General features: G+C 44.9%; 6 protein-coding genes across 7 annotated transcripts; 2 read left to right on the top strand and 4 right to left on the bottom strand.

Moving 5' to 3' along the window:
* The first annotated feature begins 9,944 nt into the window (after window positions 1-9,944).
* On the top strand, window positions 9,945-45,227 carry LOC118787822 (C-myc promoter-binding protein-like). The gene is made up of 32 exons (XM_036543518.1): window positions 9,945-10,263; window positions 13,897-14,143; window positions 15,601-15,670; window positions 16,659-16,828; window positions 18,500-18,735; window positions 18,909-18,975; window positions 19,147-19,205; window positions 19,400-19,544; window positions 20,024-20,199; window positions 20,740-20,840; window positions 21,970-22,188; window positions 23,839-23,984; window positions 24,398-24,436; window positions 27,735-27,868; window positions 28,272-28,404; window positions 28,986-29,192; window positions 29,510-29,638; window positions 31,048-31,192; window positions 32,291-32,419; window positions 33,666-33,788; window positions 35,722-35,874; window positions 36,163-37,220; window positions 37,901-38,087; window positions 39,129-39,232; window positions 39,514-39,689; window positions 40,394-40,561; window positions 41,101-41,278; window positions 41,534-41,788; window positions 42,712-42,829; window positions 43,418-43,580; window positions 43,701-43,765; window positions 44,147-45,227. Exons 1-32 carry the CDS (start codon window positions 9,956-9,958, stop codon window positions 44,281-44,283), a joined length of 5,745 nt encoding a protein of 1,914 aa, XP_036399411.1. The 5' UTR covers window positions 9,945-9,955; the 3' UTR covers window positions 44,284-45,227.
* Window positions 45,228-50,289: 5,062 nt separating this feature from the next.
* On the bottom strand, window positions 50,290-64,075 carry LOC118788315 (sodium/potassium/calcium exchanger 1-like). Its single transcript, XM_036544275.1, has 9 exons — window positions 63,015-64,075; window positions 58,556-58,580; window positions 57,886-57,991; window positions 55,067-55,150; window positions 52,636-52,736; window positions 51,987-52,202; window positions 51,490-51,579; window positions 51,104-51,270; window positions 50,290-50,567 (listed from the first exon to the last, which is right to left on the bottom strand). Exons 1-9 carry the CDS (start codon window positions 64,073-64,075, stop codon window positions 50,318-50,320), a joined length of 2,100 nt encoding a protein of 699 aa, XP_036400168.1. The 3' UTR covers window positions 50,290-50,317.
* Window positions 64,076-66,488: 2,413 nt separating this feature from the next.
* LOC118787808 (isocitrate dehydrogenase [NAD] subunit alpha, mitochondrial-like) lies at window positions 66,489-74,949 on the bottom strand. Its single transcript, XM_036543497.1, has 11 exons — window positions 74,866-74,949; window positions 72,745-72,807; window positions 71,922-72,005; window positions 71,432-71,546; window positions 71,143-71,330; window positions 69,340-69,473; window positions 68,677-68,779; window positions 68,526-68,590; window positions 68,079-68,163; window positions 67,622-67,774; window positions 66,489-67,178 (listed from the first exon to the last, which is right to left on the bottom strand). Exons 1-11 carry the CDS (start codon window positions 74,890-74,892, stop codon window positions 67,095-67,097), a joined length of 1,101 nt encoding a protein of 366 aa, XP_036399390.1. The 5' UTR covers window positions 74,893-74,949; the 3' UTR covers window positions 66,489-67,094.
* A 2,044-nt stretch (window positions 74,950-76,993) lies between these two features.
* lrrc61 (leucine rich repeat containing 61) lies at window positions 76,994-82,205 on the bottom strand. The gene is made up of 9 exons (XM_036544544.1): window positions 81,828-82,205; window positions 80,215-80,310; window positions 79,956-80,102; window positions 79,633-79,693; window positions 78,891-78,976; window positions 78,721-78,786; window positions 78,273-78,341; window positions 77,384-77,509; window positions 76,994-77,100 (listed from the first exon to the last, which is right to left on the bottom strand). Exons 1-9 carry the CDS (start codon window positions 81,853-81,855, stop codon window positions 76,994-76,996), a joined length of 786 nt encoding a protein of 261 aa, XP_036400437.1. The 5' UTR covers window positions 81,856-82,205.
* A 1,101-nt stretch (window positions 82,206-83,306) lies between these two features.
* cib2 (calcium and integrin binding family member 2) lies at window positions 83,307-98,895 on the top strand. 2 transcript variants are annotated; one of them, XM_036544455.1, is made up of 6 exons: window positions 83,307-83,626; window positions 88,649-88,683; window positions 95,250-95,361; window positions 96,538-96,685; window positions 96,861-97,056; window positions 98,415-98,895. In XM_036544455.1, exons 1-6 carry the CDS (start codon window positions 83,576-83,578, stop codon window positions 98,434-98,436), a joined length of 564 nt encoding a protein of 187 aa, XP_036400348.1. In that variant the 5' UTR covers window positions 83,307-83,575; the 3' UTR covers window positions 98,437-98,895. The 2 variants fall into 2 exon arrangements, with proteins under 2 accessions (XP_036400348.1, XP_036400349.1); XM_036544456.1 differs by lacking the exons at window positions 83,307-83,626; window positions 88,649-88,683 and adding an exon at window positions 88,796-88,856.
* Window positions 98,896-99,946: 1,051 nt separating this feature from the next.
* On the bottom strand, window positions 99,947-106,643 carry LOC118788314 (SH2 domain-containing protein 7-like). Its single transcript, XM_036544274.1, has 5 exons — window positions 106,489-106,643; window positions 105,354-105,519; window positions 105,006-105,088; window positions 103,802-104,690; window positions 99,947-100,021 (listed from the first exon to the last, which is right to left on the bottom strand). Exons 1-5 carry the CDS (start codon window positions 106,641-106,643, stop codon window positions 99,947-99,949), a joined length of 1,368 nt encoding a protein of 455 aa, XP_036400167.1.
* Between the last annotated feature and the right edge of the window lie 627 nt (window positions 106,644-107,270).

The following is a 107,270-nucleotide window of genomic DNA, read 5'->3' as shown; positions in this document are numbered from 1 at the left end:
GTGTCTGGCAGGGCAGGCATTAGAAGATCACCTTATGAGGAGAGGAGGGTGGGGGGGTGGGGTGTGGTTTTCAGGAGATTCCACTTTAATGGTGTGGAAGGTGGGGATGCAGGGGGGAAAGCTTCCTGGGTGAGGCTGTACCCATGGACTGTGGGAACTATCACATCTGGTAATTACTGTTTTTTTTCATGAAGTGCTGGCATGATTCTATTTCCATGGTAACAGTGCCACACACCTTTACCTTTGTCTCTGCAGGAAAGAAGTGCCCACTATGTCACTGAGTGGGGCAATGTAATCACCTTTTTCGTGGGATTGTAGGGGGTCGGGGTGGGCTTGGGTGTGCAGGAGCTTGTGTTTCAGAATGTCTCCCCCTTTCTTCCTGGCCACATCAGGTTCTGCTCTGTGGTCAGGCTGAGAGAAGAGCTGAATAATTCATCAGGCAGACCGGGAAAGCCTCAGAGTCTGGGAGTGAGTTAGTCAGAGAGACACACGCAGCGGGAGAGTCGGGGGGGAAGTCGGTTTTCACTCCGCTGGGCAGGAGGCCCAACGAAAGATGTCCTGCTATCCAGGTGACAGATGGAGGAAAGCAGTGCTGAGTACCTACTTCTTCCACTCAGGAGAAAGACACAGTCTCCGAATGGAGCCCTGCTGTCTGTCTCCCTGTTCTCCTGTCCTCTGATGGAAGAATGAGGCATTTTGAACCCCAGAATCAGTGGAGCTACTATGAGCTAACAATTAAATAAATTAAACAAATCATAGATTTGTGAAATTATTGAAAGAAAATTCTTCTTTCCCTAGTGAGCAAGCCAGTGTTTTGTTGTACATCATGCAGTGACAGCATGCTTTGGTTTATTTTCTGGGTGTGAAAGCACTGACCTTGAAATGTTAATACATGGGTAAAACAGTGATTGGGGTTGGTTGTTATGCAAAGATGTTCAACACGTAATCCTACCCCGTAGGGTGAATTTAGTCTTTCATCTTTGCTCTGACCCAAAACCATGAGGTCTTCATGGTAGCTAATCTGTTACAGATTCAAGATACACAGTAGGCAGAGGCAAATCCAGATGTAGCTGTTGGTTTGGTTGGTTTACCAATTTGCTAGCTTTGGATTGGTAGTAATAGGAGATGCTCTCAGTGTGAGAGACAGGCTATTCTTTGCAAGCCAGCGGACTTGTTTAGGCTTGTGTGCCAGGAAAGTCAGTGACGGCCTGTATGCATGTTGTTCACGGTGCTGGAAACAAAGGGTTAACTGGATAGAAGAATACTTTGCAAGTCTGTATCTGTGTTGTCAAACTGAATTTTAAAAGGGGGGGGGCTTTTTCCCAGCGTGCGTCTGTGTTTTCTGGCTTTCAGACCTGCAGTCATGTCTGTTTTCTCTGAAATCAGTTGTAATACGGGGCAGCACTCCACAGTACGGTACACAGCATCACACCCACGATTTTTGATAACAGTGTGATGAGGCATGTCACGAACCACGAGAAGCACAAAGGAAATCTCATAAACCTCGAGGTATGTCCTCAAATTTTTCATCTGCGCTGCACATTCGAACAGAAGCAAGCTCTTTTTTTTCCAAAGGCATTTATTTAATAAATAAACTAATACATAAATAATGCTTTTCCCATGGCGGGCAGAACGAAGTGAAAGTGATTATTCTGAGAGGCAGAGAGGACTGTGATCGGAATACAGAGCAGCTGCAGAGCCTGTGTGCTGTTTCCTGGCTCCATGTCGCCCAGTGTGCTTGGATGGGTTTGGATTTTGCTGTCTGGAATATCTCTGGGACAGTTTTGGGTGAGCGTTTGACAAGGACACATTACTCACCTGTGTTCCAAGGTGCTTCTTTCCCTGGCCTTCCTTTGTTGTTCTCTCAGGTGAAAATGTGTTGAGATCTACCTGTCGTTATGAAGTTAATGACCACCTTTGTGCTCCTCCGGCAAGGTAAACCAGCTGTTGAGGGATTTCCGGGATTTTCCAGGATATTCTAGACTTTCTTTTAAAGATAATGTACCTTCCGGGGGAAGTGCCATCTAATTACCCTCTGAATAGAGCTATTGGAATGTGGGCCTAATATTTGTGGTGATAATATACATGCATACAAAAATACACACACACACACACACACATAAACACACAAAGACACACATACACACACACAGACTCAGCTACACTCATTACCCTAGTTTTCCATTTGCCATATGCTGCAGTGATACAGCCTTTGAGTTGTTTAAATATTTCAAGGGAATCACTTTGTGTGTTCAAAACTAACACATAATTAGATGGTATTAGATAATACTGTTATATAATTATATTGTCAAAAACATTTTCCTGGATTACGTCAAAAAGATCCCTTTTCTACACGGTTTAGAGAATGTTTATTGAGAGAGTCTCATTTTTTTATTGGGTTCACACAGTCTTTTTATGAGGTCAAGAGAATTGTTTTTTGTCTGATGTGAGGCTGATTCATTTAGCTGACATTCTAATTCATGGACTAAACATTTGCAGATAGTTCTGCATGCTCCTTGTGTTTCTGGGCTGCAGTGACTGCTGTTAGCTGGAAGTGTGGGTGTTGTGATTCCCTGTGTTGAAAGTGTTGTTTTGAATGTAGCATGATAGCCGGATAGCTGTCAGAGGCTGCTCAATGCAGGTGCTGAGTGAAAGGCGCTCTGAGGGGTTCATAGTTTCAGCACTTCTGTTGTAGTCATTTGTAATGTGTGCCTTGTAGATTGAAATGTAAATGATTGTGGTTCTTTATTGGCCAGGTGTCTCTTGAGAGATTTTTAATCTCAGTGGGATGACCTGGAAAATTAAAGGTAACACTGTGCAAGAATGAAAAAAACACAATTATGCCTTGCTGAAGTGATGTCCCTGTATATCTAACAGTACTTACAGCTATGTATGATCCATTCTCACAGCTGGATATTTGCTGAAGTAGTTCCAATGAAGTACTTTGCTCAAGGGTAAACTGGCAGTGCCCCAGCAGGGACTTTAACAGCAGTCTTCTGGGTACAAACCTAGTTCCTTAGCCACACAGTTTATTTATCCATTTATTAATTTGCTTGTACCCCTGTGGACAGCATAGTCATTCACCCACTGTTGGCCAGGATAACAAACCAGGTCAACAGCAAGGACTTGGGCTCATGCACTAGCAGATTACATGACTGTGCGCTCGAAAGCACTTACTGTAAAGGCACTTAGAGGTACTTACAAACACATGTCATGTATATACTCTGCTATTAATACTGATGACAGCGGCCCCTCACGTTTGCATCTGTGTGTGTGTGTGTGTAAAGAATGTATGTCCTCTGTTCATGCATCTGTGTGTAACAGATATGTTTCCTGAGATATATATATCTCTGTGTGATATACATGTATCTCTGTTATCGCAGTGGTGGGGATTGCAGTGCTTTGTGCAGTGGGTGGTTGCAGAATGATGGTGGATAAATGTGAATGTTTTTACTGAGTGAGACACACCCGAGGGGTTCCACATCCGGACAGTTTAGAACTTGCCCACTCAGGAGCTGATCAGCTGCGTGGCTTTCACATCCTGAACCAAAAGAAAATAAATGCGTTTCCCGCTGAGTTCCTCTGTGCCTGCGTGTGTAGCCCGCGTGGGGAGAGGAGAACCGGCCATCCACCTTTTTTATGTGTAACATGAAGCAGACAGCTGGGTGTTTAAATGGACTTGTCTTCCTTTTTTTCCTCGTTCAGTGTGGCTCAGTCCAGATGTGTATGTTTTCTCCAGGTGGTCTCCTGCTGTAAAGACTATGGCTTCAGTGTGTGAGTGTGTGTGTGTTTTCGTTGAACACTATAACCTACCTCCCTCATTTTAATACAGTTGTTCAAAAGTCATCTGCAGGGAGAGATATATATATATTATGGGAAGGAATGCATAACAGTGGAGAAGCTGTAAAGGTTCACATTGGAGATGGTTCTGCATGGTTCCAGCTCCACACTGGAAATGGGGTGTAATAAGTGAGCCAGCCTGGTTCCAGCTCTGCAGTGGAAAAGGCGTACGTGTGTCTTTTGTAGATTTGTTGTTTGAGTAAGGAAACGCAGGCGTTGGTGGCTTTCTCATCATAAGGTTCTGGTTTCAGTGATACACAGGTATTGCACCATGTGCAAGGTGTTCACCCTGAAGTAAATATCCTGCTGTGTAAGTGGGTGATGTGTAAAGTGTGTGAGCAGAGCTGCTGTGGGTAAGAGTGTCTGCTTAGCAGATAAATTATAGCGATGGCGGTGATTCAGTTAATAGAAGGGCCGCTGGCCTGAGGCCAGTAAGTGCTGCCTGCTCTCAGCACAGCCAACATGTCTAAATAATTAAACATGGCCTAAATATTTACTCTGGTGACTCTGCACTGTTAAAGTGGGTCTGGTAGAGAGGGGGAGAGAGAATGAAGCAAGGAAAAAGGGAGCCTGGTTTAATATATTAGTGTTAGTTTATTAGCTTCACCTGTGGTTCTGCTCTGGGCAAAGCAGGCCAGGACTGTGGGTTTATGGGCTTCTCTCCTGCCCCAGAGACACAGGGCTGTAGGTCTATGAGCCTGTCTCCTGGTCTTCTGGCCCAGAGTAGCAGAGGCCCTCTGAGTGCTGGAGAGGGAGTGGAAGGGAGACATTTGGATTATATATTTCAATAAATCTCTATGGCTCTCTATGTGTGTGCCTGTATTTGTGTGCCATTAATGTGCTCACCCTTGTCATATTGTTCAGATTTTGTATTTAATTGGAGTCTGGGTACAGCCAATATTCCACTGCTTTGACTGGACTATACACGCAATAGAGAGGCTATGTGTGTGCTGAGTCATCATAGCGTGTCATCAGACTTTTAAACAGAATTTTTTTTTAAAGCACTGCTTCGTTGTCTGTTTCATGATGGTACCCACAAAATGCAATGCTTAGTTTCACATGCTTAGTTTGGTATTTACATCCACATGCTGTATAGGTAGAACCTATAGTAATGATCTAGAATGCTGAAATGTGATGTTCTTAAATGAGCACTACTGCCCTTAGCTGCTTCTGGACACACACATGTCAGATCTTAACTCACAGAAATTTGTTATCACCTAGCATGAGTCACAAAGACAGTTGCTTTTTCTGGTAGAACATGTTAGTGTGAGGATAACTTGCATATTCGTGCATGTATGTGTGTATATGTGAGTGTGAGCAGGGTCACAGGTGGACGGAGTAAGAGGCCTTTTGCCCCCTGAACCCCTCCCCCCAACACACCCACACACACACAAACACACACACACACACACACACACACACACACACACACAAACACACACACACACCCACACACACACACACACACACACACACACACACCATGGGGAAAACAGACAGTTAACACTGTGTGTGGGTGTGTGTGTGTGTTTGTGTGTGTGGGTGTGTGTGTGTGTGGGTGTGTGTGTGTGTGGGTGTGTGTGTGTGTTTGTGTGTGTGTGTGTGTGGGTGTGTATGTGTGTATATGTGAGTGTGAGCAGGGTCACAGGTGGACGGAGTAAGAGGCCTTTTGCCCCCTGAACCCCTCCCCCCAACACACCCACACACACACAAACACACACACACACACACACACACACACACACACACACACACACACACACACAAACACACACACACACCCACACACACACACACACACACACGCACACACAGTGTTAACTGTCTGTTTTCCCCATGGTGTTTCTTCCTCTTTGTTTCCCTGTTCTTCCACATGTTGTTCAGTGTGTGGTTGCCTCACAGTTTACACTTTTTATGCTTTAAAGTCCTCTTTCACCCTTTCATCCGCCCTACCGAACTGCAGTCACTCTGGCGGCATCTTTAACGTGTAGTAGAGATACAGGACAGCTTGCAACAAAACTTGCTCTGCAATAGGATGTAATTATCCTGTACTTTGAGTGACTGTATTTGCCCCTGTGGTTAATTGCAGAATTAGTGCTGGGTAATGGTTGAGGGAGTAGACTTGGAACCAGCAGGGAGTGTGTTCAAGTCCCAGGTGGGACACTTCTACAATAAGGTGGAGCTGTAAATATCCAGTTTCAAATGCATAGCGATGTATAATGTGAGTTGTGGATAAAGGCATCCGCTAAGATACTAAATATATTGTTATATATAGTTATAGGAATTATAAGACTATTTCTCAGCTTTGATTTTATGGATCTTTTTCAGCTGGTTGTGCTGTAAGGTTAAAGTGGAAAGTCTAAAGGTAAAGGTGCATGTTTATGTCCCTCCGCAGTGTGTGGTGAGTAGGTCAGTGCTTCCACAGTCTCTCCCAGCAGAGTCTGATTAAAGGCGAGCCCTTGGAGCCAGCCCACCAGGGGATTCTCTTTACCGTATCACTTCTGCGGCACACGAGCACACTCAAGAGGCTGGCTCCCGTTGCCATGGTGAGCGTTGCCGGGTTGAGGTTTCTGTGCTCGTGGTGATGGTGATGTGGAGGGTAGCAGGGATGAGCATACAGTAATGGATTACTGGGTGGGGAAGGGTTTGGGGGAAGTAGTATGAACTGCAGAATTAATGTGTGTATAATCCTTTATGCAGTAATGTCAGTGGTGGCTTATGCTGTATTTTCAGCTGTTTCTGTGTGTTTGGGGGTGCGGAAGCGAGGAGAAAATGAACAGCTGATGATGTCAGATGCCTTGCTGATGCCAGATGAGTCTTTCAAAAGGGTGTAGTCTGTATTTAATCGCTCTGACTGTATGGGCTCTGACCAAATGAGAAGGAGAAATCTGCCTGCCCATCATGTCTACTGTGTAATATTCACGCTTAAAGTGGGGTTTATTTGTGTTTTTGTTCAAGGTTGTTAAGTGAGTTTGCCTCATTGAAAAGATGGTGATTGGACAGGGAGGTTTGATTGGGTGATTATGTAAGCACAGATCAGACCCCTTCATTTGCCCATTCTGGGGCCATAGACTGTAATCGGGCATGTTCATGAGAGAGGGGCATGGTTGCCTCTCAGCTCCACCAGGCGTCCCACCTACAGGCCGCACTGAGGCTGAGAGAGTCAGCTGCTGCCCCCACCCCCACCCCCTGTTGACCCTTGACCCCTGTTAAATGTGCTGTGGTGCTTCTGACCCCACAGCCACGCAGAGACCAAAAAATCGGAAACATGTGCTCCCTTTGTGTTGGTTTATGAGGCCGTGTGTGAGACATTAGCCCTCTCCGTGAGCGCTCTGCTCGTCCTGCGGTACCATCACCCCCCACCCCCCCGCCGTGTCTCTGCAGGTACAACCCCTCTGTGGGTCACGGTAGGGCAGGTTAACCCCGGGATCCAGCAGATTTCCGAGGAAGATGCTTCGAATGAAACGGTGGATTTATGTCAGATCCAGGCTTGGCAAGCTGAGGGAGCCCCGTCCGAGTGAAGTTTCCTCTCAAGGAGCTGCTCCTGCACAAATATCAGCCTGCTGTGCTACAAATCTAGGGAACACAGGGCTGCTGTGTAGCAGACATGCCTCATTTAAACTGTATCACTTTTCATACCTTTGTGGAGAGCTTACAGTACATTAACTATGTGGAGGTAGGGTTACATTTACCTGTGCAGCCATGCCTTCTTCCAGGGTTGTATGTGCTAGTGTTCATTTAGAATTCCCTCAGCTTCTGTTGTTAATTTGTGGTCCTGCATTTAATTAATCATGTACATTAGTATTCAGCTTCATCATTTAAGATTAATTTATTGTTCCGTTACTCAGTTCAGGGCAGAGAACAAGTAATCAAACTGGTAATTTAAAAAAAGCATTCCATTACCTCCAACAATACATTTATTTCACAGAGGATGAAGGAAGTAACTGTTGAAGGGGTGTCACATAGAAAAACAATATTAACTGCAAAGACAAGCCTGTTTAATTAAGGGCGGTTTGACAAGAAGCCAAACCAAGCCAAGTCTCCATGCTCAGGAGGAATGAGAGGCGATTCCCCAACAGGCAGGGGTCCAACATTATCTCCCACAGGATAGGGGGACACCGTCCCAGGAAATCGGCGCATCAGGATGGAATCAGTTGTGTTTTTCGCAGAGGGGGACTGAGAGCCTCATTCTGCTTGCAGTCTCACAGGGATGGCGTGAGGAAGATGGGTGATGCTGTGTGCAATCAGAGGGAGGGTGGGACTGAGATGGAGAGGGAAAGACAAACTGAGAAGGAGAGAAGGTGACAGACAAAAGACAAAATAAAGACCCATTTCATTTGTGAGCAGGGGATATTTCAATGGAGATGTCTTTTAGTTGTTCCAACTGTAATTTGTTATTTGAGCATGTTCTCTGGCAGAAGTAGCATATATTTGTCATGCCAATTAGCTGAATGAAAATAAAATAAGCACTGACAGTGAGACAGACTTGAGACAGAGAGAAGGAGAGAGGGAGGGATGAATAGAGAGAAGGAGATGGACAGGGCAAAATTTGGCAAAGCTGTACGGTGTGAAGTCAATGTCAATGCAGCACAATTCGAATTTATGCCAAATATGGAGAGTTATTATTGTATTACCTTAGGGTATGAATGGATTTCTTACTCTGCATTTTCACTGATTGTTGTTTGTGCTTTGGCAGTTGGTAACAACAATTCATCATGCCAGCTAAGCCTTCAGAATTGAATGTAATTGAATTGAACTTAACTGGGAGACAGGGAGCAGGGTGTGGCAGAGAGACACGTTGGCTCCCTCGCTGAGTCTTTGTGAAAGCCGAGACGAAGTAATGAGCGGAACCTCAGTCCAACACGCAGCGCTGTCCAACGGGTCCGCTCCCTGCACCCTCTGACTGCATGTGCTGACATCATCTGGCACCAGCTCTGTTCTGCTGACTACAGCTGGACTCTCTCACATAGAACAGAGACTCCCACATTTAAAATAAATGACGAAATAAGTGCAGATCTGTTTCTAATATGCACTGAGTGACCGTCTCTGGAGAGCATGGATGAAAATAATGAAAGCAATCTTGACATGCTTTGTGGGTAACACGGCTTAAACCGAACACGCCTGTCTCCATGGCCACGCCTGTCGTCCGTAGGGCATGTCCTTGATTATGGGTTCATGGATGTCATTTAAGCTCAGCCATGTGTGCAGTGCTGTGTGCATGCTTTAGTCCAACCTGACTTGGAATAGTCACACATATTACCAGACAGGTAACACAGGTAGGGAAAGAGCAGTGCTCCATGTCCTGCCACACCCAAAGCATAGCCAGTCCAACGTACCTTCCCTTCTGACTGTGGACCTGGAGCTTCCCTGTCTATTAACATGTGTTGGTGGAGCACTGGAGTCCAACTCCCCAGTCTGACCACCAGGCCCGTTGCTTGCAAAAAAGAGCATGTTTTAACATTTGAATGTGTTTAATGGTATTATTCATTATTATACTGACTGACAATCACTTTACAGTGGGATGTAATAATAAATCAATGTGCTGCTCCCTCTACAGGTTGCTCAGCCCTTGGCTATATTCAGGTCAAATTGCTATTATTTTATCTCTTGTCCTTTTTAACTGGATGTAAGGCCGTTTCTACTGCCTTGTAATCTTAAAAAATTCATCTGTAGTGTATAATGGCTCTGGAATACTAATGTAGAAAGTGTACAGTTCCACTTCCCAAGAGCTACCTGATTCCTGAACTCACTGCATATTGGTTTCTGTTGCAATAATGGTGGAGGGAGGCTCCATGCATCCCAAAATGGTTGGAGCGACCATGTGCTGTTCAATGTCAGTCACTTCACCTGTAATTGGTTAAAGTCAGTGATTGACAGTACACCGTATCCCCATCCATTCTGGGGTACTGTCATTATTCCATGAGAGCTGTGCTGGGATCAGGGTGTCTGTATGTCTGGCATCGCTTAGCTGACTCTGACTCTATCTCTTTCCCTCTACTCTCTCTTTCCTCTCTCTTTTGCCTTCCCTCTCTCCTTCTCTCCATCTCTCTGTCTCCTGTTTATGTTCTCATTCTCTCCCTCCTCTCTCAGATCCAGTCTGCGGGGATGGGCAGTGATGGAGGACAAAGGTCCTCGTGTAGCGGACTACTTCGTGGTGGCAGGCCTGACGGACTCGTCCAAGCCCCTGGACGAGGAGATCCACTTCGATGACGTCTGCCACAAGACAGCCCGGCCCAAGGCGCCCATCACCGACGTGGCGGTGGTGCTGCGTTCCCTGGGCGAGGAGGTGCCCGCCGGGTACACCTGCGTGGAGGCCACGCCCACCGGCCTTTCCGCCGACCTGAACGGCGGCAGCCTCATGGGACCGCAGATCTTCCTGTGCTACAGGAGAGGCCGGGACAAGCCCCCGCTCACCGACCTGGGGTGAGCCAGCAATTTATGTTTCTCTTTGAATCATTCAAAAATCATCTGTATTCACTGGCCTAGGGTGAGACAGGATTTATTTTTTTACATTTGAATCATTCAAAGATCTTCACTGATGTGGGGTTAGAGGGATTTGTTTGTTGTCTTGTTTCATTCATAAAAGATTTGGACTTACTGACCCAGGGTTGGGGCAATTTCTGTTGTTATCTGAAACATTCATAAAAGTTCTGTACTCAGTGACCTGGAGCCAGGGGGAATTTCTGTTGTCATTTGCTGGGCTGATACACTGAGACCAGGTACTTTACTTACTTTACATTTTATATGTGAACCATTTACACTATTGCATGTTCTACTCATGCAATTCAGATAGAATACCTTGCTGAACCTGAAATTTAGAAACCTACAAACATCAGGTTACAAAGTTTCAGTTTCTAAACCATTGTGCCACAATGTTAATGTATGCATGTTTTAGTGCTAGAGGAACGTTTCTTTGGGGTAACTGTAGCAACACCTGCGTACACACAGCTGGCATAGGTATTTCCTGTAGCCAAAACCCCCAAAATAGAATGCCGTAGATGTTCTTGTGCAAAATAATTTAGTGACTCACCCATTCATGGCTATTAACACAAATTATATTGAAAACAATGTCAGTTGTAATTCATCTCAAACAAATTTGCACTTTTGAAAAAAAAATTCCAACCCAGAAATGTCCCCATTTTTACATTGACCTTCAAGCAGGGCCTTTTACAAGCAAGTGTGTCTGTCACAGTTTTGTCTTATCTCCTTGACATCTCTTTGTTTGTGATGCATTTATGAAGAACAGTCATAAAGCAGCGTGTGTACATGCATGCGTGTATTCCTGTGTGTTTGTGTGAACATGCTCAGCCTCACACTCAGCTTGTATTGTGTAAATAGAATGACGGATAGATCTTTCTCTTGAGAAAAAGGGAGAAAGAGAGAATGAGGAGAGAGAAGGGAGAATGAGAGATAGAGACGGAACAGGGAGAGAAAGAGAGAGGCAAACAGTAGAGACAGACAGAGACAGAGATAAGTGCCACTTCAGGCCCACATACATTAGTTAGTGAGTGCTTGTGTGAGTGCATGTACGTGTATGTGTGTGTCAGTGAGTCACTCAGCCCAGACCACCCTGCTATTAGTAAAAATAAATCAACATTACAAACAGAAACTAGAAACAGGCTGCCACAGAGAACACTCATTTTGCAATACCTATTGGGAGCCTGTTTCAGGAAGGGCAATAATTAAGAAAAAAACATCTGGGTAGAAAAATGTGGAAAAACTGTATCATTGTTCTTGTTCTCAAGTGTAGCCACAAACAGGATGACAACCCCCACTCCATTTCACTGAGGCAAACAAGTAAAAAGACAGAACAGTACTACAGCACAGAGAGCAGCTCTTTTACATGTGCTGCTCACCAGTTTTGGGGGTGTGGTATCCAGTCATCTTTACCTCTAGATCTGAGCTGGTCTCTTCTCCTGTAGGGTTTGGGGGTGTTGTGTCCATTCATCTTTATCTCTAGATCTGAGCTGGTCTCTTCTCCAGTGGGGGTTGGAATCACGTGTCTGTCTGCCCCAGAGTCTGCAGGAGTTACAGGGGAAACCCAAGACACTTTTATATCGCCCCCCACTCTCCCGTGGAGATTTGGTTAGACAGCCCTGTGTGTGTCCCCAAAGCCCCACTTGCTCTCCTTTACCTGTTCTCTACTGTAGATATTTTATCGCACATTTTAACATTACATTGTATTATTTTATGTATTTTTATCTTTATAGTTATGTTTATTTATCGTTGATATTACAGTCAAACCTCTGTTCAAGACCAATAAATAACTGTTGGCCAGCTCTGTTCATCTGAGAATGAGTGATTTACAGATTTTGATGCTTTATGGTCATGATAAATATTATCGGGGGGGGGGGGGGGGGTTGCAGAGCCGCCCAGCCAGAGCTGAGCTGTGATTCAGCACATTTGGCAGTGACCTGGAGCACTCAGGAGGACTCGTGGTATTTTTCCTCTCCCACATGGCCTCTTTCCATAAATGCAGCTCCCATAACATAGCCACTCATAACATCCAGTCAGAGGGTTTGTATCTGGGTCCTCTTGGTGCTGGGCCTCCTTAGCAGTGGGTGTATTGAGCCAGGCTCAAGAGGTGAAGCAGTGGGTGTACTGTCTGTTTTGATGAATGAGTTAATAAGTGTGTTAGCTGTCCAGTCTGTGATGGCCACACAATGATTCTACTGTTCAGACAGAACAGGCTACAGCGCTAATGCAGGCTGAAAGATTTATAGCCGTATAGGGTTAGCTACTGTTAATCTGTCCTATTAATAGTGTTGTTCAGGAGGGGGCCCATTTCAGAATTAATCTCCCTCTGCCGTTATGGTCTCATGCATATTCACGACCTGTTCTCTGATGGAACTTCTGAATAATACACTATAAATGCTGTGATGTAATATGTAACATACCTTTAAGAAACCGTAATCTCCCTGATTTTGTCAGTGTATTACCCTTTGTCATTATAACCGGCAGCAGAGCAGCAACATTTAATTTAAAATAACAGCTATTGTGGCATTGTGCAACCATAAGGGAATCGTGTGGAACGTTTGCCTTTGGAGCGGGCCTATGTTCTGAGAAATGCTTCATGGATTACTAGCTTGGAAGGGTGGAAATTGGCAGAGTGACGGGGCAAAAGTCATACCAGACTAGGCAACTGCGCTGAGAGGAGAAGGTTGCGTGGCGACAGCAGGTGGCTGTGTAGAGGACACTGTTGACTGTAATGGAACGTGCCTGTATTTTTGCGGTCCCGGTGAAAGCTGTTTGTGTGGAGGCATGCGAGCAGCCATTCAGCAGGGATCGTGCAGAGGTGTCACTGGCTCTGGGTTTTTGCAGATTAACTGAACAGCTGAGTAAATGTACTCCCTATCTGTACAGTTTCTGCTTTATAACTTTATCTGTCTGTGTTCAGTTCGTGCTTTCTACCCAATCTTGTCTTCATACATTTTTATAGTCCCTTCATTGGGGGAAGGGATGTAAGCCTTCAAGTGCGCAGTGGTGGTTTCGTTTCGTATTTTAATGAAATCTGTCTGATGAGGCAAAAAGCATTCAGTTCCCCAGATAAGCCCTCTCAGGCTGATTTTCTTTAACTCTGCAGTCATTTGCATTGACATAATGGTAGAATGAGAGGCTATACTGGCTGGATCTAGTCCTCACCCCTCTCTGGTTTGATGAGTAGACCACCTGCTAAAACCTCTCAGGGCAAAAGATGCAAACTATGTTCATAATTTGAAATGATCGGCAAGGTGGTGCTTAGTCACATGTGGGACACATATTCTGCATATTTTGACCAGAGAGTTAGCTTGCGCGTTCTTTCTGTTGTCTGTACTCCATTGTTTAGGAGGTGCCAGTTGGTAGCAGGAGGTTCTGGTGCGGTCCGTGTTGCTGTGGAAGCAAACATTGTTCAGTTTTAGACAATGATAAGACAGCAAATCAGAATGCTTGTAGCTCACACAGTGGCTGTTGCAGAGCTTCCAGTGCGAATCACAGGGAGCAAAATATCTGATGTGTGTGTAGAATGTCTGTGCGAGTGTCATCTAACACAGCTCTGACCTTCTGCAAATTACCCAGAGTGCTCTACGAGTGGAAGGAGCGCCTGAAGCAGGGCTGTGACATCATCCAGACCACGCCTTCTGGTCGCCCGGCCAACATCAGTGGCTCCTCGTCCCAGCGCATCTACATCACATACCGTCGTGCCCCCAGCTGCCCCTCCCATGGCCTCCTGGCTGTCACCGACATCTGCGTCATCATACCCGGCAAGGGGGAGACGCCCCCCCACACCTTCTGCAGAGTGGAGAAGAACCTCAACAGCAGCATGGTGAGAGACCGTGGTCACACAGGCTCTCAGTACACAAAAATGCACCTAGAGTGACTATGAGGAAGCAAAACCTTTGGAAAGTGTTTTGTTGGAACATGCCAAGAATTTACAAATTAGCCTCCAAAGGCCTCCAGATTAGCCTCTGAAAGTCATATAATTGTTATTGCCCAACTACATGCTTTCTAGTGAGTAGGGTTTAGTTTCAATCACGTTTTGACTCCTTATCAAACAATAGGTCAATAGATGTGACCTCTAGTGGTAGAATGCTGTTACTGCATGAGCCACTCACCAGGGGTGTGGGTGAATGAGTGAGTCAATGTGTGAGTGAGGGAGAGAGTGACTGCTGTTTCTGTGGCCCTTTCTTCCAGCGGTAGTGAATAACATAAAATACTTTTAATGCTCCAATCAGATATATTGTACACAGTAAAGAATAATTAGGTAATTATCTTTCTCCTAAGTACCAGCCCTTTAGTTTCACCTCCCCATGTCGAAATGCAGAAAGGGTGAGAGGGGAAAGCACTGTGCTTGAGCTGTCTGTTTTCAGCTGATGAACCATGGAGTGTGGTCCACTGGCAGCGCCTGTCAGGGTTTGGTCTGCAGTCTAACGGGCCTGAGGTTTCACACAGAGCGCAGAAATATCTTCCTCTGGACTTTCACTGTCACAGAGTCACAATGCAGGCCTTTAATCATCTGCAGGACCTGAAGGTGCGGAGCAGATACCCATGAGAGAGGGAGACAAAGTCAGACCCGGGAGGCGAGGGGGGGACAGAGCGGGAGAGAGAATGTGTTTCTAGCTGTTGGCTTTCCTTTCCATCTGATTAGCTGCAATGATTGCATTCCCCGTCCACGCCGACTCTGATTGGAGCAATTAAACCTCTGACCCAGCCTCCGTTCTCCTCGGCTTTTATCTGTCTCCTCACCTGCTCCGTTCATCGGGACACCCCTCCCCCCACCATGTTTGGCTGTGATTGTTTTTCATCGACCGTGCTCCGGCGTCCTATAAAAAGCCCCCTTTGCTATGTCAGCACGGTCAGTTCCGATCGCTGTGGTCACACAGCTCCCAAGACACTGTTGCGGTGTGTGTGTGGGGATCAGGATAGGAAGTGCCTTCAATGTTTGGGGGTATTACACTCTCAGGAGAGGAGACAGAGGCAGGGCATGAATAACCCTTGACCACACCCCATAAGGATTTTCTGTCCAGTCATGGCCCTGCAGGGCTCTTTCCCACCTGTAAGTGCTTCACACGTTTTTACCTACCATGTTAACCAGCTGAGCCTCTCCTCTGTGTTCTGTGACTATCACTCAATTTCAGTGGATCAGTGACCCAGTGATTGGGACCTGGGGGGGGGTTGGGGGGGGGGTGGAGAAATAGGTGTGGATGGTTGTAAACAGTGTGAACTTGAACATAGTTGACACTGCAGTGATGGAATGTGTTCCTCTCTCTTCTCACTCCACAGTGGGGGTCTTCAATGTACCTGTGCTACAAGAAGTCTGTGGCCAAAACCAATACAATCGCATATAAAGCAGGTGGGTGATCTTTGCCCCTGAAGTGTAACTACAGCTGTAAGAGTTGCTCCATTGCACTCTTGACAACCCTGAGCCTTTAAATTTTCCAGATGGAGACTCAACTGGTCATCTGCTCTTTTCTATTTCTTTGTTTTGTCTTTTCGGGGGTAATTTTGAAAGCTTTGATGTTACCTTTATTTTGTAGTTAATGAAGAAAACTTTTATGTATATGTATGTATGTATGTATGTATATGTCAGTGTTTATATATGAAGGTATATCCCTAGTATTTTTGGATTTTACCATATGACACTTTTTGATGGGTTTATATGTGCAGAGTGTGAATTGGATTTTGCCACTGTGAATGTGTGAGAACAGATTTAGTCTTTGTGAAAGAATGAGGTAAGTGCGTATGGTCAGGAGCTGTAAAAGGAGATGAGAACAGCTGGACAGCTTGCAGGCGGAGGTCGGCCGTTGCTGTAAAAACACTGGTCTTGAAGCGTTACAGTCTTAACGCTCTTAGGAGCCATTTGTGGGTCATGGTAAAATGGCTTTTCTCATGCCTGTGAATCCTGGATGTCGTAAGGGCTCAGGAAACCTAATGTTCCCTGACATTAATGGACCTCTGGTTCTGTTCCTTGGCAGTAATGGCACGCTGGTGTTGCTCTCTTACCATAGTGGAGTGCTTTTTCTGTTCCCTGGCAGTAGTGGAGCACTGGTTCTGTTCCTTTCAGTAATGGAGTTCTGGTTCTGTTCCCTGTCAGTAATGGAGTTCTAGTTCTGCTCCCTGTCTCCTGCAACCATTTCTGAGATAGCCTTTGCCAAATGGAGAAGTGCTGTTAGTGCTGTTTTCTGGGTTTATCAAATCAAATCAAATTCCTGTGCTAACTGTCCTTATTGCAGGAGTCTTCTGTAGGAGGGCAGTGTGCAGTGGGAGGAGGCTGTGTGAGTGGATTCCTCAGTGAGAAGGTGGGCCTCGTGATCTCTCATGCTCTTTCTTGTCTGGTGCAGGTTTGATCTGCAGGTATCCTGAGCTGGACTATGAGTCATTCCCACTTCCTGAGTCTGTGCCACTCTTCTGCCTCCCCATGGGGGCAACCATTGAGTGCTGGCCCCCCAACACCCAGTACTCCCTGCCCGTCTTCTCTACCTTCGTCCTAACCGGAGCCTCTGGGGAAAAGGTAGGGTAGGGATACAGCTCACAGCCACACAAACACACACACACTCACACATGCACACCACACACACACAGAGGCACATAGGCAGCACAGAGGTGCATACACACTTCTGCAGTGAAAGTGGGACAAATGCAACCACACACATACACACAGATATAGTTACACACACAGACTCATTTACATGCTCTGCAGCTGCGTAGCTCTGCCTCAAAGTCATGTGTTCATGAAGTGTTTTACAAAAAGCCCCCCCCCCCCCCAAAATACAGATTTTGCTTGTGTAAGGGCAAAAAGTGGGGCACTGGGGCTCTGAGAGGGTTTTGTATATGTTTCTTCAATATTCCTTGAAACCAGAGCCTGACTTAAACAAATAACTACCTCTAAAAAGCAGAGGAAGTCTCTGCAGGTTTACCTCATTATGTTTCTCCCTCACTGGAAAGATAACTGAATGGGGAGAAAATGGTTTCCCAAAATTCTCCACAATTCACCTGACCCCCGAGCTCCAGCCCCAGTGTTTGGGTTTGTGTGACTTTTGGTTGAACCCATGCTGAATAGGAGAGTACCTGCCGGCTGCCGAGAGGCTTGTTTGAAGTCAGAGCTCTGCTTCACCGCAGGGGCAGAGTGAGGTGCTGGAGTACCTGGCACATTGCCTTATAGAGACGGCATAGCTCCTCTAATTCAGCGTGTCAACCTGCAGACTCACAGAGACAGTGCTACCCCTCTCTGCACCGCTCTTTACTTGTCTTTCTCACTTCGCATCCATCCCGCCTTCCCTCTTTCTTTTTTTCTCTCCCCAACTTTCCCTCTCTGAGTCTCTCTCTCCATCTCTCATCCCATCTCTTCCTCTATCCATATTTCTTTCTCTCCCCAACTCTCACTCTGTCTCTTCTTCTCTCCTCTGTTTCCCTCTCTCCCTTTTTTAATCTCTCCCCCTTTCCCTCCCTCTCTCCTAGTCACTCGTTCCCTTTTTCCCCCTCTCTCAGAGGTAGGAGGGGGTGAGGAAATGACCCAAAAAATGTGGCTAAGCTCAGGAGGCTGGTTCTGGTTTGTGCTGCATTAATGTTTCCCGGAATGCTGGGAGGGCACGCCACTGTGGGTTTTTATTATAATTTATATTTTTTTCATTAAAAGGTGCAGCGGTGGCCTGTGAGCAAAGGGAGGCAGAGAACTCACCTTTAAACTGATACCTGTCCTGAGCCTGTTTTTCATCAGCATTAACACTGTGCCAGCTTTAGTCACGATCCCCCTCTACCAGCTGATTCCTGTTTATTCAGTTGTGCCTGATGTGGCAGTATTACCTTTCTAGTCATCACACAAGCTGAGCTTGTTGCACAGGGGTCACCATTCATTCAGGGGTTTATGGGATGAAGTATGTTTTCATTCTCTTGGGCTTTGCTCTGTGAGGCAGTGGGGTTGAAACCACCAGGTGAGCTGATCCCTAAACATCAGAGTGAGTGCAGCGGCAGACAGAGGTGATCAACGCCCAGCTATAGCTCCTCAGACACTCAGCATCAGCTGATTGTGTGCATGGCAACGTGTCTGGGCTGGAGAACATTCTGTCTCCTGCCCTTGCCTGAATGACCCTGCTGCAGTCTGACGCTGTGTGTGTGTGTGTGTGTGTGTGTGTGTGTGTGTGCGTGTGCGTGTGTGTGTGTGTGTGTGCGTGTGTATCTGCAGGTGTACGGAGCTGCCATACAGTTCTACGAGTCCTACCCGCAGGAGTGCCTGACGGAGAAACAGCGCGTCCTGCTGGGCCTGAACGGTGAGCGCAGATCTGGGGACTCCAAGGCTGTGCATACAAACAAGTGCATCTGCCTGCTGTCACACTGGCCCTTCTTCGACGCCTTCCGGAAGTTCCTCACCTTCCTCTACCGCTACTCCATTTCCGGCCCCCACGCGCTGCCTATTGAGAAGTGAGTGTTCTGCCCCCCCTGGGGCTTTTTAAGCAGAGCAGAGTGTGCTGTAATTGTGGGATCTACAGTTATGAGCTGTGTTTTGCCACTGTGTCACCATGCTGTCCTATCTTGCTGTATCAGGGTGCTGTTTTTTGTCACCATGCTAACACACTGTTTTCTCCTCTCCATAGGCATATATCCCACTTCATGCATAGAGTGCCGTTTCCCTCATCCCAGAGACCGCGGATCTTAGTGCAGGTGAGCTGCAGAAGGGCGGGGCCCTCTTGGGACTACACTAACCCCTGCTGGTTGGTGTAGCATCGTGTTCAGTGCTTTGTGCTCTGTGCTGCCCCCTGTTGGTCAGTGTGCTGTTTAGCCCTCTGTGTTGACTGCATGGTGTGTAACTCTTTTTGTCTCTCTGTTCCACAGCTCTCTCCTCATGACAGCCTGATGCTAAGCCAGCCCGTGTCCTCACCGCTGCCCCTGAGGTACGTCAGACACAGCAGCAGAGTGTAGTGCAGTCTGCGGAGCAGCACATCGAAGAGTCTGTGAATATATGAATATATGCACTTCTGAAAACTCTGTGTGATGCATGTGTTTATGTACGTATGTGCAGTATGCGTTTATGTTACAGAAATGGTGATTAACCTTAAGATTGTGTGTGTGTGTGTGTGTGTCTCAGTGGCGGGAGGTTTTCCACGCTGTTGCAGAACCTGGGCCCGGAGAACGCCGTCACCCTGCTGGTATTTGCCGTCACGGAACACAAGATCCTGGTCCACTCGCTGCGCCCGTCCGCCCTGACCAGCGTGACCGAGGCTCTGGTGTCTGTAAGTCCTTAATACTTTACTGGCATAGAAAACAGGCAGCACCGCCAGCAGAGGAACAGCAAACACGCCGTCATAAACAGGGATGCTGTTCAAAACACAAACAGCTGGAAGCAGCAGTTACCCAGGAACCTTCAGGACCAGCTCAATATGTAACACATTTTAAGTGCAGAAGCACCGTATACTGTAGGGCCATAGGCTCCTCCTGTGTTACCATACCTAGAGCTAATATTGCCATATTAAAATGTATGAAGATGGTCCTTCATAAGAAATAGTACTGTAACTACATCTCTGTAGCACTCTTACTGCTAGCAAAACCACTGTAACAAGTATTGTAACCATCAGAACTCCTGCTCTGTCCTGGCAGCTCCTGCCTCTGTGATGAGAGGCTGTGAGGTCAGCAGTGCTAGTGAGAGCAGGTGAGTTCAGGTGAGGTCTGGCCGAGGCCGGGAGGCGCTCAGAAGATTTCTGTCTCTCCCCAGATGATCTTCCCGTTCCACTGGCCGTGCCCCTACATCCCGCTGTGCCCGCTGGCTCTCGCCGACGTGCTCAGCGCCCCCTGCCCCTTTATCGTCGGTGTTGACTCCCGTTACTTTGACCTCTACGACCCCCCGCCAGACGTCAGCTGTGTGGATCTGGACACCAACACCATCTCCCAGTGAGTCCTGCCAATGTCAGTCTCATCTCGTCCGGCGCCCTGCCGGATAGCTGTCCTCCTGCTCCCCCCACCTCCACCTTTCAGGCCCCACCCCCTAACCTGTCAGACCCCACGCATCTCTAATGTTAGACCACACCCACTTCACCTCTCAGATCTTTCCATCTGTTCAAAAGTACTTCTCCTATTTTGTGTGATAGGCAAGTTGTATGGATTCTCCCCTTTATTTGTGATTCTTACTGTTAGTTGTTTGTCTTGAAGAAAAGGAATGTCATTCCACAGATGGAACTAGTAAGCAATCAGTGTTTGTTTCCATGCGGATATTTTTGTAATACACACGCTCAGCTTTTCTGTGATCTCAGATTCTGCCCCCATGCAAATGACCTGGAATCAGTGTGTTTTCCATGTAATAGCTGGGCTTAGGCTTAAACAGATTCCACTGATGCTGGGTCAGTTGTTTGCAGGGAGGAAGGTCCCGTTGTGTAGTCCCTCTTGGCCCCTTCGTTTTGGGCCCGTGTTTCTGATCGTATGCCGTGTTTCCAGCAACGAGGATAAGAGAGCCCTGACGTGGAAGATCCTGCCGAAGAAGGCCTGCAGAAGCCTGATGAATACGCTGAGCAGCCTGCACCAGCAGCTGGCCGAAGGTGGGTGCGAAAGCAGCGGGGGTACTAAAGGCGCACTTCAACGCAGCGTTAGCCTCTGGTGTCAGGCCTGCTGCAGTGAGAAGGAGACGGTATATTTAGACACAAAGCAGCTGCCAGGCCATTCTCTCCTCAGAGGTCTCGGAGACCTTCTGCACCAGCGGGTGGTTTTTGGCGAGTTTTCCTTTTATGGTCAGTAGCGTCCCGCACTCTGCTCCCCTGCTCCCCACCACGTGAATTTCCCCCTTCTGTGTGATCGCCCCGCTGGGTCTCATTTCCGTCATGCCGCCTGCCAGGGGAGGAATCTGTCAGCAGACTGTCAGGCCAGGCTGCCCCAGAATCATGTGCGCCGCGTGGTTCTGGAACGGAAACAAGATACAGCACGCGCACGGCGGTCGTAAATGATTTGTCGCAGGTGAACGTCGATTTAGAAACATGTATTCTCTCTGAGCTACTGTATCGGCGCTGTCCTCTCATTTATTCATGGCTGGCAGAATTTAAACAGGGAGGCATGGTGGTGTGTCTGTGCTGGCGCACAGAATCAGAAGAAATGCTTTGGATCTACATTGAGCCGCTTCTTACATAGTGAGGTTTTAAATGAGTACTGAGTGACTGATCCTTTCTGGCCCCTGGGCTCTCAGCTTAACACGGCAGCGGCAGCAGCAGAGTACATGGCTCTGATTAAAAGACTCTCTTTGTACATCCATAGCAGAGGCAGGACCAGATCAAGAGTTTCAGTGCACCTGCGGCTAGCTTCCTGCAGTGTGTGTGATGTTACAGAGAAACCTCAGCATCCCTGCTTGGTCTTGTGTGAATCATTCCTAAGGCCGATCAAAGCACTTTTAGATTTCCCTCTTGATGTCTAAATTGGTGTGAGGTGCCCTTGCGTGGGAAGGAGATGTATCATTGGAATTTGTACAGTACACTTACATACAGTAAAATGCATTTTGAATGTATAGATATCCATTTATGCAGCTGAATACCTTGCCCAACGACCGCACCCAGTTCAACAACAGCAGTGTTCTGGCAAGCATTCAAACCCGCAACCGCTGTGGCACAGTGCTGACCCTTGAGTGCCCCCTGCTGTAGGACTGTTGCTGATGCGTCTGCGTTTGCGCACGGCTCTGCGCAGGGCAGCAGAGACCCCGAGAGGACTGGCTGATGGACCTGGCCATGAGCGACCCGGAGCTGGCCGGGGGAAAGAGCCTGCACACGCTGGAGCTGGAGATCCAGGAGGCCTTCCTGCGCTTCATGGCCGCCATCCTCAAGGGCTACCGCTCCTTCCTGCGCCCCATCACCCAGGCGCCCTCCGAGAAGGCCACGGACGCCAGCTCCCTGTTCGACCTGCAAGGTGGGTGTTGCCTGCCCTCCTCTCACACCCGGGCCCCACAGCACCCTGCCCAATTCTGCTTTATAGACGCAGTTGGAAGTCTGAGAGGCAATGATGAATCAACGAACCAATTAATCAACGATGAACGTCAGTGGCACTGATGTATCATATTGGCTGAATAAACAGACCTTTTGTGTGAAGGGACCTGACTGAAAATAAAAGAGGTGTGTGTTCTTACCTTGTGGGTTACGGTTAGGGTTAGTGTGGGTTTTAGGTAGGAGAGGCAGAGACCTGTGTGAAAGGTGTGAATGATGCTGTTATGCCTCGCTGGCAGGGGTGTCTTCAGTGGTAATAATGGTAATAATGATGTATAATGCGTTCCCCCCTCTCTGCTCCCCTGTGGACAGCTGGGCGTGAGTCATGACAGATGGCAGTGTTTAATATGTGCAAATTCTCATAAAATGCCTCTCATTTCTTATGAATAAGTCAGTAAGATTGAGAGGGGTATGCGGGAAGGGGGCGGGGGTGCCAGGCGGTTTCAGCGCTCCGCAGAGGCAGGCCAGCAGCTGCTCAGGCAGGAATCTGGATGACATCACACCTGATAGCAGTTTTGTGAGCTCATCCCAGCTCCGGACCAGTTACTGCGGTAATGCATTGGCAGTGCTGTTACGTAATCACTGCAGCAGACAGATGCGGGTCGTGGGTGTGTGCGTGCGTGTTTGTGTTTGTGTGCGTGTTTGTGTGTGTGTTTGTGTTGTGTGTGCGTGCGTGTGTGTGTGTTTGTGTGTTTGTGTTTGTGTGTGGGTGTGTGGTTTTGTGTGTCTGTATGTGAATGTATGTGTATCTGTGTGTGTGTTTCCACGTAAGTGCATGTGTGTATGTGCATGTGTGTGTTAAGAAATAAACATGCAATTGTGGTGTTAGCTCATGAAAACAAAGGCATGGTTTGTAATCACAGACTTCAGTGATAAGCAAGACATCATTCGTTACATCTGAGATGCACTGGGGTGCAAATGAAAATGTTCATTGTGATGCAAAACCCTGACACAGATGGCTGGCTTTGGGTTTGTGTAGTGACTTAGCCTGAGCCAATGACAGCCTAGCTACAACCCTAATCTAAAAGCTCATTGGAGTAACAGTAAATGTGTTCACTGTAAATACTTTAAGGCGTTTGCACAGGTCTGAACACGCATGTTAATGTTTTTTTTCCATGGCTGTGTTTTGTGATAAACAGCTTGTCAGTGTTTGCTGACATTTTCTGATCTGTAAAATTCCACCACAGCACAACATCACCCAGGATCAGGTCATCTAACTCTAAAGCTAACACAATACAGACTTCAAAAAAAGCTGAAAGTGAAACGGGGGGTCTACCTACACCTGCGTATCCTGATGTTTAATGAGCAGTTTGCTCAGTGTAATTATTATTGTTCATTTGCTTGGCTAACATCCTTATCCCAGGTGATACCTAAAGTTAATAAGTGGCCAATTTTACTACCCACACAAGAAGCTTTCACAGGGCACAACAGCCCAACTCTCTGGTTCGTGTGCGTGTGCGTGTGCGTGCGCGTGTGTGTGTGTGTGTCACTGTGGGTGTGTTAGAGATACTGCAGTGGCACAAGTAGAATTCTGTCAATCTGTCTGTCCACATTGTACCTCCTCTGTCCTCTGCAGGCTTCCTCAGGAGTCGGGATCGCTCACACCAGAAGTTCTACTCTCTCATGACCAAGACTCAGATGTTCATCCGCTTCATCGAGGAGTGCTCCTTCGTCAGCGATAAGGACGCCAGCCTGGCCTTCTTTGACGACTGCGTGGAGAAAGTAAGTCTGTGAATGTTTCAGCCTCGTATGGCCCTGATATTTCCTGTCTGTCTGTGGTGCTGGTCCAGTGCGCACCCACACCAGAACAAGAGGCTCAGACCCGTTTCTCCTGCAGTGAGTTTAGTAACTCAGTGGAGAAAGAAAAGGTTGGTAAGTGATGGTGGTGCAGATCCACACCAGCTTATTGTAGCAGGAATCAGAAAATGCTGATTGGTGGGACTGCAGCTGTTTTCTCCTTTCACTTGGCCTTTGTTACTAAACATCCTTTGTTTTTCTTCTCCACATTCGCACTTTCTGCCTCCTTGAGTGGGTCTTGCTTGAGTCTACTCTCCTTCAGATATCTGTTTCTAATCTGATCTGCTTCTTTCTCACCCTCCTGCCCCTCGTTCTACTCTGACTCCCTGTGTGGGAAGCTCTTCAGCACCGAGTCTGGTGCAGACAAAGGAGGAAAGGTAAGCTGGCGTTGGCATGGCACATCTCTGACTTCTACCTGCAGGTCACTGGAGATGCTGACGCTGAAGGCAGCAGACAGAATGTTCACAGGGTTCTCCATAGAAACTTCTGTAAGGAACATTCTAGAACTATCTGTAATTAGAATTCTCAAGAGGTTAAATGAATGAAAAAAACTCACAAAAGCTTGGAAAGTAATTCATCATTTTTGGTGTCAGTGCTGTCTTATATTGACTGGTGATATGTCCACACTGGCACTCAAAACAATATCCTTCAGCTTGGAGTCTCTCACAGGGTCTCTGTAATTTCTCTGGAGGATGAAGTGGGACTGTTGAAGCCTGCTGTTAACATTGATGGAGTTTATGCTGGTCCAGCTTCAGTAAGCTCTGAATTGTTTCTTGGATGTTGTGCAGATCACATATTTCATACTGGGAAGGTCTGTCTGGAAGGTCATACTGGATGTCTGTGTTGATGCGAATGGGAGGAGAGGGTGGTGTGCTATTCTCACTTGACTGGAGTAGGTCTGAGACTCGACACAGGCTATGTCTACCAGGGTGGGTGTGACTCACTCTGGTCTAGTCTTTTTACTGCCTTGCTGATGTGAGCTGGGTGTGGTGGGGACTTGTGGTCTCTGTGTGACCTGTATAATTTAGACATCCCTGTGGAATACTGTTCCAGACCAGGAACCAGTGCCCCCTTCAGGCAGCCAAGAGCATGGGCTTTCTCACAGTGTTGGGTTGCTTCTGGTTGGCCATTGTGCTCCGCTAAGGTCGTCAAAGCAAAGCCTTTCCCCACTGTTACTGGATAAACAGAACTGTAATGTCATGACTCAGTTGGCTCAGCCAATTGGCTTGGCTCAGCCAGTGGGTGGGGTCAGCGGACTGGGCCTTCAGGATGAGATAGGCTAAAACAGTAGGTTGAGCCAGTTGACAGAGCCAGTTGGCTAAGACAGTGGGCGGGGCCAGATGACAGGGCCAATTAGAAGACACATGACAGGTGAATATACAGTAGATGACAGCACTGCTCTGTGTTACCCCTGCGGCGAGGCAGAGCAGGCTTCCGCTTCAGAAAAGCGTCAGCCTTTACGCCAGCAGAAAGCTCCAAGATGGACTAAATGGCCCGCACAGTCAGCTGGAACTAAAGCCAAGATCACAGCACTTTAAGGCAGGCAGGGAGTCTACAGAGCCAGTCCCCAGTCATTGCCCTAATTATGCATTATGATTGCACTCCTTATTGTTTTTATTTTTCCATGACAAATCCCATTTACACTGAAGCATTTTGAAACACTTCCCAGTGCACTTATTGCTAAGGTCAGGAGAGCTGTGCTGCGGGTTGAAAGAGTACACAGCTCCCTCTGTAAGTTTGACTTCACTTATGGCATTTGACAGGTCACACAGCACAGGGACAGATCCCTTAAATGTAAAGACCCATCAGTATTGTCAGACAAATAAAGATAATCAGTACTAATGAGAGAGCATTGGTTTCTATGGTAGGAATAGAGATAGCCAGTCTGCTTTTTTGGTACAGTGTTGGAAACAGACAGTGCTTGTATTGTTTTTTAAACGACACACACCCCCATGTGAACCTCGGTAAAGACCAGGTCTGTGTGCCTGATAAGCCACAGCATGTCTCCCAGGGTCAGGCGTCATCTGTGTGATGTGTGTCTGATTGGCTGAAGGGCTGAGCTACTGTAACAGGTCAGCAGCAGAATGGAGTCTCAGATGCAGATTCTCAGTGTTGACTTTAGTGAGTGTGGGCTGCAGAGAGAATCACCAGGAAGCTACTTTAACTGCTCTTACATCATCATTACCTTCTTCATCATCATCATCACCACCACAATCATCATTATCAGCAGCATCTTCAATAATTCTACAGATAGAATGTGACTTCTGTGTGTATACATGTAATACATGTAAGAGACAGCAAAAAGAAAAAAATGCACAACAGTCATATAGTACAAATGCAAATAACTTTTAAAAAAATAACTATGGATGAGATTAAGTGTCATCCGTAATTTAGAATATGTAAGTTCCAAATTTTTGACATTTAATTGTCATTTAAAAGCTATGGAGGGATGCTGCGCTGTAACAATGGAGTCCGTTCTGCTCGGTGAGATTTTGGCCTCTACCTCCGAGCTGAGCTCAGATCCTTCATATTCAATCAGTGGAGGGCTTAGTCATACCGCTGGCTGAGGCTTGTTGCTGTAATGCTGACCCCAGTGTTTCCCAAACTGTCGCAGCTCAGGGCCTACCCATAATTACTCCCATCTGGCAGACGCCTCCTGTGATCATATGACATTTGCTAGGACAAAACAGAACATAAAAACTCTATTGTCCATTGAATGTTACATAAAATGTAAATATTCTTGCAGGCTCATTGATTTACAGAATAAAAAAGCACCCCCCTAGGACTCCTTTCCCCCTGGTTTAGGAATTGCTGGTGTTCTGCGTTGTGGGAGAGGACCGGAGTCTCCTGAGCACAGAAAACTGGCTCACCTGCTGTTTCCGTGTGTTGCCACAGTGAGCTCACAGCCACTGGTCATCCCCAGGAGGCTTCTGCCCTCACAGCTGTACAGCTGTGTAAATCAGAGCACACAGCCTTACGGCCCTTATTTATTTAAACTTTTTTAACCTTTATGTAGCCATTATTCATCCTGTTTTCAACTTTTCTGCAACATTTATATATCTGTTTTTCAGTTCAGAACATGTTTTTGAGCCCATTTGAGCTAAACAAGTAGCAAAGGTACAGGATGTACAATGATACAGGTACAGGTTATACAATGACACATATACAGGTACACCAATGAAATGAGGTGGCTGTGTGTGTTAGTGCTGAGCTGGGCCTGTTCTGTCTGCTGCAACGTGTTCTTTCCATCTGAGATGAGAGTTATGCAGCTAGGTGTTCAGAATGTGCAGTGTACAGAGGTGTGTGACTCTATTACATACTCAGGCCTTCATTATTATTAGAAATGTATTATCAAGATAAAGTAGCTTGAGATCCAGTCTTGTTTTTGAGTGGGTTCTGTAGAGATATGAATATGAACATAATTACAGTCCAGCAGGGAAAAAGTTGAGTAATGTAAACAGGTAAATTTGTTTGCTTTGTGAGCGATATTTTCAGACGGGGGTCTTTGGGTTTTTAAAGGTGGGTGGTGGGTCACAGAGGCCAGACTCTGTACGGGGGCATATAAAACTTGTTTTCGCGGGTAACAGACAGGCAAAAGTCCCCCAAGTGGACAGGGTTATTCCCTCAGACAGGTATAGGTGTGTGTGTGTGTGATGGTCTGTGTATCGCCCCCAGGTGGACAGCGAAAGGCTGGAAGACACTCGGCTGATTGAGGTGGACGAGTCGCACCGCAGCGAGCACACGGTCTTCATCACCCCCCCAGAGCTGCCCCCACTGCCCGATGGAGAGGAGTACCCGCTGCGCTACAGGTAGCCCTCAGGCCACATGCCGCTACGCCACAGCCTTTTAGACATCCGCATGCTTCAGGAAGGGTGGCACGTACATGGTTGCTAGCTGTGTTCTGTACTGATGAGCGCTGAGCTGCTCTAGATAAGAGCATCTGCGTGTTTGACGTTTGACGTGTTTGTGTGTCTGACGTGTTTGGTGTGTTTATGATTCTTTTAGGTGTTTGCGCGAAAAGCTTTAGGTTTGGAGACAGGAATTTGCTTATGAAATTGAAATGCATGTCATGCTGTGTAGGTGTGTGTATCTGTGTGATTCAGGTGGATAATTTGTGTTGAGCCGTGTTCATGTGTGTGTGCGTGTGCATGTGTGTATCTGTGTGTGTTAGCTCATATGAGAGGGTTCACCAGTGTGTTGCATGTCGCTCAGCTATAGCGGCTTTCCCGTGTTGACTCCGGAGCTGTTTGACGCTGCTGAGGGGTTGCGCCCACCTGCCTTACACCTGCCATCGCGACACAGCTGCCCAACAAGCCCCGCCCCCATGTTCCGCCGCACTAAGCAGGTCAGCTCCACCCCCGCCTTGAAATGGGCCCAGCTCACCAGCTCACGCAGAGTTCACTCTCACTGCCACCTCACACCTGGGCTGCATGGAAAGCATCAGACACCTACGTCATTCTGTATTTATAACCTGTGAGTGTTTATAGCACTACAGGCACAGCTGGGGTAACTCAGGAGACAGCGTTTACCGGACTGGAGCTTGGACCGGCCAGATATATACCCCACGTGCCTCATATGCAACTCACAAACATTACATTACATTATTGCCATTTATCAGACCTTCTTATCCAGAGCTACTGACATAGGTCACAGTTTTTTCTACATGTTATCCATTTATGCAGTTGGGTACCTTGCCAAAGGGTACAACAGCAGTGCCCCAGTGGGGAATTGAACCAGCCACTTTTTGGTTACAAGTCCTGCTCCTTATCATTATGTTACACTGCCGCCCCTATACACACCCCATACGCAGCCTTTACATGCTAGACACCCAGTACACGCCACATGCTCTGTCTTCTCTCCCATGTGCTCCTTGCTGGCTGGCTCGGGTTAGGCCTCTGTACAGTGAATCTGTTCGTGCTGTTCCAGGAGATCAAGTCGGCACAGAAGATGGCAAAGAAGTACTCCTCCATCCCGCAGCTGTGGTCCAAGTGCCTGCTGCGCCACTGCTACGGCCTGTGGTTCATCTGCCTGCCCGCCTACGTCCGGGTGTGCCACTCCAAGGTGCGGGCGCTGCGCACCGCCTACGACGTCCTGCGCAAGATGCAGGTGAAGAAGCTGCAGCCCCCCGACGAGGTACGAGACCCCATCCCCCCTGCTGAAGGGTGTGGCCCACTCCTACCAGCTGAAAATTCAGCCCTGACCCTGTCCATAATTTAAAATTATTTTATAGATGCCTCACTATTTAGGAGCTGCATCCCTGAAACACTGAGCTGATTTACATTAAATCCCATTCCTTATTGCATTACATCCCTGAAACACTGGATCCATTCACATTCAGTTCCATCTGTCAACACAGCACTTCCCTCTCAGTTCTCACACACTTGTAAGACCTGGTCAGTGATGTGGCAACGTGTGGTCATCTGCCGCTTACCTGAGATTGGCTCCCGCAGGTGTGTTACCGTGTTCTGATGCAGCTGTGCGGGCAGTACGGTCAGCCTGTTCTGGCCGTTCGGGTTCTGTTCGAGATGAAGAAGGCTGGCGTACACCCTAACGCTATCACCTACGGTTACTACAACAAGGTGAGGGCCGTCATGGCCACCTGCCTGCGGATTATGAAGTGACGTTTGCCTGTTCAGGGACCTTTGCCGGGTCTGAAGAGTGCAGCAGTTCGTCCTGACGAAATAAATGACAGTACATTTCACAACCTTATTATATACACAGTATATCCCCATACACCTTCAGCTTTTTTTTGAACACCAAGGATCTAAAATGGCTCTCTTCAGACCTGGCAGAAGTCCCTGAACCTGTCTAAACAGAGACACTGTTTCTCTGGAGCAGAGGCTCACAGTGAGAATACAGACTACATTAACCTGCTGCAGCCTCTCTTTTCTTCTGAGGTGGCCTGTTTATTTGAGCTCTCAAGCTTGTAGAAGAGGAAAACTTAATCTTAATGTTATGTCAGTGTATTCTGCAGAGTGCAAAAGCCGCAGGAAGCCTCTACAATGGACAGCCGCAATGAAATGGAAATGTAGAGGTGCACTCTTCCAAAGAAACGAGCAAAGTGTGCTTTTACCAAATTATAAGTGCTCATTTTCGTTTGGCCCAATTCAGAAAACAGTTGCAAAGGTGTTTCACCTTCCCTACCTCAGTATATCCTCAAAAAGTCCCCCCTGTAATTAAAGCTTTTGGGGGAGAGCGTGTGTCTGCATTCTCACTTCAAGGTAAACACTGTCACTGAGGACTCTAAAGGGGACACAGATGCACAAAATCAGGGATGGAGTGACACTGACAGACAGAGTGGGGCCATTAAAGACCGACTGCTGTCAGTTTGGCCATCAGGCCAAGCAGCTCCATCAACGTGTAGCCCCCGTAATTACACCCCATAATTAGAATGCCTGCGTTCAATGTTGTCTTCTTGGAGCTATGTTTGTGTCATTGATTCCCCCCCGAGAGTGAATCCAATTCCATCCGCACAATTACAGCGAGTCCTTGAGCAGGAGCCCAATTTACCCGAGATAATGAATAGGACCGGACTCAATTGACTGCAGACGAAAATTGCATTTCCAGTCTGTGTGTTTGCGTGCGCGTGTGTGTGTGCGTATCTGCATATGTGTGTGTGTGTGTGTGTGTGTGTGTGTGTGTGTGTGAGTGTGTGTGTGTGTGTGTGTGTGTGTGTGTGTGTGTGTGTGTGAGTGTGTGTGTATGTGTGTGAGTGAGTGTGTGCATGAATATGCATGTGTGCTTGTGTATCTGTGTGTGAGTGTGTGTGTGTGTGTGTGTGAGTGTGTATGTGTGTGAGTGAGTGTGTGCATGAATATGCATGTGTGCTTGTGTATCTGTGTGTTGGTGCATGTATGTGTGTGTCTGATTGTGTGTGAGTGAGTGTGTGCATGAATATGCATGTGTGCTTGTGTATCTGTGTGTTGGTGCATGTTTGTGTTGGTTACTCCCTTTTTCTTGAAAGCCTCACTGTGCCCTGCTGTCCCAGGCTGTGCTGGAGAGCACCTGGCCCTCCACCACTAGGGGGGGCTACTTCCTGTGGATGAAACTGAGGAATGTGGTTCTTGGCGTGGCCCAGTTCAGACGGGCACTTAAGAGGCAGCAGGCTAATCCAGCACAGACTCCACTGTCAGGTGAGATCTTCTTTCTACTTGGAACACAGCATGTTCTCTCCAAGCATGCTCAGTGCCTCATTCATGAAGGAGGACACAGGGTTGTGGGTAATGTAGTTGTAACTGAGACAGAGCTCAGTGTTTGTCTAAGCTAAGTGAAGGCTGGTCAGATCCTGGAATGCCACAGTGGTTTTCTGGGCTTCTCTGTAAATAGTGAAATACTACACAGCTCTACGAAGTAGTCATTGGCTCTGATTCAGGATAAGTAATTAAGCAAATTGGTTTGGAGAGGCAAACACAAAGAAAGCATCCCCAGCATGTCAGGATCTGCCTGGCTCTCCTGTCTCTCATCTCTGAAAGACCTCTCAGAACTAGTGGTGACAGGCAGGGAGGAGTGCTTTGTCTCCAGTGGAAAGGGTTTGTTGAGCTGCACTTGTAAAACTCTCACAATTCTAACGGCATGTGAAAGGAGCCTGCCCCCCTCCCCTTTCCAGAATCCAAGGGTACCGCACACGATTCATTATAAGTCAAATGTGCATACATTTGGGTTGATGGGCCCTCAGTGATGTGACGACGCAGATCTCTGTTTTGGCCTGCCCCATATTGCCTCTGCTCTGGCTCAGTTTGGGGTTCCCACCACAGAGAGAGGGTGCTCTGTCCCACTCTGAGGGGTAGCATAAACGTCTGACTGCACAGCCACCTGGCATTTTTACTGGGCGCCTTTGAGAGAAAAGTGATTTTTTTTCAGTGCAGATCAATATGGGGGAGTGTGGCTCTGTGGGGCAGGGGCCGGCTGCTGGCCAGACTGTCTTTGATTTACGTTTTCCCTCACGTCCCCACACAGTTTATTTCTCCTGCCCAGGCCAGCTGGCCTTTTTAGCTCCTTCTCGTTATTTATGGCTATCACTAGCGGTAGAGAGAAATCCATGTTCAAACGTGCTTCTTTTGTAACACTGACAGTCCAGGAGCTGTGTGTGCTTGATGGTTGTGCGATCATGGCGTATGCTGTTAGTGCAAGGCAATCTGACATGGCAGCACTGGGGCTGGAGCTGAAGTGAGAGGAGCCACTGGTGTAGGCCCGGTGTGCGCCCCTCCTAACGTGTAGTTGTCTCTGAGCAGATGGCAGCGACCTGGATGCAGTGAGCCATGGCAGCCTGGAGGGCTCTAACGACACTAACCCCGGGGAGCGGGTCCCCTTCAGCACTGACTCCGTCAGAGTAGATTCCACCGACGATAGATCTAGCACAGGTACACCCAACGTCCAGCGCAAAAACTCCATCACCAGTACTTTTCTGACACCAGCATGTCCTTCTTCTTCTTTTCTTTCTCTGAATCTTCACCTCCCATCACTTCAGTTTGCCTCCCACTACCCACGCTAACACTGCCCTTTTTTTGACTTTCGCTGATGTCACTCTTTGTCCATCTTGCCTGTTTGCACCCTGTATGCAGTATGCTGTGGGTATGGCGGTGAGGGTTCAGGGATATGGCTGACGGCCCTGCTCTGGACATGGTCTCATAGCTCTCATCTAAATTTCCTCATCTTTATCTCTCCACTCCTCTTTGCACAACCTGTCTGTCCCCAGAGTCTTCCCCTCCTCCTCCCACCACACTCCCCTGCCTCCCTCCCTCTCCCTCTCTCCCACTCTCTTGCTCTGTCCTTCTCTCTAAGGTTAATCTTCACTAATGAAAGCATTTGTTCCATGGTTGCTCTATGGACTAATTAATTAGACAGAAGGCAATTCCTCATGAACAGGAGTAGGCACTATTATAATGAAGGGAAAAATAATGTATTTTTGTAACTGACTCAATGTGAGGTTTCCCTAGCAAGCAACTCTACTAAAGAGAAAAATAAACTCAAAGCTTGACAGACGATCCACTGAGAGTTTGTGACTGAAGTAAGTTGAAGTGTCACAGCCAATAATATCATGTATCTAAGAAAAGAATAAAGGCTCTGAACTGAATGTTTTTTTCTGACTGATTGACGTAAAGCTGCAGGTAGAAAGAATCACGGAACAGATGAAAGACGTTTGATCAGACAGCAGGTTGCCAGGAGACTGGAACTTCACTCCCTTTCTGTGCGGCGATAGAGAGATAGAGAGAGACAGACAGAGTGTGGGAGTGGGGGAGAGAGACAGCAAAAAATAGTGGGAGCTGCAGTCTTGATTTTTGATGTATTCCCTCTGAAGTCTTGCCTTTAAAGATCCCTCTCATATTTTCTCTCTGGCTTGCTTTCTTCCTGATTGCAGCATTCACAATATGAAGGCACAAACGTATCCACAGCACTGGCTGATCTGTCATATACATAGTGTTTGCCAGATCACATGCTACACAAGTTGGAATAGTGATGCAGCGATGTTCTCTCTGTGTTTGAGGAGGGGGCAACATTAGGATACCCCCTACATCAGCATTGAAAGGTCTTAATGGAGGGGATGTGTTGTGTGGGTGCAGGTGTTTGGGGGTGGTCCCTGACCCCCTTGCTCTCTCTCTGTCTCAGGTGGGCAGTCTGATCTTGGCTATAACTCCCTGTCCAAAGAGGAGGTACGCCGAGGGGGTGCAGTGGTACAGGAATGTACCGTGGACAAGGAGGAGGACAAGAAAGAGAGTGACTCCAGCTCCTGTGAGTGTACACACACAACACACACATACACACACACACACGTGCGCACACACACACACACACACACACACAAGCAAAAAGAGCTGCAAAAAGCCTACATGTAAGAAAAATGTTCAATAGAGAAAACTGCAATAGACCTGCCCCCTGCCCCTAAGTAATAGAGGTTGCTCATTCTTACAGTTTACAAACCATGACTGCAAGTATACACACATAGATCAAAAGCTGAAACTCCATTCACTCAAATTGCTAATCCAGTTCACTCTTTTGCAAAACGCACAGCTCTAACTTAATGAAATTTCCTGCATTCATATGGGAAATATATGACTGCAAATACTCTAATTACCAGTTGCCCTCATTCACTTCACCTGTATATACTCAGATTATGTAATTGTTAATGATCAGAGCTTTAGCATGAATACTGGTTTTCTATATTGTTTACATACTTTTCTTGAGACAATAATGTTCTCAAAACTGTTAACATAATGCTCTGAACAGTTCAGCACCACCTCATAAATCCTGTGCAATGTGAAATATTGGCTTCAAAACCATGTTAACAACCCCAAGATCAAATATTTGCATCAAAGTAATACACATGTATCATTATATGAATAACACTCACTGAATACCAATTCACACTTGATGGTACAATGATAAATACTACCAGTATAATTCATGTTTTTGGCCTGATCAAACGTAAGGATGATATTGCACATTTTCAATTGCAAGACAAAAGCAAATACTCCTGGATGTTTAAAATAATTTTCTCAGGCACAGGAAGGTCTCAAAATCAAAAACAAAAAAACAACAGAATGTTTCATCGTCATTCCATTCCTTCTCAGGATGTATTTCGTTATCCTCTGTGATTTGTTTTGAATATCTCTGTCTAATGCGGCTACTTGCCAGCAGTATGTCTGCTGTTGCAGTCTTCTGCCACCAGCAGAGGGTCTTCTTTCAAATCTACACACAAATACAAATATGTTGACATATGGGGATACTATTTCTAGTTTTACTTGTAGCGCATGTGAAATATGTGTCAGCTTCATTTCAGTGGTTCCCTTTGTAGTACTCACTTACACAGTGTATCGTGTATTGTATGAGATACTGTTTTGAGAAATGTGAGTAAACAGTTGAGAAAAAGGTCTGTCTGACGTGAGTCAAAGCGTTCAGTATCACTGTATAACTTCACAGTGTTCTGGAAGCTTTTTGTGGAGTTTTTTCGTGGTATGTCTTGTTTATTTTAATTGAAATAGCCTGTATAAATGTAGATTTTAAAGCTCTGAATATTGTCTCCTTTGTAATATCCAGCTGTATTTAAATAATATGTCAACAGTCATATTTCTGCGACAACACAGGATACACTGTAGTACACTACAGTGCAGAGTAGGCATGCTGTGATGTTGTCTTTGCTGCCCTCTAGTGTTTTTTCAGGTGGTTTATCCTTACATGGAAATCTGCTATTATTGAAGTCCTTGTTTCAAATTTGTCTTTCATAATGAAATTACTGCAGATTACATGGCATTCAGTACTCAAGCTCAGTCCAGTGTCACATAGATGACTTTAGATTAAAACTGATGTGTTGGTTTTTTTTTTTAATAATCAGAAAAAATGGCTCATCATAGTCTAAGTGTGCCTCTGTTTTGTGGTTGTGGAAGGTCATACACTGTACTGTTGAGACGTGGGCTCAGTTCTCCAGGAGCTGGAAGCATCTGTTGTGTTGGGGGATGGTGGGAGCGGGTGTATATGTATAGGTTGTTGGGACATCACAGGTATCACCCCCACGCACATGTGTTCTGTGCGTGGGGGTGATAGGTGTGTGTGCATTACGGAGATGTGACAGATGAGTTTATATTGTGGAGGTAAGACAGGTGCATGGTGTAGAGACGTGACAGATGTGTGTACTGTGGAGACGTGACAGGCGTGTGTCTGTCCACAGTGTCAGAGACTGAGAGTACGAAGGGCAGCGGGGACTGCCTGCCTCAGCTGGACTTCCCAGAGGTCAGTGACCCCATCAGGCCCCGGGCGGGCATTGTCCGCGGCAGCTGTTCCTATGGCGACACTGCAGCCGAGTCTGACGAGGCCAGAGCAGGTCAGTGTGATACACCCATCTCTGTGTCCCTGTCACAGACCCCCTGTGCTCATTGTCATTGTATTAATGTATCTGTAAGTAGCACAGCTATTAATATGAACAAGGAGCAAATGAGCAGCACGTTATTACAGTGTATTGCTTTCGTCACTGTTTTGCAGTCTTGCTGTTTTTCTTTTCTGTGAGCGTGTGGGTTTCATTGTCCTTGAGTGACTCGCTCAGTGTAAGTAAATTCAGTTCCCTGTCTGTCTCTCTATGTCTGTCTGTCCCTTTCTCTCTCTCTCTGAGTAGAACGTGTTGCTGGGCTCCTCTTCACCTCCTCTTTGGAGGAAATTGGGGTGGTACAGGGCAGTCTCCGCCGGAGGCACAGGAGCGCCACGGACGAGGGCCAGGGGGCGGCGGACTGGAGAGGGGTCAGAGGTCACGGTCAGAGTGGGGACCCTGCGGGGAGCACCGTGCTGGGGCTCGGGATGAGCCAAGGCGAGACGGACCCGCTCCGCATCGCCAAGAACCTGGGCGACGACGCCAGGATCCTCCGCGGGACCCTGCTGAAGAGCAGGAGGCCCGACTCGCTGGCCGTTGGAGGAGGAGAAGAGGGGGCGGTCAGACCTGGCGCGCTGGACACGCCCACACGCAGGCACGGGGACACGCAGGAGAGGGACTCCAGCGACGAGGACAAGGCAGATGCCGATGTCACCGCCATCTTTGACCTGGAGGACCTGGATGGGGAGGGGGGAGGGAGCACCCAGGAGGGGCGTGATGCGGACAGGTGCAGGAGGGGCGTGGAAAAAACAGCGAGTGACCGCCGGTCAGTAAAGCGGACAGACATTGAGACGGGTTTTGACCCGCTGTCCCTGCTGGTGGCGGAGACTGAGCAGGAACGCGACGATGAAGAGGAGGACGAGAGAGAGGGTGTGCTGACCCCACGGCGCCACCTGGCAGAGGAGATCGAAATGTACATGAACTACATGGGCAGCCCCCTGTCCAGCCGTGCCCCCAGCATGGACCTGCAGGACCCCTGCAGCCCCACCCCCTCGTCCCGCCCCCCCAATCTGCCCCACAGCTCCCCCCGTCCTGCCGGCGTGCCCCGCTCACGCACTTACCACTCCCACCCCCACGACCGAGACCACCCTCGCAGCCGTGACCGGCTCTGTTCTTCCCCGGACAGCCCGTACAGGGAGCGTGAGACCCCGAACACCCTGGCCTCCCCCCCGTCCTTCGCCCTGGACGCTCTGCTCACCCCCACCCTGGACGTCTTCAAGACCAGCGTGTTCTCCGCGGGGAAGGGCGTGGCCGAGAAAGCCAGCCGCTGGTACTCGCGCTTCGCCACCTATACCTCGCCCACCAAGGTAGGCCTCACTCTTGCTGCGGTCCGCACCGTGCGGTCTGTGGGTCCTCACAGAGGGAGACTGCCGGGGTCCTGCTGTGATGCACAAGGATGCTGTTCACAAGCCCATAGATACAACTGGGTTCACATATAAAATGCTGTCAGAATTTTCAAAATGGAAGGACATGTTTTGTCTTGTTCATTCACTTCAACTGCATTTGACGTGATCATCTGCAGTGAGTAACTCGCCTATGTGTTTACAGCAAATTAAATATATAGTGAAAATCTAGTATATTTGAAATGAACAAGAGACAGATTTTTTTCCTTTTTCCTTTGCTGTTTTGGTTTTGCTTTTGCTTTTTCCTGTTCTAGCACTCACTGAAAAGCTTACAGGGAGACGATGATATAGGCTGTTGATGTACCAGTAGAGGGCAGTACAGCCTACAGAATCAAAGCACACAGAGACGCTAAGAATGATTAAGTCTTAATTATAACAATATATATAATTTCCATTAGTGTAATTAACTCTTATCCATAGTGGCTTAAAAGCCTATCATGTATTGCTATTATTATTATATATAGTGCTATTATTATTTATTTCTATTTGTCCGGTGATTGATCCTTACCTGAGTTCCATGCTCATTCATGCAGTAATATGTGTGTGATTAGAGTAATGTGTGTCTCATATCTGTGTCTGACCAGGATGTGAACTATGATCGGGCCAGCGTATCCTCTCTAGGTGTGGGTTACCCAAAATCCTCTCTGTTTGGGGAGGATTCTACCTCTCCCCAGCGAAACGGACCCCGTAGGAGCCCCCACCGGATGCGTGTGGAGAATTCCGCCCCTCTCCCCTCCCCCCGCCCCACATTACGCCCTGTACTCCAGTCAGGTACTGCTCTACGTCTCTCCCACAGGTTGACTCTGCCACCAACTACTGATGCTGGATCAGTTTCAGTTGTATTCTGTGTCATGGTCAGGGATATGATTAGGGCTGAGTGAGCTGATTCAGGATAAGCAGTCAAGGTAAGTATGCAGGACAGGGAAAGCAGGTGTATAGCTGTGAGGTCTCTATTCTGCACAAAGCATAAGGAGGTCCTAAGCCTTGGCCGGGTGCTGGGCTGCAGACATCACAGCCGCTCAGAGCTGGGGGGTCCAAGCCATTGTGTCTCGCATTGGGAGTGGACCTCTGATTGAGGCTCTTCAATCAGTAGAGCTGTTTGGCAGCACTTGAGTGTTTGTGTGTAGATGCATGTACCTGTGTGTGTGTGTGTGTGTTTGTGTGAGAGCTGTGTTTTCATGATGATGGTGTGCCTCACACCCAGTCTCCAGGGACGCGGTGATGCACTCTGCTGATTGGCTGCCCGTGGCGACAGTCTTTCAGTATAACGTCAGGAGCAGTCAAGTGCCTTCTTCACAAACAAGACAAATCACGTTTAAGTGCAACGCTGCAGTAATATTAGTATCCACTCAGCGCTTGTGCGTCAGCCTCAAAGTGATGCTAAATCACATCCGGAGAGGCTGCTTGACTCTTTCAGTAAATGTATGAGATAGTCCATAGTTTTTCAACCTCTCAAGAGCAGATCGTCGACGAAGACGAGAATACCTCATATATAACACCGAGGTGTGCACAAGTCAGTGCCGTTTAAATATATGCCTCTTTTTAATCACATCACCCTAGGTGATTTCTTCTTTGTTGTCATTTTCGAGTTGGTCTTCTTCCTTATAGATTTCATGTTTTGTATATGTTATGTAAGTGTTTGTGTTTATATGTGGTGCATGAGGAAAAGGAGAGACTATGTGTTTTGTGAGAGTGTGTGTTAGTGTGTACATTGATGTGCAGTATCACAGCATTAAGAGACTGTGTGTATATAGGTGTTCGCGTCTGTTGTGTGTGCATGTGTGTCTGATCTGTGTCTTTCTCCTCTCCCAGGTTTCACACCGTCACCCTCAAGCTTCACTCTGCCAGATAAATCAGAGCTGGGCTCCTCCCGCTACACCAGCAGCACCAGCATCTTCCACAACTACGCCATGGAGGTGAGTCAAAGCTCACACACAGACTCCCCCACAGCTACTCCATGTGAATGAGTCAAAATACACAAACTTCTCCGCAGCTACTCCATGGAGTAGTTCACACAGACTTCTGTATCACATCACACAGTCTCCTCCACCACTATGCTGTATAAGTGAGACAAAGCACACAGACACTGACTCTTCCAGACCTGTGCCATGGAGCTGAGTCTGAGCACATTGCCCTCTGACTCTGACTCAGTGAGTCTGAGCATGCAGACAGTCTCACTGTCTCTGCCCATGTGCAGGTGCTGATCTCTAGCTGCTCGAGGTGTAAGACCTGCGACTGCCTGGTGTACGACGAGGAGATCATGGCCGGCTGGACCGCTGACGACTCCAACCTCAACACCACCTGCCCCTTCTGCGGGAACCCTTTCCTGCCCTTCTTGAATGTGGAGATCCGAGACATGCGGGGGCCTGGCAGGTGTGTACGCACATGCACACGCACGACGCCAGCGCATGCACGCATGCTATGCCAGAGCATGTACACGAGATGAGTATTCAAAGAAGGCCTGGAGGGGTGAGGCTTTATAACCCCCAAAGTGGGCAGGGCTACCAGGTGATATCAATGACTCAGTGATGTTAACCAGTCACATTGTTTTGACATGGCGAAGGCTTTTGATTGGCTGATACACGTCAATGACAGCAGACTGTAGCTCTGGACTGCCACATGGATAGGAATTATCTTCTGTATCATGTGGTGTTTTCACCACTCAGGGTGTCACCCTTTCCAGGTAATGAGAAATGCTGGTGGTATAGTTCACTCAGCAGAATGACATGGAGGGTCCACGTGTGCTCGTCTCCGTCTGACGGCTTTGCACTTACATTCACAGCCAGGTGAAACTGGGAAGAATTTCAGCTTAGAAACTGTGTGAGCAGAATACGAGCATCTCCACTAGCACACAGTATTGGTCTCACTTCAGCTTAGTTCACCTTAGCCAGCTTTAGAGACATTTGCATTTGCCAGAGCACAGACAGCAGACATAGCAAGGCTGATTTAAAGGAAAGAAAACATAACAAATTCACAGTAAAACAAAAAATGATTTAGGTTATTACAGGACCAGGTGATAAATAATAAGTGAATTAATTTCTTGAAACACTCACTCTCTGTCATGGCATCCTATCCAGGTTCTTCCTGAAGAGCAGTACCTCGGCAGAAGAGGCCATGTCCTCGTCTTACTCCGTGTCCACGGGACTTGGGACTGGAACATCCACTCTGTCCACACCCTGTCCCACCACGGCTGTCTCCCCTCCCTCCCCCAGAATCATGCTGCAGGAGTGTCCTGGAGGCAACAGGTATACTACACTGGAACCTTCCAAAATGTCCCACTGGGCCCCCGTTTCACTGGAGGTACCCTCACAAATTGCTGTAATGTAGACCTCCTGCAAGGTGGTGGCACTGTCTGGTACAGCCTCCTCAGTCTCCTCTATCCACTGGAGAGGAAGGTGTGTGAGTGATCAGCAGTGTCTGTGTGGGCCAGTTCAGTGTCGCCAGCAATCCTGAATGATCACTGTGTCAGATGAAAGCTCATCTTTGAAGTAGCCGCCCTGCAAAGCCAGCCTCTAAGGCTGCGTTCCTCAGTCTGCATTGTAAACAGGAGAGCCTTACTCCACTGCCCCCACCTCCCTGCCTCTCCAGTGCCCTCCCCCCCATTACTATACCACTTGTGCTGCAGCTGCTGCTATCTCACAATGTGCCCATGTGCTTTTGTGTGTGTCTGTGTGTGTGTGTGTGTGTGTGTGTGTGTGTGTGTGTGTGTGTGTGTGTATGTCTGTGTGTGTGTGTGTCTGTGTGTGTGTGTGTGTGTGTGTGTGTGCGCACGTGTCTCCTTCAGGAGTGGTTATGCCCCTGCACGCTGCATCGAGATCCCCACGGAGCGTCGTCAGGGTGCCCTGTCGCCAGGAACCCACATGGTCCGCAGCGTGAGCGCCTTTGACCCCCTGGAGGAGCCGTTCCGCACCGGACTGAACGTCCCCACTGGCAGCCTACCCAGCCGGCTCAACGAGGCCACTGTGAGTCACCACGGTTACCTACACACAGCTACCGAGGTCACAGCATTGAGAATCACAACACAGTACAGCCATAATCCTGCCGTCACAGTAGGAAACACCCAGAATCCTGCCCTCACAGTAGGAAACACCCAGAATCCTGCCCTCACAGTACAAAACACTTAGAATTCTGCTGTATACTGGGTTTTCTGCAGCCTGTGCAGTGGGGCAGTAGCTGTGCTTGGGATCATTGTGAAATCCATTGAGTCTGTTCTGCAGGACCCACTAAATATGGACTGGCGCCTGCACAACCCCGACCCGGTGACGGTGCCTTACCTGAGTCCGCTGGTCCTGTGGAAGGAGCTGGAGAGCCTGCTGGAGAACGAGGGCGACCTGGCCATCAGCGCCTACGACATCGTCGACCACCATCCCATCGTCTTCTGGAACCTGGTGTGGTACTTCCGCAGGCTGGACCTGCCCAGCAACCTGCCGGGCCTCGTACTCACCTCTGACCACTGCAATCGTGGCTCCCAGGTGAGACCACAACACAAGACGTGGTCACACCGCCAAACATACACAAGCCCACACTGTGCACCGGCCTGATTACATGGGACACAAGCCCTCAACATAGGAAATAGCCCCGCCACAGACAAACACAGGACACAGCCTACCTTGCAGCGGCCTTCATTATTATTATTATTGGCATTTAGCAGACTCTCTTATACAGAGTGACGTACATCAATTACAGGTTTTTACAATGTTATCCATTTATACAGCTGGATATTTACTGAGACAATTGTGGGTTAAGTACCTTGCCCAAGGGTACAGCAGCAGTGCCTCTGTGAATCAAACTTAGCAACCTTTCAGTTACAAGTCTTGCTCCTTAACCATTATGCTACACTGCCTTCACCACGCATAGCACACAGAACTCAGGCCCTTCTGAAATTACTGCTTTGGCCAGATGCTGCCTGGCCTCCTCATGCTTTGTCTCATGGAAAAGCAGGGAAAACTGTAGGAAACTGTAACTGAAACTGTAGGGAAAAATGTAGGGAAAACTCTCCTTTCTCCTTTGAGAACTGGGTTCGGGGGCTGCCAGCTCATTGTGGGAAGTACCAGGCAAGAGCTGTAAGCTCATTGATATTAATGTGCTGCTGGCCTCTGTGTGAGCCACAATGGCTTCCACCGCCAGCTGCCATTGTCTTATGTTAATCAGGGAACAACGCATGTACTTGAAATTCAATATGCAAAAACCTGACAATATGCAAAATATGCAAAAATTGTATGACACTGCTTCATCGAGGCAAGGGGAATAATCATGATCCCTGTCCCTTTTTCTGTAGTTTTTTGTGTGCCCACGGGCAACAAGGTCAGAGGGTCACACCAGTGTGGTGATGGTCATTCATCTCTCTGTCTCTCTCTGTCTGTCTCTCTCTCTGTCTGTCTCTCTCTCTCTGCAGATTCCTCGTCACTGGATGTCAGAGGACAGTAAGCACGTACTGATCCAGGTCCTGTGGGACAACCTGAAGCTGCAGCAGGACCCCATCCAGCCCTTCTACATCCTGTGGAATACACACAGTGAGTAACAGCGTTCTGCCCATTACATTACATTACATTCATTTAGCAGATGCTCTTATCCAGAGCGACTTCCAGCACAATAGAACATAAGTGTATCCGTTTAAGTTGATTAAATGTTAGCACAGACTGATAAAATGCTGCTTTTTGGAGTGTTGTATTGTGTTGCTAAATGAATAGTAATATGTGATATCTGCTGGAGATTTTTTGCAGTCCAGATGGTGCTGTGTTATAGAAAACGCACTCACACCCCCATTTTTGGGACCCTTGTGTAATCTCATGGGGCTCTCCAGAGCACAGTCTGTCAGATCTGCTGCTCTGACGTCAGCCTTTTGTCTGTATCACACAGATACGATCAGATTCAGACACTGATCTGGAGAAGAATGATGAAACTAGAGTGGAGTTCAGCAAATTGTAGCACTTGAAAGCTAACAGAACTCTGACGTCAGGTTCCCTTCTGATGAAGAGTGGCTCTTTAACTCTTGTCAGCAGTGTCTGGGTGTTTGTGTGTGTGTGAGTATGTGTGTGTGTATATGTGTGTACCACATACAACATATCTGTGTACTGAATTTGTCGTGGCTCCTCCCCCAGGTCTGAACTACCCTGTGACGCGGCCAGTGCGGGAGGAGGAGCTGCCATTTGGGGAGGAGCTTCTGCAGGGCGTGGTCCAGAGCATCCAGAAAAATGACGTGTACCACCCCATGACGAAGGTCCTGCGCCTGCTTGCACAGACGCTGGGAGTCAGGAGGCAAAGGTCAGAGGTCACTCCGCAAGGGGCATGGGAGCATCCATCTGTCACCACGGTAACGCAGTGCTTCATGCAGTGAAAGCAGCTGATACTAGTTATTGAAGCCCCTCCCTTTTCCCTTTGCAGGAGTTTGTACAGAGACATCCTGTTCCTGTCCTTAGTGGCTCTGGGCAAGGATAACATTGACATTGGTGAGTACACATTGCTCTGAGATCCTTTGATTCAAAGAATATGTGGCTAATCGTGATTACTTAAACAAAGGAAAATATTTTCAATTACCTTCAAAGGCTGAATTCTTTTGTCCTCCTTTAGTTCTGTCCTATAATGCCATTCATTTGCCAGCAGACATCATGTCGATGCCATTGACGGTTCATTAAACAAACTGTACTGGTGCATAGAATGTAGAAGGGACCCTCATTACAGTGTGTATAATTAAGGTAGAAGTGTTTGCAAACATAAGCACTTGGATTACCCAGGGAATCTGTAGCACTGATTAGTGGATCAGGGTTTTAGATGGGAGCTGGTAGATTGCGACTTACTTACCGTCACTCTCTCTCTCTGCCCCAACTCAGATGCTTTTGACCGTGAGTACAAGATGGCGTATGACCGTCTCACACCCAGCCAGGTCAAACTGACGCACAACTGTGACCGCCCGCCTAGCGCTGGGGTCATGGAATGTCGCAAGACTTTTGGAGAGCCGTATCTGTGACATCCCCCTCCCGCCCCCCTCCCCAGACCAGCCCCCATACTACTGTGTTCTCCTGGTACTCCAAATATGACTTGGAGTGGAGCTGCTCCTTGTGCCAGACAAGAGAGGAGTCTATGGAATGGGACAGGAAGGAAAATCACAGACTAACAGAGGACCCTGTAGACTGGGACTCGAAGTGATGTCTCATGCTGAGAGAGAAACCAATAGAATGGGACAGGACGTGAAGTCACAGGCTGAGAGAGGAACCAATAGAATGAGACAGAAAGTAAAGTCACAAACTAACAGAAGACCCATGTAGACTGGGACAAGAAGTGACATTGCAGTCCAAGAGAGGAAGCAATAAAAAAGGACATTAAGTGAAGTCAGACCAAAACAAGAACCTGTAGAATGGGACAGGAAGTGAAGTCACAGTCCAAGTCACTGCCACTGCAACACCTCAAGAGTAGGAGGGGACTCTATAATGAAAAGCCACCTCCCTTCATCTTGCCTGTGAACCCATCTTCACCACCCTGTGCAAGCAAATGTCACAGAAGGCTTACACTCAGCAGATAGGCTTGTACCACAGCAAATCAGAACTCACCAATATGACACACAGGCAATGAGGACAACCTCGCATCCACTGCCAATGCTGGGAACCACCCACTTGTTTCTCATCAGCGCAGACTGACTACAGCTAAACCAAGGGTTGTGTCCAAAGGGGGTGCTCAGGAAACTCATGAGGAAGGCCAGAAGAAGATGACAAAGAGGATGGTGTGGATTGGGAACACTGCGTTCAGACTACATGCAGTCCACCTGTAAGAGAAATTTATATGGAGTTTCATATCGTGGTTTAACAAAATAATGTGCTTCTCTTAAAAGCAGCTGAGCCCATATTGCAAGCACTCTTCTGTACAAAAGAGAAGAATAAAAGGAAGAAAAATATATGTTAATACAGCAACATGTTTTAAAAGACCTCTGCAGGTGACATTATATCCGATGAAAATATACTGTACATTAGAAACTTTTATAAAACAACATTTGTATTGTAAAGACACATAATAAGACTAATATTGGCAATATTCTTGATTAACATGGATGCTGTTTATTGAGACTTAACATTATTTATTTAACTTAGTCTGTTTCGTTGTGGAGGTGACTGTTGTGTTGGCTCTCCTGTTCTGGATGGCCGTCTCTCAAGGTTGCCGTGATTGTGGTTATCTTTCAGACTGGCCATGTCTTGACTGTTAGGACCGTTTTGATGGCCGGTGTTCACCAAGTTTAAGTTAGGATCTGTTTCACAGTGGTGTATGGTGAGCAATCCACTCTTGGTTGTACTGTAAGCAGTCAAACTATCAACTATTAGCTCTTATAACAGGCCAGAACACCCCTCCCAGATTCTTGTCTGTTCTGGTCTGGAAATCCATCTGTCCCACCCTTTTCTTGGCCCTTTCGAACTGGCTCTGTTAAATATTAAGATGACACAGCCTGGAAATCAGGATGGAGAGATGGGATCATGGGCGACAGGATGACTGTAGAATGCAGGGCAGAAATTTCTGTATGCCAGAGCTGTTCTGGAAACACAGCAAGATCACTACCCTTCCAAATGCTCGTTAGTTAAACTGAGGAATCATACACTGTAACAACACCTTTGAATTGCTACCAGTGTAGCTAATGGACAAAAGTAATATGTGTCTTTTCAAGCAAGCATATTTATCGCTCCATTTTGAAATTAGACCTGGCCAAAAAAATCAGCTTTTAAACCATACAGCTTACAATTTGGCACCAAACGTCAGCATGAACAGCATTACATGTACGGGTATACATGTATGTATATACATAAGGATGATATTTCAGTATGTCCCATTCAGCAGATATGCATACTTGCATAGAGCGGCTGAGGTCAAAACTGATTGATTTTGCTGTACGGTAGCAGCTGATATAGAGGATATACCTGAACAGCCAATCAGATGTCACCTCTTGCATCTGTCCAGCAGGGGGATGTCAACATTTCTATGGTACCTTTTCTAAGGCACCTCTTTTGGAGATTAACATGATGTGCAATTTGGCCATTCATGCAGGAGAAAAATACATTTGCTTATGAATATGTATGAAGCTTAAAGTAGGCTTTTTTTCATTTGCTTTTATTAGCATCTACCTTATATATACTTAAAATGTATAAAATACATATATGCTATGTATTTTAAGTTTTTTTTTTTGCTTTGTCAGGGAGAATACTTTTGCACTTCCTTCTGTTAACATACAATCGATAAGATTATAAAAACCAAAAAATGAACAATCCAAAAGTGGTATGATGAATGGTACTAAAATATTTTTGTACTCAGCACTTTCCTTCTAAACTGGCTATCATTTTATGCTGATCACAGTTACGAGCCTTGCTCAGATACACCTGGGAATCAACCCCATAACATTCTGGTTAGGAGCCACCTTCTCTAACTGCTACTCCACACTCCCCTGTGATTATTGCCCTCTGTGAGAAGTGGTATCTCCCTCTGCAGGTGTTCTGCAGTGAAATCATCTCCTCTCTGATCTCTGTCTTTGCCCATCAAAATTGTTACCCAGCAGCCCAGCGTTACCCAGAATTACCCCCTCTGCCTGCAGAGGCATTGTCCATGTGTGCTTCATCTGCCTCTACATGGCTGCCTAGCCAATGACTGTCTGAGCAGATGTGGAATGAAGATGTGGGGCCAATGTGTGGAGGATGATAGAGATTGAGTTGAGTATCTGTCCAAGTATCTGTCAGACGACCAGGACACATTAGTCACATCAGCCACATCAACATCAGAGACATGTGGTTGAAATGAGGCCAGGTTAAATATTTATTAAGAACTAAATTAATTTGTTGCTGCCCTGGGAAAAAGCATATGGAAAGCCAGTTTAGAAGTTTATGTATTATGTTAGTACAGTACCTTTTAAATGCTAGATTTATTTTGTCTCTTCATGAATTTATTTCTACCTAAGTATATACAAGTGTTAATCAATTTTCATCATCTTTTCTTGAGTGTGAGTTCAAAACAAAGGTTATTGGGGATTATAAAATGCCACAGATAAAATTGTGCAGGTGCATTGTGGGAATGCAGGGTTTCTAAATAGATGAAGTTGTAAAACGCACGGTACTGTATTTAGGCCAGGTATCGTATTTTGGAACGCACAGTTTCCTCATGCTGAAAGCAGGTGACGTAGACCTGACGTACAAGTGTTTCTTTTTTGTGCTACACTGACTCAGGTAACACCTAGTGCATGTGCAGGTGTTCACTTGAAGCAGCAGCCAAATTTTGCCTGATTGTAGTATTTTTTTGATAAAAAATAAAGTTAATTGCAAAAGGAAGTTACATCCAAGCATACATGTAAATAACGACATATAAGGTAAACATTTTGAGTTTATTTGCAGCGTGTTAAAACATTTTTTGGTGTTTACCCTTTGTTTTGTTATTTTGATGTGTATTAGCGCACATGCAGTTAAAACTGGGTTATGAATGGGATTTGACGCTGCCTTGTATTGGGTGTATGCACAGTGAAGAATCCACCTTCAGCCCAGCTGAACTGAAGTACTTATCTCCCAGTGACTGATTTCACAGTTTACTCTTATAATGGCTGCTGGAGGAGGGCCTCTCTGAAGAGGTGTCCAATGAGAGTGAGCCATATCATTGATTGACAGCAGAGGTCAAGAATCTATGACCTCACAGAAGTGCTATGCAATTGTCCAGGAGATGATACTTCCTGAGTGTAAAATGATTGTTAATATCTTCAAACTTGAAGTCTTTTTTTCCAACCCTGCTGGTAAGTCAAGACTGGCATTGTACGTAGGCCTAGCTAACAAAGAGCAAACACATGCCCTCTTGTCCTTCAAACCATGTCTGTCTCCTGTAGAATGAAAAATGGAGAAAACTGGTCAATATTTTTAGGTCGATGTAAAATGCATCAGCCTGTTGTTTAAAATGTCATTGTGTTTACAGAGCAGAACTGCACACAGACAGTGCTGGGTGAGGGGGGGCAGGGTGTCTTTGACTGCATCTGCAAGGCTGTATTTTTAACTGTAAATAAATACAATCAAAATACATGTGGTGGACACTGGCCTTTTGTGTCTGAGCAGGCAAGTGAGTGTGTGAGTGAGTGAAGTGAGATCTCCCCCTTCTCAATTCCAAAAAAGTCAGAAATATTTTTCAGTTTCACAAAGCATCTTGCAAAAGCCTGAGGGACCAGAAATTAAGACAATATTTGGTCCTTGCTAGCTAAGAAAACTAGTTGCATTGTTTTCAGCAGTGTTTGAGATGGTAGCTCTATACATAATTCATATAATGTTAATTGCCAGGGCATTTAAAATAAATACAATCTGCAAATGTACATTACTTTGGTGCAACACTATATGCATAGTGTTTTAATGTATGAAATTTGTTTTTCTGTATGCGTTTCCTGGGCCAGTCCATAATTGATGTGCGAACAGTAAGCAAAATGGCAGTGAAATAAGGTGTCTCTTTCCAGAAGGTTTAATGTGGTTCGAAATAACCTTGAGCAGCTGGGCTAAACAGCGTTTTTCACCAAACACCTCTGATTCTTTTAAACCTCGGTCTTCTGTTACACACAATTAAATGTGTATAAAAATGATTCAACAGCAGAACTTAAATGACACCATGTACAAATGATTTGGATCGTGTGTGATCTGAAGGGAAAAAAACATTTTCTGGATTTTGTTACATGCCATTTCTCATATGTGACTGCAAACATACTGAAGACTTTTCTATTTTCTCTGCGGCAATGCTTTGTGTTGAGCCCTGTGCACATAATGCAAATTTTGTGCTTTATGACACTGCATAGTGGGTGGGTGAAAATGGGTTCACAAAGCCATTAGAAGAATGTGTTCCATGAGCCTTCCGGGAAGAGTGCTGTACCGCTTCCAGATCAGCTGCACATTATGTGCATTTTTGATTGCAGTAGTGCAATTAAACGGAACCACTTGATTAAATCTCGCCCATGTTCGAAAACTGTTTTTATAAAAACATATTTAATAAAATGCACATTTAGAACACCCCCCTCTCCACACACACACACTCGCTTCTTCTCCGCACATCAGTACAAATGAACACAGCTTGTCTCTTCAAGTTTCTCTGCATATTCACAACTCTCTTGATAACAAAACCAATGGAAATACTGCTATTTTCAGCAGCCCCTGCAATCTTAACATGGGACACTGTTCCTTCATTAGTTCATAATTCTACCCCTGACTACACTGGAGGCCATCTGTCTGACACGTCCGTTCAGTCCACTTTTTCATGAATTTGCTGCTTGTCCCTTTGGAAAATAAAAGCCCAGCTGATCACTGATCCTGGGTCAGTGTTGACCAGTGCAAGGGCCTGAGAGTGTGGTGGGCTCCACAGTGCGCAGGTGGGGTCCATGGCATCCCTCACTGCCCCGCACAGGTGAGACCAACACAGGAGTGGACAGGTGTGGCTTCTAGTTCCCAGACGCCGCAGAAGGGGTTTCTCAGTCTGCTTTGCAGGGTCAGGGGTTTCACGTGAACTAAGAGTACATCACAAACCTGTACTGCAGCCTATATGCCAGTAGGGTTTTGGTGGTGCCAGACTCCACTTTACAGACATACAGTATGCACATGTGAGTGTGTGTGTGAGCGTGTGTGTGTGTGTGTGTGTGTGTGTGTGTGTGTGTGTGTGTGTGTGTGTGTGTGTGTGTGTGTGTGTGTGCGCACGTCCTTTGTGTGTTTGTTTATGTGTCCATTTGTGTCTTTGTTTCTGTTCTGACTTGCATGTGTGTGTTTGTCCCTGTATATTTGTGGGTACGTGTGCTTATATGTATGTGTGCATAATATTTGAGAATGTGTGTGTGTGCATTTGTGTGCCTGTGTATGCATGAGTGTGTGTGTGTTGTTACACAGTGTCGATGAGCGGTGTTGATGAGTGTTCACGTCCCACGGGCAATGCGGGTGACAGACCAGCACAGTGACTGGGGAGACAGACGAGGCAGGGGGGCGCTGCTGAGATGACGTGAGCGGGAGGGCGCGGCCCAGTGAGGCGGGGGGCCATCAGATGGACACGGGGCAGATGATGATGCGGTCCTCCAGCATGACGCTCAGCAGCAGGAACAGGAAGTAGAGCATAAACATGGTGAGGCCCAGCAGCTTGCTCATCCGCCACTTGCAGACGGCGATGGAGATGATGACGAAGAGCAGCATGAGGAAGAGGAGCACGATGGCACAGAAGAGCCCGTTGCTGCTGACCGTCACTGGATCCAGGTCGTTAAAGATGGAGTAGATCAGCCATGGGATCGGCAGTCTGGGGGGACCGAGAGGGGGGGGGGGGGGGCATCATTACCTCAACAGTCTGCTTTCAAACACACACAAAGAAAAATCTGTCAGTTTATGGTCACTTTGTAAATCCACACTTTCCTCAATCTGTGCAAAATGTCAAGCTTACTCAGGGAATGAAGGCCTGTGACTAATTCTCAGTCATCCTGAAATGTCACATGTTGTCAAGCCAAAGCACACTGCAAGAAATGGTACATGGTGTTTGACTTTCGGTAATGTCATTGTCCGTCTGGCTTTTTGTCTGTCTGTCTGTCTGTCAACACCAATGATGTCATATAACAGGCCTTTAGGTGCTAAACCTGACTGTAAACCAGTTCTGCGCTATGAGGAGAGTCAGCATGCTGTAGAGAGACTGGGGCCCTCGACCACGCCGTGATCACTTGGGTCAGCGTGACCATAGATAGCTCTTGAAAACACTGTTAGTGATGGTCAGTTTGGATGCGGCTCTTTTGCATGGGCCAGAGTCACCGTGGCCGTTGCGCTTGCTGTGACAGCGCATCTTACCCGACGGTGATGTCGAAGATGTTGCTGCCCACAGAGCTGGACACGGCCATGTCGCCCAGGCCCTTCCGTGCCACGATGACGCTGGTGATGAGGTCGGGGATGGACGTCCCCGCCGCCAAGATGGTCAGGCCCATGATCTCCTCTGAGATGCCAATGGTCTCACCCACCTGGGAGGAAATGCACATGACGTTGTTTGCTGTTGGTGTTGGTGACTGGTGTTCAGCATGTGGTGTCAGTGTTGGTGTTACGCCTTCACTGGCATTACTTTGTGTTTGGATTTTACATTATTAATTTTGATTGTTTTTCTTTGTTGAGGTCAGTGGAGTAAGTTACAGTAGGACACTGTGCGTGCAGAGACAGTGTTCAGTACTCTACAATGGACATACCTGATGAGCCCACCACACCATCAGGTACGAGAAGACAGCAATCCACATGATGGAGCCAAGAAAGGTGGCCGCAAAGTACTGTTTGGCAGCCTGAGGGACAGAGAGAGGATACCAAACTCACCCAAACCTGAACACTTTCAATGAAGTCATACTCATTCAAACCTTCACACTGGAGTCACATACCAAAACCTAAACACTTACATGTAAGTTTCAGTTGGTCTCTGTGCATTCAACCTATGCATTCCTATTTTTGCACATTAATAAGTTCTCCAGTTAAAACATACCTACATAGATGGTTTTGGATGTGGATTAGCTTTAAAAGAATGAATCAGCAGGAAATGCAGATATTAATGGGCAGGTGACTGCCGGACTGGATATGAAAGGTATGTTGTGGGATGTGCGGACACGCTGGGTGTTGGGTGAGCATGGCATTGGTTGTTCTAGTTGTTGAGTGAGATCAGCGTGTGGTCATGACGGTGCTGGTCCACGGCGGTTACCGGATTACGGACGTCAGGGATTGTGAGCCACAGGGGGAAGACCACGGGCAGGAGGAAGAGGAACGTGGCCTGCTTACGGGGGGTGTCCGGCCACTCCAGTGTAAGCGGCTCTTCCTGCTCCTCCTCCTCCTCCTCCTCATCACTGTCGTCAGAGCTGGAGTCGCTGCTACTACTACTAGAACTGTCAGAGCTGCTTGACTCCTCCGCACACTGGTCCTGCAGGAGAAAGGACAGGCACCCCCGCCCCGCCCCAATGGGCAGCGATAAGAGGGAGAGAAAGTAATCAGTAACAGACCACACAGAGGGAGAAAGAGAAAGAAAAGGGGGTATACACTTAAATCCTTCCCTCTCCACCTAAGCTGATCTCAGTCATTAATCATTCAATCTATTAATCAAACTACTTTTGCTTCATATAGCACAAAAGAATAACAAAAGGTTATATTTTATATGAACACTTCATGTTTGATGACCCACAGGAACATCTTGCACTTACACATACTGCAGTAAGATATCATATAAGAGAAAAAGAAGTGGAAAATCAAAGATAAAGATAGAATAAATCTGCTATCCCTGGCTGATCTTCCACCTGTTGAGTCTCTGTCTCCCCCTCTGTCTGCCCTTCTGTCTGTCCATCTGTCTGTCCATCTGCCTTTTCCCCCTCGGCCGGTGGCTGGGAAGTAGACGGCTCAGGTGGGGGCGATTCCTCCTCGTTGACGGCGTTCGGGTGTTCTGTCTTACCTCCACTCTCATCTGTCAATGCAGAAAAACACCACAGCAGATGAGAGTTCATCGCAAAATGACCGCATTACACTGCCTGTCCGTCCCTCATCTCATTAGAATGCATGCACTGAGCACACACTTCTGTCGAGTTACTTTCATTGCTTGCTTTTTTATTACCAAATCTTTACACTCTTTACACTGGACACTCACTGAAGCTATTCGGGTAAAAGGACCCTGCTAAAGAGTGCAACAGCGATGTCCCACCTGGAATTTGAACCTGCCTCGTTTTGGCCAAAGGTTCGTTACACCACACCACTTTATATATGTGTGAAATCAACCATAATTCTCCACATGTAGCCAGATGACAGACTTATAGAGGCACTTAACATGAAAAAAGTTTTTGTGATCATGGTGTTCTTCAGCTTACGTTTTTATACAATGTGCAAATGATGCACAAAAAGTTGCAGAGGAGCAGAGAGCTATCCCCTGGATTCCTCGGTTTCTATATCACTAAGCACCAGTGTGCAACATTTCCCTACTTCCAGACATAAGAGCTGATTGGGTACTTCAGTTATTACTTCCTGAAATAAGTCTGTATTTGTACCACCTTACAAACAATTACGATTTTACAAACAGCTAATCTATTTATACTGTCAAAAAGGTTTTTCTCAACATTCGTCCTTGACTTTCACAAACACAAACTTACTTTTTTAAATGCAAAAAAAAAAAAATTCCTAATTCTGGTGATCACTGAACTGGCCAAACCGTGTTGGTGAAGAATAAAAGTAACGCCTCTTTTTAATTGTGTGTAAAAGGTACCGATTGTATTACGTGATTGTGCCCAGGCCTGAGGCAGTGTCAGTCTCGCTCGGGAAGGGCCGAATTTTCCAGAAGGTTCCCTTTTATCGTGAAGAGAGAGATCCTCGGTAATGCTGCATGTCAGCACCTGTCACTCATTTTTAATTCATAAGACGGAGCGGGATCATTATTTCTGTGAGTGTGTGAGGGAGCTCAGCTGGTCAGGACAAAGAGAAACAAAGGCCAGGCACGCCGGCGGCTGGCACCTTTAGAGGCTGAATGCACCACTAGCCCAGCTGCCCTGTTATTGCCTCAGCATACACCACACTAATCAGGGCCTTGCATATGGAAGAGCACTCATCACAGCTTAGCCACACTGAACTGACTCACTCTAAGGTGTTCACAAAACTGCACAGTCACACATTGAACAATACATGCAATACAACAGTATTATGTTCCACCAGGCATCCTCAGCAACATCAATTTTCTCTAATATTTACAGTCTCACAAATATTACCCTTATATATATATATATATATATATATATATATATATATATATAAGGGTAATATATATATAAGGGTTTTTCTTTACTTTTAATATTTTCCACATTTTGGAATAATATATATTATTCCAAATGTATAGACAGAGAGAGAGAGAGAGAGAGGTGATCTTTTGACTTGTAAAGTGCTATGTGGTGTGTGTTCTTTACATCTTCAGATGCCCCGAATTGTCCTGAGAAAATGAGGTTTTGGCTGAGAGTGCTCTTGAAGGGGACAGATGCAGCAAACACTCACGTAATCTCATCACATGACCGCATCACAGGCTCAGCTTGGACCCGTAAGTGCCCTTCACGTCTTTCCCTTGCACTGACACAGCGCACGTCTCCCTCCGCGTCTCCGTGATTGCTTTCTCTCTCTCATTTCCATCTTTTTAGAGTTTTCTTCCCCACGATTTGACTTAAGTGATTCTCAGGACCCCATCTGCATGTCAATCCCTGCCTTGATTGGCTGTGACCCCGCTGGACCAAATATGCCCCCCCCCTGCTCTTTAGAGGAGGGAGTCAATCAGCTGCAGGAGTCAAGAGTCTCATTATCACGTGCGCCCGCACTCAGACACGGAGCAGCAGCCATCAGGAGCAGAGGATGAAAGATGTCCTAAATGCACTAATCAAATACTCACCGCCTGCACTGCCTCTATTAAAACTAGCATTAACTCAGCTAACACCAGCACTGCCTCCATTAAAACTAGCATTAACTCAGCTAACACCAGCACTGCCTCCATTAAAACTAGCATTAACTCAGCTAACACCAACACAGCCTCCATTAAAACTAGCATTAACTCAGCTAACACCAACGCTGGTGTTAGCTCAAGTACTGGCTCCATTATCACGAAAAAACTACTTGCCTCAGTGTCAGTCTAAACAAGCCAGCTTACAGTACAGGTGAGTTCAATTGTAACTCTTTGCATTGCCAACACACACACACACACACACAGGCAGAAGCCTGATGTAATAATAATAATTATAATAATAATAATAGATTTATGGGCCTGAAGGTCACCTTCGGTCTTTGTGTGGGGCTTCTTGCACTCCATCTTCCCAGTGGCCATTTTGTTGAGGATCTCAGCCTTGTCTTTAAACTTCACTACAAAGCAGAGAGAGGGAAATGTATCATTAACTTATTATAAACATACTCCTTTCTAAAATTCTCTTTTTATGTTACTTATTCAATTTCTCAATTTGTCTCAATTTTCAGATTTTTTAAATTCAATTAATTTCTGATTGTGAATTATTAGTTACATAATAGTGATTTTATGTAATTGTGCTGTTGTTGTTCATTCTGGTTGATACACACTTGCTTTAATAACAAGAATGTGTGTTTGCCATACCAACAGAACAAACTGAATTGAATATGTGCAACTCTGGTGGCACAATATACATTGCTGCCTCTCACAGTCTGAGGAACAGTATGTTACAAGGAGGACACTTTCAGATGGATTTTATTTCATTTTAGAAAATATGTAAATATATGTGCTTTTACATATTCACTTTTGTCTTTGCAGTTTATGTTTGGGCAATATAAACATAAGCTTTGCCATGCTAATAAAGACAGCAGGAAGGAGGGAGACGCAGGTAGGCGTGAAGCACGCTGGATACAGCTGATTGAGACTGACAGATGTCATTACGGCACATTGCAGCGGGACTGCGCAGGGAAGGTCAAAGAGATCACTGAGCTTTAGTACAGCGCGTTCTGTGGGCTTTCGCCTTCACGCGGCACTGAGGAAGGAAAGCCCATTAAAAACAGACGGCGGGATGACCTGATGGCCAAAACAAACCACTCACAAAGTTCAAGAGCCAGTCACTGACCCTTTACAAAATTAATAAAAAAATGCAAATTACACATGCACACAAACATGCACGACACACAGGACACATACATGCAAAAACACACATTCACAAACATGCATGAGACACAACACACACACACAAACACATAAGCATGCATTAGACAAAAATTCACACACACAACTTTATTACTCTCTCCTTACCTTTCCCTTGCACTGAGCTCCCTGTTTTTATCTCCCCATTAAAAATGGTTTCTAGTAACAGAGATCATTTACAAGAAGGAAGTTACAGCCTGAATACTGTTCTGTGGGACATGGTTTTAAAAGGAGGTTCACATGAGAGGAAATCCCAATGACAGTGATGACGGCAGGCGACTTTCCCTCAGCGGGGAGTGAGATGAGCAAGATGGGTCATGGAACACTGGGGGGTGGGGGTAATGGACCCGGAGGAGCAAGGAGGTGAAAAACCTTAAGGTTCTGCTCCAACCCAGTCCAGCATTACCTCTGTCTAAGGCTGCAGAGACTGTGCTTCAGACACATACTCTGCACCTGCAAGGAATCTGTGCCAATGAGGTCATCAAGACCTGAAAGCCAGAGTGTGTGACTGTCCGTTTGTCCTAGCAGTGGCTTTTCCCTGGCCCTGCCACGCCTTGCTCAGTGCTCACGCTGCTGGTGACCGATACAGGAGAGCTCTATCGAGATAAAGGGATTGGCCTTGCAGGGTCTGGCTGTGAGCCAGATTTTATTAGCAGTATTAAAAGCTGATTAGAGAGAAGGAGATGGAGCTCTGGAGCATGCAAGAGAGGCAGAGAGACAGGAGAGGAGAGAGAGAGGACAGAGAGAGAGGGAGAGAGAGATAGGAAAGGAGAGAGAAAGACAGAGTGAGAGAGAGGACAGAGAGAGAGGGAGAGAGAGATAGGAAAGGAGAGAGAAAGACAGTGAGAGAGAGGACAGAGAGAGAGATAGAGATAGGAAAGAAGGAGCAAGAAAGACAGAGAGAGTGAAAGAAAGGACAGAGAGAGAGGGATATAGATAGGAAGGAAGAGAGACAGAGGGAGAGTGAGAGGTAGAAAGGACAGAGGGCAGGGTGAAGGTCACTGTGGAAGGAATGCCACTGAGTGAGAGAGGTGTGTGTGTGTGTGTGTGTGTGTGTTTGGGGGGGGGGGGGGGGGGGGGGCAAGTTGCAGAGGATGTGGAGCACGGTGGAAAATGGCAGGAGCACAGAGTCACTCCCTCATAGCTGATACATTCATTCAAAACGCATCTTGGGCTTTTCTATCAATTATAACCCAGGGTGAATTCTTGAATGTAGGTACCAAGCAGTTGCCAGCAGGCTACTAGGGGGTGTGTTTGCTTAGTTTGTGCTTGGTATGTTCAGTGGGGGGTGGGAGTAAGCGAGGGCAGCCAGTCCTTGGTTCAGCTGTGGGCCAACATTGGGAGAAGGGAGGCAGACCTAAATCTGCTAAGCAGGTGAGAAAAGGAGCACAGATGAGATAGCATGTGGAGAGCCCAGGTGAGATGACAGGTGATTACTTGCTACAGTGCACACTTAATACAGACAAATTTAACATATGTCACCATATTCAGGACCCACTTTAAAACATAAACACCATTTCCTTGTGTCCGGTATGCATATTTTCATTCATATGGGTAAATGTATTTTTAAGAAATACAGAATTTTTCAAAATAATCCACAATATGCACAATGTATAACTGTTTAAATTTTGCATAAGTTCACCAATAAAATACACTATTTGTGGAGAATATGACTTATGGCTTTAGGCAACATATGTGTAATGTTTTTACACTTCTTAAGCAGAAAAAAAATTCAGTATGAACATTTTATCTGCTACATTACAATTTTGGCTCTCATTTAATCAGGGTTATGAATTCACATAGAGATCACTGTATGTATATAAGGTTCACTGGTCAACATACTGTGTGAATTAATCATGTGTCTTGCTGGATCAGTGTGACATGTAACAACAGCATACCAGAGGGCCTGGCGAGGCCAGTGGAGGCCAGGAACTCTTACCTTCCCCGAGTGGGTCCAGGGTGTGGATCATCAGGTGGAAGATGGTGGTCCTCATGGTGCTGTTGTGTAGGGAGGCGGAGCTTCCCCCCCTCTGCAGGACAGGCTTCTGTTGGGGGTGGAGAGAAGCACATGTCGGCATGTAAACCATTATGACATCATCACAGTGCACACATGCACATGCAAGCATTCTATCTGTACCTATGCAAAGTTGCATCTTAGGCCACCATGCCGTGCAGAATTCTACTCGGATTCATTGGTCCCTCCAGTGGACTGGCTTACGAGGGCACACCATTGGCTCTAGCCTTATTCCTTATAGCAGCATTTAATTTTCTCTAAACATGATTCAAGAGCCCCTTCATGTATGTGCTACATTAATCATTTCTTCACAAAGAAATTCTTTTCCAGAAAACCAGTCTTATGTATGAACTATTTATATTTTTCCATTACTTTTCAATGACTACTGCAAAGGGTCCATGACAGGCCTAAATGAGGTCATTTTAGAAAAATGCACATAATCTTTTTTCATGAAACAGCAACTCAACAAATGAAACCCTAACCCTAAATCACTTCCACATCCAAAATGTCATAAAAAAAATGGAAAAATAACATTTGCATACCTACATACATGTATATGTGTGTGTACATGCACAGAGGAACATATTTAACTTACCTTTAAATGGTTTTTGTCCTGTGGGTTTTCGGCAGTGTTTTCATCAGCTGGTGACGCACCATCCTGCGTAAACCAATGAGATCAGAGCTAATGAAACTCCCTAAAAGACTGGTTTCTTACAAGGGGGCATTTTATCAGAGCTGTCCTTTTAAAGCACTACAAATTACCTACTACGCTAGAGAAACAGAGAGACCATACATTTCCCAATGGAGAGTCTACCTCTTCAGTTTTATTTGATTCATCCACGTGTCCAGTACTTTATGGTAAAGAATTGCCTTTAGTATGTATAATGGTTGCACAACACCAGATCTTGGTAATAAATCTCTGAGAATGGAGCTTAGCAGCCCTGAGAGCAATTTTCTGTTTTAAGTTTCATGCTGTGTGATTTCTGAATGTCTGAGTGACCCTTTCACCCTGCCAACCCCGTGAAAGCATCATATGGAGCCACCACAGCCAAAGTGCACTTTTAGAGACTTCATTACAGTGAGGTGTTTTCATCACACTGCATCCCCAGTAGGACTGATTGACCTTGTCCACCTACTGACTCTTTTGTGTGTGAGTGCGTGTGCGCATGCGCGTGTGGGTGTGTGTGTGGGTGCGTGTGTGTCGGTGTTTTCGTTTGTGTTTTTATGTGCCAGTGTGACGGGTGGTGGGGGTGCTATCTTCATCTGAACTTGTAGAGCTCTTATTCTGCAAATCAAATGAGGGGCCACTTGACACTGAGCAATAATTCTGCTCAGAGAAACGGTCATGGTGCACAGAGACGGTCAAGACACAGAGAGACGGTCAAGGCGCAGGGAGATGGCTGTTCTTCAGACAGAGCCCTCATCTCTCATTACACTCTGATTGCAGGAGTATGCAGCAGACGCCCTCACTCAGAGCGCCCTGCCCTCTCTCTCTGACGGTGAGCACAGTGAGGACGAGAGTGGGTGCAGCTGGGACAAGTACCCCACAAATTAAGATCTGGCCACTATGACAGTCTACAGGGCATCACTGTGATGTCACTGCTCGATCAACTGTCAGAAATTCTGACGCCAACTAATGCAGGTTAAGCGTTGGCTGCCGTGTTCTGAGTGGCAATGTGAGCAGGATGTTGCAATGTTTTAGGTGACTTTTATCAAATCCCCTCTGTTACCACTCACACTGCCAGTGCTGACTGTCCTGACTGTACCACATGAACAGTGAATCACAGGTTACAAATGCCTGACAGTGTCCTGAAACAGAATTAAATGGGAAAACCATATGCTGCTCATCATCATCATATGTATTTTTTTCCACTTCCACTTCCTTTAAAAGTTGAAACTGAGTGTTGAGTGAACATCCATGTAGCAAAGAAAACATTTCTGTGGCCTGTGCCTGCTACCAGCTGCATTAACACCAAACAACTGCCAAACAGGCTGGAACAGTGATTTCAGGAGGCTTGATAAAACAGTTTTCTGTAAGTTGTTATCAACTCCTCAAACTGACAACCCTTTCCAGTTTTGTCAGAGAGAAGTTTTAGGCAATGTTGGAATGGTTACTCTTAGCGACTGTCTGCCTGATTTCTTGGTGAGAAGAGAGACAGCTGTGAGGACCACATGATCTTAGGTAGCTGTCTCCTGCCTGAGGTCCCTGTCCAGGTGCAGGTAAGCATGCTGGGGGGGTGCTTTTCTCTCAATATAGCTACCTCTACAGCCTCTCAGGGAATCAGAAGCTGAGGTCACTGAGTTGCTAGGGTTGGATAACCCCTCCCTTGTTGGGGGGGGGGGGGGGGGGGGGGGTTGGGGGTTAGGGAGTGACCCTGCTGTGTCTGGCACTGTGTGTGTCTGTTGGCTGATGCAGGGAGCGAATGGGGGGTGACACAAAATTGAACTAATAAACTAACAAACTAATGAAGTAAAAAAAAAAAAAACTTACAAACAACTGAAAGAATAAACAGTTCAACAAGTAAATGGCTACTCTGCATCAAATAAAAAAACACAGCAGGCATTGAGCTTTGAAGTCCTGAAAATATAGAAGCAACTGTAAAAAAAAAGAAAAGAAAAGACTCGGTCTGACCATTTGAAAACAGCACCAGACTGGTTTTTCACTGATGAGTCATTGACCCCTGCAGGTCATATGTCTGGATAACAAAGTGACACTGCCTAATCTACCAACTGCACGCTTACCTCACATTACACCTTCTAAAACAGCATCATCATCATCATTGCCGCTATCACTCCCACAGACACCTGTTGGACACCTTTTTATTTTTCCCTCATCAAAGGATGACGCTCAAACGCGCCTTTTCTGTGACCCATTCAAAAGCGGCCTGATGCATACATATGAGCTGATGTCACCTGAAAATCTGGGATCACCCCTGGGGCCCTGCTGATAAAGCCACCATGAAAAGATTACCTGAGTAAATATCTTTTAAAACACCTTCTTCACTCTGCAGTTCATAATTTCCTCAAGGCCGACTGTGGGTGTGGCTTTTCTAACCAGCATGACCTGATGCTGCCCAGCAATATGGTGTAGCGTCCAGGAAACCAGATGGTTGCAGGTTTATATCCTGAGATGGGCTTTGCTGTTGTGCCCTTGAGGGAGGGTCTTTAAAATGTTTCAATTCTGTAGGCCAGGGCAATACAAGTAACGGGCCAGGGGCTCCTGGTGGCCCTTTGATCATTGAGAAACAACAAAACTGCACCATTAATTTGCATCAAAAATTAAAAAGTATGGCTACATTCCAACTCCAGTATATAGAAATAGTAATGACCTGCATACTGCATTACCAGGATGCTATTGCTGTGGGTCAATATAAGGACTCTTTTCTTTTTTTGGCTCATTAATACGTCTGGTATTCCTATTCACTTGATTTCCTGATTGTTACTGATTACAAACTGGGAACTGGCGTTTCCTCAGTATTGGTTTATTAGTCTGACAATCACAAACCTGTTCTGAATTTATCATTTACCACACATGAGGAACAAGCACAAGGGAATGATGATGTTTTATTCTGAATGTGCATTGTTTATAGATCTCTCCATATATCTCTGCATAAACGGTTTTAAAAGAACTGGCTACAGTGAAACAGATAAAGCCGAAGAAAGGGAGAAGAGCCCTGATGTATAGTATATTAATGGAAGTACAAAACATGTTTCCCTGTATAAGATTGTCCGCTGAGCATAAAAAAGATGACTCACTTTTTTGCAGGTTACTGCTGCTGTGTACAAATACAGCATCAATGTGACTGTGGGATCGTCTGAAATGTTCAGACAGACAGATCAGATCACGTGACGTGATGTTGTGATGTGACCCCCCAAACACCATTCAGCAGCTGTTTAAAGACTGTACCGGGCTTTGCATATTGATGGTATAACTCTTATCGGTGAATATTGTGTGATTCAGAGCACACGAAACAGTGCCCCATTTCCCCAGGCTTACTGCTTCAGTGTGTGTTTATACATTCTGCCAACAGGGGGCGTAGTGAGACGCAGCCTCAACAGCTCCGTCTCTGACCTTGGTTTTTTTTTTACTTCGCTCTTTTTCTCTTTTTTACTCTGCTTGATTTCTCTCAGTGGCTCAGCAATGCCAATGAATCGGTGATGGATGAAGGTCAATAGCAATGCAGGAGAAAAGAAAAAACACTGACAGATAAACAAGAGGAGCTTGACTGTAGAAATTCAGCCCTGTCTGCCTGTTTCTCTGCTCAACCCTCCCCCTCAATCTCCGTGTAAGTGGTGCCCTCTATACATTACAACCTCTGAACCACAGAGTATAACCCCTCCCTCTTCCCACATAACATTACACGGAGCCAACATTGATTTTGTATGGGAGTCATATTGTTCCCCAGGTATGAGCAGCCCAAACCGCTGGGTACATTACAATACTACAAGAGACAACCATAAGGAATGATGTTCTGCAGCTGTTGTAATGTGTATGGCTCTGATCAGGACATTTTATAAGTCTGCAGCAGGAAATCAATGCAACAGTGTGAATACGAGACATACTCTGCAGTTGTGGTGCATTTACTGTTTCCGTGAATGAAGTGCCAAACCACCCAAATCATGCAGTGCAAACATCTTAAAAGCAAGACTTTCAATTTAAATGGTGAAAGGATCAGGTGTTTTAAGCCTGTGATCCCAGCCATGTCAACAGCACCTCCATTTATCAGTTTCTCCAGGGTCCACAAAGGAACCCTTTGAAAATCCTTTCCCAAGTATATTTTATGTTGAGAGACAGATCCTGTGGACGTAAAGAATTACACCTTATACACTGGGCATTAATGTGGCATAGAGATACAAGGGACCTGGGCTATAACCAGATGTGCGCACTTTCAAACATCCCAATTGGGATCACTTGGGTGAGGCATCCGACCAGCTGTATAAATAGATACTGTGTGAAAAGTGAGCCTTGAAAGGCATTCCTGAATGGGGGCAGATGCTAAGCTGTCTGTAACTGCCATTGGAGGTTTTAAAAGCATACCCAGCGTGAGTCCACAGGTGATGGTAGCGAGTAAGCTGGGCGCACTGATCGGGACAAAGCCGCACTCACCTTGTCAGGCTCCTCCAGGGCGATGACTTTGACGATACTCTTGTGCTTGTTGAGCTGGGCCTTGAAGGCCTGCTCTATCTGCACGTTGTACTTCATGAAGTACACATAGGAGGCGTACCCCATCACCAGCAGCATGCTCTCCCACCACATGATGCTGTTGTCCAGGAAGAAGATGATGAGCATGATGAGGTCCAGCGTGTAAAAGGACACGTCCCTGAAGAGGGGCCACCAGGTGAGGTAGAGCATCTCCTTGGAGAAGAGGGCGCACATCCCGATCACGAAGAGGATGTTGAAGACGGCCGAGCCCACGATGGTGCCGATGCCCACGTTGCTGTGCGCGATGAACACGCCGATGAGGGAGGTGAAGAGCTCAGGGGCGGACCCCCCCGCCGCCATGAAGGTGGCCCCCGCCACGTCGTCCGAGATCTGCAGCTTGTCCGTGATGACCCCCAGGGCTGGCACGAAGAACTCATCGCACACAATGGCCAGAGAGACGAACATGTAGACCATCCCAAAAATGTGCAGCACCACCCAGCCCCGCTGCCGCTCCTCCACGGTGAAGATGTCCTCCGGGTATTCACCCTTCCTGTGGGGGGCGTCGCCGTGGGGGGGATGTGTGGTGTTGGGAACAGGGGTGGCAATGGGGGGTGTTGCGGGTACTACACCGGGCTTGGATGCATCAGGGTCCACAAAAACGCAGTGCTTGAGCTCCGTGGTCGGTGGTTCAGTGGTTGTCGTTGGGGAGATCGTCGTGGTTGTCACTGTGAGATTCTCCACTGTGACACTCTCCACCGTCTGGTTCAAAACCTCCAGTTCCTCCAGCTCTCTCCGGACCATTTGAAGGACAATGCCCTCCTCTTTCTGGGGGTCTCCCTCTGACAGCTGTTCTGCCCAGGGCTCTGGTAACCTAGCCCTGAGAGCCAGCTGATATATGCAACACAACAGGACAGTCGTGAGGAGAAACGCGATCCGGCTGCACTTCAGCCTCTTTCTCTGAGGAGGAAGCATTTTCCCCCCAAAACGATGGTGATATATGGCAATAAAAAATATTAGTTCGACACGCAAATATGCTGTCAATGACAGCTACTCCGATGTGTCCCCCATCCGACCTCTAACGCGCTCTGTGGATTGGGCAGGAAAAAGAGCCGGGGTAAGAGAACAAGGCGCGCCAGCACTGTGTTTCATCTCATCTCGAGTACGTTAAACTCCTTCCCCGGAACCGCGGACCTGTTAAAGGGAGGGGAACACGGCGTTCAAACGATGGCATGGTAGATTTTAGCAACAGGTAGCCAGTGCAGCTCGATGCAGTTCGGAAGGCGAACGAGGGCGCGTGTTCGCGCGGAAAGCGGAGCGCACTTATGAATAGGTCTTTCACGGCTCTAGGTGAAGGCACACGAGCACCTGTTACTATGGCTACACAATTACAGTATCTTTCTGCTCACGCTTATAGATATATAAATGAAATCTCGTGTAATAAAAACAGCGCACCTCATAATTCCCATGGTAATTCATCTTGCAAAAGAGTGAGCACAAAAGGCGCTAAACGATACGAATGGTGTGAGCTGCAGGCGTAAACCATACTCCACATTTTATTATTACTGTTAGCAACGCAATGAATACACGTTGTAGTATATTAGTTACAATATATAAGTACAACTTTGACAGATTAACTACGCTAGATGCCATTTACAATATTCTAAACGTTTAACGCATTTACAGCTTTCCCTTTCATTTTCGACAACAGATGCAAAGTGTAATCAGAACTCACCTGTGGTCTCAGGACGGTTATGACAGCACTGCCGCGGACGCGCTGCGTCTCCGCGACCCGAAACGGTGCGGAGATTACCAGGATGCTCTCCTCAGTTTAGGTCAGCGCTACCGGGACAGATCAGCAGAACACCTAGCTAATACCTGGAGTCTTTTAAGAAGATTATGTGTACTATCCCTCACGCAGGTTCTCCTTTGAATAATTGTCGTCTACGGTAGCTGCTTGTCGACGTTTCGTTTACACAAACTCGATTAGCCCTCTTAGATCTGACCGATACTCAAGGATTTCATCTGATTTTGATGCACCGGTTTCCAGGTAAAAACTGCCTGCTCAGTGCCGTCTTTGATGAATTCAGTCAGGCGTGGTTTCCTGGATGTAATTGTGACATGACATGGTACATATCACGGCTATTACAAGTGAATGCTTAATCAAACGCGCCGAGTTCTTCATTCAATATGCATCGACACCTTTCAGTAAGTTGAAAAATGACAGCCTCAATGTTTTAACTTAAATTAAACTTGAAATTGTGGTCATACAAAGATTTCTGTGTACCTTTCCACTATAAAACCTTTTTGGAGAGCAGTTATTTTTTCACCTCCTACCCCACTGAAACCTCTAAGTTTTCCTGACAGCATGCTTTATTTCGTGTAATATGAACATTGTGCCCTGACATAAGAATCTAAACTATTTATATAACTATAAAGTAGCATCTCAATGTAATTTACAATAATTTGTGTTACGTGTAACCATAACGCATGCGCAGTACACCTCGGTAGGACAAATCTACAGGTGCAAAACTTTTCCCTGCACGCAACACGCAATTGCATGTGGTTGGCTCAGGCTTCTCACATGAGGTATCTAAACCAATCAAAGGAAAATGCATTGCCCCTGAACGATAATGTGGAATTAGCAGTAAATGTTGGAGCATAAATATAAATTCGATACTCAACTTTGCAAAAAGAGGTGTCACATGGAGTGCACGTTATGTTACTGTGTCATGCTGCTTTGTGTGCTCGAATCGTAGCAATATTATTGGGCCAGTAAAATATTTTTTTTCTCTTGTCACATACATTGTGCCCCAAACAAAATTCTCACTTTTCATCACATACAAATCTTTCCATAAATTTTGCTGATTCCAGAACACGCCAAACTTTATTTGTGTGGACAAAAGTAACTGAGTCGCAGCTGAAGAAAAAGTTAAATCAATTCAGGCCTACGTTTTGTGTTACCTCCCCTAAAGTTGTGGCAGAAAACGTACTGATTGGGCCCCCACGCATTGTGGTATTTGTTATTAACCATTTATGGCTCATAGTGGTTAATGCATCAGAAGAGAATCTCGATTTCTCTAGGCCTGGAAGAGACAATGTGCGTATCAGCTCCCCCGGTCTGGTGCATGGCACACAAACGCCTCCTAGTGGCCATCTCAGGCCGATTCCCTCACATGAAAAAAAAAAACATTCATCTGTGCTTAAATGAAGTTAGCAGTCTCAAGTGGCATATGTGTGCCTGCCAATACTACCTTTTGTAACTGTAATCTTTAAATTAAGTGGATACAATGTCTGCATCATAGTGTTTCAAACATTTCACATAAAAATATTTTTAAGGATTTAGAATTGATGAAAAATTAAATGACTTTTATTTTAAATAGGGCTGAGGTGTAAAATAATAAAAAAAGGTTGATAATTATTGTTGAGTCGGCAGACCACTCAAAATAAATTCCCAAACCCTGAAGTACACATGCACAAAGATGAAGGTGTTTTCAGTTTTCTGTCAAAGTGGATCTGACCTGCTTCTTGTTTAAACAGAAACACTTACAGTATACAATTAGTTATCTAGTTTTCATACTTCAGCATGTGAACCCACAAAAGATAGACTTCACTCAAAATATTGCTTACTTTTAATGTAATGTTATCCTGGTACCACTGACCAAACAGCAGATCGACAAAATTTGTTGTCAGACAAAAGGCCGAAACTAGTCAATAAATAAACAGCCAGTTATTTAAAGGAAGGAAACAAACAACAAAACCGACTCACAGAATTAGCGAAAGAGGAAGAGCCATGTGTGAGACACTGCTTTTGTGTTCAAAAATTAACATTCAGATATTTGACCCCTCCCTTCCGCAAGGGCATTTTAATTCCATAGATACATGTATGTAAGTGTTATAACTGTGCATCAGTATGAGAATGATTTAAAGCCAGGTTGGTGTTTTAGGGCGGAGCCCAAACATGTACAATAATCTCAAAGGTCATCAGACCTTCTCAGTCCATGTCTTGTATTCTTCTGCAGATTTCAGCTGTGAATTCTGAACACTGGGAGTTTCCACCAAGGTCCTTGGTCAGAACCTAGGGACCAGGAAAACAGAGGAAGAAACAAGTCAGAGAATGATTTGCTTTTTCTCTTACGTAAGAGATACAAGATCCAAATCTTAGATACAAATCTGAGAAAGAGGTCTCCTTTCCGGCAATGCCTGTGCACTCACACCAATGTGTCAGCAAAGATTTCTGCCCTCTCCCATCAGCAGTTCCCACCATTCTGCCATTTCTTCTTCATCCCTCCATCTCCCCCTCTCCTCTTCCTCTGTATCAATCTCTTATCTACACTTTCATGTTCTGACATGTTCAGGATGGAGGGGGGGGGGTCCATTTTACGAGTTATTACCAGCTTCACCTATTCCCAAATGCAACAACTATCCCTTGTGCTTGGGAATTTCCTCTTCCTGAATTACTGAATTACAACAGATACAGTAGAAGTTAGCGGGTAGCTCAGGAGCCCCTGGGAAGCCCACCTTCTTGTCTCTGATGGTGTCGAAGCAGGCGGCCTCGATCTTCGCGCCGTGGCCGTGCAGTCCCATGTGTCTCAGCATCATGACAGCGCTGAGCAGGAGGGCGGTGGGGTTGGCCAGGTCCAATCCTGCGATGTCAGGGGCAGTCCCATGAACCTGAGAGGGAGGGAAGCCGTTTTGGAAAAAACCAAACCCACTCTTTGTCATGAGACCACACCCACAAAAATACAATATAAGTCCTACATTGCAATGAACACTTTGTATTCAAGGAAGCAGATTTCATGCTTTAGCTTCTGACTCAGATCAGTCAGGGACTACTGCACGACCAGTGATAAAGGTCAGAACCAGCCCACAGAGCCCCTCCAGACAACAGCACAGCCTGCGCTCACAATTATTAGGAGCTGAGAAAGCCTCAGGGGTCAGCAACACTATGGTGCAGAGAGCACGGCGTGTGACATACCGACTCGAATATGGCCACACCGTTCGCTCCAATGTTCCCGCTGGGAGTCACTCCGAGGCCACCAATCAGGCCTGCACACAGATCACTGAAAAACACACATACGCACACTTAATGAATTAATGTTCATGTACTGAAGCACACACACTCACTATGTGAAAATCACTTCATGTTCATCATTTACATGCTGATAAAACCCACATACACACATATACTCTTACAAAATACGTTTGATGCTAACAAGTGCTAACTGCATTGTGTACTATATCATATACTGACACACATATATACACACACGCACACACTGAAGTGAGTGAAATGATGCTATTTACATAATCACACATACAGGCTTTCACTCCTTGCTTCCATCTAAAAAACACCTGAAACCTAAAAGATATAAAGATTTAAAAAAAAAAAAACAACAACAAAAATTAAAAACCAAACACGCACCTCAAGATATCACCATAGAGATTAGGCATGACAAGGACATCGAATTGTGTGGGGTCTTGCACCATCTGAAAGGGAGGAGGCCCAAATTATACAGGAGGCAGTTAGAGGGGCATGCCAAAATCAGTCTGCCCCAAACTGATAAAATACTTACATTCAAACACACTGTATCCAGGTACATTTCTGTGAACTTCACATCCTTGTAGTTTTCAGCCACTTCTCTGCATTTCCGTAGAAACAGTCCATCTGACATTCGCCTAAGAAAAAAGGAGGGAGACAAGACGTAAGTGAATCCCAAAATGGGTGGGGTATCATGCCTTATCATCACACTGATATGCACCAGTCATTGTGCTTTACTATACTGAGTCAAGTCTCTTGATTGGTTCACATGAGTTAGTTACTGGCAGTAAAATGCAACTCCATCCCATCTGGGGGGTCAGGAAGATTTAACCTCTGATCATTCTATAAAGACAACGAGTCAGCCAGCACTCCACAGTGTTAATGAGTCAGCCAGCACTCCATGGTGTTACACATCCTTACTAAGCATTTTATCTTTAACATACTGTCTTATTTCTGATTTTCTGAAATACACAGCATCTAGATTATCTAATGGTGAGAAAAATGTGAAGAGCTCTGTCCATTGCGAACATTTCAAAATTCCAACTGTAGTTCCAGATTTTGTATTTTTTTGTAATCATTTAGAACACCAATTCCACTTCTGAACTACATTATATAAAGAAAAAAGACAAAAAGAATAAGACTTTCATTATTTCTTGAACTAGCTTACATGGCTTCATGCCTGTAGAAGCAGACTTACATAATGTTGGCTTTGTGGACGGCCGTGACGCTGGTCCGCTGGTTATTTCTGGCGTACTCAAACGCATACTCAGCAATGCGCTGGCTGGCCTCCTCGGTGATGAGCTTAATGCTCTGCACGACTCCATCCACTATCTGAAACAAAGCAGAGACGGACACAGGGACACCTGAATCCCACTGCTCTCTGTGTTCAAAAGAATCTCCAGTATGAAACAAACTGCAGGTGCACAGTCTTAGTTGGACTCTAGACTACAGACAGAATAGCTGGGCTGGCCTGTTCTTGTCATTTAACTGCTTATGTTATCTAAGTTCTACCCTCTCTGCGGTTTGTACAGTAGACAAATCAACACACTGCAGAAGAACAGCAAAGAGTGTCACGACGAAAGGGCTAGAAATGCTGGAGGACAATGAGAAAGGCTGGAGGGGGGCTTTGTGAGTTCAGAAGCAGACACATCTGACACGAACAGGGACAGCATAACATAAAGCCAGCACTACATTCACTTATGAGCAATGGAGCAACTTCAATGAAACCACACCAACAGCTGGTTACCTGAGCAACACAGAGAAAAGAGGACATAAACCCTGATGGACACTGGATATTCAGTTATGCAGGAAGTGATGTCACAAGGGTCAGTAAGCAAACGACACACAACAGTTTCACACGCATGTAATATGAACGCATGGAGAAGGACAACTGGCATGAGTGGTAACGCCACAAACCGGGGGGGGGGGGGTGGGTGGGATATCCTCATAAGATTTTCTGAAGGAAAAAATGGAATACTCAAGGACTGGGGGTTAATAAAATCAAGTATTAAGCAGGTATTATAGAAGGTTCTTTTTCCCACCTTACCTACAGAAAAACAGGACTGAAAAAGCAAGCTCTGTGCCCTCTGCAGTCCTGCTCTCACTGCATGGAAAACTGGACGAGAAAGAGTTAAATGCACAGGTGCAGGCAGACATGGAGAGCTCTGTGGCTCGTGGAGGTCGGAGGTCACTGTTCGGCACTGACGTTAGGTCAGGGAAGAGGCCGTCTGTGTTCTAGATGGAGGGGGGCGGGGGGCGCTGTTAATGTCATGGTAAATTTAGAAGGGACTTGGGGCTGTAACCGGGAGAGGTTGACTGTTTCAAAGGAAAGGGGGTCTTTGGTTCAGGCAAAGATTTCATTCTGATGATTTTATATTTAAATTTTGCTTCTGGCAAAGCAATGACTTCAGACAATCAAGGGGCATTTGGGTGGAGTTGAAATGTAAGAAGGCAGAGGAGTGAGCATTATGTTCTTCTTTTTTTGTTTTACAAAAAGTGCCAAGGGCTTTTTCAAGTAATAAGCAATGGTTTGGAGAGAAAAGGTGAAAAGTACACAGTGGGTAGTGAGAGGTCTGATGATTTCTCGGCGGGTTAGACAGTGCAGACGGCAGAGAGTGTTAAAGAGCGGACTTCATAACACAAGCAACATGGTCTTAACCACTTAGTGTTTATGGCAATGATTTCATACCAAAATGTTTCAAATGATAACAAGTAGTCAAGTCCTACACAACGAACAAACTATTTAGTTTTATTGCATGGTGTATAGCTGGTGCTACCTTAACTCTAATAACTTTACTTACGCCTGTTATATGCATACCGCTGTTAAGAGCAAGACGTCACAACAGTGCAGAGCTCATGCCATTGCCATCAGTGCAAACATGTAACCTTTATCTCTGGTCAATAAAACAGCTTCAGTTCAGGCGCATCACTTCCTTATGGACAGAATATTGCTGTCCCCATACTGTGTCACTTTGCCGCGTGGAGTCTGTGGGGTACGTACCACATGCTCAATCCCGCTGTACTCTCCCTCTGTGTTCTCCCGAATTGTGACTAGGTTCACATTGGTGTAGGGGGTTTTGTACCCTTCGATGGACACGCAGGGGCGCACATTAGCGTAGAGGTCAAAGGTCTTCCTCAGCAGCAGGTTCATGGAGGGGTGGCCAGCAGCGATGGGGGTCTTCAGAGGTCCTGCACATCAGAAAGTGTTCAGCATATTAAAATCACATTTCCTGGTAAAAGATTCACCCTTAACAGAGGCTGAGGTGAAAGGAATGGGTGTCAGTGGTCACCTTTCAGGCCAATCTTGCTCCTGTCCATGGACTCTTTGGCTTCAGGCGGAATCATCCACTTGCCACCTGGGCCCTTGATGGCAGTGACGTTTCTCTCCTCCCACTGAATGGGAGCCTAAGGGCAAAATCCAGAACATTACAATAACGTTACAACAGTGTCACCCCCAACCCGCTTATCGGTGCTCCAGCCAAAACCCATTCATTCCCCTCCTTAAAACCTATGCTTGTGTTTGAGTGTGAGACTCGCTTCCACAAAAACCAAAGGGACTTCATTTACTTTGGCGTTTTACACAATTAAAATCATGTAAACCATACTCCCATCGTGAAACAGCCTGTAGCATTCAGTGAAGTGAAAATTGGAAGATTCTCAGTATAAAAGATGCCTCTGAACTTGTTCCATGACACTTGCTTCAACCTGTTTTTAGGCAACCTGAAAGACTAAATTCCAAAAAATGCAGCGCAGAGCACTGTAGGGTCTGTACTCTATTACCTTAGCAGCTTCAAAAATCTTCACCACTGCAGCAGAGATTTCTGGACCAATGCCATCACCCGGGATTAACGTCACAGTGTGTAGCTGTAGAGCAAAACAAAAAAAGCCAAGATTGTCCATAAAATAACATACAATGCATCTGAAACTGTAACAGTAAACTGTGATTAAGGAGTTGTCGAGAACTATAATGCCAAACATCTTATCTTTTATTTGCTTTGTTTAGATTTCAGCCTGGTCGTCAGGTGAAGTCAATGTAGTGTAGTTAACCATGACGCTATTTAGCTGCCTGTACGCCCAGTCAGTTCCGGTTCATTCTGCCTCTGGTACCTGCTTTCAAGACATGAAATGCCACACCCTGCTAGCAGTCTTCCTGCTTTGCCATTCCTCAAGATTGTAATATGTTCTAATACAAACCAACCAAAATATCTTCAGGGGTTCTAAACCAAATGAGTCTTCATCACACCGATGAAAAAAATGCATTTCTCATACCCTCCAGGAGTTTTCAAACTGTCTGAATATTTCAGCAAACTTCACCATTTGATGCTTTAAGCTCGAAAGCACACATTTAGCTCTACCTTAGCACTTATTAGATCAAACAGCAGAGAAATGAAAACGATGTGGGTGACCCTGGTGTGTTTGGGGATCACTGTCACAGACCAGGTAGTGCTCTGGCCTTTGAAGTTTACAGTGTCACTGATAATGAAATCAGACTGCAGCAATGGTTGAAGCCTGAAGGAGGTTCTCTGTTTCTGCAGCACACATTCAGACACGACCGGGATCTGAATAAGTGGCTGACCGCAGGTTACAGTGAAGGCAGACTTACCCCTTTGGTAAAGGCTCTTATATGTGGGGTCCGGTTCTTCATGATCGCCATGGCATGGGACAGCTGAAGAAAGAACAGCATTCAAGAGGGATGCAGGGGTTACCAGAAAGAATGGAAGAAGAAGCATGTTTGATTAATCACAGACAACACTGCACAAGGAGTGGGTCTGGTTTGAAGGCACCCAAATTTGTTCTCTGAAAAAACTAAGCAGAAAAATTCCAATTAATGTTAAGATTTGGTTAGGTACAGGCAAAGAGAAACCAGATCGATGTGTATACACTATCAGCATGGTTCAAACTCAGAGTGACTGTGAGAGAATAGTTATTTGGAATCATGTAAGACCAGTTCTGAGAGTGTACTCTGCAATGTAACATTATGTTCTGGTAATGTTACATGGGTGTGGTGTGTAACATTGTGGGGTCAGGGATCCCTTTTTGACACTCTCTTATCTTTTAACTCCACTAATGTTACAATGGCACATAACATTTTCCTTACCATAACATCTTTATTGAAACCCAGGTAGTTGCATCAGCTACACAATGCAGAAATAAGCATATTCATACACGGACAAAGATGTCACCAGTCAGGATGACCTTAGGCTGTGTTTCTACCAACTACAAATAAAGGTCAAGCAAAACTTACATGTGATTCAAACACTTAAGTTCATCTGCCTCTACATTCGCAAATCATAGACAATGTATCCTTTACACGCTAGGACTGCTTCTCGGGACTATTTCTGATGGCTCTTTATTAGACAGTTGAATTGGTTGCTTACTGCTTATCAGTTTTAGGGACACTCCAGCTCTGAATAAGATCTATGGAGATCTATCTTTTTTAGGTATTCAAGGGCCCCGTGTCACTTGAGAGCACAGCATACTTCGAATAGGCCAGACTCTACAAAAAAACTCGTGCTTGTAGTGCTTGTCGTTGTAACCTGCTGTTATAGAATGTAATCTAGTTGGACAGCTGTAAAAATTTATCCTGTGCATCAGTTACTTCAGATGAGATTAAGCACGCTTCAATATATCGCTGTAACGTTCCAAAGATTACCAGAATCCACAATACAAAATTGCTGCCAAATGGCTGAGCCATCTGAAATGTTGCGATCCAACATTTAATTAGCTTGCTAATAGGGATTTGAGAAGGGATGTCTTGCTGGCGTGCCAGCATGGAAGAAAGCTAACGTTGACTAGCTTGTTTACAATAATCAGTCACAACTGTATTCCGAAATATTTTGTGCTCACTGCAGTGCTACACCAGCTGCATGTCTGCATACAACTGCAGCATGAGAACTACAATATTTAACCTCTGCTTTCGAAGTCATCTCTATATTAAACAAACACCCACACAATTTTAAAATAACGTTACAGCTAATTTGCTTGGACAAGTCGTGTGTGCTCTGACTAAATTGACCTTGGTTGGGATTGGGGATTTAGCTAGCAAACTAGCTGCTAGCTAGCTACTTTTCCAGCAAAGACATAATTAGCTATCTTGCTAACCAGCGAATCTCTGAACATCTACTGAAGTTAGCCTGATAGCAAATCAGACCACCAATCGCGATGCCGTGGGATACAGCTAGCTAGCGAATAAGATAATTGGCTGCTTTGAAATGTAACTTAGTTGGCAAGCTAACTAGCTTATTAGCTAGATAGCTACTTTTAACCGCTTGTGTACCGTATCTATGATGCACGACGGTCATGTTCCCGTTCCGCTAACCAGCATCCTCTCTAACTCATTCACACATGCCTGTCAACTGAGCTAACTGGCAGCCAACAGTATTCGCAAATTAAAGACGTATATTAACCATTCCGGTTAGCGAAGAGTTAATCGCCGCGTTTTCCTGGAAGTGTTTTCTGCTCACATTCGATTGAGCTAAAGTAGCTTTCGGGAAATTTCTGCTCTGGCCGAAGGAAGGATAACGTTAGTAAAGATGAAGGGCACGGAGCAGGAAGGCCTATAGAATCCGCCACGAAACAGCAGGGTTTCCACAAACCGGCTTTAAGCGTGTAACGTAACGATCTAATCGATTATGTAATATACATCAACGGGCTTTAACAGGTACAGGAAAATACAGATGGCATGTGTCCCTGCTGGACTAATGCCATGTTACCCATCCCTTACCGTTGACCTCCACGCGTTTCCAGCCATTCTCAATGCCCCTCTCAGTGCACTACCGCTGAACAAGAAGCGGCGTGTACGCGATGAACTGCGGTTATCAACAAGGTTGCCAAATCTGCCATACAAATCTCCTCTAAAAATCCCCCATTTTGCGTTTAGTTTTAGATTACGTTGTTATTGATGTATGATTGTAACAGTATCAATGTTTTATTTCTCTACCCTTTGGATACAGTCCCACGACGCAATCAATATTTTACAGTCTCCCTCACAGTGAATATTCCTAGCTGTATTGTTTTACCGCCAAGCTACGTCATCCCAATGATCTATAGTGTCCTTTAGTTCGGTTTCAGAAAGTTTGTTTTTTTTGTTCCTCAGACACTGTAAATGAACCAAATATACTACATGGTGTAGTTCACAATTTTCCAGCTACAGCTGCTAAGCTAAAAACACTTCTTACACTCCTTTAATGCACATATCCCAATTCAATGTTCCCTTTATTTAAGGTTATATCCACATTTAATTAGACTGGAGTAAATCTGGGCAGTCAAAGTCATATTTGTCTGAAAAAAAACCTAAAAGCTAAAAACGAATGTAATCACCCGTTCCCATGGACTCTATCGCATAAACGAAGCAGTATTGGGAGAATTTGTTGATCTGGCAACCTATATTGCGAAAGCCCGTAGGGTACAGTAAAGTTTTCTGGGTATTTTCTACATAGATCACCAGCATCAAACCTGTGTTTTAACCGTAACATAGTTGTGGGCGTGTCTGCGGTTAAAATTTTTGGATGAGATCTCATCTTTGTGGTCGTCTTTGAATGTTGTGGTCAGACAGGAATGTAATTCATACCATAGTGCGTTATCATCAAGCTACTCACCTGTCAACAGCTGAGGTGACTCGCTCGTGTATGTGAATGGCACATATTTTCATTGACAATAATGGACCTGTGTTGTGTTGAACAGCGCATTTACCTGGACTGGAAGATAACTTTCTCAAATGAGTCATCGTGGAGGGGTTCTAGTAAAATGCTAAGTATATAGAGATAGAAATATCGGAAGTAACTAATCCATATCAGTTTAGCTACTGGAGATGTTTAACGTGACATTCTGTTGTTAAATCAAATGTATGAAGAAATATTGTTTAAAAAACGCAGTGATTATGCAACAGATTTAGCTGAGTGTTCCATTCCAGCCAACACTGGCTTAAGGTAATCACAGCAAACCCTAGTTTATAATTTGGGCAACACCCACGACGACACTAAACTGCGGCATTATCGAGGCGGAAGAACAGTTCTTTATGCATGTACATCACGCGGCCACCAGAGGGCCATGTAGTGCAGAATATCAATGCAACCGTATGCTTGCTGAATTACGATTATCAAACTATTACATTAACTATTTTACTTCACAAATCTTGAACAATCAAAATGAATGGGTAACTCATAATACCATTTATAGTCACATCAGTATTCCTCAATGACCAGCTTTATTTCATCTACACACAAAGAAAAGTCAAAACATATATACAGCAGGTTGAGAAATGAGGTAGAACTTCAACGGTAAAGACTTAATAATAAATAAATAAATAAAATTATCTTCAGGATTCCTCTGGGTTCTGAAGAAATTTCGATACGCACCTCACACTTTTAAAGCCTATGATCAAAAGGGGAAATAATAATATTTCCAAAGAAATTGCCATCAAGCAGCACAACGTGCATAGTAAATACAAAGCTTTTTTAATGTTAATACATACATTTATAAAAATAAAATTAAAAAATAAAGCAAGATCAATCATTGGTTCTATCCCAGCAGCAGCATAGCTGTAAGCAACACATATGATTTGACAGTAAAATGCTTTTGCGTAAGGTAAACATCTTAGCAGCTTCCTGAGATGGTGGAATGGGTCCAGTCTGCAGCTTGATTACTTAGGAGCTCCAGTGACCACTGTTCAGGAGACTCTGGCTCTTCTCAGAAACACTGGCCCAGAATGCAGGCCACAGAAAGCATGTGCAGATTCTGGCAGTGACACGTCAAGCATATGGACTTCAAGACAAATTTCTTGAAAAGAAAAAAAAAAACAAAAAAAGCTTTGCCTGAAACTCTGCACACTGGTGCTGACGTTACATGTTGTTTCAGACAGAGTACTGCTTTGGCTGGCTCTTGCTGCTCAGAAACCTCTCACTCTGAGCAATGGCATGGGCAGCCCTATTATTCAGGAGTTTGCACTCTTGAAGAACATCTGTGGAAGGAAAAAACATAATTAAAACAATGTCACACTCCAGGCTCTGTACTGTATACGCCTGTGCCAAGATGCGCAGTATTAAAACAGAATTTAAATACAAAAAGTCACAAATGTACATGCACCAATATCAATATGTATCTAATACTGAAAGAACTACTGCAAAAACAAAATGCCATCCAAAACAACTTAATCAGACACACATTATGTAAAAGTTACAAAGTTTAAGTTGAAACAATCAAAATGAGAGTGGAAGCATTTCTGCTAATAGAAGATGTCCTACCATTGAATTGTTTATAGGCTTCTTCAATGATAGCATTGTTTGATCTCTTTATATCCCAGAAGCCATCTTCAACCCACGGCTTACATTCAGGCACCTCCAGCATCTGTCCATTTCTAGACATGCCAGCTATGGATGAATTACAAAGTTACGTAGAGGGGAAAGTCTAAGGACAAACAAGGTTGTATTGAAAAGGCTAAGCATGGTAGTAGTTAGTAGTTAAAAACTTACGAGAGACAGTCTGCATCTGTGGGCACTGCGGCCCATCGTGCCATCAGATGTACTAGTCAAAATGTTCAGATTATGAACGTTCTATCCATGTTAGTTGATGTGAAAATTTCTGGATGTAAGGTATCTCAGAAACATATTTTACGATAAATGTGAGGCCTTCAATAATTATTTTCAGTGCTGCCATAGTGAAACTGCGGAGAAACCTGGGAACTGTGGAGGGAAGTAACCTCTGTGATGTACCACAATATTCTGTGTCAGTATGAACACATGCTTGAGAAGGCAGCAGCCCAGGGGATGTGCTGAGACTGAATCAATACAAGCTGAGTAACGACAGAGTGTCTTTGCTCACAAAACAATACAGTCCACAGCTGAGGAGCTTTATCTGCCCAGAAAAATATCATATTACAACAAGCATGCCAAACATGGCAATCATTTGGAATTAGTATTTCACATTGTATACTGTACATTCATAAGAAGTAGTCTTTGTTCCAAAGTCTTTATGGTCATTAGATAGAACCAACAGGTTGGCTTCTACTCCTAAAGCAGACAACTGAAACGTAATAACTCACTACGGGTATATCATTAGATCCTGACAGTGACATTAAACAATTAAAAACGTAAAGGTTACATATCATATTTAATGATTTGATTTTCCCCAAACCTTTTATTGTATCATCGATGTCTTTGCACAGCTGATACAAATCACTCCCTCGGCCAACAACCCTTTCACCTGGGGAAAGACAGAATGGAAGAAGATAGTAGGACATGTAATGGAATTGATGGAAGACTGAGGCTTTATGAACCCATTAATGGGTGGAGCTTCACAAAATGGGTGGGGTTGTCGTGTTCATGTTATGTCAATCAGTGTTTAGTATGAACCAATCAAAAGGTGTTGCTCTCCACAGAAAGATATTACGATTGGACAAATCAGTCAGCCACTGATAGCATGTGGTGGCTCCACCCATTCTGGGATTTGTGAAGCCTCACTCTCAGGTCATTAGAAAGTTAACTGCTGAAAGGAAAAGTCTGCAATGTTCATATGACATTAATCATGCTACCATGTGACACATGTACCATACAAATTCATGATACACAGTAAAAACACTCACCATCCAGCACTTTGATGCTTGGGAACATTTCAAGGAGGACACTTCTGTACGACGTGTTCTTACAAACTGAAGAAAAAAACTCAATCTGTCAAATGAAAACTTTTAAAATGGCCCGCATTTTACATGTTTTGTTAAATTTAAAATTTAAAAAAAAGTCACAAGCTGCTCACCTGGGTTGGTATAGTTGTAAGTGTTGTCATTAAGGCGAATGTTCTCCATGTTTCTCAAAGACTGAAGACAATGAAGGTTTTCAATACTGAAGATACACAGATGAAATATGACATTTGCCTTAATAATATACTTAATGGATAGCAGTCAAAGACAAAGACACAGCCAAGGGAGTGGCTTGTGTTTAAGAAACTCATTCTGGTGAAATACTCCTCTGATGTCCTCAAAACACACAGAAACATGATTTAAGAGCCCACTGTGGGTTTCGTAATACGATTAATTCCATAAGATACTTAACGCTGAATAAGGCAAAATATCTTCAATTCACTTTATGTGCGACTCAGAATCCACTGAAACCTTAGTGCTCTGTAGAGAAGAGATTATATTTTGGGATCATTTGCAGGGCACTGAAATATATCTTCTGCTATGTAAACTAAATTAAAACCCATGGGAGGAGATAAAAAGTGGATGATGATAAAAAATAACACACTGTAGAACTAGATGTAAACAGCTAATGATGGTAGACTGCGGCTTCACCAGCCCCTAACAGATAGTGCTATCACGTGCTGTCAGTCACTGACTTGTATGGACCAATCAAAAGCGCTCCACAGCAAAACACTATGATTGGCTCAAATCAGTAAGTCACAGATGACCACAAGGTTCACAAGGCCTCACTGTCCCATTTCAGCACCTCAGTAATCTATGATTTCTGAAATGATTCTGCTTTCAAAAAACAACCTTTACCTGCTAATAAGATTTCCAGCCACATTGAGACTCTGTAGACTGTAACAGCTGCAAATAGCTTCTGAAACAAAGAATATATTTGATGTTTAGGTTTCATTCAATGAATCAGAATTAGTTTTGTATATTTTTGAACTCCACATATGTAACATGTTAACAAAACACCTGATCCAACATAATAGCAGCCTGATGATAAGAAATAATGGTTCTGTTTAGACATAACACAATCACATACAGACGGGAGACCTATTTATGCACACAGCTTTATATTTTAGACATAAAGCATAAATTTGATTTCTAACCATGAGATCCCTGCAGACCATTACCTAAATTTGTGATGCGATTTGAAGACAAGTTGAGCGCAAGAAGAAGCCGCAGAGAAGCCAGAGGCGCTAAGTTTGTGATGTTATTCCCAGAAAGGTCCAGCCTCTCTAGGTTCACACACTCTCCTATACATCCCAGATCATATATTCCTGTGAAACAGGTAAAGAGCAACAGCTCGTATGTTAAGCTCCTCACATTCAACCATCCAACCTCAATGCAAGAAACACAGGACCTTTGTAATAAGGAGTAAAGGAATCTTACCAAGACCTCTGAGCTTAAGAAACAGGATGGACTCCAGATCAAACTCTCCCGTTCTGGACTTCAGCAGTTCAGATGTGATTTTTGCAACGTCTGTTTCTGGAGGACAGAGGAATGAGGGTGGGTAAGGCTGCGGGTGCAGGAGACGAGGCGCCCCTCATCCACCCATCTGAAATCTGCAACATAACAGAACACCAAACAGCCTCGGCCCACTGCTGTGACAGAGGCGAAATGCAGTTCTACTGCTCCGCAAGCACCTGTCTGTTCTCCCAGGTCGGACAGGCACACTAGGCTGTATCATCCTGATTGAACAGCAGAAGGCTTTGCTCAGAGTATGAATATCTCTAAAAAGCTATCCCTCAAATGACTTGCAGATTCTCAGATGTGGCCTCCACTCTAGGCTAAGAGCATATAACTCAACGAGTGTCTGTTTCTGCACCTAAGTTAGTACAGAATGAGCTCATTATTTATTACTAAGTGTATTGATCTAGATGCAAATGGCTTTATTCGAGGTGGTTTATATAGCTTATAAGTGACAAAATTTACCCATTCATACAGCTGTGATATTGACTGATGAAACGCAGGATAAGTAGGCTACTTTGCTCTCGGGTACAATGGAAGTGATCCTTCAGTAGGGTAGATATATTTGGGCATTGAAACTGCGCTCCAGGCGTTGCTCCTTAATTTTAGACCTCACAAGCTCATAGCTACAACTGTTGCAAAAGTAACCTTAACGCAATTGTTGAGGCGCTTGAGCCTCGGCAAACCGTGAGAATAATCCTAAATTTAAGATTTTCAATACTAGTAGAATATGCACAGGGATAATTTTGTGTCATGCTTTTCAAGCTGACGTCACTTTGAAGCCTTTACCTTTCTTGCTGTCTTTAGCGCGTTCCCAAACTGCTTTCAGGATTATGCGCATTATTTCTGTGATCTCTTAAAAATAACATCCTGCATTAATCTTAAGAGTATGAATTTCTGACTTTGCAAATAGCATCGCATCAGCGTCAAAGAGCCCACATTTTTCATGCTTCCACGCGCATGATTTTGGGCAACAGTGAGCCCAGAATCTCAGGCGGACGACGACGATGATGTCGCACTTAATGACATCCGTTGTCGGAAACCTTCTGTAATACATCTATCCTATAACTACATGTTCAGTACATTTCTCAAGTTATTAGTTAGCTCGCTATATGGTGAATATACCAATCTGATTGCTAGTCTATCAAGTTAATCAATAACCGAAGCTACCTTACTAAATAAATCCAAATGTGTATCTAAGTGATAAGCTTGTTTCGGCAAACGTAACCTGAAACCAATTACAAAACACTCCTGAACATTATTTAGCAAGGTGTAAAAAGACTGTTCTGTCTGGCAAATTGTACAACGCGCACTTCTACTGTATTCCTAGTTGCTGTCTAACGGTAGCCAGCAATAACGTTAGTCCTCGTTCGACAGTTAAAGGAGCTGAATGACGCTAAATAGCATGGAAGTCTGCAACAGAATCACATGGATTTGGCCTGTTAGCAAGAAAGCTACCCATTTGTTCTGTAAAACTAGTCTAATGTACATTTCTAACGTTAGCTAGTTGGCTGGATACCTGCACAGCTACTTACCTTGGCCTTTGTCTCTCTTGGATTCCATTCTTCTTTATCTTTAGCCTGGTAGCTACCTATATTTTTATATCTCGGAAATGGCGTTGAACAGATCTGTAGTACTGTAGATTAAAATGCTTCAGTTTCTCCCTAGCCCTTTATTGCAGCCGTGTTATCTGATTATATCGTAATCGGAGCGACACTTGCTCGTAGGTATGAAAAAGGTTGCTAGCTAGTTTAGCTTCATGGTTGTCAAGATAACGCTAGCTAAATTAGATAAAAACTAAAGTCGTGTGCATTATTTAGCCCGCTAATAACGAATGTTGAATAAGGCATAATTTACTTAATAATTTAATTTAATTTAATAAGACTGCGGGAAGTCCCGTTTGTGTGTACTCAAATTGGTTACTAGGATATTGTCAAGGATACGGATAGATTTAACGCAAAGCGCTGTTCCAAAAGGGTTTACAACACCGGCACTCAAAACACGGCAAAATGTGGAGTGCCCATCGTATCCAGGATACGAAAGTCCATGTGGGCGACATGTTGAAGCGTCCCTTGATTACAATAATGATTCAAACGGATTAATGCAAGGACACTAGCTTACTACCTATGTAGCTAGTATAGTATTTTTAGTACTGTAGCCTACTATACGGTTGTGCTAGCGCAGAACTTTTGCGCATGTGTTTTTGTACCTGGGCTAGCCTATTCAAATTGCTAGGCTATATGTTCAAATTGTTTTCCCAAAGGCTGTTTCATATTCGTTTCATGCATTTACTTGTATGAATTGTTAATGTAATCGTTTAATTATTAAGTTCATTATAATTTTGAGTCACGTTTGATGTGTTATGTTACTGTCTGTATTTCCCTGTTCTAGTTGGTCTTGTTGGCCAGTGTAGCCTATTTTATGCGTCTTGGCATAATTGCATTGTACGTCTGCAAACAAGCTAGTAAATAAATGATAAAAAAGATCAATAAATACGAGCAATCAAACAGTTAATAAGACGTAGTCTAGTTAATAATTATAATGGAACTTAAAGGAGGCTTAAAGCTGCTATAGTCTTTAACTGAAGCTCATTATGAACTGTGTATGTTATCATTAGGCTACTGTTACTATTGGAGTTAATTGATCCGGATTCTCGCAACGCTTCTTGGTATATTAACTTGTAATTCTGCATTTATGATGTAAGCGTTAATTTATTAGTCAGTGAGTGCAAATGGTAAAGTTGTAATGTTCTCGACCCTCTTACTGAACTACAAATCTCGAGAACCACCGCCGTACATTACCTCAATCCAGCTATTAGATTTCCCAGGAGAAGCATAACTGGCGCCACCTAGTGGCTGCTCAATAGTTGATGGAAGTATCATTCTTACAGCGGGAGAATAACAGCGGATAGCAGTCTATGCTGAAACAACGTTCACTCGGCGACTTCGTGTGCGCTTTAGTGAATAATGCTTTAAATCGGAATCATTCCAGAGATACGTACACGTTTTTGGAAGGGACGCTGTTTGGAAGGGGATCGCCGATACACCATTCTCAGTTTTCTTTTTTATTTAATCATTTCAGCAGTGTTTGATTTCAACGCCGTCACAACCTCCACAAGCGGATCCTGTGCAGTCGAGAAGTAGTGAAATTCAATGCGGGGTTGTTTTTTTCTCCCGTTCGACCACGCCGTATATATATATATGCCGTAAATGCCTAGACTAGAAAAGAGTTCTTGTACTTTCAATGTGATGCATTTGTCGAAGAGGAAAATTACTGGACTAAGATGGGCAATAAGCAAACGATATTTACTGATGAACAGCTAGACGCCTACCAGGTAAGAGCTGCATGAATGATCGCATCGTTAGAGTTTCGTTTTCTCCTTGTTTGCTTGTCCATTAGCTTCCAATATTGTCAAATGACAAATGGCCTGACAGAAATTGATTTCAGTTAATCTTGTTATTTTATAATGCTGTTTATCATGCTCACGGTCCGTCCATTTGGAAAACATAGCTTAAACGGTCGATCAAATGGCTTAGTTTAAAAACTGTTATAGTGCATTTTTACATCCTACAAATATCGATTTTATCATAGAAATGCATGTGTGCGCAAACACTGGATAACTGTTAACCGCAATTAATAACATCCTACAAACCTGCATAAAAACCTTAATGTATACGACGAGCACTCTGAAATACTCAAAAATAGTCGAGGTGAGCAATTTTGTGACTGTCCTGTCTGAAGCTGGCTAGATTCATTAAATCATATGAAATTATAGCCTGTCATAATTGCCTTGTTTACGGAATATCATTCCCGTCACTCCTTTGTTCGTCCGAGCTTAATTTGACGGTGGGCAATTAAGGTAAATATGTTAATTTTACACTCTTAATATACCAACGCAACAATCTTGTCTCTGAAATAACGAAAAAAGAAAATAAGGATTGGTCCTGTTTATAAAAAGACAGAAAAATGTAAAGTGCGTTCATGGTATTCTTAATTCATTTTCTCCTATTTTATGGTGCAGTAAAGTCACTATCTTCCTATGTGGAAATACGCACATTTTTTCTTCAGCTAGGTTGACTTGATCCGTTGAAGGGCTCATCTTAAGGTTGGCCACCATCCAGTGGATACAAGAACCATGCATGGCTAGATGTAAGATGTAAGAGGATGTAAGAGGCTTGGTCCTGAAAATTAGTGGCTCTGTGATATCACCTCATGAAGCTTTTAAACCAGCATTAAACCGTAAAATGTTCTTTCTGCAGAAACTCAGTAAAACCACATAAAAGTTTACATGGCACGCCAAGTCCACGCAATTAACGGCTTGGTTGTACCGGAGGTACAGTAGGGCGCACAGATTATAGGGAAAATGACACGCAAAACTGATAGATGACGCGCAGAAAGTCATCATCATTTATCAGTTGTGTGTATCTTCTGCTGGCTATATGACTCACTGTGTGATTGTTTATTTTATTTATTTATTTAGTTATTTTTTCATAGAAAACGAGCTCCTTCCTCACCGGTGCAAAATAACGGCCACGGAAAAGGGCATTGTTCATGAGGGAATTCATGCGATTTAGGAACCGTTCAACACCTGGACTCTTTCGCAATATTATCTCCCTGCCTGTAAAAAAGTGCCATTTTAATGGGTAGGATACTTAACGTATAACGCTATAAACTAGGCTACCAGATGTCGCTTGCTTTACTTCAGAGAGTAAGTGGGTTACAGTAAGAGGCAGCAGCGCCTGCAACGACGAGTCGTGCACTGCGGAGCTTTTCGTAAAATCGAATCGGTTGTGTGCGACGTTTAATGCCATCGCCCGTAAAAGATGGATATAATACCTCAGGTGTTCCTTTCCAAAAAACGTTCGTGGTGTCGCAGAATGTAAATTTTTCGATCTGTGTCTTTCGGTCTTTGCGATTACCAGCAGTTAGCGGTGAAGCACAGTAATAGTTTTCTAAAGAAGGAGTTTGTGTTGACCTGCATGCAGTAGCAGGACTTAAAGGCATTGAAAGGACGTAAAACAGGTATTGTATCCCTTCAAAATAGCCTCTGAATGGTAAGACGGAAGGTTTGGTTTTCAGGACGTGAGTGAGAAGGAGAACTGCTTTTCAAGATATCTGAAACCTTACCAGTTCTCATTACCTGAACAGGCTGAATAAGATCCCATTACTTTCATCAGTGAAAAAAGCTTGCCTTCAGGTGATGGCTTCCAATATGAGACAAATTCGGGGTCGTTGAAATGTAACTGTATTGTATTGTAAAAACTGGCTATAGATTTAATGTGCTGCTGATTTCATTTTTGCAAGTATGGTCTTTTTACATTACCCAATGGGTATGCCTGATAATGTGGGACGTAAATAAGGAACACCTGCAAAAAATGCATTCTGTAATACACAACAAACTAATAGAATGATTTTATATTATTTTTATCAAGGAGGCTGACTGACATTGAATTCTCATCTACCATATAACTCTGTTCCCACCCAGACCTGCGCACCTATGCCTGCGTGTCTCCAGCACTCCCTTGATTTAAGTTCTGGGAATTGTGCTGCTCCATCTACTGAAATAAAATAAAATGAAACATCCCTCTAAATCTGTTTTTACATGTGCCTCCTGTCCATTCCGTGTTTTAAGCACATATTACTTAGGAGATATATTTATGGAAAAAAAACACATTAAATAGTAATGGGTTCCCATGCTTGGGGTTACCACAAGCGTTCTCCATCGCTGTACATCATTTGCTGTTTATCTTATGTGTAGTATAGCAATGTGTTTCAGATTCTGTGATCTAGTGACTGATGTATGATAGCATACGTGGCTTCCCTTGTCTAGTCATTTTGCACAAGTCAACTTGTGGTAGGGCTTGAAGTGTTTTGCTCACACTCACTGGTGTGCGAGTGTTGTTGGCCCGGTCTGACACTGTTGCTTACTGTACTTGAATGGATATAATTCTGTTCTTTTGTGCTGGAAGTCACTCTGGATAAGAGCGTCTGCTAAATGAATGTCGTGTAATGTATATACAGATTATGAAAGAGCTGTTTATGACTCACAGTCTCACCTGATCATGGATTTTGATCAGAGAGCTATACTCTGAGGCAGACTTTGGCTGCTCCTGGCTGTACTCCTGTGAGGTCCAAATGCTGGATGAGCTGACCTATGAGAAGACCCCTCTTTTGTTCTCTGTAACAGTAGTCTGTTGTGCTGTGTGCAGAAGAAGCTCAGTCTTCTCCTGCTCAGGTTTTCCCGAGTGATTCAATGAAACTTAAGAGCTGAAGCCAAGCGGGGCTAATATCTTACTGTGAAACTCTACACTCTGCAGGTACCCTCCTCAGTTTCTCTGGTTACCTGCAATTTTAGTTTGTTTAATCTTGAACACATTCCTCTGACACGAAAGGTAGTGCATATTGCGTATTGACCTTTGCAGCCTGCTGATGTGATGTATGTGCTGTGTTCTTTAATGTTGGTCAGCAGCTGAATGCATTTTCCCATTGTGAATCAGGAGGCATTGTATGTGTGTGGGAAAATGTGTCTGTGGGCCATTAAGAGGAACTCTTTCATTTAGAGAAAGGAAGGAAAGCAATTCCCCCCTGCGCTGATGTGCAGCAGGAGATATTTTCTTTTAGATGACACATTCCTCTGAGATCCTGATTCACCATGGTCAGATAGCACTCATTACAAAGAGAAGGGCTTAACATGGTACAGAACTGGCTCTTTCAATCTGGAAACCGCTGAAGTTTATTGTGCGCCCACAGAAATCCTCACAGAGCAGATTCATCATGTAATTATCCGACGCGTATCTCTTTGTGTGCCGACACAATTAGCAGAAGCCAGTGGTGCACACCAATGTTATGAATGCGCTGTAATCAAAGGAGATCCTTGATCAGCGGAGTATGGCCGTTTGTCCTTGGCAACCGTTTTGACGGGTTCTGGTAGACGTGTCCATCAAACCGTGAATGAACGCATTACGCTGCGTCACCGTCCAGTCCGCGACTCCGAATCAACTGTTGGCTGTAATGGCGATCCTTTGTGCATGATCCTGAAATTACCCGCTCTTTAGTGTAAGTCATTCATGCCATGGTGCATTGGTATTCATGTAATTATCCATTTCATTTCTAAGGCCCAGGGTTAAATCTGATATTTCTGTTTATTGCAAGAATTTCTCATTAGTGCTTATTGCTTGTTAACTAGCTATGGATTACGGCCAAGAAATCTTAATTGTAGCATTTCAGTGAATGAGGAGATTCAGTCTGAAACAAACAGTCATTTCAGTGAGTGAGGACATTTAGGATAAAAGGAATGGTCATTTCAGACACAGTAATTTATATGTGCTTTTTTTTATAAGAACACCTGCCTGTCTGGGTGCGAAGATATCTGTTAGAAAGGTCAATCACAGAATTCTTTCATTGAAAAAAGAAAATTTTTGTTCAATCTCAACGCAATCGTAAATCATCTCAGAAGTTATTTTATATCCGTCTTGGCAGAGTTGCTAGGCCTATGGGTTCTGACTCATTTCTGGGCAAACGGATATCCAGATATTTGTACATTCATTAGCAAATTACTAAAATAGTACAATTCAGAATCACACAAGGGGTTCTCTGTGTGTGGGTTTGGGGAAGGTGATGTTAGTGGGCAGGGCTTAGAACCGACCTTTATCCTGATAGTGTCATGGATGAATGTGTGGCTGACGGAGGGGGGCTGTTCAGGATACAGTGGTGGTTTATGGCCCTGTGGGTTTGATCCTGGGGCACCCAGAAGCATCTGCAGGTCCTTCTTCACCTCAGACATCATCCAATTGGGTTCCCTCGTCTTCACCCTCTGCACAGTGGGGCAGTGGCCGTTGACACTCGAGGAGTGTGCCGTCATGGCTCCAGAGAAATCTGAGTCCTGGGGCAGTGTGCAGGGGTTCAGTGTCCCTACCTGTGGGGTCATATAGGCAGGCATGTAATGCAGAGTGTTTGTGAGGAAGGACAAGATATCACATCACATTATGCAATGACATTCCAAGAAATGTCACAGTCCAATGGGAGGAAGCAGATAGGATCAAGCAACCTACGGGCAACTACCCTTCTCATAGATGAGATCTGTAGCAATATGAAAACACAGATAATATGACCTTTATTGGTTAATTCATGCATTTTATTGGTTAATAAATTTTGGTGGAAATACCATAAGCATAGTTTTTTTCATGAAAAATCCGCAAAACAAAACATGTAATTTCTTGATGTCATTCCTCCCTTTATAGCATTCTTTTGAAGTTGTACAGTACAGTGTGTAATTTAGTGAAGGATACGCATTATTTTAGCAGGTTTCTATTAAACATGTGTCATTAATATATTTAATTCATGTTTTTTTTCACAGGACTGCACTTTCTTTACACGCAAAGAAATCCTTCGGTGAGTGACGCTTCTCTTCTTTTTCAGAAGTGCTATTGTTATGGTACCTTGCTTCTTAACTCCTGGTCCTGGAGGGTCACACTGTCTGAAGGGCTAATCTGCCCTTGTAGAATTGTCCTGGAGGGCAGTGTCTGTAGGCTTTCATGGCAGCCAGGAACTATGAGAAGGCACAGGTAGGAGCTATAAGCAAAAATCTGGTTGGCCAAAAAAAATTTGCCGAGCCTGTAGTGTAAGTTGTGAACAGATGTAAAGCAGAGCCATCTTCCCAGTAATGTGTGAAATGTTGGTTGGTCATCTTTAATGACAGAGCCAGTCAGAGAGCAGGAGCGTGGTGTGGCCTGTGAATCAATTGAGCTTCTCATATACTTGGTCCTAAATCCAATAATGTAGGTGAGCAACATGCAGGTCACCTGTTGTACTTAAATGCCCATTAAATTACATTACATTATTGTCATTTAGCACACGCACTTATGACTTACACAAAACATCTAATGAAGTGGTGTGAAAAGTTGCAGGACACCACTCTTTTCCCCCATCCACTCTTTTCCCTTCCATCCACTCTTTTCCCTTCTGCTGTCTTTTTTCTCTCTCTCTCTCTCTCTCTCTCTCTCTCTCCCCCTCCCTACTGAACATTTAAGCAACTTGGCTTTGTTTTTCTTGACATAATTATTAGGAAGGACTTACAGTGAGAGGACTGAGAGGACCCAGAACAGGGTCTGTTGCTTTGAGGTGATTTATTGTGTTCCCATACATCACTATGCTGGTCTGAAGGCCGTAGCCCCAACAACCAGGAAGTTCACTGAATCCGCACAAGGTGTGTGCTGAGGGTCTGACCCCAGGAAACACACATCCCCAGCCAGGGGTGGCACAGGGAGGCTTGTTTATCCAGCTAGATATTTACTATTAAGTGTGTAACAGCAATATCCCATCTGGTATTCTAACCAATGGCTATCTGCTGTGTAGTGTAGAAGTGTCATTGTTGCATCGCATTGTTGCATCACTGGTCCATAGTCCAGATCTCTCATTATGACATCACAAGCTTCTGGTGCATAGTTCAGAGCACTCATTGTGACATTAGAAGCTGCCAGATGTGGAGACTGGAAGCCCTTCAGTCTGACTGTGAATGTCCTGCTGTCTCCAGGGGAATATTTTTTTTTTTCTATGAGCAAGGTTTAACATAAATCAATTGTAATTATGTTATTTGCTGTGCCAGAATTATTTCTCCATACATAGTAACAGTATTTGATGTATAAAATATTTCTTTAAAAATATGAAGTTGGACATAATAAAACATAGATCAACATTTACAGCAGAGTTAAAGGCTAGCCTAGTAAATAAACAGGATGTTCTGAAAGATGATGAGCTGACATAGAAAAAATGACAGGCTAGACACCATAATGACTTGCCATTTAGTAATCTCACTAAAGCAAAACATAATGGCTTTTTCAACAAATGCTGTAAAATGAAATTCATATTTCTCACTATCTATAAGTTATTTTCATTTGCATTTTGTGATTAGTCAGTATAACTGCAATGGGTTAATCTAGATTTTGTCTGATGGTGACAGTGTAATGTATAGCAAAGAATAATCTTAAATCAAATACCCTTAAACATTACTGATAATGTGAGTCCGAATAATAAAGATGTTTATCACTATGAAGTGATGTACATGGAAAATAGAGGCCAGAAGCCCACAGAGAGTTCCTGATTGGGCGCATTTCACCGCTGTCCTTTTCTACAACCCAGTTATTGACTCCTTCCCTCCTTCCTGATCCGTTCTGTTAACACAAATAGGCTCCATCAGAGTTATTGATTTTACCATATTTTGTGGGTTCTCAGCCTAAATAAGGCTGACATCAGTTAGACCCATGAACCACTGTCCAGAGCTTCTGTAAAGATCGATACGGACGCGTATCCTCTGCAACGTACTTACTGTGTGGCCTCAACAGCACCAGGAACCGAAACATTTCCCCTGTTTTTGCAATGATGTTGCAATAATCTTGGACATCCAACAAGTGAAACAAACATTCATTTTTCTGTCCTGACTTTTTTGGTGATTTAATTGTTAATATGTGGTTAAATCTAATTTCAGTAAATAAATGCATTTGGCCATCTAAAAATTATTTAAGTTTGTGATGGATATGAATTAGCATGTAGTGCTTATAAAAGTGTGACTTTTTTAAATAGCTAAAGAACTAATGTGAATCTACAATTTTCCTTACAGCAATGCAGTATTTATTAAATGATACTAAAGAGAAGATATTATCATAATAATGCAGGGAATTACAATTACTTGAAATATCAACAGCATCTCATTGGCACAAAATGAGAGAGGGAATGAGGTAGTAGAAATGAGATGTTTCTCCTTTGTAATTTATCACCATCTTCAGAGAGAGAACCATCATTATATGATTGTGTGTATATGCATGAGACAGTTTTGTGGTTTTGGTTCATTTTCAGAAGTCTGTCTATTTTTCATCTCTGACTTCATGCAAAATGAATGTGCCATTCTCTAGCTACACGCATTGCTTGGAATATACACTGCCATAATCGTTTACCAGGAACCGCCCTATTGTTTGTTTCGTGAGTTACGTTGCCTTGTGACTCAGAGAGCTTATGTGTTTCCAGAAGGTTCCGCAGGTATTACCACTGTGTGTCACACCTGATTCATTATTCATGACTGTTTGACGCCCCTGCAGTGTGTCTTGCCACCTGTAGAGGGATCGCGTTCCGGGCCTTTGATACGCCCGCCCGAAGGTCCTGTAACAGCAGCACCACCCGAAACTGATACGTGTGACTTAAAGTAACCCTGTTCCTGATCGCCCTGTCCGTTTCCACTGTGACATTTCAAGTGAATTTATTTATTACTGTTACTATTATATGTGCATTTGGCAGAATGGCACGACTCATTAAATACATATCACACAATACAAAAAGAACAACAAAAACAGTTACAGAGCAAGCGCAATGACACTAAATAGGCATCAACTTGAAAAGCTCCTAAAATAAAAGGATAAGGTAGTACCTAATAATCATATAACGTATTGCATCATGCTGCAGTGATTTTAAATCCTAACAATGATCTACAAAACCAACCTTTATTCAGTGTCTAACAGTGATCCATGAGATGAACAGACTGTAAGAGACAAGAGAGACTGTCCCAGTTCCGTAGTGTTGATGCAAACAGTCGATCTTTGTCATCTCCAGATCAAGTGACCACTTTCAGCAAATGAAAAGCAGGTGTGGGAGAGCAGAGGAGACGATTCGGTTACGGTCAAATAGTCATATTCTGTGAATAATCTCCAACTGGCTCTGTGCTCTGATTTGATAAGGTGTTGTGCCAGGCTGCCTCTGCCCAGGTGAGCCAAGCCTCCAATAAGATACAGACAACACTCCACACATTTTCATCCCCAGATATTTAGATTTCACACAGACTGTCTCATGCGCTCAGTTCTACACCCAGACTACACATACTCTAGAGTCACATGCTCCTTTCTGTTAAATCATTCTGTACCATTTGGGTTTGTAAATTGTATTGTTTTGCTTTGTTGCATGTAGTAGCGATTGTTGGTTGTGTTTTGCTTTGTAGACACAATTTCCCGAGAACATTTGTGGGTAGTGTGTACTTCAGAGATGATTTAAGTAAATTCACATTCAGTGCTATGTGTTTTCTGTCTTGTGATCTAACGGCCTGAAGCATGAGCATTGAGGAGTGACACCCCTCAGAGTTCCCTCCTGCTAACTCCACTCAAATGCTGCATTGGTGGAGCATTAATAAGTTGTCATCCACCGATCTGAACCAATGATCTGAACAAATCGTGGTTCATATAGGTCAGTCATTGGCAGAATATGATTGCTCCACCTGTTGTGGGGTTCATGACTCTCCCATTCCCTTCCTACAACGAAAATGTCTTTGGCTGTTATTGTGCTATAGATAAAAAGCACCCCCAGATGCTATACATGAAACTATAGAGTGGCAGCTCCAGCCATTGAAGCCTCCAGGGTCTGTAGGCCTTTTGTTTATATCATCATCCTTATTTGTGCAGGCAGTCGCTTAACGTGGTGCACCAGATGTAGATTAGTTGCTAAATGAAAGTGAGCCTAAACCTGGAGGACTTCTGGGACAGTATGTTCCACAATCTCAGGGAGTCAACTGGATTTACATGAATTGGACCCTCCTGCTGAAGTCTGGCCTCTTCTGGAATGTTTCCCATGATGATTTATACTTGACAGGCAGACCCGTTTGGGCCTTATGCTAATCTCATGCCAAGAGGCCACCATCATTTACAGGTTTATTAACTGAAATAATGTTTACCTCAGCTGAACCCTGGGGGTGGTGTTGGTGGTGTTGGGGGATTCATTGGAAACCATTGTATAGCTTGTCCCCCCACACCTGTGGCCTTCAGCACCCAGACAATGACTGTATATGGTTATGGCATAGTGCCCAACGTTTTAATTCATGGGGTTAGTTTAATGCCCTGTGCCTTCAGACATGCGCTTTGTGGCTTGGGTACTATGAAAACCCAAACCAAGGCAAAGTGTTTGGTTGGATGTGCTGTACCAGGTATTTATGTATGAGGCTTGACTCACTTTTATGTCCACATAAACACTTACTCTGGGGATAATTCTCAAAAACACATTGCTGAAAATTTGAGTGTAGAACCTCAGTCACATGTACTGTAAAGAACTGATGATTTTTCTGAGAACAGCTGTTAGTGCCCATTCAGCCCAGTCCATCACTGCCTCACTGTAAAAGAGCCAAGTCAGAATGTGAGGATTATTGAACATGTTTTATGTACTGTTAAATCCAGCTAATCAGTGTAAGGCGTCAGTAAAACATTTTGAAAATATGTGTGAATCAGCTGTGAGGTTATGGAAATGCTCACCCATGGTGCAGTAAGCTTGGTGCAGACAAGCTCTTAGTCTGTATTCAGCAGGACACTGGTTATTAAAAGTCTGTGTGGCAAATTGACACATGTGTAGATGTGATTTGTCCTTTTCTCAGTGTGAGCACCTTATCGTGCACACTTTTTGAGCCTGTACTTTGTAAATTACCTTGGATAAGAGCATCTGCCAACTAAACAAATATAATGTAAATGTACAGTATTAAGAAAACGGTATGGATTTTATATGGGGCTCTGCACTGATCCTGGTAAACAGTGTAGGTGCACATGTTTAATGTCAGACCAGGTGTAACCAGGGGTGCCCTGGGATGAAGACACTGCGTTGCCATCTGTCCCGGCCTTAGAAAGAAGTGCTGTTCGCAGCGGGGCTTGGCAAGTTAATGAGATGTTTAATATATTCGGCTCTAATGGCCACTAAACCCTTTGCTTATTCCTCATCAGTGAGCCATTACCGTTTTTTATCTTCCATCCTCAGAGTGCAGCACCCTCACTCCAGGTTTTTCATTATTTCTAACATATACCTATGTGTGGAGCTCTGTCACGGGCCAGCGCCGCTGTAGATTAGCTTCATCGGGTCACGGGAGGAGGAGGGGTGGGATCCATCATACTGCAGAGCCGTATATAGTGGGACGGTGGGGCTGACCTGGCAGGGAAGGGGACATTGCGAAACCTGATCCCTACAGCCTCCGGCCAATGAAGTGAAAGAGTCAGGATGTGTTTGTGGGGTGTGAATGCAGCAGGGAAAAGGGTGTGGTTTTCACCTTTGGTCATGTTTCTTAAAACTCCTGATTGGATCTTGTCAACATTGTCATCTTGAAGGAGAAAACATAGCCTTGGGGTCTGGGGGACATTTGCAAAGGTCACAGGACTACAATAGAAGACAGCTCCATTATCTTTATTGTAGTTTGAAATTGTAGTCTGATTGTCATTGTTCAAGGTTTGTAATAAATCTTACTTTTCATTATTGCAATGGAACAGCCAGGTTTTCCTTTGGATGTTATGAGTTAGATGTTAAGTGTTGGAAATTAGGTTTAGGGGTTAGGGAATGCTTATGTTTATATTTTTGCTTTCTGAAAGGAATATAATTCAGCTGTGGTGAAGTTCAGCACTGCTCAGAGATATGGGGATACTCTATATTAAATCCAATAACATGCCAAGAGATGACCCTGGAACTTGTCAGTTCTGGTAGAATTGTGATTGTAATTAAGATAATGTACAACAACCAGCTATTCCAAATCAATCAATTAATCTTCAGGGGTTAAAAACATGTAATGGTCTTTTTAAAATCCTGCTCACTGATTGGGCAATCAGGTGAAACTTTACCATATTGAATTGCATGGTATTCCATATCAGTCAAGCCTCTCTTGAATGCTGTTGACCAGGTTGTGTTGTAATCACTCTCCCTTACACAGTGAAATATGAAAGCATGGATTGGGTGACAAGCAAACATTTTCCTCTGAAGCTCATTTTCACCAAAAGGAGTTTAGCACTCAGATGGGAGATAAGTTAATGAGGCCCGACCCTGCTTAGCTTCCGAGATCAGACAAGATTGGCCATCTTCAGGGTGGTATGGCTGTAAGCATACACTACATACTATACACCTCAGCCCCAAAAGCTGATGTAGTCAAGGTGTAATAATGGTCCTCTGTCTCTCCCTGGTAGGTTACATGGACGATACCATGAACTGGCTCCACATTTAGTACCAATGGACTACACGGATGAACCAGATGTCACGCTGCCCTTAGCCCTCATAGTCAACATGCCAGAGCTAAAGGTAACACTGCAGTTTGGGATGTAGGTATGGAGGGGGATGACTGGGAGGTGAAGCCATTTAATTCTGTAACAGTCACACAACGCAAGAACAGGAGTCACAGATTTTTGCTAATCCCAGACTCTTGCTCACAGAGAGAGAATGCAGCAGTAAGAGATGGCCAGGGACAGAGAAGCCAGGTCAAGCCTAAAGGTCAGATCCTGGTACCTCGTCTTCCACTGCTTTAGAGGCCATCATGCAGTGAACAGGAAGTGTGCTTTTGCGCATGTCCATGGTGCTGTGTGCACCAGGTGCTGCTTCTGCGTTGGGCTGTGCGCAGTCCGTGCAGGAAGAGATGCTCGGCTGACTGTGAGAGAAATAATCACCTTTAGTGAACCGCTGCATCCATGGAGAGCTACCTCAATGTGTGCATTCCTGACTGATTTATAAGGATGGCTGCTAAAAGAAGCAAGCTCCCCCCAGCTCCCTTAGTACCTCACTCATCCCTTCCACTCTGCTCCGTCCCTCTTCATGCTCAGGTGTCAGTTCCGGTTGCCATGTTGGCCTTTTGCTTTTGCGTGACTCACCGGCTCGGAGCAGAGCTGATGGCAGCCACTTGAACAGGGATTTATGGAGGTCTGACCGCATGCAAGTCCCAAAATGCCGTACACGCTGAGGAAACATAAATCACCTGCCTGCCTTCATGGATGTCTGTGATAATTGGCTTTTCAAGGGGTGGAATGGTGGATTGAATCATTATACTCTTGTTGACATGGCAGTGTCAGGAGGCAGTTTATATCAGAATCATTGCCAAGAGGGAAATTTGCAGACTTCTTGTCAGCCATCACAGGGGAGGGGTCACGTGGGGACCTTTGGGGACAGCAAATCAGACCATTTTAGCTTCATCAATAGCAGAGTCAGAAGTTACACTGTTAATCTGTCAGTAAATAGAATATAAATAGAATATCTGTGGTGTCACTACTTCCTAATACTCCCGTACCCAATCTCTATACCCTCCCGAACTCAAGGTAATCACACCCCCCCGATGTACAGGATTTAACTGGATCTCCTGAATTACGGCCTGAGCTAAGATGTGTATTTCATTGCCCTTTCATTGGCCGCATAAATCTGTCACTCATTCCCTGACCTCCGGCATTAGGGCTCATCTCTATATGACATGACTGAATGTGTCTCCTGCAGGAAAACCCCTTCCGGAATCGCATCGTGGAGTCTTTTTCCGAGGACGGACTTGGGAACCTCAGCTTCAATGACTTTGTGGACATGTTTTCCGTGCTCAGCGAGATGGCCCCCAGAGAACTGAAGGCCATATATGCCTTCAAAATATATGGTGATTATGGTTTGGTTTGATTTTTTACTTGCAAATAACTAAAATTGTATTTGTTGATTGATCCAGTCTGAAGTGTATACTAGTTAAAATATTTGAAATATGCATGTTGGGCTTTTTAAAAATTTAATCATCTGTCAGTAATTTAGTCTCCAAGTACTTCTTTCTTTGTCTGCAGATTTCAATGTAGACAATTACCTTTGCAAGGAGGATCTGGAGAAAACGCTGAACAAGCTAACACGAGAGGAACTGACAGCGGAGGAGGTGAACCTGGTGTGTGAGAAGGCCATCGAAGAGGCGGACCTGGATGGTGACAACAAGCTCTCCTTCGCTGACTTTGAAAACATGATCTCACGCGCTCCTGACTTCTTAAGGTAACTGAGGACAAAAACCTGTAGAAGACATGTTAATTCTTTCAGGCATACCATACAGTTTAAACAAAAATTGTAAAACCTGTGTTCTGTGGAATACAGGAAGAGGAATTCAAACTCTGTGGAGCAAACTTATAGGAGTTAAATGTAGAATGCTGACACACATACTGGTGAAGGCATTTGTCCAAAGAAGAGCTGGTCGGGTTGTTTGGTGAAGAGCGTTTTTCAGTCCTGCATAATGGTTCTCCTAGCAAGCACTAATAAAAAATTCCTCCAGTGAGCAAACAGTGCATGATCAAACGTATTTTATAGCAGACCTGTCCATATATCACAGAGTTGTAAAGCGTTCATTTGGGAGTCCAAACCAACCGGAAAGAACTCAATAATAATAAAAGGTGGTATCGCTGAAGTGATGATTTCGCTGGGCAATGATATTCCCCATGAATCTGTCAATCACACAGGCACTGTCTGAGATTGGCTGGATCTCCTGAGTACCTTGGGCCTGATTGGCAGGATATGTCTCCATAGTTATTGGCCCAGGCCTTAGACAGCAGTGGTCAGTTTAACCGCATTCTGTGCATAGTAGTTGAATCACTGGCAGGATAGCCTCTTGTCTGAGTACAGACAGGTTGCTCCTCAGAAACAGCAAGTTATATTCTCTCAGTGCTGTCAGACATGACTCTGCCATGCAGAGGTAATATAAACAAAGCAAACTTTGAATTGAATTTTAGCAGGATCAAGCTCGCACAGTCCTTTGCATCCAGCCCAAATTCACAGGTGACATCTGCAATCGATTAAGAGCAGGCCTCAGGGGAACTGATAGCTTATAAACTCTGTTTGAATCTCGAGTTTTACCATTAGCAAGCGTGTGTGTAGTTTAATGGCGACATTAATGCCTGGCTTCGGCACCAGCTAAGTGATCTTTTCTTGGAGAATAGACACCTCTTTCTCGTCTGAAATAGCAGTGTATAAATCACCGGGGGCCGGCAGTTAGTCTTATTCCAGCTCCAGAGTGGCACATAATGGCGTTAAACGGAAAAGCCAAGAATGGCGTCAGGGGTCCCCAGAGGATCAGTCATCAGCCAGGACGGAACGGGAGGCTGGAGAGTGATTAAGGGGGGATGGCTGGCTGCTCCTCTTTATTCCACTCATGGGGTCTGTAGAGTAAATCAGGGTCATTGCTTTGTATCAAATTAAAATAAGCAGAAAATATGATCCAATATGTGCTTTTTTTACTGATATATCATGTTTTTTCTTCTAATTAATCAGGTGTATTCAGGTGTATGAGTAAATATGGAGGGCCCAGCATGTGTGTGTGTGTGTGTGTATGTGTATCTCACAGAATGTGTTTGTAATTGCAGCACCTTCCACATACGAATCTGAGAACACGGTCATCAAAAAGGATGTGAACGACAATGAGAAAAGATCATCTTTTGCCTGGCTGGGACCACGGACTACAGCAGAGATCCTGACCACACCCTGACGGTGCCCTGACCACGCCAGGACCACAGCCCTGAGTCTGTCTGCCACATGCCTAGAGGGGTTTGGTGCTCTCCCTCACCACTGTCGCCAGATATGGTGTGCAGTCCCAGCATCATGGGTGACCGGCTGGGTTTGCACGATCTTTTTGGTGTTCTTAGAAGGAAGCACAGGCCTTGAGCCACGTCACAGTTAATGTGTAAGATTAACAAAACACAGAACCAAACGCATGCATGCTTCCCTCCTCCTTCCCTGTAGAACCTCACACACCCATGTACCGATCTCGGTCAAAGGAAATGCACCTTTTGTTCTCAAAGAGGAAGAGGAAAAACATTTTAAAAATCTCCCAGATTCATTTGGATACTTCTTACAGGCACAGTTTTGGGGTGCGGAGATTGATCCTGCAGGTCTGGGGCTCAGCTGTGGAGCTTTTATCTTACTGCTGTCCTTTTTAAAAACTGGATGTTGGGGCTTGTGTGACTGACATTCATCAAAGATAAAGAGGAACAGGTGACAAGGAAAAGAAAAAGCACAGTGTTGTCAGCAAGGACACAAAGAAAGTCTCTTCTCTAACAGCTATGCAATCAGTCTTTCTCCAGGACATGCATGGATACGACTGTAAATTGCAAATTCGCTTTGTCATTTTTATTCCAACAGAGGAGCATGACGACAATCATAACTTAACTGTTCTCCAGTTGATTAAAGGGCTTTCCAACCCCCTTCCCCCCAACACCTAACACCTTCCCAAACTTTTTTTATCAGGCTTTAATACCTTTTATCCTTAGGAAATCTTTAACTTTCAGATGTTTGCGTCAACAGTCCCTGATAAACCTTTTTTTGTCAGTTGTTTGACGTGATACAGAGCATTTGGGCTACATTTTGAATAAATTCCATTTCTGTTGCTTGTTGATTTGATGAATACTTAATGAAACTCTTTTGAAATCATTTATTGTCTCCTTTTCTTTTTTTTGCAAAAAGACTGTTCCCCTTACAGTGGCATTATACTAAGTTAAGCTAAATTAAGCTAAGCTACTAAAATAAGTTTTCAGTTACACGATGGTTGAAAACAGGTGAACATACTGTAAATAGTGCTGTTTCCATACATTTGTTCACTTTAAAGTACAGGAACGCTTTGCAATATAAGTACCATGTCTGTAATTTATTGAGTCATTTAGGAAGTAATCCTTCCCAATAAGACAGCATTCAGCTAAAGAAAGACAGCATGTTTTGCACACACACACAAGCAAGATGTGCAGCTCACCTGGGTTTGATCACGTGTTGACAAGGTCAGGGCAGGTGAAGGAAGGTGAGTGGTAAGGGCAGGTGAAAGATTATAAAGATCGATAAAGATGTGATAGTGGTTCGGCTTCCCCCTCAGAGAGGCTGAGAGAAGGTTGTAAGCAGAGTGGGATCATTAGGCGTGGGCTGCCTCAGCACTTACAGGGCTGACTGTGCTCTCCACAAACTGGGCACTATAAATCTGCTGCTCCTAGGGGGGCAGGCAGGGGAAGCACAAAGGAAGCGTCCTTGACCATATTAGTTTAAAGGTGATATATAGCCCCCCCAAATACTCATGTTGCAAGGGTTTGGATATTTGCCTCAAAAACAAAGGTGTGTTGGAGGGCTCTGACACAGAAGTAGGGGGTACAGACTTAATTGGTGAGATTCTGCAACATCTGAGGGGTGGTTCAGCTGAAAGGGAGTGTGTGTGTGTGTGTGTGAGAAAGAGAGAGAGACAGAAAGATTGCACACACGGTCAATAGATTTTATTCAAACATTGTTTTCAGTTTCAGAGTTTAGCAGGGAACCCAGAGGTGCTTTTGGCTGCTCTGCGGTAAGACTTGGAGTTTCAGTACATACTTGTTCAGAGCATCATTAATAGTAAAGAAAGTGCTGTGTCATGACAGATGGAATATTTATGACTTGAACTTTAGTTGCTTTAATCAAAGGATATTTCCATGTTATGAGTCATAAATATGATTTGTGTTTACAGGATCATCAGTGTAGATGATGTTGCTCCGCTGCAACTTCCTCACATTGATATTACTGGTATTGAGTCATATTACTGTACTAAACAAGGTGAAAATCGTGAAGGTTAAAAAAATCACAGGAAATTTTGACTGTAACAGGGTCTTCCTGCATGGGGCGCCACATTGAAAACCTTCTCCCAGATTAAGGGAAGTCTAATAGCTGGATTTCAGGACGCTAATGTTGAGGAGACTTTATACTCACGGTTCGTCATTTTGCCTGTAATTGAGATACCTACATTATCTGCTAAAAAGACATGCTCATCCAGGCATGCTTGCATTACTTATTTTAATAAATTATCCATATGCATAGATTAATATTGTCAGAAGATGTTCAGATGGAGTAATTTGCTCAAAGTGCAATGGACGCAGCTCATCCAGGATTCAGACCTTCTGATTGGTGATCACTATCCCCCCCCGGTCACCACATCATGGTATTACTTTCAGTATTTTTCATGTTTTGCAGCAGTTGTGCTTGAACAGTAAATGGCACACACACATGTGACTAATGCACACATTACGGGTGCATCTAACCTGATTTATCCACATGGACCATGCAGTGTTCAGTGTACATCAGCTTTATGGGTCAAGAATTAGATAGGGGGAGGGAGAGGGGGCAGTAAATTTCCATCAGCTGAAACCTACACCATCCATAAAAGTCGCAGAGAGGACACCAAGTGACCATAAAATGCATACATCTGGCACAGCCATGCCCTGGATGTGGATTTAATTTGAGTATAGACCGTAAGGCAATTCCTGCAGAAACGTTGCTCCTATCAAAAACACTTTATCACCAGGGTTATGTAAGTGCTGTAACTGCGCTGAAGCATGAAATAAAAAGGGGCCGAGAAGAAACGGTGTCAGACGTTTTTTTTCTCCTCAGCAGCTCGCGGTCGTTAGGGCAACGGACCCAGGCTAATATGGTCTTAATTCCTCATCCTATTAGCTGCGACGCCGTTTACAATGCTGGCGTTAAAAATCCGGGGGAATTTGACTCCCGTATGCAGCAGGTTTGTTAATTACGCTCCTCGTGGAGAACATCTGCTGATTTAGATTTCTGCAGGACAGCTCCTGTTTGGGCCTGATACAGCCTGCAGGCCAGTCTGGCTGTAAACCAGTAATGTGCACATAGCCTCCCGCCACACTGCTTGGCCTGGTGCTGTGTATAAAGCCGTTGTCCACGTCACACTAAAGGCCTTGTAGAATAACCTTGACTCCGTTTTAAGACACCTGTGGCATCTGTTAACTTCAGCACTCACAATGAAGTTATGTACCTTCAGCCACTGTGCAGGATTTAGAAACGTTTAATGGCGCTCTGAGAGGTGCCGATCTCGACAGCTGCTGCACTTCTCTGTAGGACCACGCTTCCACTAAGCAGGCATAAATATGCAGGCACAGGGGTATGTCCCCTTCCAAAACTGCACTTCCTTTGATTAAAGTGAGCAAAAGCATTGAAACAATGTTTTTTTTTTGTACTTTTTAAGTTTTTTATGGCGCAAAGGACAAAAGTACAGATGGATCAAGTCTGAGAGGCTGTAGTCTGCTTTGTCTGTGCTCTTCTCAGTGCACATGATGAAAAGTAATCTCTGAAACAGATCACTGCACTGCCAGGTTGAGTACGAACAGGAAAAACAAAAAAGCTGAAATGCTGAGAGATAATTATTCTGAGAAATATATGATATTAAAGGTGGAATGCTGAGCTGTGCCGCTACCTTCACAGCATGAAGAATGAGGTGCTAGAATATGAGATACAACCCCCTTCTTAGTCTCAACTCTTGAAATACTGAAAATCTTGTAAATTTGACATTTCCTGCAGGTAATGCCATTCATTGTATCCGTATTTGCATCTGCAGGCATGGATTTCTAATGGTTTCCTTCCCTGGGTCTTCCTGGGTTCTTTTAAAAGACTGGTAATATTCTGGCATATGTGTCAAATACTACAGAACTCTGCATATACAGCTGAGGCCATTGATATAGTATGGTGGATTTCTTAGTTTTTAGTATGAGGATTGCCTGTGATGATACTGTTTACAGCACTGATGCCTCTCTTATTTATGAGTATATTTATGAATATGAGCATGACCAAATTTGCCACAACCTTAAAAATATCAACTCAGTCACTGGTGACATATTGATTGACTCCCCTTGATGAAGATGGGTTTGTCTAACACTTTTCTGTCTTACAGTCTGTGCACAGGTGTGTAAATCATAAAGCTAGGCATCCCCGAGTGCACAGTAAATTTTATTTCTGGTGACAGTTATGAGGCACTGTGTGTATAGCATGCAGAGGACAGCCCATATTTTGAGGCAGCGGCGAGCCATGCTTATGGATTTATTTATGTTCTGCTGAGCTTTGTGCTGAAGGGGTCAAATGACCTTTCTGTTAATATGATCATTACCATAAACTGTGCAATGTACGTGTCACAGAAAACCTTCCAAATTCATGTCTATGAAGTGCACACATCTGGTAGTTGTATCTGAGCTAAAGACCTGGGTCTCAGGGCATCAGTCACACTCTTGGGGCTGTAACTTGAGGGGGTGAAGTCCCCTCCTGTATGATGCTCTCAGGCTTGCATACAGTAGCCCTGAGGAAGGGGCTTGGTGCTCTGGCAATGACAACATTACATTTCTGTGGGATCAAATGCGGGAATTGGGACCTGTTGTTATCGTGTTAAACCGCTAAGTGTTTGCTGAAATTACTAACATGTATTTCATATATATAAAATTCTACTTTGTTTTAAAGGTGGAATTACTTCTATTCTGTGACATGAATGATTTCAATGAGTTTTCAGCTTTAGAATTTATTAAATATAAATACATCAAAACAATAATTTTCACAATGGTATATTTTGGTTAGAAGGAAAGAACAAAAAGTCTCTTTTTAGATAAATAACATACTGTTTAAACCCAAGTGAAAATGACAGAAGGAGTCTTGGAAAGAAGATCATGTGCCCTGAGATGGCAGTTCTTTTGCAGGTGCATCGATCTCTTCTGTGCACCATGGGGAGGGTGGATCTCCCTACTAAATCCAGTGTGATGGAGTCTGCTTCTATCCCTGTGCTGTTTTTTTTTTCACATAGAATTTTATTTTTTCTTATTTTCCGGAAAAAATTTACGCCATCTATCAACCTGCAGAAAGAAAATAAATTAATTACACCGAGGCTTATTTGCATCTTGTCGCCTACAGCATGGTGTCTGCTAAGCTAAATAATAATAGTATGTACAGAAAATGCTGGACATACCTTTATTCCCCAGCTGGACTCTGAGTGTTTTGGCTGAAGGTTCTCCAGCGTCTCGTAGGTGTTACTCTGGGGGCCATCCCTGAGGCCATGATCTGGGATTTGCTCATAGGTGTTGCTGTGATCAGTGTGTGTGATGGAGCTCTCCTTGTGACCCTGATCTGGGATCAGCTCATAGGTGTTGCTGTCGGCAGTGTGCATATGGGGGACACTCCAGAAGCCCTGATTTGGAATCGGCTCGTAGGTGTTGCTGTGGGCGGTGGGCATGTGTGGGAGGCTCTGGAAACCCTGATCTGGGATCAGCTCATAGGTGTTGTTGGTGAGGACACGGCCTTGCTGAGGTTTGTGGGGAACCTGAGCGTACGTGCTGTGGTCCTGCAGAGTTGCTGCTGCAGGGGGCCGAGAGGGGTCCATGGGGCCCCACCCACGCCCATGCGGCCCCCACCCGCTGTCCTGGGCCTGTCGCAGCCCGCTGGCAGTCTGGTAGAGGGGGTTATCGCACAGCTTCTCCAGGCTGCCGCTGGACTGGCCCTGGCTGGCTGACTGGCTGCTGTGGTCCCGCGGGTCCAGAAGGGAGTAGGTGTGACAGGTGGCTCTTTTGCAGGAGGTGGGCGAGAGTTTTGGGGGCGTGTGGGAAGGGGCACTCAGTCTGTGACCATGCTGGATCTCTGTGCTGTCATCCAGTAGGGGTAATGACCTGCTCCGGCAGTTCTCCAAGTTCAGCTCTGAGTACACCATATTCTGCATTGGACAGGGCTTGGCCTCCTGGGTTTTGGATTGGCCCCAAGAGGGGCAGCTGGGTCCATTGCTTTGGGAGCCGGTCAGAGGGGTCTGGGCCCTCATCTGACCTCTGTCGTGATCCAGCTGGGCATACAGGACTTGAACGCTTGCTCTGTCCAGAGAGCCACTCAGTGTACTCCTCAGAGGAGCACCCCCTCTGGGCAGCGGAGGTACTGAATGCACCTGGAAGCACAAAGACTTTCAATGATTTCCAATTTGCTTGATGTTAAAAAAGTAAAATTGCTAAGATCTATAAATGGGACTCAGTGACCTGTAGAGGAAGAGAAATCCTCTTCACGGAAGGCAACTGCGTACCTCTGAAGCAGCTGTCCTGTCATAGGATACAGCTGGAGCAAGCTTTCTGTTTCTGCTTTTGGGGGGAAGTGTTGGGGGGCGCTCAGTGGCATGGTCGCTTCTCTGGCTCCACATGTCTTTCATGGCCTTCACGCTGACCGCAGACCTGTCCTTCAGGTCCACCTGGACAACATCGTAGAGCTCGCTGGTGGAGGGCTTTGAGGAGACACCAATCATGTGCATCTGTTGCAACTTAGACTCTTTAGGCTCTGCTCACTTATACAATCTACCAAAACAGACAATACAGAGACAAGCTTCAAGCTCATCCACTGTCATTAGAGGACTGAAGGAAAGTGCTTGATCTAAAATGCAATGTTCTATTCAGGACATCTCTCAGGACTACACAGTTCATCTCATGCTGAGAGCGTTCACTAAGATCAAAGGTTAGGACAGTGCTGTAAATTGGGAGCAGCCCCCTCACCTCAGAGCAGGGTGTTGTCAGAAACTCCCCAAAGGGCTCAATAGGGTTGGTTGTGTAGAACTTGATCAGGTCGGAAAGGTTGCTGTGGGTCTCTGTGTCTCCTGTGACAATGAGCTGCCCAGCCTTGTTCAGGTTGATCACAAAGTGGCGACATCGATCGTTGCCTCTGAAAGTACAATTCCAGCTAGCCCCACGATAGCCCCAGCTCCATGTCGCAAAACTTATGATCCATCCCACATTTTGCATTTCGCCTCCACTGAATTATACTACTCTGTGCATGAATGGGTGGTCTTTTGGTCTCACAATACTTCAAAAATTAATCAAACATCAAAATTATATCTCAAGAGGTGAATCAATCTGACCAATACAGCACTGGCAAATAGTGAGTGAGAGTGAGATAGTGAGAGTGATTTGCATGTGGCTGACAGTGAACCTTTAATCAAAACTGGGGTGGAGTCACAAAACTTCCTTCTGAATAATGGTGAGACATGATACAAAACAGATACAGCTCTAAAAGTCAACACCTTGATTAGAGTATTCACTCTCCTTCACTCATTCATTCATTCATCTCCTGAGTGGTGAGGTGGGACTTCACCTGTAGGAAAGGATGTAGCCTATGGCTTTGTCATTGCGGCGAATGAGAAAGCAGCCTAGTGGTTTATCTCTCAGCTGATCTTCAGCATCCCTGTAAAAAGAAAACAAAAAGAGGAAGTGGTCCCACCATATAAATGTCACAGTCAAATGTGATTAAAATAGATGTAGATGGACCACAGCCGGTGATAGCTGAATGCTGAATAAAAGCATTTTAACAGCTCTGCTGTGAAAGCTCCCATTAAAGTTTCATTTACTCCTCACTTTCATTTACTTCTTCAACCCTTGGACTGTCCAATCAGATCGAGACAATTAGGAGGACCCCTCCAACAATCTTATAATGGTTAAAATCATTGTTTGTAAATACTGTACCCTGAGTCCACCATTGATTAGATTATAACAGTTTACACAAGATTATTGGAATTGTTATGATTATTGGAATTGTTATCTGCTGTTCAACTGTTATCAAATGACAACCAATGCATGCACCATACACATATTCTGATTTAAGGAGAAGCTGAACACCATCCAAAACATAGCTTACTTTCTGGTGATGCACCCCTGGAACCAGGTGGGGAAGGTGCCCTTGTGCAGGAGGAGGGGCACCTGAGTCTCACTGAACCACTTAGAGGCCAGCTCCCGCTGCCTGCCCTCCGAGTTCTCCTCCGGCAACTCCGCGGCTGGCTGTCTCTGCTCCATCCTCACACACTACTCCTGACCCAAAGGTACTCGCAAAAGAGTGGAGCAGCGGCTCTGCTATCCCATAATATCCCTCCGGCGCTGAAAGAGGCGGGAGGTCTGATTTGCCTATTTTCCACCAGACGTCACCCCTGTGCTGATGGACCCCTGAAAGGTGCCATTGTTCTAGTTTATGGTCCCTGGTCTGACCTCGGCTGCGGCTGACTCCTACCAATGCGACCGATTTTACTATCACTGTTCCTACTTCCAGCTCGGAGTGCGAGACCGGGGGCTGCATGTAAATCTCTTTCTATTTGTGGCTCTTCAAATTAGAAAAGGGATCACAAGAGACGAAAGAATCTTACCAAAACAATGCAGGCAAATCAGCCCAGGAGATAAACAAAGGGCATTTGGAATTAAACAAAACTGAACTAGGCCACTAAGCTTTAGCCTGCAGTGGTGAAAACAGACAATTAACAGCACTGTGAAGTTAAACACCTTGGTTTGCACTTTTAATTTAATGTAATAACATTTCTAGATGGAGCAGTGCAGAGTGGGGTCAAGGTGAAGGGTGCATCTAATAAGTATCCTGTATATCTGTCTGCTGGGCATGCCAGCTGTGGTAGCATTGTGTAAGAAATGTGCCAT

The sequence above is a fragment of the Megalops cyprinoides genome, chromosome 13 (genome assembly GCF_013368585.1).
Source record: "Megalops cyprinoides isolate fMegCyp1 chromosome 13, fMegCyp1.pri, whole genome shotgun sequence".
Taxonomy (NCBI): Eukaryota; Metazoa; Chordata; class Actinopteri; order Elopiformes; family Megalopidae; genus Megalops; species Megalops cyprinoides.
This window is presented reverse-complemented; position numbering and strand designations above follow the sequence as displayed.

Bases quoted from the DNA above. Each gene is read 5' to 3' on its own strand.
- LOC118787822 (XM_036543518.1), top strand. From the start codon at position 9,956: ATGGAGGACAAAGGTCCTCGTGTAGCGGACTACTTCGTGGTGGCAGGC. The intron at 39,233-39,513 runs GTGAGTCAAAGC...GCCCATGTGCAG, and splicing joins TCCACAACTACGCCATGGAG to GTGCTGATCTCTAGCTGCTC. The intron at 43,581-43,700 runs GTCAGAGGTCAC...TTCCCTTTGCAG, and splicing joins CTGGGAGTCAGGAGGCAAAG to GAGTTTGTACAGAGACATCC.
- LOC118788315 (XM_036544275.1), bottom strand. From the start codon at position 64,075: ATGCTTCCTCCTCAGAGAAAGAGGCTGAAGTGCAGCCGGATCGCGTTT. The intron at 51,580-51,986 runs GTAACCGCCGTG...TCTGTCCCTCAG, and splicing joins TCCCTGACGTCCGTAATCCG to GCTGCCAAACAGTACTTTGC. The intron at 51,271-51,489 runs GTATGTCCATTG...ATTTCCTCCCAG, and splicing joins TGGTGTGGTGGGCTCATCAG to GTGGGTGAGACCATTGGCAT.
- LOC118787808 (XM_036543497.1), bottom strand. From the start codon at position 74,892: ATGGCTGGAAACGCGTGGAGGTCAACG. The intron at 71,547-71,921 runs GTAATAGAGTAC...TTTTGCCCTTAG, and splicing joins AGATTTTTGAAGCTGCTAAG to GCTCCCATTCAGTGGGAGGA. The intron at 71,331-71,431 runs GTGACCACTGAC...TCTGATGTGCAG, and splicing joins GAGCAAGATTGGCCTGAAAG to GACCTCTGAAGACCCCCATC.
- lrrc61 (XM_036544544.1), bottom strand. From the start codon at position 81,855: ATGGAATCCAAGAGAGACAAAGGCCAAG. The intron at 79,694-79,955 runs GTAATGGTCTGC...TCTTTGTTTCAG, and splicing joins AAATCGCATCACAAATTTAG to AAGCTATTTGCAGCTGTTAC. The intron at 78,977-79,632 runs GTAAAGGTTGTT...GTGTATCTTCAG, and splicing joins GCTGGAAATCTTATTAGCAG to TATTGAAAACCTTCATTGTC.
- cib2 (XM_036544455.1), top strand. From the start codon at position 83,576: ATGGGCAATAAGCAAACGATATTTACTGATGAACAGCTAGACGCCTAC. The intron at 88,684-95,249 runs GTGAGTGACGCT...TCTCCCTGGTAG, and splicing joins ACACGCAAAGAAATCCTTCG to GTTACATGGACGATACCATG. The intron at 95,362-96,537 runs GTAACACTGCAG...TGTCTCCTGCAG, and splicing joins TCAACATGCCAGAGCTAAAG to GAAAACCCCTTCCGGAATCG.
- LOC118788314 (XM_036544274.1), bottom strand. From the start codon at position 106,643: ATGGAGCAGAGACAGCCAGCCGCGGAGTTGCCGGAGGAGAACTCGGAG. The intron at 105,520-106,488 runs GTAAGCTATGTT...TTGTACTTTCAG, and splicing joins CAGGGGTGCATCACCAGAAA to AGGCAACGATCGATGTCGCC. The intron at 104,691-105,005 runs GTGGAGCCAGAG...CTCTCTGGACAG, and splicing joins GTGAAGGCCATGAAAGACAT to AGCAAGCGTTCAAGTCCTGT.